This window comes from Alligator mississippiensis, chromosome 5, assembly GCF_030867095.1.
Source record: "Alligator mississippiensis isolate rAllMis1 chromosome 5, rAllMis1, whole genome shotgun sequence".
Classification (NCBI taxonomy): domain Eukaryota; kingdom Metazoa; phylum Chordata; order Crocodylia; family Alligatoridae; genus Alligator; species Alligator mississippiensis.
Window position 1 is genome coordinate 161,386,444 of NC_081828.1, and position 144,179 is coordinate 161,530,622.

Sequence of the window (144,179 nt, forward strand, 5' to 3'; positions counted from 1 at the left end):
CTTCTAATTTTAGCTTTTCAACTAATTCTTACCCATTAAAACCAAATCTAAACCAGCTGCTCCCCAACAGCTTCCATGAGTACCTTCCAGAAGGAAGTGGTTTTTAACTTATTGCAAGAACTTGAGGAACTGTGTTCCCTCTGCCAATCAATATCAAGTTACTAAGTCATACATTACCACCAAGTCATCCTTCAGCTACTTCTGATAGGTGTTCAATAAATTTTGTCTATATCCTCCCTCTGATCACGTGGTTTATAATAGACCACATCCCTCTTCTTTTCCTTTTATCTTAATCCAGAAACGAGCCAGTCTCTTTTCGCTTTTCAAGAATTAATGCTACCCATGACCATCCCATCTTTTTACCTCTGTTTGTGCCTCCTGAGGGAATTATATCCTTCTAGTCCAATCTTAATTTGTCCCATGAAGTCTATTTGATATCAATCATCACTCTTGCTTCACTTATGGTTATCAGCCGCTGCCATTATTTCTCCCTATTGCAGCTCTATAACTAGGTCATTATAAGCCCAAAGGCAAGTAAAATCTTCTGCCCCTTTCAAACCTAGTTTAGAGCCCTCCTGATTAAGGCCTGGTCTAGCCTACATAGTTCTGCTGTCACGAGGGCTGGGAATATGGATGCACTCTGTTTTGTTGAAAGAAAATCTGAGTTCTCATGGTAAAACTATCTCATCATCATCTACTCTGCACATGATGGAAGACAACTATGAAGTCCCCAGAAAGGGCATTTTGATTTGCCTATGCTTTCTTTGGGCACTGCAACCTTATTAACATCTAGCGCTCCTCAGGATGCACTTTGTACTCTACAGGCACAGCTGCTATAGTGTTGCTGCCAGATGTTGTGCTACTGTGAAAGCACTCTGGCAGCTTCCCAGTGATGGTGGCCTGCTGACAGAAGGTTTGTAATGTAGATAAACCCTAAACTGCCAGTTGATGTTACAGTTACTCTCCCCTCCTTAAACAACAGCAGTGCAGCTGACCTAATCTAGATTTGACCAAGTCAATAACTTCCTGTGAGGAGCAGTGGCAAAACTAGAGAAGCGGAGAATCAATGGAATAATTGTAGAACAATTAAAGGAATTGGCTGAAAGGACACTGCAATGGATTAAACAGAGAGGAATTATCCACGTGGAGAGAGATTACTAGGGATGCTCTTCGGGAGCAATCGTGTTTAATATTTTCATTGGCAATCTTGATGTAAGAGCTAGATCTTTTCCTTATTAAATTGTGTGGACAACAAAGGTTTGAAGAAATATTGCCAACACAGGTCTCAAGCAACCCCCCTTTTTCCTTAGCCATATTAGCTACAAGGCTTATCAATCTCTTCCTCAATCAAAATCTCCACGAACAGTCTCTTAACAATTACTATACCTCCAGAATACCCTCTAATTCTAGTAGTCATGCTCAGAAAGTCACACACAGTGCTCCTGCCTTGAGAATTCTGACCTCTCTGTAACTGATTGGGGGTTTTTGACGCACCCCTAATATAGGTTACAGGGCTGAGCTAGAGGTAGGTGTGCTGAGAATCTTAAAGGGACCCTAACTCAGCTGCTTTAGCTTCTAAGTATGGGATTCTAGCCTTTTATGATGAAGATCACTAGCTATATTCTATCAAAGACTGGAGTCTCAGAACAGTGGAGACTCCCTATGCTGAAGAAGGATGACTGCACCTGAAAGCTTGCAAAAAACTTTTTCCAGCTACTCAGTTGGTCTACTAAAAGATATTACAACTACCCGAAGAACCTTGTGTGCCTATGTCCTTAGACTGCAACCAAAACTACAACCAAAAACCCAGCAATCAAAGACTAAAGTATTCAGAAAACTTCTGGGGAAAAATGAGTGAGCTCCTTTTGGGGTTATTAAAATATTTATTTTACAATCCAATCATTACACTTTACAGTTTGCTTACTAGCCTTTGCATACAAAGGAGCATGTGTGCAGTAACATGCAGTATTACCAAGTTCTGTATAATGCCAAGTTTAGAGTTGGGCCCGTATCAAAACCTTATACTTTGGGCACTGGGTTTTACAACCCAAAATCAAAGCTCAGTTTTACAAGTGTCTGTTCTAGATGTTTGAGGATTAATGGAATAAATGGAAGCTAAGTGACAAGGATCCTCTCTCCTTTCTTTTATTGTTAGATTCTTTTATTACAAAATCAGTCATTTCCTGCTAGTTAATACCCACTGTTTTACCAGTTAGAATCGGGTATGTGATTTTCTGCATTAATTGCTGCCAGATGGGTGCAATTCAGAGCCCATTGCTTGTAATCCTTCTTATCTACTCAATATTTTAGTCTTGGAACAAATGCTATTTCAATGTTTGTTCAACACTTTTTGCTGAGTTTCACTTTTCTTTCCACACCTCAGGTTAACACTGTAGATAATAAATCCATCAATGTAGTATTCACCTAAGGAGTATAACTTGTAGTTCCTCAGTGTATAAATATAGGTCATAAGATAGATTCATAGATTCATAGATGCTAGGGTCGGAAGGGACCTCAATAGATCATCGAGTCCAACCCCCTGCATAGGCAGGAAAGAGTGCTGGGTCTAGATGACCCCAGCTAGATGCCTATCTAACCTCCTCTTGAAGACCCCCAGGGTAGGGGAGAGCACCACCTCCCTTGGGAGCCCATTCCAGACCTTGGCCACTCTAACGGTGAAGAAGTTCTTCCTAATGTCTAGTCTAAATCTGCTCTCTGCTAGCCTATGGCCATTATTTCTTGTAACCCCCGGGGGCACCTTGGTGAATAAAACCTCACCAATTCCCTTCTGTGCCTCATTAATGAGAACTCACCTGATAATGAGAACTTAGTTCCTTAACACTCACACGTAGATGCAGTTTCAGGGCTTTGTCTCAGTATATGTAGGCCACTATTCTAACCCTACTTGTAGAATAGTGATACTCTCCCTAACTTCATTAGTATCAACACCTGAACAAGTAAGGGGAAAAGTTGCTCACATGGCTCTATTCTCCTGTCAGACAGGTATGAGGTGATCTTATTAAAATTAGTGGAGTCTATAGGTCAAGAGCTGATTTTACTCCTAACTGCAGTCTACAGTCCAGAACACCAGACAAGTAGGACCCAGTAACAGGTTTTTTTCTAATAGAGGATGTTTTGGACGCTCTGGCATTTCACTGTTCCCCTACCATTTTAGTGGTTAGGGAAGAAAGAAGACACTTCAGTTTTAATATAACAGTTAGTATATATATTCATATAGCATTTCCATCCTTATAAACACAACATTGACCAAAAGTGACCTCAGTTTCCTAAGTGGGACATTTCAATATTTACTAGTCTAGTCAGTTTGTGCTGCGTACCCGCCTCCGCTCTAGTAGGTGTTCCCGCACCACCTTCGCCCGAGCCCTAGATCTTGCGGGCCCAGGGCTTATGGGTGGACCCCGGAGGCTACCCCTGCTGAAGTCAGGAGGACCCCTGAACTCGCCTGCCATGACTTTGAATGTAACTTCAGTGGGGGGTCCTTCCTTGGGGTAGCTCCTAGAGTTGGCGCGGTCCCCTGCGGGTAGTCTTGGGGCTCCATCCTCCCTTACACCCCGGCCACTCGCCACCTGTAGCTCTGCCTCTTCTTGGCTCCCACGGTGTCCTAGGCCTGCCACTGTCCTACCCCCAACCTGCTGGCCGTCCGTCAAGGTCCTCGGCTCAATGGGCCATCCACTGGGGTCGCCAGCCCCGGCCTTCTGCCTCGGCTCCTTCTTTAATCTGGCTGCTGGTTTCTTCCCTGGCTCTGCTGCTTACGGAGCGGCCAGTTCCTTCACCGGCTCGGCTGCCTGGAATGCGGCCAGCTCCCTCGCTGGCCCTTCTGCCCACAGTGTAGCCGGCTCCTCCACCGGCCCTGCTGCTCAGGATGCCACCGGTTCTCTCTCCAGCCCCACTGCCTGCGATGCAGCCATTTCCCTCCCTGGCTCTGCTGCTCCAGATGCTGCCAGTTCCTCCACCGGCTCTGCTGCCTGCAGCATTGTCAATTTCTTCCCCGACACTGTTGCTCCCGACGCCGCCGGCTCCTCCACCGGCTCTGCCGCCTATAACGCAGCCGACTCCTTCACCGGCTCTGCCAACAGCATCGGAGCTGGTTCCACCACCAGCACGGCTACCGGTTGTGCTGCCGGTTTTCTCGGAGCCCACTCTGGCTCCGCCCCTTGCACTTGCTGCAGCTGGCTGCGGCAGCTGATCTGCTCCCCGCAGGAGCTCGCTCACTCCCCTGGTCTCTCCTCATCAGCCGCCCCGCTGCCTCAGCGGGGCCGCTTTTTGTTTCTTCCGGGAGGCATCCTCTGCCCCCGCTGCTCTGCCGCAGCTGGATAAACGCCCGGCTGATCACCCACGCCGGTGTCCTTGGCGTACTCGCCTCCCCCGGCTCTTCCGGCTCTGCGGGAGGTAAGTATGACTCCTTGCTGCTCCGGGGTTCTTTCAGTGTCCCAGCTCCCCTGGGACATGCTGTTTCAGCCACCACTTTGAGGAAACATTTAGTAAATATTATTTTTAATGGCAACCACTGTATGCATACAGGATCAAAGCCAACTTATATAATAGTAAACAAAAATGTTCTTATTGGCTGCAGTAGCTGCTGGATTGGATTTATACATCTTTAAAGCAGCCATGTGTTACCAGGGTTAATGTCTTGCTGCAGCAGTCCAAGAAAAGCTGTATTTTCAGGCCTCCTAACAAATTGTTCTTTCACCTTTGTGCCCTCTGAGCTTCCCATTTCAGTCTCCTTTTTAATTTTTTCAGTATTCTGTATTCTGTGTGGCTCACAGAGAAATTATTACTTTCAGTTTGGCAAGGCAGAAGACTGACGTAGGCACACACAGTTGAAGGAAAGGCTCTTTTGTTAGCTGTTAATTTCCATCTCTTGCCCCAAGTTATAGGGCTTAAGGGTGGGAAAAATAGAAGTTTGACCAGTTCCTATTTTAATGTGCTTTTTTTGCCTTGCTTTTGCTGTACCCTGCTGTTGTGGTACAAAAATCAAACTCCTTTCCATCCTTATTTTTCTGTAAAGTTATAATACCACAAAAAAAAATCCAGTTTAAAATTTCTCCATCTAAACAATTAGCATGCCAAAAAACAAAGGATAAAGGGCCCACATCTTCCATTTCTGGATGACCTATGCATAAGACAACTTGTCTGATTCAGTAGAAAGAATTTCTCATCTGGACTGTGGAATTTCACAGGTGAGAAAGGTAAGAACTGACCAATCTGGATCCTGTTCAAAAGCTACCTGGACCTTGGATCATGGTGCAAAGGGATTAAGGGATCTGTACTGTCATTGGAAAAAGAATGATTAGCCCCTTGGTTTTGCTCCTTTTGCCATGATGCATCAGGGACTATAGTATACTAGTATCCCTAACTGAAACCAAAAACTACAGGTAAAAGAGATTTGCAAGAGCCAATTTTCTTTCTCCTCACTACTCCTGTAGCAACAAAAACTCTCTACTATGGAGTCAAGACACAATATAGCCTTTTAAGATCACTTTTCCAGACCTATCACCCTACCTCAAACTCTGGAGCCCTAATGTTATTATGAAGCAGGCCCACAGATTTGAGAGGAGTTTTTCAAAGGTCTCTCACCCACACTTGTGTATCTCCAATAGCCCCAGCCTCCCACAGCCCATGAATGTCCTATCTTAAACTTCCAGAAATGAATACCTAGTCTAAGGTGCAGTTGGAGTGCTGAGAATTTCTGAGTAAAGGCAGTAATTCTATTCCCTAAGCCATTGCATATGTGTAGAATCAAAACCAAAATCCTCATTTAGGCAAGAGCCTTACATATGTAAATGGAAGCTTTACATGGCTAATGTGTATATGAACAACACAAAATAAAAAAAAACCTATAAAATACATACTGGCCCATTTAAACAAAGCCCACAAGCTCATGCTTGTCTCTAAACGTTTGTTTTTGCAACTTCATCATTATTCAGCAAAACATTTAAGCATATGCTGAATTTTAAGCATATGCTGAAGTGCACTGTTGAATTAATGCCATTACTGTTAATGCAATCCAACCTTTATTACCTGAATGCATTATTAGATTCCAAAAACTTATGGTAGTTTTTGAATTTATTAAGACTCCATTAGACACTTACATTATGGCATTTTAGGTTTCAAAATCCTTTATTACAGCATGTACAATAAGAAAAGCTCTATTCTGCATTCAGATTGGAAGAGTTTAATTAAACTTTGACATAATGGCCTTTTGTGGGATATCAAGCATCCCACAAGGTGAAGGCCACAGAACTTAAAAATAGCAGGGCATCAAGTGGGCAGGGAATAGCAGGGTGTCAATTGGGTAGGAATAGCAGGGCATCATGTAAATCATCCCTTTCAAGCAGTGTTTCAATTCAAAATCCTGCAGAAATTCTTTCTACATTATGTATACAGCAAGGAAGTATTTCATTAGGGCTGTGCAAAACAGCACCATTCCATTTCTCCTTGAGTTTTGAGGTTTCGACAGAACATCATTTCATATTGAATTTAATTTTGATTCAAAACAGCTGTTTCGTTTTGCTTCGTTGAAACAGTGAGGCTGTTTGGATTCTGTTTCAACGTTTCACTAGGTCAGCCGGGGACAGGTAGTCAGCTCAGCTGGGCTGACTTCCCATCCCCAGTGCTATGGTCGAAATGTTTTGACTTTCGAAACATTTCTATTAGCCTCGTATTGTTTCGAGGCTGTTTTGAAGTCCTTTTTTTTCATTTTGATTTTGCTGTTTCAACCTCGAAATGAGTCAAAATAGTGCCAAAACGAAAAGGATGGAGAAATTTCATACTGCCCTAGTATTCATGTTATCTTATTTTCACTTTCTTTGGAACACCCAAGGTTAATATATTAAACTAAAAAGATGACCAGGTTTGTTTATTTCTGGGCATTACACTGAATAAATGGGTTAGAGCTGAGGGTCATCTCCACTTTTATTTCATGTCAGCATGATAAGAATTCTTTTCAGGTCATCACAATAAATGAATCATGTCTCTGCTTGTTAAAAATCAAGATAAATGTCATTTGAGAACTTTCCAACTGTCCATTTTATCACAGAGTTCAGCAAAATGCAAATGAAACAATCCATTTGCATAATGTTACTGAGGCCTTTGTGGTGTAGCTGGTGCTAGGATTCTTACCTTATTCTGGCTTAATTTGCCTATGCCCCTTCCCCCTCTTCCCTCCCCTTCCTCCCCCTGTGCCCCCACCCCACCAATTGCAATGCATTACATATCTTGCAAAAGCAGCAGTAATGTAGCCACAATATAGATGCATAAACAGCCTCAGTCATGTGCAGGTCATTCCAGTCAGAAGTCTGAATGATGATTAGGGATTAATCTAAATGGAAAGGAAGTGAAAGCATGCAGAGAGAAGGTGCCTGATACAAAGCCATGTGTCATTAGGTCCAGACTTTTCAGGCATAGAATGCCTCTTCATAGCTACTCTCCAGAAAAACCAATGCAATAACTTTTCTACTGATTTGGAATCAGAGTTTCGCCTCTCAAAAAACAAAATAAAACAAAAAAACAGAACAGATGATAGGACATGGCTCATATCATACTACAGATGTATCAGACAGGAGAGAGAAGTTGGAGAGTGTAACTGGGTCTTAGACTTTTGCACTTTTGTTCTTTCTCTGTCACTTTCTTGTGCATGGAAACAAGCCAGCACAACTGGCATTTTTGAAGTACTCTTCCTCTCTTGTAAAATAGAAATTTAATACCAAGACCTTAAATTGGCTGCCTTTTCCAGTCTGCTGAGTCCACTGGACTTTCTGATCCTGTCTATTAATGCAGATATCTCCTACCAGGACTTGCTCACTGGCTGGGAAGGAAACATGCTTCATCAGCCCTCCTTGACCCAACGTTCCCTCTGGACCCTGAGGAGAGATCATTCCTTTTTACCTTTTTATCAGGCTCCAGCTTTCTAGATCTTCCTGAGCAGCATCCTCTTCCAGGCAAACCTTAAGTCTCCTCAGCACACCATCCCCCTTCTCTGGGGAACAGATTCCCTTTCTTAGGCTACTTTATCTCCAAGCCTTCCACATGAAATGTGCTAGGGGAAGATTTGGGAAGTGGAAAGGAATAAGCAAGTTAGGAAAAGTCCTCTACCATCATCCTCTACCAGCCTGGACAGAATGAAGGACTGGATCTATTAGAGCATCTCCAGAGATTCCTTCTTTGTGCTGACCCCAAAAGAGTCTTGCAACTAGGGAAGATGATTTACTAGTGCAAGACCACAAAGATCTGGGTTGTGCTCTTTGCTTAGCTAGAGAGTTTTGTATGACCTTGGGCCACTTACTTAAATTATCCTGTGCCTCATTTCCTCTTCTGTAATATAAAGATAATATTCCTTCCTCAGAGTGATGTTGTAAGGATAAACTCTTTTAATAGACTGTGGGTGCATCTACATATGCACCTGACTGCATAGTTGTTACTGCACAGTCATTTAGTATTTGCATAGTAACCACCATTACTGTGCAGTCCCAGTGATGCATGGGTCATTTCTGACCACGCTGCGTGGTAGCAATGGCATCACAGTTCATGCCTTCCAGTGCTACATCACTGTAGCAACAAGTGACATCACCGTAGGATCTCATGTAGATGCAGCCTGTGAGACACTTAAATTTACTCTCATGAGGGGAGAATTAGTGCCCAGAATTAGTGGACAGGTTCTCCTACTTCCTTGAAAGGTGGGGTAATCAACACCCACCAGTGTCATAATTAGCAAAATTTCCCCTGGTGGAAAGAGATTTTTCCCTCGATTTCAAGTATAACTAAAACAGAAATAAACAATGCTTCAAACCCTCTAAATAGTTTAAGAAAAAGACATGTGCCAAGTAATTTTATAATATGTCATCAGAACATTTCTGTGCTATAAACCAATACTTTAAGATCTTGATCCTACCAAAATATATTGACCTAGAAGGCCTTGCAGATCACAAGAACATCACAGATTTTGGCTTTGCTGGAGACTGAGCTACCTACTCAGCAAAAAGGATATCTCACTATTTAATTAAAAAAAGAATAAAATCAATGGCAAAACAATATACTCCTTTTTCTGTATAAGTTCTGCTTGGCTCGGCTTCCCATACTAGGAATAATAGTATTAGAAATATATGAAGGGGGTGGATTGTGCTAGGTATGTGCAAAAGAGGGAACAGGATACAGGTGCTCATCTATTCCACCTCTTAGAAGGAGAGGGCCAATTTTAACTGTGCTTGAAATAAAATCAATGGTTCCTGCTTAAAAACTTGTGTCATCATATCACCACGAGCACTTAGTTGCTAGGGTTCTCTGCTGGGATATTTTTGCTTCTGCAAAACTTCATCAACATGCTCCAGTGACAGACTAATGAAAAGTGATGATTTCAGCAAACTAAAAGCCAAATAATGCAGAACTGATGGAAAGTGATAGGTTTGTTAACAGTCTGTGAGATCATATTTCTCTCTCTACCTGTAAAATAAGTACAGTACAAACTGAACTATTTTATAACTCACACTAACCCAACTAAATGTGCTCCAAAAGGAAACCCCTCTTAGAGTGAGAAAGTAAAGCTATTTCTATTACTACTCACTTTTCCGTCTGTTATCCTGAAACTGCCAACTGACACGTTGCCCGTTAAGTGACAGTGAAGTTTGTGATGAGGAGAGCTGTCTCTTAGGAAGTAGGCCAACCCATTTTTCATATGCTGCTAAGCAACCATGGAATTGCTATGTATTTTTATTTTTATTCACTACTTATCTGACATGAATTAAAATCAGAGGCCTAAATATTACAGGCCTTCTCCTTATTTACGCTAAAGCCTCTTTACAGTATTTTAACACTGTCAGTGGAACCAAAATGAGAATAAGTTACAATCTGCCTGTTTTAAGATTTGTTTACACAGCCACTAGACTCTAGAATAAATGAAAATATACCCCACATGATAATTTTTCTCACATCCTGTACTGTCATCCAGTTCCCCTCAGTATAACCAATTTTTGTAGAACAGAGAAGCAAATTATTTTTTTTAATATATGTTCATCCTTCCAACAAGTGAAATGATATAAGATTTATGGAACTTTTATGCAGAAGTTCCATAATTTTATTTTCATAAGTACATAATAATGTTTAAAATGGAAGAATATTGTGTATAGCCAATTGCATTTTGGGTGCTGGGCATTAGGTGTAAAGGTGTATATGCCAGGTTTTTAATAAGCATTAAGCATAATAAAGTACAATAAAATTCAAATATACCCAATCTAAATAGTAAACCATTATATATATATATATATATGCATGTAAATGAATGAAATGATTATTCAATGTTGTAAGCAGGTGCTTAAATTCATGTGAATTATCCCATAGAAAATGTAAATGCCTGGAGCAGCACATAAGGATGATGCAGCACTCTTGTACAAATACACTGAACTGAGCACTTGAACTAAGAGTGCACACTTTCATTTCTAAAATATGATTATTACAATATTATAACTCATTCCTATTTTCAGTATAAAAGGTGCAAAACTGAGATAACTCAATCAGGACCAGTATTATTGGCTCTGAGGTCTTGCCCATCTCTTTAACTCCCTGCAATCTGCAAATTAGAAAGCATGCACTCAGCATGTTTGGACTTTAGTTTATATCCCTGTCCTCTAACAGCTGTCACATCAAGGAATCTCTGACACTTTCTACAAAGTCTCTCTCCCCCTCTTTTTCTGACACTTCCAATTGAATTGGAAATGTTATATAGAGCAAGATGTTTGCAGAAACCTCATTTGTGCCACATGAGCACAATCCTGATATGACATGCACCATATTCAACTGCACATAATAAGTGCCTGGATAAATGCATGGATGAAATGATTGCATAAATACAGCATTATCCAATTGCCATCTTATCACCACAGGATTTTTATGGAGGGAAATAACTGCCCCATAGGACACTTTAAAGTTTATAATAATATAACATACTGTTATAACAGAAATACTGTCCATGTGGGTACTTTAAATCCTCCTACAGAAATATAGTATCTGAGAAGCTTTTATAATGTGCCTAGATTTTTAATGATAACAGATACCACATACCTTTTCAAACATGAGAAATGAAAATGGGACAGTTTAGCTTTTGCCTGCAATAAAGCTATCTTTTGGGAAAGTGAGATATCATGCATTAGGAGAAGTATGAATATATCTGAAGCAGGTGCTGTTCTAAGGTGAGGCTCTAAGATCCTATCTCTTAACTGCATATTATTTCTCTTTGCATTTGTCTCTCTTACATTTGTGTACCCAGGAGGGGTGCAGTGAATGTGCATGGATGGACCCAGGATTTAGGAAAGGGGCAGCAACCTGTACTGCAAGGATGGCTGCACCCTGGTTCCCAGATGCAGCTCCCTTTCTGTCAACCACTCTGTGGGAACAGCAGATGGGCACTTTATTTTTAGTCCCCAAAACAAGTAAGAATTTCATCCTTCCTGCTCTCTCCTCTCCCCTCTTCTCCCCTCCACCTGGTCCTTCCCAATGTTCTCTGCCAGACCAGTACCAGGCACAGTGAAGGGAACTTGTCTGCTGTCGCTGCTGTGTCTAGCCAGTCTGGCTCCATGCTTAGCCTCCCTGGAGCAGAGCAGGAGGAAGGAGGTGGGAGATGGGAAGAGAGAAAAGGGAATGTGCCGCTGGGCATGGAGGGAAAAGGAGTGGGGAGGGAAGATTCTTACCTGCTTATGGGACTTTTTTTTAAAGTCCCCTTCTGATGCTTCTATGGCACAGTCTGCCCACCCTGAGGCAGGAAGTGAGGCTGGGAGTCGGGGTACAGCCACCCCTGTAATACAGGTTGCTGCCCCTTTCCTAAATCCTGGACCATCCATACACATACCTTATGCAGAAAGTATAGCTGCAAGTCAGACTGACATCAGTGGAAATCTGAAGTCTCTTCATTCAGGACAAAAACACATTTTTGGATTCATGTGAGATCTAGAATCTGCATCTAATGATAGATCTGATCTTCTCCTGTGTACATGGTAGCTATGCAGCCTGTTCTCACTGTAGGCATCCTTCTTCATCTCATGGCTATAGAATTATTGTACCTTTTGCAGAAGAAAGTTTTGGGGTTTGAAAAACCTGAGTCCTGTTATTTTTTGAGTTTCAGCCCCTAATTATACTACTACTATAAAGGCTATGTAAGGGATGTCATATTGCACTATATTTGTCTTGGCATGAGAGTGTTTGAAGTGTCTGTTTTTTTCAGGTGGGCTAGGGAAAAGTTACATATATAAATCATAAACAGGAGTTCATACAGCCAAAATTAGCAGGACCCAACATGATATGGCTGGTAAAATAAAGTTTTGTAACTATCTTGGATTAGGCTGTGCAGGGCTCCACATTTTGGGGGGATATAATTGTAGAGAAACATTTATTGTTTCTTTCCTTGAGTTTTAAGAATCATAGAAAATTAGGATTGGAAGGGACCTCAGGAGGTCATCTAGTCCAACCTCTCCTCAAAGCAGGACCATTCCCAATATATCATCCCAGCCAAAGCTTAACCTAGCTGGGTCCTTAAAACCTCCAAGGATAGATAATCCACAATCTTTCTGGCTAACCTGTTCCAGTGTTTTACTACCTTCATCAAGGGAGATTTTTTTATATCAAATCTAAACTTCCCTTGCTGCAACTTGAGAGCATTGCTCCTTATTCTGCCATCTGCCACCACTGAGAACAGTCTAACTCCATCCTCTTTCGAACCCCCTTCAGGTAGTTGAAGGCTGCTATTAAATCCCTGCTCAGTCTCCTCTTTGCTAGACTAAATAAGCCCAGTTCCCTCAGCCTCTCTTCATAAGTGATGTGCCCCAGCCCCCTACCCATTTTTGTTGCCCTCTGCTGGACTGTGTCCAATTTTTCCACATCCTTTCTGTAGTGGGGGGCCCAAAACTGAACACTGTACTCCAGATGTGGCCTCACCAGTGCTGAACAGAGGGGAAGAATCACTTCCTTTGATCTTCTGGCAACACACCTACCAATGCAGCCTAGTATGCCACTAGCTTTCTTTGCAACAAGGGCAGGCACACTGTTGGGTCAAATTCAGCTTATTGTCCACTGTAACCCACAGGTCCTTTTCTGCAGAGCTGCTGCTTTCCTCGTCTGTTTTGGGGCTTGTAACCAACAGTTGCTAGGATGCAGGTGCCAGACCTGAACTGTCCTGCTACTATTGCACTGAAGTATATCTGTATTTGGAAATGGAAGCGGCAGTCAGGGCAGCTAACATGCGCTCTCTCTAAGCGTTGGACCGATGCCTGAAACACCTGGAAAAGCACTGGGGGCACGAGCTCTCGGCACCTGATCTATTTACTTCAGGACACAACAGGTGTGCACGACCACACCGTGCTGGCATCCGTGTGTGAGACCAAGGGTCAAACATGGCAGGAAGTGTTGTGGGGGTGGCTTGTCCATGGGGCAGAAAAAGCCAGCACGGGTTGGTGCTGTACCTGGCGACGGCAGCATCTGAAGGGAAAGGAAGCCTCGGGGACGGATATGGGCAGGTTCCAGCTTTTCTTCCTCTCCCTAATTTTGTTTTTTAGCTGAGAGATTGTGCAGCCGGAGCCCCTCGCTGCTTCCTTCCCCTTGGGGCTGGGGGTGGAGGGGGCGTGCGGGGAGGGGGGAGTCACCTCAGGTTTGGGCCCTGAGGCGGGGCTGCTCTACAGCCTCGCCTCTATATTGGTCCGGGAGTCGTACATAAATATGGCCGGGGTGGGTTTCCCCCCCTCCCCTCCCCTCAATAGTGGGGGCGGGAAGAACCCCCCCCCCCCCCTTCCGAGCAGTGAGGTCATTTCAATGAGAGCGAAAGAGGCGCTCAGACAAGGTCGACTCTCCTGGAGGAGACGCCGCCTGCGCGAGGAGCGTGGGGCTGAATTTAATCTGCGTTTCCCAGGGCGGCGGAGCGGGCGAGCCGGGAGCGCGGGGCCCGGCCGCGGGAGCCGCCGCCAGCACCTTGGAGAGCGGCCGGGCAGGCCGAGCGCAGGACCCCGCGGCGCGGGCGGCCTCGTGCCCCAGGAGGCGGCCCCGGCCAGGGCGAGCGACTGCCGACATCCCCCCCAGCCCGCCCCCGGCTGCGGACCCGAAGGAGGCAGAAAAGTTTGGGGGCCGCTCCGGGGCCCGCGAGAGAAGGCGGATGGTTTGTTTCCCCGGCTGATCCGGAAGGAATGATGCCCGAGGGACGATGTGCACCAGCAGCCAGATCATTGGGAGCCTGCTGGTGCTCTCTGTGCTGGAGATAGGGCTGGGGGTGTCCAGCGTGGCCGTGGGGGCCGTCAGTTTCAGCCTGGTCCTTAGCGAGCATAAGCCTCAGCTGGGAGACTCTTCTCCGGTATGGAGCGGGGTGTGTGTACGTTAAGCCATTTCACTCTCTCTTTAACTCTTGGTGGTGATGATGGGATTGTGTGAACATGCCCCCCTCACTCTCCTACCCCCCTTCCCTCTCCCCGCATGCTGTTCGGGGAGATGCTTTGTGCTGGTGGGATGTGCATGGGGCAGCACCCGCCTTTTCTGGGGCCCCTCTCCTCCTCCCCACCCCTTTCTTTTCTTGCATGGATGCCAGTGGAGTTGATGTGAACCCCTGACCTCTGGGCTGAAGAGCTCCTGGGTCCCTTGTGCATTCTGCTGAGAGAAAGATAGGCCAGGACTTGTCATCTTGAAATCAGTGAGGAGACTGGTTGGTCAGTTGGTTGGTTGGTTTTAAAAGAAGGCAGCATCTGGCTCTTTCACTGGGCAGGAAGATCGAGGGGTTGGTTAAGAATAAAAGCCACCCCCTGACTTCCTGAGCACCTTTGTGAAAAAAGGACATGGAAGAGAGATTCTCTTGTGACTGGGGCAGCCTGAGTTTCTAGTGAGAATCCAGCCAGAAAAAGAAAAATCCTGGGGAATGTAGTTAACATCCAGCTGTGTTCACACCAGAGCTCCGCTTAGTTTAATCCTCACATCTCAAAGCATTTTGTAATTTTCTCTGATCCATTTTTTTTTCTTTTCCTAAGTGTTCCTCTTCAAATTAGTATATAAACTGAGGAAGCAAAGGCTTGCAGACAGAGAAAACTAGATGTAAACATGAGTGAGCATTTTTTTGAACTCCTAAGTAATATTTGATGAAGATTGAACAACTCTGTTTCTAAAGGATTAGCTTGCTTTTCACTTGGTAAAATATCTAAAGCAAAAAACCTCCCTCTCCCCCCTCTCCCCCCAAAACCCTTTTGATTTGTCACTAGAGAAGTGACTTTCCAGAACAGGTCTTATAAAAGGATTAATGTACTGTTATTGTTGTCAGTCGTGATTAATAAATCATGTACACAGTCCTGCAAGTATCTGTGGTATTGTACAGAGTAAGACAAATTCTAGTCTGGAGAACGTACAGTCTAAGATGAGACAATCAAGATAAGACAAGCCAATATATTGGACAACAGGTAAGGGAGCTACCAAAACAGTACATTTAGCAGAGGTTGTGATCGTTTCTGACAAAGAAAAATGAGCAGATTGCTCAAAGACGGAAAACTGATTCCATTGAAGTCAATGAGAATTCTCCCATTGATTTCATTGGGGCCAGGATTTCAGCCTGAGTAATAGGCTATTACAATTGAATAACAGTTTATGACAATGTCTGCATCCCACATTGCTGCCTCCTTTGCTTATCATTTGTAATTGCTTGTAAAGCCTCTAGTCACTGAGAACCCACTGTGCTAGATGGTCCCATTCCCGAAGAGCTTATAATTCAAGTGTAAAGCAAAAGATCACAGAGGGATGCAGACATACAGGGGAGTGGAAAGCAACAATGAAACAATGTGGATGTCATTGGTTTTGATAGGCCATGATCCATCAGGATCAACAGCTGAAGTGTTATCCAGGTATCACACCAAAGGACAGTTTTAAGACAGACAAAATGAAGTATCTTTATGGATATACACCTCACAAGCATGAGGTATAGGAGAAAGCACAGAGATGCTTGTTTGATAAAACTTGTAAGTGGGTAATGGGGGTTGGAATAATGGCCCAATCTGAGGCAGAAGTCAACCTTTCAAAAATGAATAAGAGCTGATACAGGGAGTGTAGCTGCACTGTGTAGGGCCTTGAGAACAAGGACAAGTAGCATACATTTGAGGGTGGGCCAAAGAGGGGATGCAAAGAGCAAGGTGAAGTGCCTAAAGGACTGTATTTATTTGACCTTTCATTGAAATGTAAAAGTAGAAATCTTTAGTCTGAGGCTTTCTACCACTGCAGTCTAGTTGTCCCACCCTAACAGTTCAAAACCTACTAAATATTCCTAGCCTGAATCTGGCCTGCATGGAGTTCAGACATAGGGGAAAGTAGCCAAGCAGCGGAGAACTGGCACAGAGAAATTGCTCAGGATGAGGCAGAAGATGGGGGGAAGGGGGGAGCGAGGGGCAGAGTACTACTATTCTCCAGAGATCCCAGGTGGATGAAACAGTCCTTGGGGCTGTTGATAACTGGGCCCAGGTTAAAGCAGCCTTAGGAAAGTTTGCTCTGGGAGCTGAGCTGACCTGAGCTGACCTCAGGTACAAAACCACCTTTGCTCCTTATTGGGTCTTGCTCTAGTTTGGCTGGATCAGAGCATCAGTTCTCTGGTGTAGCCTATACATTTAAGGTTTTCTTATTTGCTGTTCTTAATCAAGATTTTCCTTTAAAAAAGAACATAAAAGGGAGATGGAACCTACTCCTCTGAAATACCACAACGTAGAACAACAGAGTTAAGCAGAGTTAAGAATATTTCCTGTAGTAATGTTACCTGAAAAATGTAATAAAAGACCTTAGAACCAGCTCTCCACTCATTTACATAGGTGGAACTTATCAGGAAGTCCAGAGTCACAGATGGGTGACAATAACATTACTTTAGGAACATTAACTCTGAATGTTTTGGTGTCAGTAGATTTTAAATCAAGCAGACTGCATCTGTCTATAGCTACATGATATTGTGAAGCATGTCAACCCTCTTGCTAAAAGAAAAAATGCTTTTTCTTGTTCATGGTTTATAGTCAGCAAGGGACTTATGGGGTTAGTAACATATTTAAAGTTAAACATGTACTTGCATGCTTTGCTTAGTTGGGACCAGAGTGTTTTGCACTCAAGAAACCAGAATAGCCAACAGTGATTTAATAGAAGGATGTGAAGGCATCTATATAAGCTATTCATATAGATAAAATATATGGGGAAATATATGACACATCTAAATTTGATGCTTAGTTATAACTGTTTGGTTCTCATACTTTCAAAATAGAGTTGAACTAAGAGAATTGATAGAGAAAAACAGCCAAATGAAAACACTGACCAATCATTTGATTTATCCGATGTACATGGACACGCTTACTTGTTTCATTCTAGTACATGAAAAATATAGTTATGTTCAGATTTGTTTAAAAGAGGTGGTAGCTGCTAAGTTATCAAAAACTCTGAATATTATGTTTGATATGGCATTGATTTCTAGAATCTATTTCTATTTGCTTTACTTGTTATATTTTACTTCACCTGCTATAGTTAGTTTTTCCAAGTGAATGGAAATAAAGCCAGATTTCTAAACACCCCCATTCAAATTCAGTTATCTGACTTACCATAGAAACAGCTCAATGAATAGCATGAACATACTGAACAGCTCACACCCAGGCACAAGAAAGGTAATATGAATCATTCTGTACACAAGAAAAATCTGAACAATAGTAGTTCCAAAATTTTTCTTAAAGAATAAGATATTTAAAAGTGGTTATATATTTGGCTGGTAAAACAGAATCTTCAAATTTGTGTGTATATAGATTAAAATATATTTATCACTGTAATATATGAGAATGTATGAACCTGAGTATCGTTTATACTGAGGTAGTGCAATGAGGAATCATTAAAGATAATCACACAGAGAAATAAGGAGAGTAAAAAGAACACATCTTCAGTCAAACATGCCATTTATCTTCACTGATAGAGACACTTAATGACTCCCTTCTGGTTATGCCACTCAAGAATGATAGTTTCCTCATTAATGAAGATAAATGTCAAAACATACCTAAATGTTGTACATCCTCTGTAAGGCTCTCTATAGATAATATTTCAACATTTGTGACTATTGCACAATTCAATCTTCCTTTCCATTAGAAACTTGTATTTTCATTGGCCTTAGAAATTTGTTCAAGGATGGCATCCCAAATACATGATCACTGGGAATTTTCCCCCAAGGTTAAGAATAAGCAGCTTAGTCAGCATGGAACTAGCTCAGAGTAAGGCATCAGTTTGAATTATTAAAAGCAATGTTGGTGGTCTGAAATCAAAGAAAGAACATTTTGGTACTTTTAGTTGTTATTGATGACTAATTGCCAAGTTTATTTTGGAATAGTCAAATGAAAAGATTATTTCAGATGAACACTCAAAAAAAATTCAGTGTCATTTAGCATGTAGACAAAATGCAGATGTGAACCTACATTCTTTAAACATGTGTATTACATTTCCATCATGAGTGTCTTTCTAGCCTGCTCCTGCTCTTGGTGAAATGAATGGCAACACTCCAGTAAGCAAAATGGAAACAGGATGGAGTCCTTTAAGTGAACACAGTAATCTAAGGGGCAGATTATCCTTAGCTTCCTTGGATCTGTGTGATGAGAGTCTGTCTCTGTAGATTTAACAGGTTTTCTGTAATGCTCCGACCCTCCAGAAAGATTTTAAAACAGATCCTTCTCCTACACTGGAAAAATTACATATAATATAGAATTCAATGGGACTCCAGCTTATGTCTAGAGCCAAACCCTGATGAATAGCAAGGGACTTAAACAATTGCCCAATGGTTTGCCGAGCTAGGCCTTAGTTGACATGCTGGAAATAATCTGATATTATTAATATCTGATAAGGATAAGAAAAGTTTGCATGTTTCAAATGATTTGGGAGCTAATGCAAAGCAATATCCATGGTGTAAACCCGGGGTAGCCAACCTGCAGCATGCATGCCACAAGTGGCACAGGCAGACTTTGTGTGTGTGCATGCAGCATGCAGCAAGTAGGGGAAGGAGAATTCAGCAAAGCAGCAAATGGGGCAGGAAGCAGAAAGAAGAGTGGCAGATCATACAGGGAGCACAGGGCAGGAAGTAGAGAGCAAAGTGTCTGATCAGGCAGGAGAAGGGGATGGGAGTGGCATTTGGGCAGGGTTAATTTGTGGCACACCAGCTAAAAAGGTTGGTCCCAACTAGTGTGTCTGCTGTTCAGCATTAAGACCTGATCTACAGACTGTCGGTGGGTGCATCCAGAAGAGCATACACATGCAGTATGTAGTACCACAGACCCGCATACTGCACACACCGCACATGCAGGCATTCCCCACACTGCTAATTTGCAGTGTGCAGGAGATCCCGGTGTCAAAAAAACCCACACTTAATAAAAGCGGAGCAGTGTACGTGGCAGCAACTTGCCATGCACCACAGCATGTGTGCCGGGCATTTCCCAGGGACGTGTAACAGTGGCACAATGGGCCACTGCTATTTGTCCCTGGGGAAACACATGTGTGCACTCATCTGGACATGCCTGGTGAGTCTTTCTATAGGTTCCAGCCTTTTCGAGCCCAAGCAAATCATGTGTTAAGCACTACTAGAACTGAAGAAGAGCTTTGGGTAGGGTTTGCTTTTTCTTTTCTCTTCTGATGGGGAAGGCACAAAGACAAATGGAAACTAAGCAACTTAGCAAATGCAAGTTAGCAGGAGTTTGGTGCCTAACTAGCTGTTGTTGCCTTGAAAAACTTCCACATCATAGTCAATGTTTTGCTGAGATAGTCCAAGACTCATTCTGACTTTCTAGAGATGTTTTAGTCTTTTCTTCTGTTTTCTGTATAGTCAGCCTATCTACCAGGATTCTTTCCTTCCTTTTCTCTCTCTGACACTCTTTTCCTGTTTGTTTTTCCTCTGGTTTATTCCTTGTATGCTCATGTGGAATTTGTGCTCTTCAGTTCCAACACTTAGCTTGTATTACCATGGTAATGAAATGCTACTTTAAACAAGAGGCCTTAGCAGCTTCCAACACCTTCATTGGTCAGTGCGCCCATTAGGAACTGCAGCTTCTATCTCTTTTTTCCCCAGAGGTAAAATGTCAAGATAGTTAAGTACCAGAATGTTTTCATACATTATTGAGTTCAGGTTTCTAGCATTGCTTCTAGTAGCCAGTCTTTTTATCTGTGTAATTGTAATTCACAGTGCAAACCTTGGGTTTCCAGGAAGTGACTTTAAGTTAGAGTAGAGCTGCTACATTTTTACCTAGCTTGTTGCTCCATCCCCTAAAAAGTGGAAGGCTGTTTGAATGAGACACAATGTGTTTGCATTTTCCTGTAATAATGTAAAATATTTTTTCTATGTTTGGATTATTTTTCCCTGCTTTATTTCTCTAGATTGTCAGGTATATCTGTGAGGCCTTCGTCTCTGTGCGGGTGGATTGTTGTGCCTAATTGTGGGCATCTATACAGTATATAAGGAAAAATAAATGGACATCAAGCAGTCTAACAAGTTTTCTTTAATGTTCAGGCTCCCCAAAAAGAAATTACAGCAGACAGCTTTCATATTCTCAAAAGAATTATACTCACCCTTGTTTTTGTCTCCTTATAATAAAACAAAGAAAAGTCTCTTGGATTTAATATAACAAGACAAAGCAGTTCCCATTCCTTCTGGAAAGAGGAAATAAACAATTCCTTTCTTCTTAGTGAATATAACTGAAGTTGGATCCCTAGTTCAAAGACTGTAAGCAAAATAATCCCCTTTCCCAAGGAAAAGTAAACAAAGCAAGTTCTTTGTTTAAGAGAGTATAAGATACAAATAGACCTATGCTGCAGAATTTTGATCTGGAGCTAGATTTCAGTTTCTTATCCAAAAAATCAGTGTGTTTATGATGTTGTATTTTAGGCCCAGATCTAATATAAAGCAGCTAAATCATTGGAGCATATTCAAAATAAACAGCCTCCCTTTCTGGCTCTCGGTTCCAAGAATCAACAAAAGGGGAATTTTCAAAAGGTACGAATGAGAGTTAGGTACTTGTGTCCAATTGATTCTGCAAGGGATTAAAATTCTAATTGATCTTTGTGCTTTTGGAAATGTCTTTCCTGGATCAGTCTAGAAATATAAACTAACAATCCACAAAACCATCCTTCTGTGAGGCTTGAAATAAAATGTTAGGCAAATAGTTGAGACTGTGTTATACCAGGCATATGCACAGTATTACATTTTTTTGTAATTTAACTTGATCGATTATTTTCTAACCTTAACATTTATTTGACAATGTTAGCAAGCAGTGATATCTGCAGATTGTGGGGTGATATCTTGACCTGTTGGATATTTTTTGCATCTCCTGAGTTATACATATATACATTTCAGATTAAATCAAGGGACAGAATTCTATTTCCCTTTGTGCACCTAAATGGCAGATTTTTAGCCACATGACTGGTCATGTTAGGCAGTGCCTCCATTGTTAAGTGTGTGTGCATACATGTTAAGTGCATATGTTAAGCATATACCTACCTGTAAACTGAGTTCAATAGGCTGCTCAATAGGCTGCACACTGGGCATATACCCATATACCTGAACCTAAGACGTGAAAACGTGGGAGTGCACAAGGAGAAGCACATTTTAGCCCCAGCTTGTTTAGAATGGTTAGGGCACTTGTGCAGGAAGCCAGAGACAGTTTCTGGGCCCCTCTCACCCAGAAATGATTTGAACCTGTACCTCTGCATAGCATGCTAATCAGTACACCACAGATCATGCACTACCCTGTCTTTTCTCTAATGCTTCTCTTTGAAGTGGAACCACTGCCAACTTCCACCATTGGGGTCTTTATGACCAGGCTGTGCTGTAGCAAACACACACCAGGTCACATATTGTCGATGACTGCCCGCTGACTAAGTTCAGTGATGGACTATGGGAACTCCACGTGACCACTGAGGAAACTATCACAATTATGCACATGCTGACTGACTGACTGCCCCTTGAATTTACTAGTCATTTGAAAAAAGATGAAAAGCATTGGGAAGTTTCTAAGATAGAACCAAGGACTTACTCCCATCCACATCAACAGTCATCTTACTCAGCCACCCACCCTGCAGCTCCCTTGCTTTCTTCCTCCTAACTCCATTTCTTTCTTGGATGTGTAGGGGGCCAGACTCAAAAGAACCACTGGAAAGAGTTCTGGGTGTAGTAGAGCAGTGCTTCTCAAAGTGGTGGTCCGTGGACTGGTGCCAGTCCACGAGCCACCAGTCGCTGGTCTGCAGCGAGCTGCCAGGAAAGAAAGAAATATATTTTCAGAAGCATAACATTGATATGTCATAGCACCACAGTTCGTACATTCCAACACTCCAGGTGATGTCACGTCGTGCGAGGTGAGGAAAGAGAAAGAAACAGCTGGTCACGCATTTGTGTAGTGCTGTTACATGCAGTTGCTGCCACCGGCTGAACTGGGCACCAGTCCCTGGCCCACTGGAAAAAAAATTGCCGGTCTGCCACATCAGATAGTTTGAGAAGCACTGTAGTAGAGGACACTGGAGAGAATCCTTAGCCTGTGGTGTAGTAGTTATAGTCCTATAGCTTCCTATATATAGCCCTGGGAAGCCAGAGAGAGTCCAACCCTTTCTGGCTGATGTGGGCCTAGACACCATGCAGAATTGCTAGAATTACTATCTGTAAGTGCCAAAAGCACCACTTATGTACCTAGAAAACTGCCACTTGGAAGTACAAAAGGAAATAGAAGTCCAACAGTACTGTTTGAAGCCCCAACTGAAGGGGCCTCCCTCATGGATCTGGATCAGGCCATTTTTTCAGGCTGGTTTGTTTCACTTATTCCCTAAGAAAAGTATTGTCCTGACTCTTAGATTGAGATATTTGGAGATATGATTCATTTTATCAGTCTAAGCTTAGATATTACAGCAAAACATGATATATAAAACACTAGATTAAAAAAAGAGAAAGACAAATGAATGTCTGCACCAACGCTAACCACAAGGTGGGTGGACTAGTCTTGTCCCAAGCTGTCTGCTCCAGCAGAGCAAGGAGGTGTGCTCTAGCGCCCCCCAGCTTCTGGCCTGGGCCACTGCAGGCATGTGGCTGCATTTCTAGAATCAAAAGTGAATGTTTGTTCACTTGCTTATCAGTTCAATCTACACAGGCTAACCTAACCTGCAAAGGATGAATCTATTCAGCCTCAGCCTTGTCTGTACATAGCCTTGATGCTCAGTGTGATGCCTAGTCTCAGTAGCTCAATAAGTAAGAATCATGTTTAGACTAGATTAAATATCCAAGTTAAGAAGAAACCTTAGAGGAGAGCAAGGGATGGACACATGGTGGATCATGTTGCATTCTGGGTGCCAGGATTGTGAAACCTAGGGCTGCATCCACATGAGTGAGCAGTTGCAGTGTCTGTTGCAGTGTCTCAGAGCAGTCTGAGATGCTGCAGGAGGCACGCCATGAAAATAAAAAATGTTCCCCATGTTGCAAATATGTAATGCGGACTTTAAGTTTGATACCAAGAGATCCTGGTATCAAAAGAAAACATGCAAGAAAAATGTGGCGCAGGGTGGACTCCTGGAGTGTGCCCCGAAGCAACTGGTGGCTGGGTCCTCCAAAGAGATGCTCTAGCACCTGGGCAGAGCATCTCTATGCCCGCCACATGCCCCTGCTCCAGAATGCTATTTCAGTGTGCTGGAGGAAACAGAAGCAGGGCATGATTGGCAGCAGTGGCTCGGAGCTGGCTGGGACCCAGGCTCTGTCCCCATTAAGCAGGGACTTGGGGGGTGGGGGGACTATATGGGGATGGGGAGGACTGTGGGGGTGGGGAGACTGTGTGGGGGTGGAGGGGAGGGGTGGGTACCCCACCTGTTTCCTATGGTGCATAGTTCCCACTGCCAGTGGCAGCAGTAGCCAGCAGTGGACCCTCTGGGTACTCATGGCCCACTGCAGGAAGAGGACCCCAGTGGAACATGGCACCTCTTGAGACCCGGAGGCTACACATAACACATGGGGTTGGCTCAACCCACTGGTGTGAGCCTTCAAACAGGACCAGGCCAGTGCGTGGTGGGGGGCTGGCGAGCATGCGGCAGCACCCCCCACAAACCCTACACCCAGAACACCCCCCACAAACCTCCCACAATACACCTACAAACCCAACCCCAGCACATACCTACAAATGCCCTTAGAGTCCACCTGCAAACCCCAGAACCCCACAAACCACACCCCCACAAATGACCCAACAAATCTCCACCCCATCCACATACCCCCCACAACCCCCCACCTCCCCACAATCCATCCACAAGCCCAACACCCTCACACCTCCCCAAGCCCCACACCTACCCCATACCCACCTAAAACCCCCGACAAACACCACATTCCCCACAAACCCCACACTTACACTGCCATACCCCTTCCCCACCCCCCAAACTCCACATCCCTCCACAAATATCACACCCTGCATGCTGAGCTGCCAGATGGGCTGGGTCCTGCTGGAGGGAGCCCCAGCTGCAGGGACAACTGCTGCACTGCAACCCTGCACTGTGCCCACAACACTGATAGGAAATGCAGCCTTGGCCTGGGGATGCTCTTGGTCCCAGGAGCCACTTGTGAGGTGTGATGGGCTGGAGCGGGTGGGGGAGATAGAAGTGGCATCAGGGAGTGGGTGATGGGCAGGGGGTGATTGAGGTGGCAGCAGGGTCTATGGGTGTAGGTAATGGGCCACGGATGGCAGCAGGGGTGTGTGTGAGAGACAGAGAGAGATGGTGGCGGGAGATGGGGGTGGGAGACAGGTAGGAGAGGCCACCAGACCTGGGCTTGGAGCCCTACTGCCCCCCTAAAGCAGCCTTTGCAGGAGAAGGCCAGCCTGGAAGGGAAGGGACTTGCTTAACCAAGTACCTGAGTCCCAGTCAAGGGCTTCCCACAAACGGTATGGGGATAACTGGGGCCTGGGCATAGGTGCAGAGAGAACAACAGTAAGGGCTGGCAGTGCTCAGAGCCACAAAGCAGCTGGTGGGACAGCTGCAGCTGGACCCATATCCTGGTGCTGGGGTGAAGCTGCTGCTGGAAGGGAGGGAATGGGGGGCAGACAGAGGGTATGGGTCAGGAGTGAGGGGCACTGGTTGAGTTGTGGGTTGGGAGTGAGGGACAGGGGCAGGGCACTGGCATATCAGTGCTGCTCAGCATCAAAAAACAGCTGCAGGTACCGCTGAAGCTGTTCCACATCTTGGTGAGCTAAGGGGGCAGGGACAGGGGCAGCTCTGATTTTTATATGATAAAAAACCAAAAGCAAATACCAAAGTATATCGATATTTAGAATGTATTTTATTATGATGATAGAGGCACTGGGGGGCTTCCAAATTGGGTTTAAATTGTAAATATATCAATAAAACATTGCCAAACAGTTCTCTCTCTCTCTCTCTATGTGTGTGTGTGTATATATATATATATATATATATATATATATATTTATATATATATAGTGGTGTTTCATTTTAATTGAAGAACATGGATTTAAATTTCTTTTAAATTAGAGAATCTGGGTTTTTTATCAGCTAATTTGCAGTTTTTAAACAGGGAACACCAGGATCCTTGCTGGTGAGGCAAGTGGCAGGACCTAGACAGAGGAGCCTGCCCAGGGCCAGCAACAGGGACCCAGCTGGAGGGCAGACAAGGTGGCTAACCTGCGGCCATTTGGGGCAAGGAGGACACGCTTTGACAGTTCTAAGTGGGCCACCACAATGATCACATCTTCCAGGCGATACTGCCCAAATGGCAGAGCAGGGGTACCACTCTCATCTGGATGTGGGCCAAGAGTTCAAAACTGAGATGACAAACCAAACTCCTGTCCCAAAAAACCCTCCAAGAGTTATTTCAAAAGTGAACTTTGCATCTGCCTTTCATCTAGCATATGTGTTTCTCTGCTTCTCTCACCCACTGTGAAAAATTGTCAGCAATATTGAATCCTCAGAAAGAAAAAGAAAAAAACAAAAATGTATAAGAGGTGTCATCATCCTATGTTGCAGATGCAGTTCTATGGGTCTGGTTTGCCAACAAAATAATCCCTCCAGTAATATTCTATCCACTCTAAAGTTTAGTTCTTTTTAGGGCTAGATAAAGTTAAGGATGTCTTAGTAGGATTTCAACGTCCTTCTATTCCTTTCATGCTGTGCATTTGTAATAGTACCACTGGACCAAGATTCTCTGCAGTTCCAGGAAAGAGGGATGTACTTTCCCCTACCTTTTCAAAGCACTGCCAGGGAGTTTGGTGGCATGAGACATTAGCCCAAATCAATCCATTGCTTTCAGTAGTAATATTGACTATCATAATGACTAAATAATCATTCTAACAATTGGTAAATCCATTTTTCTGCAAGCATGCTAAGGTTGATATACAACAATCTAAACTTTCAAAAATAACAATACTTTGCTATGACCAAGTGCTTTCATCGAAAGATCTCAGTATGATTCATGAGCATTAGAGAATTAAGCCTCATGCCTGTGATGTAGTTCTATGAGTATATGACACAGACATGGAATGAACTCATTAATATCACAAGTCATATAACACATTTATCCACCCCCACAGTGGGAAGGGATGAGGGGTGTTGGCCTCAGGGCTGTAATGAAGCCTTTCTATAGTCCTATAATTTGTGTCTCAAACAGTGGGCATAGTAGCAGTCCTTTCACCCAGTGACTTCAACTGAGCACATATTTAATGTCCTCCTATCTAACCCATCTCCAGATCTTCCTTTCATTCCTACATATTTGACTGACAGGAAGCATATGGTCTGCTCTTTATCCTTATAAATAACATGCAGTATCTAGCTCTACAGTGAACCTGACTTAGTGGTATAAGACTTAGTGGTCTTGATTTCTATGTTCATCTTTTGTGTTCCAGCTGTAGATATTAATACTCAACTCAAGTATTACAAATGCAAAAGTTCTGCAGGATGCATTCATTTTATACAGACACTAAGGCTGTGTCCTCACATGCAGAGGCACGTGCTTGCAATGGTATAAAAAGTAGTGGCACAAATTTGTGCCACTACTGTTTGCTGCTGCGCATGCCCTTGTACATGTGCTGTAGTGCAGGGCAAAATATTCCACCTCAGATAAACTGCCTGTTCCCCTCTTCTCCTAGTGCCTGGCATTCTGGAGAAGCCAGGGCAGACCTAGAGGAGGGAAGACACTTTGGCTGGTAGCCAGAGCATCTTCTTCGAGGATCCAGGATCCAGCTGCTCCAGCACATGCTCTAGGAGTGTGCCTCATGCTGTTTTTTGGCACATTTTTTTAAAATACCAGGAGTTCCCAGTATCAAATTTTGGTGCCGCACTACAAATTTGCAGTGCAGCTCACAGTTGCATATGTGCCGTGTGCGGATGCACCTCAAACCATGCATGTGCTCGTCTGGATGCGCCCTAAGAATTTTAAAAACTCTTACTGTTAGTATTGTTTTCACTTATTATGTTAGAACCAAATCTGTCTGGTGATGAGTTCATCCCAATTAAAAGGCAAATGTGGTTCTTTTATGAAAAAAATCCTACAGTAGTGCAAAAGTAAAGTTGAAAAGTCCATTGCTTTCCTCTGATTTTCTATGATGGGATGTAGGGTCTGCTTTTGTGACTGCAAAGAAAAAAACAGTTCAGGTATAGATTCATAGATTCATAGATTGTTAGGGGCTGGAAGGGACCGTGTAGATCATCAGGTCCAGTCCCCCTGCACTAGGCAGGAAAAAACAACTGGGGTCAAGTGACCCCAGCGAGGTATATTTGGAGAACTGTCCTGATGATGTTAAGGACACTTGCAGAAGGCTTTCTGCCTCCTTCCACATAGGCAGCTGGTATATGTAGAGGCAGTATCAGTACAATTCCTTCAAGATTCTTCCTTTCATTGATTCCCTGAAGCTATCCAGCTTCAGCACAAGGGTCAAGAGAGGATATTCACCAAAACCAAAAGTTCACAGACAGCTGAAATATACTCATTCAAAAACAGGAATTAAATGTTCACAGAACTTTTTTTCACCATTCACCAAATCCAGGTTCTGGCCTTGTGAGTGTAACTCATTTCTGAACACTCAGTTCACTCAAAGTAGTAATAAAAGGATCAGTCATACATCTATATAGTTGAAATCTGCTTGTTAGAGCTGCCTGGAAGCAGTTGCTGCTGCAAATTCATTGTAACTTTTTCAAATATTAGGTCCAAATTCTGTAATCTCATTCATACAGGAGAACCCTTGTTTCTGTGTGGAACTCCACTGCAGCCAATAGGCCGAGTGGATTATCTGGCAGGATCAGGGCTTTAAGTGCATATTAAGTATCAGGATATATGATTACTTAATATGCAACTTGCTAAATTTCTTTTCTGAGCAATACAACAAATAGGGGTCTCGCACTGCTAAAATTGGTTCTGACATACACTGTTTGCCTCACAGATGAAAAACACACATTCTTTAATTGTTGCTATTTTTCTGAGTAATCAGCCTCAGGCTGACTTCTCATATCAGTTCTTTCCAGATAAATATGTTTATGGCTGAGTTATAACTTCCTGAAATAGGATTGTAATAAATTGTTGACAGAATGATTGCATAACAGATGGTCATGGTCACCATTACAGTAACAGAGCAAGATTTACACTACAGACCTTAGACAATGAAATAATTGCTATTTTTTTCCTTTGCAGTTTCTGCTTTGTGGCATATGTGGAATATTGTGCGCCAAAAAAAAAACCGGACTTGTTGTAAGTTTTTGTTCTACTTGTATGATGAATCAGTACTTGAAATGCAAGCTTACATAACTTGAACTCTTCTACCTTAGAAAAGTTTTGTTCAAATGTTGCTGATAAAGAGTAACAAATAAATAAATTAAACATCCAGTCAGAAAAAAAATACCAAATCAACCCTTCAGTTAACATAGCAAAGTAAGAACATATTGAAATGTATACAAGTCTTACCCATCAATGCCTCAGATTAATCCCTCTAAGGATTAAAAACTTAATCTAACTCCTGTTAAAAATCAGTGAAGATTGCTGATAATTTTATTGGGAATTTGATTTGTGTCCTTTCTAGTCAGCCTTGTGAAGTGTAGGAAGGATTGGGGCCCAGAGTTTCTGGCTCAGTCAGATGGCAGAATTAGCTGAGTATTGTTTTTAATATGAGGTTTTCTGGGTAATGACCAAACCAGTTCTAAAATCATTACAGACGTTTTCTGTTTCTTATAAGATTTTGAAGTACAAACATTTTTCTGACTGCAGAAAAATGATGCAACTGCTAAAATGGCAATGCAGAAATATTTGATCTATAGGTTAAAAATATGGACATGATTTTCCTCTGATCTACCCAAGAATATATTGCAACTCTAGTTAATTCAGTGGGACTAGTTTTATAAAACTAATGTGAGTGAGGGAAAAATCAATCTAAGTTTACTTTTGTGAGTCAACAAACACTCGAACTCCCAGTTATACCAGTTACATTTTTTAAATGTTTGGACCATTTTATTTTATAGAACTTCTCCACCACTTCCAAACTATATATTCCTCCTTTCCTCTGTCAATTCTAGCAGTCACAATATGTAAGCCCTCATCAATGAACCATGAGCTATAGTTTGAGAACCACATTCTATCCCATTGCCACATAATAGTGGTCCATTGGCTACTGGTGCTCTATGGAATATTTCCACAGGCTCCACAAATTGCTTTCATCACTATTGTGAAATGGTCTCAAAACAGTCACACTTCCTGTCAATTGTAGCTCAGTTCACTCAGTTTACTTCTCTATTCCCAGAAGTTTTGTTTTTTTTACCAGCTGGAAAAAGGTACTTCACTGTCTCCTGTACAGCTGCTTCATTGCTTTGATTGTTAGGGTTATTACTGGTGTAAAGTTAACCAGGATCACATGCGAAGACTTCACAAAACTTCCAACAAGCAGCAAAAATCAGGAGACCAGAATCAAACTTTGAAATAACTTAGAGAGCTTAGAAAAGGCATGCTGGATGGATGGTACCCACTACTAGAAGAGATTCAACACAAACAAATGAAAAGAACCACACTCAGGGGGTGCACTGCACCCCACTGCGCAGTTGGTACTGCACAGTCCTGGCAGCGCACGGATTGTTTCTGACCCTACTGCACAGTAGTGGCAGCATCACAGTTAGTGCCCACTGATGCTATGTCACCGTAGCAACTAGCTATGTTGCTGTATCTTGTTGCTACAGCAATGTACCGTCTCATGTAGACATACAAGGAGTAAAAATAAATAGTGCAAAACATAAGCCTGAATCCAATCTCATAACACTTTAGCAATATAAAATGGATGTAACTTAGTCCAGATTCATAACATTGTATTTCAGAGTTCTGAATATAGAACTGAAAATCAGGAGTCCTAGCTCAGTTTTTCACTTTACCTTGTGGTGCCTTAATTGTAAAATGTGGATTATGAATGATACTTTATTACATAAGAGTTGGAAGGGAGGCTAGAAATTAATGTCCACTAATTTCCAGTGATTTCTGACCCTTGAAATATGCATGGTATAGAAGCACTAAGCATCATTATTTGCTACTTTTAAAGGGGTCTGCTACTTTTAATGGGGTGGGGGGAGGGGGAGAGTTAACTGTTTGATCAGTTTCTGAATAATCTCATTGTGACATAACCTCTTTTGTTCTTCTAACAGATGATACTTTTTTCAGCCTGTTGTATCTGTGGACTAATTGGAGGAATACTGAATTTCCAATTCCTTCGTGCTCTCACAAAGAAGTCCTCTGCTCTCTATTCTTTGCATCTTACCTCCATGTCTCTTGCATGCATTGGAATTGGTGGCTGCACCCTTTCTTCATGGCTCACTTGTCGGCTAGCCAGCTATGAACAAAGGAGAATGTTCTCAGAAAGAGAACATTCACTGCATCACTCCCATGAAATGGCAGAGAAAGTGAGTTTCTTTATCAGCTGTGCTTTTCTTACAAAGGTACTGTATGTGTTAATGTGCAATTGGCAATAGGTGAATTCAATTTTTGGCTTTATATGAGGAAGAGCTTCAGGGAAATGAAATGCTGCCCTTCTGTATAAGCTTTATTCTGTTTTATCGTATGGAGTTATTTTTAGGTACTGTATCTTTGTACTACATCCATTTCAGTGAAATACATCCATTCTCAACATAATTCCATTGCATAGTTATTCAAAGGCTTAGCTACTAAATATAGCACTTCATAAATAATTTAAAAACCTTATTAATATGGATGATTATGTATTGTACTGGGGGGAAAAAGCTTCCTGTAGCCACAGCAGTGCATATTTCCAGGGTTTAATAAATGTCTTCCTCTCCATTAGTACTCAGTTGAAGTCAGTACCTTAAACACAAAAACAATATTTAAACATTCATGAGTAAAGTTAAGCACATAAATTCATAGTTAGATATCTACATATAGATGACACCCCTTCAGAAACACTGAGTGCTGAGAGCCTCCACTGGCTAAGGTGCCTAAATATGGATTTACATGCTTAAATCTAGCACCCAAGTCTGAAGACGTTAGCAAAAAGGATTCTTACAATCCTATTGCTGTTTGGTAGGGCTGTGCAAAACAGCATCGTTCTTGTTCGACTTCTGTTCTGATGTTTCAACAAAACAGTGTTTCATCCAGCAGGCAGATCAGGAGCCTTCACCCCCAGGAGCTGTCTGGCAAAGCCCCTGCAGCTCTCCCAGGAGTGTGGGGGAGCCCCCAATCTGCCTGCTGGATGACAGGAGGCTGGTGCTGCCGGCTGGGGCCAGCGTCAGCACCGATCTTCCTGGCACAGGCTGCATCCAGCTGGCAGCACCAGCCTCCTGTCATTTGCCAGGCAGATTGGTGGCTCGTCCGCACCCCCTGGAGGGCTGTGGGGGTGGTGCCAGACTGCTTCCAGGGGTGTGGGCCCTGATCTGCCTCCTGGACCACAGGAGGCTGGTGCTGCTGCCTGGGGCCATTGACAGGCGGGCCTGGGTTAAATCAACTTGTGCAGGGACCTGCCCCCACCCTGGGATCAGGGCTTATTTGCCCTGGGCCCTGCACCCTCCTTGGACTGGCTCTGGTGAGAGGCCTGGGGCAAATCAGTTCATGCACGGACCCGATCCCAAGGCAGTGGTGGCGGGTCCAGCACCAGAGCCAATCGGAGGAGGGTGTGGGGCCCAGGGCAAATCAGCTTGTGCGGGGACCAGCCCCCACTTTGAAATCGGGGCGGCAGCGGGTCCCTGCACGAGCTGATTTTCCCCAGGCCCTATACCAGAGCCAATCTGAGGGGGTTGGGGGCAGGGAGAACCAGGGATGCACTCCCCATGGGGCTGAGCCACATTGGGCTGCAGAGCCACTCGGAGTGCAGCCCTGGCTCTCCCCTGCCTCCCACTACTGGGCTGCTTCAAAATTTGAAACATTTAAAAAGTTTCAAAATGTTTCAACTGGCCTCGTTTCATTTCAAGGCTGTTTCAAAGCCATTCGTTTTGTTTCAATTTCACTGTTTCAAGCTCGAAATGAGTTGAAACAGTGTTGAAATGAAACAGACAGCAAAGCTTCAACAGCCCTATTGTTTGGTACAGAATCTGATTATTACCCAGTCAAAGTACTCATTCACACCTTGGGTCTCCAATAAGGGCAGGATGTCTTGTACCTTTCGTTGCAGCGGTATAGTCTTTAGCAATTATTAGAGCATGGAATCAGGATTCTGGGATGGTAGATTTTATCCATATCTGTACAACTGATTCACTACAAGATCCTGGCGAAATCTATCCTATGCTTCACTTCAATCATCTGTATCATATTTACAAGCCCCTATAAAGGGGTGTTATAAGCATCAATTAACTCATATATGTAAAGTGTTTTAAGATTCTCTGATAAAATATGATGTAGCAATGATAGGATAATAAGGAAAATGATTGATTACTAGTTTGCAGCCTGTATTACTCGCTTAATAGAGTGTGTTAATTGAGATTAGACCCCAGGCAGAACAACAGCCACTACTCCACTAGAAACTTTAAGGAAATATTACTGTACTTAAAATAAAATGCTGCATTTTTATTTCAAGGGAATCACAAGAGAAAACTGCTGCAGTCTGATATTACCTTAACAGGATTGGCTTCATTATTTTTTAGAATTTTGATTGTAGAAAAGTAAGGTTCTGATAAAAATAATATCAAATGCAGTATTCCTACCATATGCCTTTATTTTATATTGTATCTTACACCAAATTTGTTTAAGAAACATGAATAATGTAGGTATAATATTAAAATAATGTATAGAAATGAAAGACAAAAGATACATGTTGAGCTGAAATTTGAAATGAGATAGGAGAGTCAATGAGGTAGATAGATACAGGAAGACTGTTCCAGACAGTAGGAGCTGAAAAGGAGGAACATCTTACATCATCAGTGAGAAGAGGACAAAGATGAGACCCATGTGAGACAGAAACACAGAAGGGAGTGGAAAAAGACCAGGTCTGAGAGGATATATCTCTCACAGTACATTAACCCTAGGACATACCCTTTAAAAATAATTTTAAAATAAATAAATTAGACCCTAACTAACAGAAAATAGGTTTTCATTGGGAGTGTATATATAATAATATTTTTATACTTATACTGATATACAGTAATGTAGACATGTACTGTATGTGCATATGTTTGTGCTATATTTATTGTATAACTGTTATATTTATATTAGAGAATGAGGGGTATTGAAATAACCGACCTGCCCAGCTGCCCGGTGGTTCCCCCGACACCAGAGTTACCTCCAAGGTACGCTGAAATCTAGGGAGCTACCATTTTTTATGTCACTTTAGGAAGTCCCACTTCTAAGGGGTGTCTATTTGAGGGAATCATAGTTTCAGCTAATCAATGTTGGCTGATGCTGTAATGTCACTCCAAGATGTACCTCATTCAGGAATAGTAATTCCAGGTAGTACCAAATTCTACCTGGACAGATTACAATTTGGAAGTAAACTGAGTATTTAAAATATTCACCCTATTTGAAGGCATCCAAATGTTCCTGTTTGGATATATTCACCATTGACTCACACTGTTTCCTATCTTATATGTTTCTTCATGTCTTAAATTCAACTCCATTTTTTAACGTACTGTTATCCTGTTAAGAATAGGAATGGCAGAAAGCATGATATTTGTACGTGTTTCATTCTGCATTTATTAATGATTCAAAGAGAAAAAAATCTACAGAAAATCTAAACGACAGAACTAGAAAAGAAAGGCCTTAATTTCTTCATCACTAGCTCATGCAAAGCCCAGTTGACAGCACATGACTATCTTCTGGTGGTGGTTTGTTGATTAACGTTAAATGACTTTGGTGTTCTCAGTCCCTTTCACAGCAGACTGGTATCTATAGACAATATCAAATAAAGGCACCTACAAATTAGATGCTCCGATGCGTAACTGTTAGACCTACAGAGTGGAATCCAGAGCCCAGAGTCAGGCATAAAGTACACAGGGAAGAGTTAAATCATCTCAAAACAGCTAGCATAATGAGCAGGGAGCCACCTAGAGCTAGAAAACAGAAACTGCTGAATGCAGAGTGTGATTGAACACCTACCCTATTTCCTAGGGATTAAGCACCAGACTCAGGACTTCAGGAAGGTACATCCTGGACCAGATTTCACAATGGCAAAAGCATATTCTCTAATAAGCCCCTACTGGTTAGAAAACTTGCTCAAACCATGAGACACCCAGCTCCAGGGCTGCCCTCAGACATAATATTCAAACCCACATTTCTACCTTCCAAGAGAGTGTCCTAACCACAAAGCTATAGGCTAGGTTGGCTGGAGGCAGTCTATTGCCTTCCTCTTGAAACTGGATCACTGAGCAGAAAGTAATGCAAGAGGCATGGGACCAGAAAGAAAGCATACAAGAGGAAACATGACTCTATCCTAATGATGTAGTTGTCAGGTGGGACAGGGAAGTCCTGAGTTCTGGTCCCTGCTCCCAAACTACTTCTGCTCTTTCATCTAATGATTATTTAATATAAAATGTATAAACAGCCCCTGGAAGCAAAGTCCAGAACCTAGGACTCCGGCTGCTTTCTGGTGACAGTCATAACCACTAGAATACAGATTCAAATGACTTATTTCAAGCCCTATGAATCTTCCATTTCTTTTTGCACAGTGGCACAGCTTCTACTCTCACTTCACTCTACCCATCCAAGCCCATAGATAAGATCATTAGCCAGGAAGTGAGAACTGTGGGTTTGAATTCCTTCAAGCAGAGAAAGATATTTGGGTTTCCTACTTCCTGGGCAAGTACTTTAGCTATTAGGTTATTATGTAAAATATGGGCACAGGCTATACCTCCTCCAAGTGCATTTTAAAAGAAAATAATTATGACGGAATCGTCTGAGTGGCCAAATGTTGTCAGTGTGTGCTGGACTTGCTTTGAGCATACCTAATGAATCAGGCCCCTCAAGCAGGGAAAGTGGTGTGGCATCTAGTTCCTGATTAGCTTATACAACAGCTAAGCACTGGACTCCTCAGATTCGGGAACTCCTGAGACTGGGGAATGTCTGGGCATGTATAAAGATATTTTTTTCTCTTTGAGAACTTTCAGGTCACACATGGAGGTGCCTAGCAAGATTAGGATTAAAGCTTGGGAATTTAGGGTTTGTGGACATGGGAAATTTATGCAATGACAGCACCCTTATCCATACTGCACAGCTCTGCCCAAGTGTTTGTGCAGCACTTCAGGGCTAATGACTAAATAATAGGGCCAAATTAGCCCACTACCATACTAATTAGTTCCTGTGTAGCACCATGTAAATGCAGCTATGGAGGCAACTTGTGTGGAGCAGTACAGCATGCTTGAAGGCACTACTATCTGCCATAGGATGCTTGCCATTGAGACATGAACTTAGTTACCTAAAATCTACCTAAGTTCTATTTTAACACTTAGGTCCCTATTTGGATTTAGCTTTACATTACAAAAATCTAGTACAGATAGCATTCACTAGCATCCTTTTGATATCTCAACAGAGAAGCCAAGGGTCAAATGGACCTAGACAATGTAGCACTATTTCACTCCTGGTTAGATTACCATCTATGTGGCACTAAAGTCTATTGAAAAGGCAGCATGATGAAATCTGCACTGCTGCCATCTGGGCTGTATATTTAATTCTGTAGGTAGAAAATGGCCATTTACAGGACTCAGGCTAGCATCTTTCATAGGAACGTAATTGACATAAACTATGGGTTTTTTTCCACTTTATAATGTGATTTACAAAAACAGGAAATAAATTAAGCTTCTTTGTAAGCTATCTAACACCAGTAACTAAACACTTTTCAAGCTGTACAAATAATTTTAATTTCAATCAGTGTTCTTCCTTCTTGTTACAGGAAATGACGGACAACCTAAGCAATGGAGGCCCACAACTGATTTATAATGGAAAAGTGTACTAAGAGATTTAAAAGTTCAAGGAACAAAACGTTTTGAGATTTTCTTCAGGAAAAAAACATAAATAGATAGCCACCAAGAGACTGATGTGAAACTGAAACAATCTTGGCTTTTATTGCTAAAATTTCACAAGTGCAGAACAGCACAGTTGGAATTCCATTTAGAAGCGTGTACTAAATTCCTTCCTAAGTACTTTGCTGATATACAATATTTATTCATTCCCCTTATAACCCTCCTCCCCCACCTTTTTTGGTCTGATCAACTTTCCAGAATTGTGACAGCATTTGAAACAGACTTTTCAGGCTCTTCTAAAGTAGACTTTATAAAATCATTAAAAAGAAGAGAGATTAACCAGCAGATTGTCTCATGAAGAAAGTGCAAATTGGACTTTAAAAAGCTTGCATTTCACATGCAGAGTACAAATGAACAAATGATGGGCGTGCTGAAAACAACACTGATGTCTTTGTTTTGAAAGACAGAATGTTTTAAGAATGCCATAAATCAAAACCTCAACAATGCCTTGTTGTAAAGAGACTGTAAATATTTCCAATTTGTGAATGAAGTATATTTCGTAATTTGTTCATAAAAGATGACCAATAAAATGAAATCTAAAGAAAAGATTACTTCATTTTTTCTTTTTTAGAAAGATCTGTGAAGTTGTATCATCACATTTGTATTTTGCACAAGATATTGAGAGGTCAATAAGAAAAGGGTGGAAAAGTCACTGGCTAGAGGAGGGTGAGAATGGCATGGGTTGGCTAGGACAGAACAACACACACATGCCTATGATGGTGTCTACTGAAGCAAAGGTATACCTCAAGGCTGGAGCTGGCAAAATTTTTCTGCAACTAAAAATAAATTGTTGAAAATGTAGTTTTGGAGTGATAGAAAAATGATTTCTGCAATTTATTTCATCCAAAAAAGGTAGGAAGAGGAAATTCAGCACAGTCAAAACATTTTATTCTGATATTTTTTAAATAAAATATTTTGGCCTTTCCTTTCAAACGTAGGCTTTCATTCTGAAGAAGTCCCAGTTAAACAATGATTAAACAAAAAAGCTAAATAAGCCAAAGCTAAATGAATAGCTTTGTTTCAGATACATAAAACATTTCAAATTATTCCTTTTTACTCAAGGGTAAAAATCTGTTTTGGGTGAAGGAATCATTTGATTTTTCCCCTTGAGTAAAAAGTTGAGTACTAGTAGCTGAATGTTCAAATGATTCCTTCGTGCAAAACAGATATTTACCTTTTTTTTCATTTCACCAAAATCACCTGAAAAATATTTTGGATCAATCTTCATTATAGCATATAATATGCACATTATATGTACATATAAGATGCTAAAATGCACCTTATACAGGCACATATTGATCCATAACAAACACACACACACACACACAATACTTAGTGAAGACATGAGTGTGTACTGTAAAATAAATATTGTCAGCCTGAGTTTGCTACAGGAGCATTTTAGTGGGTAGCAACATTACCCAGATGAATTTTGCAAGTCCTCCCTAATGAGCACAGATAGTACCTTTATCCCATGAATATGCAATCTAACTCATCAGAACTCAAAATAACTGGTTTACCCCAGCAGAGAGGAGCTTAGAAATTCTGAAAGTACAAGGCATTTGTTTCAAACTCAAGAAAGATATAAAATATCAGACCTTAAAATATTGTGTTTAATAATAAACAATTAAAAAGACTTGATTATTTATAAAGTTTTTATATTCATTGCTAAACTGAAAGCACTTATGCATAGGCTTAACTTTAAGCATGTGAGTAGTCCCAGGTTGGTACTTTAGTTATAATTTTTCTCTCCCTAAAAAGGCTTTACAACTATGCTTCTTAAACTAGGGTAAGCGAATGTCAGAATGTTTTTGACTTTATGGATTCCCACTTGAAATTTCTGGGTTTGTCTTATGAATCATGGTTTCATAGTTTCATAGTTTCATAGATGTTAGGGTCGGAAGGGACCTCAATAGATCATCGAGTCCGACCCCCTGCATAAGCAGGAAAGAGTGCTGGGTCTAGATGACCCCAGCTAGATACTCATCTAACCTCCCCTTGAAAACCCCCAGGGTAGGGGAGAGCACCACCTCCCTTGGGAGCCCGTTCCAGACCTTGGCCACTCTAACCGTGAAGAAGTTCTTCCTAATGTCCAATCTAAATCTGCTCTCTGCTAGCTTGTGGCCATTGTTTCTTGTAACCCCCGGCGGCGCCTTGGTGAATAAATACTCACCAATTCCCATCTGTGCCCCTGTGATGAACTTATAGGCAGCCACAAGGTCGCCTCTCAACCTTCTCTTGCGGAGGCTGAAAAGGTCCAGTTTCTCTAGTCTCTCCTCGTAGGGCTTGGTCTGCAGGCCCTTAACCATACGAGTGGCCCTTCTCTGGACCCTCTCCAGGTTATCCGCATCCTTCTTGAAGTGTGGCGCCCAGAATTGCACGCGGTACTCCAACTGCGGTCTGACCAGCACCCGATAGAGGGGAAGTATCACCTCCTTGGACCTATTTGTCATGCATCTGCTGATGCACGATAAAGTGCCATTGGCTTTTTTGATGGCTTCATCACACTGCCGACTCATGTTCATCTTGGAGTCCACTAGGACTCCAAGATCCCTTTCCACCTCTGTGCCACCCAGCAGGTCATTCCCTAGGCTGTAGGTGTGCTGGACATTTTTCCTCCCTAAGTGCAGCACTTTGCATTTCTCCTCGTTGAACTGCATCCTGTTGTTTTCTGCCCACTTGTCCAACCTATCCAGGTCTGCCTGCAGCTGTTCCCTGCCCTCCGGCGTGTCTACATCTCCCCATAGCTTTGTGTCATCTGCAAACTTGGACAGAGTACATTTCACTCCCTCGTCCAAGTCACTGATGAAGACATTAAAGAGTATCGGTCCAAGGACCGAGCCCTGCGGGACCCCACTGCCCATACCCTTCCAGGTTGAGACCGACCCATCCACCATGACTCTCTGGGTGCAACCCTCTAGCCAACTCGCCACCCACCGGACTGTGTAGTCATCCACGTCACAGCCTCTTAACTTGTTCACCAGTATGGGGTGGGATACCGTATCGAAGGCCTTCCTGAAGTCTAAGTATACGACATCCACCCCTCCTCCTGTGTCCAGGCGTTTCATAACCTGGTCATAGAAAGAGACTAGATTGGTCAGGCACGATCTGCTTGCCACAAACCCGTGCTGGTTTCCCCTCAGCATAATTTGTCCTGCCGGGCTCTCACAAATCTGAGCCTTGATAATTTTTTCAAAGACTTTGCCAAGGATGGAGGTGAGACTGACTGGCCTATAGTTGCCGGGGTCCTCCTTCCTCCCCTTTTTGAAAATGGGGACCACATTGGCCCTTTTCCAGTCCTCCGGGACCTGGCCCGTGTGCCACGAGCATTCGAATATTCCCGCCAGTGGCTCTCCAATGATGTCGGCCAGTGCCTTCAGCACCCTCGGATGGAGCTCATCCGGGCCTGCCGACTTAAAGGCATCCAGTTCTTCCAAGTGACTCTGCACCATCTCAGGGTCTACGCATGGCAGTCTGGTGCCTTGCTGCTGTCTCTCTACAACCCCAGTGAGAGACTTGTCATGTCCCTCACTTAGGAACACTGAGGCAAAGAACTCGTTGAGGAGTTCAGCCTTGTCCCCCCTGTCCGTCACCAATTGTTGTACAGCTAACAGTCCTAATATTGTGTGGTGTCCCCTTTAAAAGGATCTTATGGCATCCCAGGGTACCATCGCTGGATGCAAATCACTGGCCTAGACACTTATTTTATAGTTTAAATTAAAGCTGCAATGCAAACATATGACTTCTGAAGTTGGAGCTTTAAGAAAATACATGAAATGTCTAATAAAATCATGAGATTAGCCACACAACCTTTAACTAGAAACTATGCCCTAAAATAAGGAGCTGGAAGCCACTTGGTAATGGTTTGTTAAGAAATTCCTATTCATAATCCTGACTGAGAATAACTGCTTTATAATCTAAGGCAAACTTCCAGTTGCCCACAACTGTGCATCGCAAGTTGAGTACTAGTAGCTGAATGTTCAAATGATTTAAAGACACAGTGCCATCGCCTCTCAGCATGATGGTGATATTGAGTAGGGGAGGTGGAACATCTAAGTGCAGTACACCCAAATGAGCTCCCAAGTACATCATCTATGTTTTCTGTCTACAAGTGGAAGGAGCATGTGATCTTCTAGAGGATGGGAGTTAGCTGGAAATCTGGATCCCAAAATGCCGTGGACCTGTATCAGTTCTGTTACTTTTCTGCAGAGGTGGGGAACAAGGCACAGGCTCTGAGCCAAAAAAACAAGACAAAACAAAACAAAGTATAATGAAATTGCTTCTTCTGATTTTGCTGCCAAGGATGTGGAATGTACACAAGCAGGCCAAGGACTACAATATGAATTCTTCACTTATGCCTTCTGTGAAAGCCTTTAAAATGAAAAACTGAAAACTAGGAGACCTACATAACAAGTATGACAGTGAAAAGATTGCTTCTTCTTGGGAAATACAAAATGTTTTTAATATAGAATTAAATGACCAAAACTTAACAGGCATGCTCAGAAAAACAATGCTTCTGGAAAATATTTTAACCACTAATGCAGTTTCATTCCTTAAGTGTGAGCACAGTTCTATTCAAACAGAAGTTTTTTTGAAAATTTTCATTAATGATAGGATTGGGGAAAAGATTATTAAATCAGGTATATAAATCATGTTAATGATTGAGACATTGATTTTCTGAACACATGCAACAACATATTAAAGCCAAAGTTTTCAAACTCAACAGTCTAAAAGAGTGTCATTGAAATCCGTTTTTGGTACATAAGTAACTGGCCTAATTTTTCAGAGATACTCAAACTGACTTCGATGCAGTTATTCCTGACTAATGCTGCAATGAAAATAGACAAAAGCCCAAATTCTTTAAGAAAAACTGAACACAGGAATCTCTTTTCTTCTTTACTGTGACAAAGCCTTAGTGAAAGCTATCATCCCCACCAGCAAACAGGTTGAAACTGCAGCCTCTCTTCCTTCATAGTAATGTGGAACAATTGTATGCTCATGGTAATGACCTGCAACCCCTGTGGAACACTTGGAATTGGGAATCAGGTGATCTGTTTCTATATAATAAAAAATAAAATTTAGATATTATGAATATAAGTATTTGTGAGCTCTTTCATTGTTACAGCTTGCCTGTGTTTTGCTTGAGAAATTGGCCAACAAGCTTGACCCCTTTCAAGTCCCCTGGGATGCAAAAGACAGTACTGTACAGGCAGTTTTTTGAGATTTAATTAGACAATTCACAACTGGCATAGCACTGGTTGCCTTAGATAAATGAGTCACAGTGAAAACATGTCAGAAGGCAAGAGAATGGAGATATCCCTGAAATCTTATCTAGAAAAATTTCCTTTGTAAGGCTGTTATCTCTTAGGTCAAACTGCTTAACGTGGTTCCATAAAGGGTTAATTGTTTAAGATAAAAGATACAGAGTGGATCCAATTAATCCTTCTTATTATGTATATTAACTTTTAGTGAGATTATAGAGAAACCTGTGCCTGTCAATTTATAGAACTTTGGTATTTAATAAGTGCAGACACACTGAATTCAGAACAATCAACAGAAAATGGATTATTGCAAATTGGGAAGAACGTGGAGCAAATTGGTGCATAGAATATCTATTTAAAAGCTTTGCACTGTTCTGCCCTGAATACATATTTATTGCATTAAGACAAATTGGCATTAACTCAGATGGTGGTGAGGTTAGGTTCAATGCTAAATTTATATGAGGCAGTGCATAATCACAAATAGATATTCATATTAGAGCTCTCCTTAAGGCTATGATTTTGTCTGGTAAAGTCATCTTCGAGCTGTCAAGAGAGTATCAGCCCACTCTGAAGAGATGTAATATAGATAAATACTAAGGCAGACACAGAAGCTCTATATCAGGGCTGTCCAACAGCTGAGCAGCCAACAGCCACCACATGGGCTACACATGTGCAAACCACAGGCCCCCAAGCCATAGGCCTCCAAGCCACCCCCTAGCCGCACCACACATGCAAGTGGCACCTCCCTCAACAACCCACTGCTGCATGTGTGGGTGACTTCACTTCCCACCTCCAACACCACACTATGTAGGTGGATCCCATCTGAACTCCCTTGCTGTACTGCGACATGGGTTCCCCCAGTGCTGTGAGCTGTGCTGCCCTGCCCCTTAAGTAGCTGGAGTAATAAGGGAAAGCAGCAGCTGCATTTCAACTGCTCTCAGGCTGCACACAAGCCGCCAGTTGGACAGCTGTGCTTGACATTATAAAACCAATTAATCTATCTTACTCACAATATGAGCACCCTCCACCAACTAGTTATACATAGAAATAACAATAAATATCTGTGTCCATTTCCAGCCTGTAGAAGACATAGCTTCATTCCTTTATAGATCGTATTTATAGACGGGAAGTGTCTCTGCATAAAGAACTATCAGGTGAAAGTCAAGCTGGAGAGGCAAGGTTTGCATTTAAGGTATATCTACACAGTGCAACAGTGTTTTGTAAAGACACCTGAGCTAGCTCTAAACTAGCTCAGCTAGCAGAAACAGCATACCATTTTCTTAGGTAGGGCTAGTGAGCCCTGCAGAACATTACACTAACATGGCTGGATTGCTTCTGGAGCTTGCTCAGTTATCTCTACGCTGCACCACATAGTACCATGTAAAGCTACACTGAGTTTTGAATGCTGTGAAAAATGCAGTCATTCCTATCTTTTGTGGTCCTGAGTTTGACAGTCCTCGTTCTATTCCTCTGAAAAATTTTATGTAAGAGAAGACTGGGCCTGAGGACATTTTAGAGGGAGTTAGGAGGCTCTTGTACTGATTTAAAAATAGCTTGAGTGAGATTTTACATTGCACCTCTAAAAGTCACAACACGGAATCATAATTTAGGGCAGAGATGCTAAACCTCCAGCCCATGGGGCAAACGTGGCCCATGGAGTCATCACATGCGGCCCACAGGGCTCCCCATGGGGCAGGAACTTTGGTAGAGAGGGAGCAGTGGATGTTAATTTGGTCACCCTCCCCCTGCCCAATTCCAAAACTCCAAGTCCCATACTGCCGGACACAGCCAGGCTACACCCTCTCCCCATACCAGGATTGGGGCTGGGCCACATCCCCATCCCCCCATGCAGCCAGTTTGGGGGAGGGCCACAGTCGTTCTCCAACAAAGCCAAGCCATGTCCCCTTTCCCTGTGGAGCTGGGCCATGCTCCTTCCCACCACAGGGCAGAGTTGGGGCCAAGCCATGACCTTGTTCTCCCCCGCAGGGGCAGGCCACACATCTTCCCTCCTATAGGGCCGAGTCACATCTCTTTTCTCCTGTGGAGCTGGGCTATGCCCCTGCTTTCCCCTCATGAGGCCAAGCCTTCCCCCCTTTTTCTCCATGGGGCCCAGGTTGCAGTTGGGCTGCCCCCCCACTCTCTCTGTGTGGCTACATGGCTCCCACTGCTCTGGCCACAGTGCCAGATCAGACCAAGGCAGGATCTGGCCCACAGACAGATGAGACACTGCCCATCCAGCCTGTCCGGGAAAAAGGTTCAACAGAATATAGAGATCATGCTCTTGGCCTGCTTATCCTATGGTCTGGTGGTTAGGACACTTTCCTGGGAAGTCAATATGTGGGTTCTAATGCCCTGTGGCTTAGAAACATGTCTATTGCCCAATGGCCTAAAGCCTGGGTCTCCCACTCCCTCGGTGTATATGCTAACCACTAAATCAGTGGTTCTCAACTTCGCTAGACACAAGAAACCCCTCAGAATATACTAGCTGTTAGCTTTCACTTGTTTGATATCTACAGAAAAATAATAGAACAATTCTGCTGGAAAGAATTCAGAAGGCCCACTACACATTCAAAATGTTTTTATGCTACATATTCCTCTTTGAAATCTCTGGGTTTATTTTGTAAAGCATGTGTAAGTCTTTGCATACCCAACAGTACTAATCTTGTGCAGCACTCTATGGCACCTTAAAAACACCTAATGGCATCCTAGGGTGCTGCAGCACCCTAGTTGAGAATCACTGCAGTAGTCCATTTGCCTATTAGGTAGGAGGGCCCTCCTCTCCCATTGAATTGTCTGTAGTTTTTCTCTAATTTTTCAGGCACTTAAATGGAATCACACATCTTCACATGTAGACTAGAATTACAAGGAATAAGTGGCCATAGAAGATCCCTTTTGAGCATGGTGGTGTTGCAGGGTGGTGGAGGGGAGTGGGATCTAAAACAGGTAGGTGTAAGTGGTCCTAAATGCCACTGGTATATTTAAAAATAGACAAGGAAGTAGTACTTCCCCACCTAAACAGGAAGTTGTATTTGGGCCTTTATGTCTGAAAGCCAAGTGGTTTAGAGCTACTGTTGTGTCTTTATAAGATATCTTCATATAAGTTGTGTGTGTAGATGAAATTGGCAGTTTGTGGTTTTTTTTGTTTGTTTTTATGTAGGCTTTTATTCTGGTAAGCAGAGACACAGCAGGTGGCTTTAATGATTTTCCCATCAATGTGATTTTACTTTTGTCAGCAGAAGGGTTATTTCAATAAGTCATTTCTGAAATACATCAAACTTCAGTCCTGTCATCAGGTACAACATGGGTGCTTCCAAAAACAGTCTTCAGCATTGACATGTCAAGTGTATTAGTACTGCTACATCTGGATATAAAATAATTACTGTTTCTCATGCCAAAAAAGGCCTTATCATTCAATGAGAAATGGCTAAAGCAAAAAGCAGAAATGGGTGTGTGCACACACAGGCATATAGTTTTAACTTTTTGATATCAACATAATGTAAGTATGCATGAGCAAGAAAAAGTACAATGCAGTAATAATGAAACTAACTCGAATCAAACTTCGTCTGGTACCAGAGCAGTATCCACAAGTTCTCTATCTAGCTTAACATACTCTGCTTCTCTGTGCTAATTAACCCAGGCATTCATTGTACTCATATGGCTATACTGCTTCTAATGAACAAGTCAGTTATATCTGCACAGCCTTACATTTTGTTATGCACTGTCAGTACTTTGTTGAACAAAGTTCTATCAGAATGAACATGCCCACTTGCACTCTTTAATCACAGTACCCATTAGCCTAGGGGATAGTGCACTGTTTTAAGAGGCTGGCAATTTAAGCCTGATCACTTCTGATAGATTGTGCTCTTTATTCTTATTGCAGAATAAGATCTCGTACCACATATTATAGGAGGCAGGCAAATATTATTACCTCTCTCTTAGATGTGGTGAGTAATAAATACAAAAGATATCTGCCAGGTCTGTACCAAGACAGACCTAAATATAAGTCACTTGGCCAAAATGCCTTTCATAATGGATGTGTTGATGAGGAAGGAGAGGGATCGGGGAGGGTCCCCTGCAAGAGATTTAAGAATGATCTTAAAAAAATTATTCTTCTCCTGCAAGAAAGAATCTTTGATTTGACACATCTTCTTATGAGCTGATGATCTTATTTTCATAGATTTCATAGACATTAGGGCTGGAAGGGACCTCAGAAGATCAAGTCCAGCCCCTGCCCAAAGGGCAGGAAGTCAGCTGGGGTCATAGGATCCCAGCAAGATAAGCATCCAGTTTGCTCTTGAAGGTGTTCAATGTAGGCACTTGAACCACCTCCGGTGACAGGCTGTTCCAGACCTTGGGTGCTCAGACAGTAAAGAAATTCTTCCTTATGTCCAGCCTGAAACGGTCTTGTAGTAGTTTATGACCATTTTGGAGGTGTCTACCCAGAAGCCTATCCCTTAATTTTGCTCTGGCAGATAGTCAACAGCAGAGGGAAACTGCCACCCCAGGACATTCAGTGTGGGTAAAAACAGACATCATATTTGAGGCGGTTCAGATAGAACTGAGTCAAAAGCAGGAAGCGGCATAGCCCTTTACACATGCAGCTTGTCCCTGGGACACATGGCAATTAACCCAAATAAGCTGCGATTCTCCCAAGCAAAAAGTGCTATCTTTTGTGTTACTATAAAAATTTTCATGGACCCACAAAGAGACAGCAAATAGACATCCATACCTTTTGTTGAACCGCAGCGTGGCTGTGACAAAAGGTAGTAACAGATTGTTACTACTTTATTACAGCAGGTGTCTATTTGCTTTATGGTAGGATAGCGCAGAAAGCTAGAACTGCTCACACACCCGCCACTCTAGGCAGGTGCTCCCAGAGCTTGAGAGGCCCAGTCCTGTGCACCCCAGGAATTCCTGTGCAGGATTGGGCTTCTCAGGCCCCAGGTGTAGCTGCCTGGCTTTCCCTGCTTCCAGAGATGCCCCACTGGCAATCTCTAGGATGCGTCTCTGGAAGCGGGAAAAGTTGGGGTTCCATACTTGAGAGACTCACTCCAGAGACTGCTAGGGGTGTCTTGGGAAGCAGAGAACACATCGCCTGCTATCCTGCCCATTGTTCTCCAAGGACAACAGGTGATGTGTTTCACCCAATGAAGCAGATCAGTTGTACTGGTACACATCCTGGGAGAGCTGATCTGCTTTATTTGGTGTCATCTACTGTATTTACTCAAATCCATGATGAAGTTTTTTTCTCCAATCACCATGGGGGGGAAAAAGAACCTAGTCTTAAATTTGAGTACCAGTCCGGGGCAGGCAGCACCTCAGCTCCAGCTTAGCCCCAGGCTAAGACTGGAGCCAGAGTTGAGCTGCTTGCTGTGTGCAGCAGAGGAGGAGGCACATGGTAGGGAGAGCACAACGGGAGACCACATGGTTGGGGGGGCATACATGGGAGATCTGTGGTGTGTGGCTTGGGAGAAAGCATGAGAGAGAAAACACAGCCTCCCCTACCAGCCCCCTACAGTCAGTTGCCCCCTCCCTGCTCCCTCCTCTGCTTACTTTCAGTTTCAGCTCCAGCTCTTCCAAATCAGCTGGGTCCAGGGCTGCCACTGCTGCTTCTCCCTGGCCAAGCTGAGTTGGGCCAAACACAAAGCTGCCACCACTGCTGCTGACTGCCCCAGACCCAGAGCTGCTGCCCTGAAAATAGACACCTGAGAGATGCAGGGGTAATAAGTGGGCTGGCATTTGGGAAGTGGGACAGACAGCAAGGGGGCAGGAACAGCCATTGGAGCAGGCATGGAGGGCAAGGAGCAGGGGGACAGGAGGGGAAGGCAGCAGGGGAGCAGGGATAGGTGTGTGTAAGGAGCAGGGTGCAGGCAGGAGGCAAGGTGCAAAGATCTGGCCCTTGTCCCTCACTAGTGTTTTAGGGGGTGCTAAATTTAAAACAACCCCCCAATAATTAAATTCTATACACTGAAAACTATAATAAATTTATAATATTCCAAATATAGAATCTAATCATTGGGGCTGGGAGAGGGGGTCATCTTAAATTCAAAGTTGCCTCAGATGCTGGTAAATATGGTGTTTCTAACTTCAGATACTGCACTGATACTTATAGTGGTACAATCGGCTTGTCTATCTGTAGGATCCCAGGATAAAAGGCTTTGTCTCTGGAGAATCCCGACATGTTTTTACCCTGTGTCAGACTCATGCTCAGTGCTTCACACATGAGTGCTTTTCCTGATATCAAGGTCTAATGCTCACATAAAGCATCTGGGCTATGTGGAATCTGTGTCTTGGTCCCTCATAACAGAGGAGCATCTGTGTGTCTGCCTAAGTGGTAAATGTGTGCTTCACAAGACAATGCCTTCATTCCTCACAGTATGTATACTAGTTTCTTCAGGGTCTGTGCTATGGAAATTACTGGATTCAGGATTTGGGCCATACCATTTGTTTGGCAACTGATTTAGCCAGAATAAATATTTAACAGAATGGCTCTAAAAAGATTTCCAAGGACACTCACATGAATTTGTCACAGTTCAAGTAAATGTTGCAACATTCTTAGCTCTGTGGTAACTGTATCGCCTTAACAGTATGTTTGAGTATGTACAAATAAATCAATCCTGTCCTTGTTGCACTTTGGGGAAAATTTGAAGATAAACTGTACGTCAATGAAAATAACATAATTAAAAATTGGGAGGTCATACATAGAAGAGAAACTAATGTTTCAAGGTAAACTACTCAAAGAGGTTTTGAAATCTCTAAGGTTAAAAAGCAGCTGCATTCAGAATGAAACCCCCATGGCTGTTGCCTTTTTTTTATTTTCATGCTTTTAATGTTTATGATTTAGGATTATCATGAGCAAGAGAGGGTATTATTAAAATAAGATAGGACTGTGTCTGCTTTTCTTATAAACTGAGCAATTTTTAAATGCATTAGCTTTGTGACCAAAACGTTATGTATACATGTATTTGGGGGTATGATTCTCTGCATATCATGAATTAGGGGTTCTTTTCAGGAATGCACATAGAAATACACTTAATTTTAAAAATGTGTTTAATTCCTATTGTCAATGGGATAAGTACATGCTTAAGGTTAAGCAGAAAGCTAAATATCCTCTTTACTAGGAATACTTTCTTAAATTAGTGCCTAATATTGGAGTAATCCCAATGAATTTTATCATTACTCCAGATCTGTATTCATATAACTGTGAGGAGAAAACTAATCTTCAGCTGTAAAAATCCAGTCCCAATGCCTTGGTAAAATTGCTAATATTGTTAACAGGGGCTGTATGCAGGTTGAGGGCAGGATATCAACCCCCGTACCAATCAGGGTAAGTATAATGTTACTTATTTGAATAGCTGCCAAACTGTAAACCTGAAACCCTTTATTTTGAGTCATTTAAATGTAATGTATTCCTCTGCAACACACTTGGCCTGAGATAAAAAGTTCATACTTGAACTCTGAAGACTTGTCTGGAGAGATTTACCTTTTATTTTGTATAAATGTGCATTCTGGGGACTTCCAAAATATTCATCAAGTCTGGCAAGGAACAGAGTCAGAGCAAATCCCCACCATCTTACTGGCAAATAGTAGGATGACTATCAAAACAGCACATTTATTTACAATTAAGAATCTAATTTTCAGATCTCCCTTTTTTGGAGACACTCATTTTTTGGCATCAGTATTTCGAATGTTTACACTAATGTCTTAAGTATGGTTAAGCAGGAACTTTACTTCCAAATAGAATTTCATAACTTGGCAGAGTTACACTCACTTTATAAATATAAGAACTAAATCTTTTTCCATGGAAACATCTGTAATATTTCCTACCAAAAATATATGACAGCCAAGGAGTTCAATTATTATAAATATATAAATCAGTGCCTGTCAGTTCTTCCTAACTAAGGGATCAGAAAAGGCACATTTACATTCCCAGTGAAAAATTAACTAAAATTAAAATTGCATCTACTTGCCAGGAAAATTATATTATGTGTATGAATAGTTACTTAGGTTCACTTGAAAATTACACTGAACACAGCTGCTTTGAGAAATACCAAGTGATCCTTTTAGAGAACCTGGCTTTTTTGCATGTTGGGGTCCTCTGCCAACACTGGCCTTGACCCCAGTCTTTTTCTAGCTAGGCCTCCCCATCTAAACCTACAGCCAGGGGGTAGCAAAGTTCAAAGCCGGGTAAAGGCCAGTGGGGTCAAGGCCAGTGTTGGCAGAGGACCCCAACATACAAAAAACAATAGGCAGTCTCCCACTTATAATATTTCCATCAAGACATGGCAGGAGAGTAGAGAGCGGGAAACTTTGAGGGGACTCCAAGGGTGCCCCCACATAGGGTGCGGATAACGCAAAACATGACGCTGGGGCGGGTGACCTGTTACATGCTGCTTAGCCAGTCAGTCCCCAGTCTGTACCAGTGCATAGGATTGTTCTGTCCTAAGTGCAGGACTTTGCACTTATTGAACCTCATGAGATTTATTTTGGTTCAATCTTCAAATTTGTCTAAGTCTCTCTCTAAATCCTAGCCCTACCCTCTAATGTATCTAGGACTCCCCCCAGCTTGGTGTCATTAGGAAAGCTGCACTCCATCCCAACTTCCAGGTTGTTGATGAAGACATTTAACAAAACCAGCCACAGGACTCACTCTTGGGGCACTCTACTTGATATCGGCTGCCAACTGGATAGAGCCACTGATTCCTACCCTTTAAGCCCAACAATCCAGCCAGTTTTCTATCCACTTTACAGTCCATTCATCCAGCCCATACTCCCCTTAGCTTGCTTGTGAGAATGTTGTGGGAGACCATATCAAAAGCCTTGCTAAAATCAAGGTATATAATATCCACTGCTCTCCCTGCATCCACAGAGCTAGACATCTCATCATAGAAGGCAATCAGATTGGTCAGGCATGACTTGCCCTTGGTGAATCTATGCTGACTATTCTGAATCACCTTCTTCTCTTCCAAATGCTGTGAAATGGATTAACTGAAGACCTGCTCCATGATTTTTCCAGGGACTGAGGGGAAGCTGACTGGTCTATAGTTCCACAGATCCTCCTTCTTCCTTTTCTTAAAGTTGGGCATTATATTTGCCCGTTTGCAATTGTCTGGGACTCCTCCTGACATAGGCGGCAGAAGTGGGGGCTAATGGACTTTAGCCCCCCCCCCCCCCCCACAAATTTTAGCCCCCAAGGGCAGCAGTAGGGCCACAAAGCCACCTGGCTGAGTGTTTCTGGCAGCTGCAGCAGGGGTGCGGAGAGAGTGGAGCTGGGGCTGGGGTTAGGGGAGGGGCAGGCGCTGCACATCCAGGGAGGCACAGAATGAAGCTGAGAGTGACTTGTCTAGGGATGTAGCTCCTGCTGCTATGTGTACCCCAGGAGGCATGGGGACACGTGCCCCTGGATCTGCGTGGGGTAGCACAGGCTGCAGCTGCTGGCTGGGGCTGTGCCACACTATTCCTAGCAGGGGCTGGGCTGTGCTGCGCTCGGGTGGGCAGTAGTGGCACTGGAAAGGAGCTACGGGATAGGCCATAGCCCCCTGACCTCCCTCCCAGCACTGCCACTACCCACTCTGAGTGTAGCCTGCTCCCCACTCCTCCACTTTGAAGAGCCCAGTGCAGCCCCAGCCCTAGCCCGTAGCCGCAGCCTGCCCTGCACATATCCAGGGGCACATGTCCCCATGCACTCGTGGGACACATGCAGCAGCAGGAGCCACTACCCCGCCTCCTCTGGACGAGATGCAGCTCTGCCCTGCACCCTGCCCTGCCCTGACTGTGCAGGGCCTATCCCAGCAGCAGAAGTATTAGTATTATAATAATTATTATTATGAACAATGATGACTCAGGGTGGGGTGGGCATGGGGGTCCCAGAGGCTCAGTTCCCTCCAGCTGGGCAGTGCAGCTGAGGCTGGCCCCACTCCAGGCCCCCTTGGGTGGTGTGGGGCCACGGCAGGGGCTGGGGCGACTAGGCAGCCAGGGCCAGTGCAGGGCTATGGAGTGGCAGATTCAGGAGACACTGGTGCCAGGCAATGAACCCCAGTGCTGAGGAAAGGGTGGCCACACGGGCACAGTGGGCTCCAGTCCCAATTCTGATCCTGGGCCCAGCTCAGCTCCACACCCTCCCAATCCCTGCCCAGTCCCAGCCCCAACTCCAGCCCCAGCCCCAGCCCCACTCCCTCCTTCCCTCCTCCCATGACCCTTTCCCCTCCCCCCACCCCTTCACCACCCACAAACTTTCCCATCTGGGGGTGCACGCTCACCCCCCCAAATTTTTTTCTCCCTCCACCCATGTCTCCCAGTTACTATGAATTTCAAAACAAATGGCCAGCGGCTCTGCAATCACATTGTCCAACTCCCTCAGCACCCTTGGGTGCATCCCATCTGGCCCTAGAGAGTTGTACACATCCAGTTTTTCTAAACAGTCCCTAACCTGTTCCTTCAGCACTGTTAGCTGCTCACCTCCTTCCCAAACTGTGCTGCCAGGTGCAGTAGTCTGGGAGCTGACCTTGCCAGTGAAGAGTACTGGGGTAAAAAAGGCATTGAGTCTTCAGCCTTTTACCACATCATCTGTCAACAGGTTGCTTCCCACATTCAGTAAGGGACCCAAACTTTCCCTGATCTTCCTCTTGCTGCTGACATACTTAAAGAAATCCTTCTTGTTGCCCTTCATGTCCATTGCTAGCTGCAACTCCAACTGTGTTTTGGCCTTCCTGATTTCATCCCTGCATGCTTGAACAATGCTGTTATACTCCCCACTAGTCATTTGTCCTAGTTTCCACTTCTTGTAAGCTTCCTTTTCATGTTTTAGCTCATTGAAGAGTTCCCTGCTAAGACAAGCTGGTATTTTGTTGCTAGTCTTCCTGTGTGTTGGAATGGTTCATTCCTGTACCCTCAGCAAGGTTTCCTTAAAATACAACCCAGATCTCTTGGACTCCTTTCCCTCTCAACCTGGCCTCCTAATGGATCCTCCTCATCAGTTTCCTGAATGAATCAAAGCCTGCTTTTCTGAAGTCCAGGCTCCTTACTCTGCTGATCTCCTTCCTTCCTTTCCAGTGGTAATGGCCCAGTGGTGAAAGATATAACTAGAAAGTGGGAAACATAAGGATATGCTGCCCTCAGCCTAAAGGCATTCAAACCCATGTGTCTCATCTCCCACAAGTCCTAACCACCAAGCTTTTGGCAAAAGAGAAAGGGAGATTCCATCTCTCCTGTTGAAGTTGGCTCAGAATGCAGCAAAGAACAAAGGATTCATAAGACCAGAAAGAGAATAAGACCTACTTTAAAGTTTACGGATTAGAGAATTTAGGTGAGAGAATATAGTTCTGCATTCTGTCTCAGGATTATTTTTGTTTTTTAGCCACTGGCTGCTTCATATGAATCATGAAAAGTGATGGGAACATGGACTAAAACAAGGACTCCCCCATCCTCCCTAGGTGAACCAATGCTTTGTCTTTGACTCCATACATTTGGTACTCTTTCCTGCAAAATAGCACAGCCTCTAAAGGAGCAGTGGTAAGGGATCTTTATGCAGAATATCTCCCAGGCCTTAGATCACTTTTCTTGGAGGTAGAAGAGGCCTAGCACCGACATTTCCTGTTCCCTTGGCGAGTGCTCTAACTGCTAAGTGAGCATAAAAGTGGCATTGGCTCCTGTGTTTTGTACCGAACTCAATGTGTGCTAGACAAGCTTTGAAAACACATACCAGAAAGGCCCCCTCAATTGACACAGGCATCACAGAACCTAGTTTCTGGACCCAGGTGGAACTTAGACAGGAGATAGGTGTCTAGATGCTCAGACAGGGCCCCATATATGGACATGTACATCACTTAGAATTGCAGGCATTTAGGAAACTTTTAGTTGCAAAAGGGACTTCCCAAGTGAGTGGAGGGCCATCCTGAGTTAGGTGGCCACTTAATGGGGAGAAAGGGTTGGAGAGCAATTTTAAAATTAGGCACCTAAATTAAACTTAAATCCCAGTTTAGGTGCCAGTCTTTTTTAGCTATATTTTCTTCTTTGTAAGCATAGGCAGGAGTACTTGGTAGTAACAGAAGCAGACTTATTTCTGTCAGTTAATTATTTGTAGAGAATGTCCAAGGAACTGGTCTGAACAGAGCTTACTTAGGCATGTTTCCTTCTGTTTAAAACCATACAATGAAAGCACTTTTTAGATTATGTTACTCTGAATTCATATCTGAGAACTTAAAAATTCCTATTGTTTGCAATGGTACTGACTAGGGTATGGCATTGCATGGGGGCTGGGGTGCATGGTTGACAACCCAGAGATAACAAGTTCAAGGCCATAGCAGAAGTGCTCAAAGCATGGCCTGTTATATTCCAGTGAATCTCTGAATTCTGCTAAATACCTTGTCACAAGGACATGGGAAAGGAATGGTACTGACAGCAGAAGCAGGTCCTACTCCTTGAGAATCAAGGTAGCAGAACCATAATAATTACCTCTGATACTTGTGATAAAGAAAAAAAAAAAAAGGTGACCAAACGCCAGGCATGAGCACAAGTTGTGCTCGTGGCGTGGGGGAAGTAGTGGGCGCAGCCTGATAGCCGCGAGATCGGCGGTCCCGGCCTGCGCTGATTGGCAGGGGGCGGGCGGATGCAGCCCGTTTAAAAGGAAAAGCACGTGCGCCAAAAAGCTGGGACCCACGCCATATCGGAGAGGCCTGATCACCCACACCGGAGGTCCTGCGTCCACGAAATCCCTTCCCCCCGGACGCCCCCATCACCACCGAATTAGAGCTCTCGAGTTAACAGCGAGTTTATTCTTGAAACTGCTGTAAAGGAAACCACCTATACGAAAGTGTGAGTAAAGCATTTATTTGTTACACCGCCTCCTTAATTGTTTTCCATCAACGGGAAGAGAGATAAGAGAAGGAGAAACAAGGTCCCGTAACCCTTCCATCCCCGGCCTGCTCGCGCAGCACTTTTCTGGGTCCAACCACCCACTGTCAGGTTGGTCATGGCGTCACGAACAGGATCCTCGGGGCAAAAGGGGAACGAAGGAGATGTTGACGAGCTAGTCAGGTATTGCCCGTGGGGGAACCATCACCGACCCCCGACCATGGATGCTGATACTTTATGGGCCCACGTGGCGTACCATCAAGCTGGGCAAGACGGGAAGATAGGGAGCTATGTCTCCATCCATCCGACTGAGGGCAGCAGGGAGCCGCTTAAAGAATGGGTCGTGTCCGGCCTCAGCCCCGCAGCCCTAGGATGCCTCCTTTCCAGCCCCGCGGTTCTTTACCACCCGCCCAACACAAAACCAGAGGTGTTACCTAGCCGTGTCAAGCCTACAGGCACAGACAACCGCACTGTTGTGGAAGAGTACGCCAGGTGCATCCGGTACCTAAAGGAGAGGAGCGGCTGCGAAACCCCACCCCGATAAATTCAGATGCCCCAACCTCGATCCCGGAGGCACCGAAAGTGAAATCCTAACGGCATTCTGTGAGAGTCCTGAGACCGATGGGCGGGACACCACAGGGTGGACAGGGCAAAAGTGGAATAAGAGAAAGATGATTAATATCCTGTTTTGCTCGGTGACTACCCTACTACGACACGCGGTGAACCGAACCAGCGTGATAGATACGCTGACTAGGACGGCTGCGCAGCAGAGTGCCGCACAGCCCGAGACACTGCTTAAAGATGGCGCTGTGGGGAAAGAAGAGGGAGTGGCCGAAAAGTTCCGGGCGGGAAACCCCGACACTAGCGAAACCCCGTCGGCCCCGCCCGAGGAACTGCCCCCGTTTAACACCCCTCCGCAGCTATATTCCGCCCTTCCCGCTGACATAGGCGCACCCGTTCTGCATGTGAACCCCGCAGCCTTAGTGAAAACTGTTGTCGAAGGCACGGGAACCCGCACCCTCACTACCTTCCGCATGCGCACCAGAGGGGAACTCCAAAATCGGCAAAAGATACCCGACTAAATCCGGATGAAACACTGGTGATATGGTTGGGACGATTAATATTACAGCACGGGTCAGATTTAGTAGACCCTAAGGAGTGTACTACCCTACTGCGCCAACCCGCATGGAGTGGAGGAGCGTGTAGCGACGTGACTCAAATGCTACGCAACCGGGTTTGGCCAATCCCTCTGTGTGCTGCCGTGGTCCCAGCACTGCTAAACCGAACTCACGCTTGGCATGCGGATCTACCCGATGACTCATGGCCCGCACAGCTCCTGTATGCAATAGCGGGAGCCAGCTCCTTAACCTGGGATGCCGGACGGTATCCACTGACCCTGACTCCACACCAGGCAAACAGTATTTGGCCGCATCGCTGGTGTCATGATCCTGGCAAGGTCCCTGTGTCTGCATCAGCAGTAGAGGCCTGCGTTGACATTTACGAAGGTACGAATACACCCATGTTCCGCTTGTTATTACACCCACTGGTAGGGGGGCCGATAGGGAACGTCCTAAGTAGCCTGGGAAAGCTTACCACAGTGCAAAAAACAGAACCCAAGCTCACCCTGCCAGCGGCAGTACAGGCAGTGGGAGCGTGGAAAACACCGCCTAGAAAACCCTGAACTGATCGCTCGCCGCGTGGATGACCACCGGACCGCACACCTGAGGAACGCGCCATGTTTGGCTTTCTGCTAAGCAAAAGCGGCCTGACAAAGAATCAGCTTCGTGGGTTAGGAGATGAGGGGCTTGTCACAACCCAAGGGTGTGATTTGATGTGTGTGCGCTTCGGCACTGCTAAATTATTTCCTGCCACGAGGAGCTTTCTATGCAGGGTGCATTTCTCAGTTGCAAAGAGAAAACCCTGGTGCAAAGGAGTTCCCGCCACCCGCATGCAAATTTGTGTCCCACTATTGGCCAGTTCTAAACTATTCCCACATGGCGGCTAGTGATTGGTTTGCTAGCTGTATAAGAGGCTTGAGCGGTTTCAGCCCAAGTTGGAGGACTCCACAACTATCAGGAGGAGAACTTCACGTCTCGTGAAGATCTCTAAGCGCTGCGGAGCCTATTGGACCCAGCGTGTACCTTGAGAAGGCTATAGGGGTCTGATCAACCTCTGGCCTCTCCCCGTCGCCAAACGATCCCTCGACAAACCCCTTCCCTGCGCGCAAGTTCCACGGAGCCTAGCAAACTTCGTGTGAGTGTATCCAGAGCTCTTCTCCGAGTTGTTTTCTTCGGCTGACACGACGGGCTCGCGTTTTTAGAGCCTTCAACCAGATTGGGCTAGAGTTCGCGAGGAACGAACTCTAGTCCGCTTCTCTTCTTTCCTGTCTGTAACTGCAACTCGAGCAAGTTTTCCTGCCTGCACCGCAACCATCTTCGGTGTAAGTAAAATAATCTTTAATCAACTGCTAAGCGTCCGTGCCTAATTCTAGTCTGCCGGCCTGCATTCCCCGAACCGCGTGCCAGGGCTGCTGGCCACAGCCCGCCGCACACCCCCAAGAACCTTGGACCGCTTCCGGCCCGCACAGGGCAAAGAACACTGGTGCTGAACTTAGGCTTTAAGTCTAGCGGGCAGGAGCCGGACAGAGAAAAAAACGAGTAGTGGCCGTCGGCACGGGCAGCGACGGCCGACCCCCCAATGACGAACGCCCGCACGCAACCTATTAGTGTGAGCACAACTGCAAATTTTACCCCTACCCCTATACGCTTTTTGCTAGATACGGGGGCCCAAGTAAACGTGTTGAAACCTGAAACGCCCCATGTCAAGACATCCAAAGTCATCTTTGTACAAGGGCTAAATGCCACGACATCTGCGCCCGTGGTCAAGTTTTGGATCAACAAAAGGGCCCTGTATGGAGTCTTAGGGGGCATAAACATCTTGGGCATCCCCGCAATAAAGAGCCTTAAAGAACGCCATATACCTAGCACTTCCGTTGACTGTGGCACCAGGCAAAAAACACCAGCCAATGCTAGCAAACCCTACACCCTGGCGGTATCAGCCAATCCCGATGCACACTGACTTGCAGCCCCAGACCCAAAACCTCTTGGCTGACCTGTGCAAGCGAGGGTGCATTCAGCCTGAAAAATCCTCCACCAACCTTTCGGCCGGATGGGGCATCCCCAAACCGGGAAAACCAACGGAAGCTCGTCTAGTGGTGGACTACCGACAAGCGAATCGTTGCTGTAACCCGCTCCAAATGCCCACCACACAAACCGTCACAGACATCCTCGATGGCATAACCGAGATGCAGAGGGGCGGAGAGTGGTTTGCCACCACACTAGACTTAAAGGACATGTTTTATTCGATCCCTATAAATGACCCACATGAGACCCTTAATATGTGCGTAGGTGGACAAATGTTTTCCTGGAAGGTTTGTCCACAAGATTACCGCAACGCACCAGCACTAGCAGCCACAGCGATGAATGGGACAATCGACAGCTTTGTTCGTCCCCGCCAAAAGACCGCAGATGTTCGCATCTGGACCTATGTCGACAACATTCATAGATTCATAGATGTTAGGGTCGGAAGGGACCTCAATAAATCATCAAGTCCGACCCCTGCATAGGCAGGAAAGAGTGCTGGGTCTAGATGACCCCACCTAGATGCTTATCTAACCTCCTCTTGAAGACCCCCAGGGTAAGGTAGAGCACCACCTCCCTTGGGAGCCCGTTCCAGACCTTGGCCACTCTAACTGTGAAGAAGTTCTTTCTAATGTCCAATCTAAATCTGCTCTCTGCTAGCTTGTGGCCATTATTTCTTGTAACCCCCAGGGGCGCCTTGGTGAATAAATACTCACCAATTCCCTTCTGTGCCCCCGTGATGAACTTATAGGCAGCCACAAGGTCGCCTCTCAACCTTCTCTTGCGGAGGCTGAAAAGGTCCAGTTTCTCTAGTCTCTCCTCGTAGGGCTTGGTCTGCAGGCCCTTAACCATACGAGCGGCCCTTCTCTGGACACTCTCCAGGTTATCCGCATCCCTCTTGAATTGCGGCACCCAGAATTGCACGCAGTACTCCAACTGCGGTCTGACCAGCGCCCGATAGAGGGAAAGTATCACCTCCTTGGACCTATTCGTCATGCATCTGCTGATGCACAATAAAGTGCCATTAGCTTTTCTGATGGCTTCGTCACACTGCTGACTCATGTTCATCTTGGAGTCCACTAAGACTCCAAGATCCCTTTCCATTGATGGACATCCCTTTCCCATGATGACATTGTCATCGTGAGGCACGATCGTGCCGTGGTCCACGCCACCACTGCGGACCTAAAGGACCACCTGAGCAATCAAGGATGGACGGTAAACCCGGCCAAGTCCATGAGCGAGCCATCCTCAGACATTAAGTTTTTGGGGACACGATTCACAGGACAATGGCAATCGGGGACGGCGCACAATGCTGCCCCTGAGTTGTCCTCACTTTGGCCGACCACACAGGCAGACTTTCAAGGCCTGCTAGGCCAGCTAAATTGGTTCCGCAATTTCATAACGCCATCACATTTAAAAGTTATCCAACGGTTGCAGCACCAAATTTGCAAGAAAACATGACGCAGAGTCCCGTGGAGTGAGCGTGACCAAGCCGCACTTGAAAACGTCATGACAGAGGTTAAAGAGATGCGGCTGATCGCACCCCCCGCTGGCAATCTTCTGACAATTCACGTGGGCTACACCACAGAACATGTCTGGTTTACAGCCAGTGACGCCAAAACAGGAAAACTCACGTACACCGGTCACCGCACACTCAAAAGCCACCAACATCGGTATGGTTGTCTAGGGAAGGCCATGCTCGCGGCTCAATTGGGAGAACACCTCGCGACGAGCCCAGGTGTACTTGTTGCACTCGGCGGCACCACACTGGGATTACTTAACCCCAGCAAAATCCACCCGGAGTATCAGAGCACGGCAAAAACTTGGAGCGCCCTAGTCCTTTGTCACCAGTATTACTGGTCAGCATGGCAAGTCGTTGACGGAGAAATGATTCCGGCCGCCAAAGAAGATGATCCCACTGTACTACTATATGGGACCACATCCCTGGCGTGGATAGCTTCAGATGGTGCATCCCGTGATGGTGGAGGATATGGATATTATTGTGACCCCTGTCACGACTATGAGCTCCAAACGTCCCATCCAGGAGAGTTGGTCCAACCATCTGAACTACGAGGCTTTCAACTAGCTCTTGAACACACCTACCATCACCACGATGGGACGCTTCTGGTACCCGTCATAGCCGTAGACTCAGAATATATATACAGAATTGTCACCGGAATGGCACAAGTTACGGAACACACAACCCTCTGGGATGATGTCAAGGCCACTTTACTACGTTTCTCTGTTCGCCCCTTAATCGAGCACACGCGCTCTCACCGACCTGACACGGACCCTGTACATGCCGTCATAGATCAGCTACTGGCACACCGAGGACCCGTGAGCCAAAAGGACATACCTCAGTTACACACCATTGACATCATAGACACCAACCCCTTCCTCGCTTGGCTCCACGAGCGTTGGGGACACCTTGGAGCAAAAAGGGCGCAAGCTTGCTGGAAGGAGCAAAGCGATGAAGGACCGAGCGTAGAACAATGGAAAAGAATAATCCAAGCCTGCTCTGCCTGTGCGCGAGAAAAACCGGTACACCACAAGCACCAAAAGGGCGCCTATGACCCGGCACACTTCGCTCCAGGTAAGGTGTGGCAAGTGGACCTGCTCGGGCCACTCCCAGGAGCCAAGCCACCAAATAAGGGGCTAGTAATCGTAGACCTGGGAACCCGTCAAATCCTTGTCCTCCCCACAAGGAAGACCACCGCTCCCGTAATTCAAGGATGCCTACAGCTCGCTTTCGCCCATTGGCAAGTGCCCTACATCATACACTCCGATGGAGGACCACCTTTTAACTCCAAAGGCTTAGAGCGGTTCACAATAGACCATAATGTTCAGTGGCATCACCATCTACCCTATCACCCACAGTCCAATGGTGTCGTGGAGCGCCAGATAGGACTATACAAGGAACAGTTAAGGTTAAAGGAAAATGGATCGTTCAAGAACTGGACCAAATACAACAATGATGTACTAATTACCATGAACACCACTAAAGCTTTGCGGGATGAACGCACTCCGGTGCCACGTCTGCCTTGGAAGCCATGTTGCTCATCCCAAGAAACAGTGTGGCTAGCCATTCCCACAGCTACTAGCAAGCGCCAAATCCAGCTCCCAGTGTTGTACTTAAACCCGGCGAGTACCCGAATACCTATTTTGTCTCTCTTGAAGCAGTCTCACCTGCACGCACCGTCTTGGCCCACCATAATTGGCTAAGTCGACGTAGCACAGTTTAGTATACATTACTAAGGAACCCCAAGTTTTGTTTTCCAGCCTAAAATGGTATGAAGTCGCCGATGCATGACATGGTGTGAAACTCGTATTCGGGACAACTGTCACTGTGAGTGAACCCATTGGCGATGACCCTGGCAAAAAACCACCGTGCTGCATTTAGACAGACGTGGTTGGATTCAGTACTGACTAATTATCTGACTTATTTGCAAGTCTTGAGTGAAGTTTTACATTTTTGATCCTTATTATGTATTTGTATTAGATGTTGTATTTTGTATGTTTCAATTTTGTATATACCCACTTACTCGCTATGTTTGAGCCTGGCATTTGGTCAAGGGGGCATGTGATAAAGAAGAAAAAAAAAAAAAGGTGACCAAACGCCAAGCATGAGAGCAAGTTGTGCTCGTGGCGTGGGGGAAGTAGTGGGCGCGGCCTGATAGCCGCGAGATCGGCAGTCCCGGCCCGCGCTGATTGGAAGGGGGCGGGCGGATGCAGCCCGTTTAAAAGGAAAAGCGCGCGCACCAAAAAGCTGGGACCCACGCCATATCGGAGAGGCCTGATCACCCTCACCGGAGGTCCTGCGTCCACGAAATCCCTTCCCCCCGGACTCCCCCATCACCACCGAATTAGAGCTCTCGAGTTAACAGTGAGTTTATTCTTGAAACTGCTGTAAAGGAAACCACCTATACGAAAGTGTGAGTAAAGCATTTATTTGTTATACCGCCTCCTTAACTGTTTTTCCGACAACGGGAAGAGAGATAAGAGAAGGAGAAACAAGGTCCCGTAACCCTTCCGTCCCCGGCCTGTTCGCGCAGCACTTTTCTGGGTCCAACCACCCACTGTCAGGTTGGTCAATACTGAGGGCCTGACTCCTTTTTATCTTGATGTGTTATTATACTACCTGTACAGGGTAAAGTTTACTTAAAGTAAAAGTAAATGTGATTTGAGTTACTTTAACATTTTTATCCTTCCTGAGCAATGGAAAGAGACCTTATTGTAGGTGTGAGTTTCATCAGCACCACACAGAGTAGTAATTCACATACAGGAAGGATCCAAAATTTTAAAATGGGAGGTGCAGGAGCAAGGACCAGCGCTGCAAGGGTAGCTGAACCATCCATTCTTGCCTCCCCCCTCTGCCACCCTCTGTGGCAGATTTTGCTACGGGAGCAGCAGGTAGGGGCTTTTTAAGTACCCAAACCAAGTCAGGATCTTTCCCCTCCCCTGTTCCCAGCAACTCTTCCTTCCTCTCTGTGCTCACAGCATGTCCCCAGCCCCCTTCTTCCCATTTCCACTTACTCCTCTGGATGCAAGAAAGGTTTAGGGAGATCTGCCTGCCACGTCCACTGCTGTCCCAGGTACTTCTGCACAGTTCTAGCTGGGGCTGTGGAAAGTGGCTATGTGGGGAGCTGTTCTATCTCCCTGGCCCTGCTCCAGGGCTGTCAGGGAACACTGAAAGCGGAAGCAAGCAGGGTGGTCAAACCCATCCACATGCACTACTACAAATGTTGTCCCTGACTGAGCCCAGCTCCATGCAGCTCAGATGCAGTGGGGCAGCAGCAGCTTTGGGGCTTCCCCTCCCAGCCTCAAGTCAGCTAGAGACAGCAGCAGCCATGGGCAAAGGACAGAGGAACAGGAGAGGAGCAAGGTCAGCTTCTAGACAATTGCACCTGGCAGCAAAGTTTGGGCAGAAGGTGAGCAGCCAGCAGTGGTAAAAGAACAGGCTAGGGACTATTTAGGAAGGCTGGATGTGTACAGGTCCATTGGGCCAGACATTATGCACCCAAAGGTGCTGAGGGAATTGGCTGATGTGATTGCAGAACCACTGGCCATTATCTTTGAAAACCGTGACAACTGGGTGAGATCTCAGTCAATTGGAAACGGTCAAATATAGTGCCCATCTTTAAGAAAGAGAAGAAAGAGGATCCAAGGAACTTTAACATTGCTTTAAAATTGTAAATATATCAACAACACATTGTGTTCCACTGGTATTTATATATATATAGTGGTGTTTCATTTTAATCACAGAAAATCAGCCCAGTCCTCCTGACCTCAGTCCCTGGAAAAATCATGGAGCAGGTCCTCAAGGAATCCATTTCTAAGCACTTGGAGGGGAAGAAGGTGATTAGGAAAAGATGTGGACTAATTAAAGAGAAACAGAAAATTCCACTACAATAATAGTGTAGTTATGACAGCAGTAAAAAGCAGTAGTTACAAGTGTCTTTAACCATTTTAGGACTTAATTCTCTTGTTTCTTATGTTGATGTAAATCAGATGAAGTTACCTTAGCAATATTTTTGACACAAGACCTATATATAAAGCCAGTATTTGTGGAAAACTGTTTTAAGGCCAGGGAGCTTTTCCCTTCCATATGACCTGATGAGTGGGTATGGAACTTTTCCTCCTTTAGCACAAGGCTGGAGGTTTATGAGACCAGTTGTACTTCTACATAGCTAATTTGTGTAATGAGGATCAGATTTCACACTCACTGAAATCAGTGGGAATCTTAAAGGTTCCAAGTCTTAATGTACTCTTTACTCCCATATAACTTGACCATAGGATTTGGAACATCATTGTTGTCAGTCCCCTGGATTTGAGGATGATCCAGCCAAGGCCTCTTAGTCTCATCAGTCTAGCCTGAGGAGGTAGTAATAAAAGTATTTGTAGTGGTGCAGTAAACATGTGACACATTAGGCCAATTTGGAGCAACAAAAAAGAACCTTAGCAACACTCCTTGTAATCCCACAAGCACACATGTCCACGAGTTCTGCCACTAGCATGCCTTCAGCTTAGTGTGCTTTTCAACACACAGTTTGAAGATGTTAAAAACTCCTTTGATCCTTGCTCACCTGCACTATCCATCAGTACCTAGCACTTCCCAATAGTTCTGAACAAGGCTAGAATTTCAGTAAGTCCACAATTTTTTTTGATCTGGCTTTGCCTTTGCTGACCTCATTCCAGTTCTTCATACAGAAACTGCCTAGGTACATCACCCACAAGGCTGAAATGGCCAGCCCAATGAAGCTGCACCTTCAGTGCTTCAGTGCTATAGCAACTGGCTCATTGCAGTGTTATGTCACAGGGTTAAAGGACACTGAGTACTTCAGCAGAAGCTCCTGTAGCACCGGATGGGGTACCCTCAGAAATGTTAACGTGGCATGGTCTCAAGCTTTGGTTGGGATGGTCTAGTTGTGGGATGGTCCTGCTTTGAGCAGGGGGCTGGATGAGATGACCTCCTGAAGCCCCTTCCAACCCTAATTTTCTATGATTCTATGTTAGGTCACTGATTATACTAATTGCAAATAGTCATTCTATATTGTTAAAATATTGCTAGACAGAAAATTATTATTAATGTGACAGAAGACCTATGTGCAAATAGTTGGTTACACACATGGTGTTGGTTACATATTAAGGCCAATGTTAGGGTAAAGTTGAAGGCTCTGAGGACTTAACTGATACTGCCTCACCAAACATCCCAAATAGTGGTAAGTTTGTTTCTGGACTTGTATGGTTTAGCCTTATGATGGTAGCTAATTGTAACAGGAGGCTTGGTGCTCCTGCTACTTTAAGAGAAGGCAGACTGCAGATGCATCAGCCTGCAGGTGCTGCAGGAGGCAAGTAGGGGTCATATGATCCAAAAGGGGGCTGGCTGGTCTTACAAGATATAAGGCCAAAGTCTGGGCTGGGGCAGTAGTCTGATCCTGGCAGCTGAACTGTGAAGAATTTCTGAAAAGAAGGGCTGCAGCCAGATTCCTGGCAAATACCTAAGTTGCAATAAGCAGCAGGTGGTTCAGGAATTGAGATAACGGGAGGCAAGGTGGTATTAGCTGGCCCAGGAGTGGGTCCAGGGCCCAAAAGATAGAGGCCAGTGCCAAAGAGCAGGGCCAAAGCTGAATGATTAAGAGAATATGCAGGGTCAGGGACCCACAGCCCACAAAGGGATGAGAGGCAGAGTCAGCAACTGGTAGCCCAGGAGGGGTAAGCAGAGCCAGGGAACCTAGAGGTCTCAGCTGGCCCAGGAGTGAAGCTAGGGCCCAGGAGGGTCTGAAGGTCAAGGAGGGACCACAGCTGAAGACTGCTAGAGCCAGGGAGCCCATGAGTCTCAACTAGCTTAGGAATGGGGCCAGGGCACAGAGAAGGGCCAAAGACTGGAGGTCACAGCTAGAGACAGAAACAGTCAGGGACCCACAGCTCAGAAGAGTGGAGTCAGGGCCAGGGGGCCAGTGTGTCAGGAGAGGTAGGATTAAGGTCAGCAACCCAGGACCTCATCCAGGAGTAGCCATGTGCAAAGTGCCCAGGTGTGGGCAGAGACAGACAGCTTGACAGTGAATGGTGACATCTGTGAGGTATGAGCATGTTGTAAGGGGTGGTTGGAGCCACACCATAAGCCCTTAAAGTGAAGCAGAGACACTTGAATACCAACATAGGATTGGGGACCCCTGGAGCAGCCTCCCTTTCTAAAGATCTAAGAACAACAAGGCATGGCAGGAGAGGTAAAGGGGAGGATGCCTGAGGACTGAGGATGGAGCAGGGGTTGAGCAGCCACCGGGAGACATTGCAGCCACCCCAGGGAGCAGCGTGTTACACTAATATACTCTAATATCACATGTTCCAAACAGAGGTTTTGTACCACATCTGCCCTGAGAACTTATTTTCACCAAATCCCCTCTACCCAGGAAGATGGATTTCAGTCAGATACTGGATCAAACCATCTGTCCCTCAAGAGAAGAATTTGGAGCAATGGAAAGAAAATGATTTGTCACATTGGTTAACATGTTTATGGTGGCATCATTATTATGACTTGTCAAAAAATTATTCATTTTGATTATTTAAACAGACTTTTCTTGCTGAGAAAGTTAATGATAAATAATAATGACGGTATTGGTGACAACAATAATGCTGCCATAACCTAACATTTAATTGCCAACATGGGTATTTAATCACTGCTTGTGACACTCTAGAGGAAACTATAACTATGTAAAATGGCTGTTTTCCTACTGTGAATGTAGAGAGATAGGAAAAGATAAAAGACACTGATTATTTTGATATCCTGAAATAATGGTATATAATACTTTTCAAGGACCTTGCATCCAAAGTTCTCAAACTACTTCAGAAATATTAATCACACCTTGTAACACCAGTGTGAGATTTACTGATCAGTGACACTGGTATCACTGTATCAAATAAGACAGAGTTACTTTCCCAAAGTCTTACATTCAAGTCAGTGGGAATGTTGAGAAACAGAACTCGTGAATTCTGACTCTAGTTTTAACAATAAGACAACATGCTTAAGACATACATGCAGGGGCAGCTCCAAAGGGGGTGCAGTGGTGTGAGCATACCTTCTCTCCCCCGCCCAACTTTTCTGACCACATGGCAAGAGCAGCAGCTGGGGACTTTAAGACTCCAAAAAGTTAAGAATTCTCCCCCTCCCTTCCCCTCTAAACTCAAACACATCCTCCCCATCCCATCACCTCCCTAATTCCCTCCTTTCTCATCCTTCCCTCCCTCACCTGCTGCTGCCAGCATCCCTTCTGCCTGTGTTGTCTGGAGGGTGAGGAGAGCTCTTGAACCACTCCAGAAGAGAAGGAAGGAAGCTGGTAACAGGGATGTAGCCACCCTGTAGTGCCGATCCCTGCCCCTGTACCCTTTTTATAAAATCTTGGATCTTGCAGGCAGGCACACACACATTTCAACATAAACTTTCAGCTGTTCTGCAAAAAGAAATGTTGAAAATTCAACTTCTTTTAAAAAGAAGGAAGTGAAATTAATCACATTTCCAGACAATGCAACGTGACTAAGAGAGGCTTTAATGGTAATAGCAAAATAGAAAAAAAAGTGTTTTAATAACAGAAATATATGGCTTTTTGATCATTACTTGCAAAAACCTCCAGCACACTTTGTTTCAGATGGCTATTAAATCTTCTAACAAGTTATCTAACCAGAAAAGACCAAAAGAAAGAAGGAAAAAAAGAAATTGTATAGCATGCTTCTCTTATTAATCTTATGTAACCCTGAAGAAAATCCTTTTTAGTTAATGTTGCTGAAGGAATGCTCAAACAGGTAAACTGTGTCATTCACTGATACATTCTCAGAAACTAGTTAATTCTCGTTTAGCACAGTTGGGTTTTTCATTAGCAGTGACTCTCACACATACAAGGTAGTTAGACATATTTCCAGGCAGAGAAACTGATATAAACAAAACCAAAGGGTTATTTTAAAATGCTTGCAAATGTTTTAATATTTACAAATATTTATAGGTATTTCAAGAATAATTTACTTTCAATTGAAATAAGGTCCAAATCCATCCTTCAACCATACTTATTGCATAAAGTGTTTCAGTATTAACCAAATAATTAATAAGTATATGCTGAAATGTATTCACTGATTTGAGGTTCCAGTCTCCCACTATCTGCCTCATACTAACATGTGTAACTCTTGTGTAACCTTTTTGTACTGTGAGTAGTTACATTGGTTTCAATAGACAGTATTTTCTCCAAATTCTCACAGGTTCAACAGCTAAGCATGTACACCAGTGTCGTACAGGACTTGTGTGTATGCATGTGCTATATATAGCTATGCTGTGTTGAACACATTGCTTCTGGTCCACTTATGTGAATAAAATTAGACATGTGCTCAAGTGTTTGCAGGATTGGGCCCCTAAGTGTTAAACTCCTTGGGGCTGGGAATGTGATTTCTTCTGCATTTTTATAAAACCAAACATCTCATTAGTATGTTATAAATATTTGCAATGATCACACATTAAGCAGGATTGAAGGAGCCCAGTGGAGTTGGAGGATCATATTATTTTAAATGTGCAAAGTGTTTTCAAAAACTAATTTCAGATTGCAAATGTCAGGCTGGTACATTAGCTACCCTGCATGTATAATATTAACACTTTAGTTATACTTTGAATCTTTTCTACTATACCTCCCTCAATATGCAATACTGACTGATCCATAAGTATGCAGCTATAGTTACCTTCTGATGGCATCTAGGTTGCAAATATATATATATATAAATAATGTTCCAAGTACAGGGGAACACTGGAGTATGTCAAAAGGGTAGTATGATAACTGTTAAAGAAATGCCTTTCACATTTGATGGTGGCAAGTGTAAACTAACATCAAAATGTGTGAGGAAAGTCTCAACTACAATTGCATTAAAGAAGGTGTTGGCGACCTACAGCCCACAAACTGGATTGCATCCAGCCGACAGTGCCAGGACATCAGTGTTCCTTTGTCCCTAAACAATTTCTTTACAATACCACCTGCTGCCACCCTAGTCTTCCCTCCCGCATGTGCTCTTACTGAAGCCATAGCTTCTCTTGTTGCAGAATTCATTGCTGGCAGGAGTCAACGGCAACAGGAATCGGCAATGAGAGGTAACAGCTGGCAGTACAGCAGTTGCAAGAGGGGGAAATGAAACTTAGAGAGCAGGCCTCAGCACAGACCAGGGAGGGCTGGAATGACATCAGATGGCTTGGAGCCATTGCAGTTGCAGTGGCTGTCTTCAGATCTAGCTTGCCACTCCTTAAAGGCTGCTAACACCTGCATCAAAGTATGCAAAACGTTCTCACACAGTGGTCTACACTGCAGCTAAACCTGCATGGCTGTGTGTGCAGAAAGAGTATGCCAAGTCCTTTCTCATAACTCAGGCAGTTGTACAGAGGACAGAAGTTCAAGATCCCATATTCCCAGTCCTTGAAGATTGATTGCATCTACCATGGACTAAGAGGTCTGAAAAAGATTACTATGATCAATCAAAAGTATGTGAATACCCACGCTTACAATTTAAAGGCATCTGTACCTCCATTCAAAATTTCCAAAGGGGTCCCCACCTCCATTCACATTTTTTTAGGGGTCTGCAAATGAAAAAAGTTTGAAAACCACTGCTCTAGAAACATACCTTCCCTGCAAGTGGTGTGATGGAGCCATGGCCTCGGTTGCTTTCTGCATTTGGTACTCGAGGCAGTGGGTGGCTCATATAACTCCTGGTTGCAGGTTCTGGGCTGGTGTGCATTTCCTAATCTATTAGAGGCAGCTCAGATACAGTGGTGGGGAAGACCATGTAGGTACACAAATAGATGGACTCTAAGGCTAGGGGCAGACATTACACATAAACTGATTTAAGTGATGAGAAACTGGTTTAAACTTGTAACAGATATTCAATGCACATAAATCATTTTGAAAATGGCTGAAACTGATCTGAGATAAACCTAGTTGCATGTAGTATCAGACTTAACTGATTCGGTTCTAACCAGTTTATGCAATGTCTGTCCCAGATCCCTTCCTGGTTTAACTTAAACCAGAGTCCCCCAGCATCCTAGATGCTTTCCAGCCCTGGGCAGGACTCTCTGCTGCAGCCCAGCAGGGCTGGCCCTGCTCCTGTGCTCCCTGGCTGGAGCTCTGGCAGAGACTGCAGGCACAATGGTGTCTGCCTGGCTTCCTTCTGCTCTGCCCCCCAACACCATTCCCTCCTGAAGCAGGGACTAATACAGAGGCCTGCATTGTACAGATGGGTGTGTACAACAAACTATAAAACAACATATATAAAATTCATAGATTCATAGACATTAGGGCTGGAAGGGACCTCGGAAGATCATCGAGTCCAGCCCCCCGCCCAAAGGGCAGGAAGTCAGCTGGGGTCATAGGATCCCAGCAAGATAAGCATCCAGTTTGCTCTCGAAGGTGTTCAATGAAGGTGCTTGAACAACCTCCGGTGGCAGGCTGTTCCAGACCTTGGGGGCTCGGACAGTAAAGTAATTCTTCCTTATGTCCAGCCTGAAACGATCTTGTAGTAGTTTGTGACCATTCGACCTTGTCATCCCTTGGGGCGCTCTGGTGAACAAACGTTCCCCCAGATACTGGTGGTTACCCCTGATAAACTTGTAGGTGGCCATCAGACCACCCCTGAGCCTGCGCTTTTCCAGGCTAAAGAGCCCCAGGGCTCTCAGCCTGTCATCATAGGGTCTGCTTCCCTGACCTCTGATCATGTGCATGGCTCTTCTCTGGACTCTCTCAAGCTTCTCCACATCCTTTTTGAATTGTGGAGCCCAAAACTGGACGCAGTACTCCAGCTGTGGCCTCACTAAGACCGAGTACAGGGGGAGAATGACGTCCTGGGATTTGCTTGAGAAGCATCTATGGATGCAAGCCAGTGTTTTGATCGCTTTACTAGCTGCAGCATCGCACTGCAGGCTCATGTTCATCTTGTGGTCAATGATGACCCCCAAGTCTCTTTCTTCCATAGTGCTAGCCAACACAGCACTGCCGAGCCTATAAGGATGCTGCAGGTTTTTCTTCCCAAGGTGGAGAACCTTGCATTTATCGGCGTTGAACACCATCAGATTCTCGTCCGCCCACTTGCTGAGCCTGTCCAGGTCAGCCTGGATCACCCACCTGTCTTCTGGTGTGGATGCTTTGCCCCAAAGTTTGGTGTCATCTGTGAACTTGGCCAGTCCGCTTCTGACTCCAGTGTCCATATCATTAATGAAGATGTTGAACAGTATGGGTCCAAGGACAGAGCCCTGGGGGACCCCACTGGTCACAGGACACCATGATGAGTGACTTCCATCAATTACTACCCTCTGGGTCCGACCCCGGAGCCAATTTTCCAGCCAGTGGATCGTGGAGGACCCAGGGTGACAATTGGCCAGTTTCTCCAAGAGACGATCATGGGACACCAGATCGAAGGCTTTTTTGAAGTCAAGATATATGACATCAATCTCTTCTCCCTTGTCCAGGTGATAGGTCACCTGGTCGTAGAAGGAAATGAGATTGGTCAATCAAGACCTACCCGCAACAAACCCGTGCTGGCTATCCCTTAAGATGTTGGCGTCGGCCAGTCCATTAAGGATGGCCTCCTTAATAAACTTTTCTAAGATCTTCCCCGGGATAGAAGTCAGGCTGATGGGCCTATAGTTAGCCGGATCCACTTTCCTCCCTTTCTTGAAGATAGGCACCACATTGGCCTTCTTCCAGTCTTCGGGCACTACACCAGAGCACCAAGAGTTTTCAAAGATCCGCGCTAGAGGCTGGGCTATGATGCTCGCCAGCTCCTTGAGTACCCTGGGGTGAAGATTGTCAGGGCCAGCTGACTTGAAGGTATCCAGCTTCTCAAGATGTTCCTTCACGAAGTCAGCATTAATGGAGGGCAGGGGATCACCCTCACCCGGACTTCCCGGCCCTGTAGCAGGCATGGGCATCCCATGGGGCTGATGAAAGACCGACGCAAAGTACCTATTTAATAGGTTGGCTTTTTCCTGGGCGTCAGTTGTCAGTTGCCCCATCTGGTTCAGCAGGGGTCCAACGTTGCCCCTGCTTTTCCTCCGGCTCCCCACATATCTGAAAAAGGACTTTTTATTGTCCTTGATGCTCAAAGCTAGCTGGAGTTCAGTTGCAGCCTTGGCTTTCCTGGTCAGCTCCCTACAGGACTGGACCAGTGCAGAATAATCCTCCTTGGAGGTGACTCCCATCCTCCATCCTTTGTAGGCCTTTCTTTTTAGCCTCAGGAGGTCTGCTAGGTCCCTGGAGAGCCAGGGGGGGCTGCTGTGCCCTCTTGCTGCCTTTCCTCTGAGATGGAATAGACTTAGTTTGGGCATTGAGGATCGCTCCCTTGAGGAGCAACCACTCTTCTTGAACTCCCCTCTCCCTGTGGTCACAGTCCCTTAGGGCCTCACTGACAAGCCTCCTGAGCTTGTCAAAGTTGGCTTTCCTCAAGTCAAGGACTTGCGTGTTGCTGAATGACTTGCCAGCTTTTCGGTGGATGGTGAAGGTGATCAGCTCGCGGTCACTGTCACCCAGCTTCCCATCGATCACTAGGTCGCCGACTAGGTCATCCCCAGTAGCCAGTACCAGGTCGAGCAGCGCTTTGCCTCTCGTTGGTCCATAGACTTCTTGAGTCAGGTAGAGGTCATCCACGCACGAGAGGAAGCTCTGCGACCGCTCAGATTTTGCTGAGCGATCCTCCCACGAGATGTCTGGGTAATTGAAGTCACCCATGACAACCATGGTCCTGGAGCAAGCTGCCTTAGCCAGTTCCTGGGCAAACTCCTGGTCAAGCTCAGGACTTTGGGTGGGAGGTCTGTAATAGACTCCCACTATTGTGTCCCCTGTGCCGTGTTCCCCACAGATTTTAACCCAGAGGGTCTCCAGCCATCCACCCTGGTCGCCAGTATCGGCTTGCAGGGACGCGTAGCTTTCCTTAACATAGAGAGCTACACCCCCGCCCCTTTTCTCTACACGATCCCTCCTATACAGGGTATAGCCATCTATCCCCGTGGTCCAGTAATGGGTGGAGTCCCACCAGGTCTCCGTTATCCCTATGACATCGTAATTGTTTGCACTGAGCAGGAGGATGAGCTCCTCCTGCTTATTCCCCAGGCTCCTGGCATTAGTGTACAGGCAGGCAAGTGCCCCCTGGGGGGCTCCTTCCTTGCCCACAGATTTTACCAGGGCTGGGGCCGGGGTGGGCTCCCTTGAGTGCCGTGATCCGCTGGCTTTGCAAGGATTGCTCAGCGGGCCAGCAGTGGCGGTAGTCCCCCCGTCCCCCAACGGGCTTAGTTTAAAGCCCGGTGGAGCAGGTCAGCCAGTCTGGCTGAGAAGAGCCTCCTCCCTAGGGGAGAGAGGTGGAGACCATCTCTTCCCAGCAGCTCGCTGCCTCTCTCGCCAAAGAGCGGGCTGTGGTCATGAAAGCCAAAGCCTTCCTGACGACACCAGTGCTGCAGTCTTTGGTTGACCACATAGATCCTCCTGTCCTTTCTCAGCCCATAGCCTGAGACTGGGAGGATTGACAAGAACACCACCTGTGCCCCCAGACCCTTAAGCCCCGCTCCCAAATCCCTGTAGCGCCTCATGACCTGGCTGGGAGTGCTCCTAGCCGTGTCATTGGTGCCCACGTGAATAAGGAGCATGGGATAGTGGTCTGTGGGTTTGAGGAGCTTGGGGATCCTCTCTGCAATGTCCCGGATGCGGGCCCCTGGGAAGCAGCAGACTTGCCGGGCTAAGGGGTCGGGGTGGCAGATTGGCCCCTCCGTCCCCCTCAGGAGGGAGTCTCCCACAACAAACACCTTACGTTTTGTCTTGGGGAGAGCAGGGGCGGGAGCTGCAGTTAGGCCCATGTTGCCTGTGGGGGCTGGCAACTCAGCAGGCTCTGCTGGGGCAGCAAGAGGTGCATACCTGTTGCTCAGTTCTGGTGGGGGAGGGGCCTTGGTGCAGCGGGCCTTAGGGCCCTTGACCACCTTGGTCCATGCCCCTGGCTGGACACAGCAGGAAGTCCCAGAGTCCTCCTTTGGTGTGGAGGGAGACTGTGATCTACCCTCTCCTTCCCGGGGGAGAAGGGCCTGGCAGTAGGAGTCTATCTCCTGCTCGCAGTCCCTGATGGCACGCAGTCTCTGGACTGTGGCCTGGAGCTCCTCCAGCTGGCGCACCAGAGACCCCAAAATGGAGCAGACCCCGCAAGGGGAGGTCACCATGCTCCCAGGCCCCAGAGCCTGAAAAAGGGACAGGCAGCCCCTGCAGCCGAGAGCCAGGGGCTCCATCTGCGTGAAGCCTGGAACCAGGGGCTCCGTCTGGGTGGCCGTCTCTGAGGTGCCGGGGGGGGTCGCGGAGCCCGAGGGGACCCTCGGGGTGCGGCGCATGCCCATCCGTGTCATGCCTCTGGTAGGCTGGCTATGGCTGGGGCTGTCTACCCTGGGGGGTGCGCAGGCAGGGTCTGGCGCCCTCCCGCACGAACTCCATGCTATCTCACGTGCCGGCAGAGAAGCGTGCCTGTTTGCGCAGCCTGTTCACGCGGCTCCGGTCGTGTGGCTCCCTGCGGGGCTGGGCGAAGTAGGGGCCTGGGTGGGGCTTGACCCAGCCCGGCTCCACTCAGCCACCGCCTCCCACACACACACTAAGGGGTTAGCCCCCTCTCTCCACGGGCCCCGCTTACCCCGGCTGTGCTGGGGGTCGGCAGGGGGCTCCGCGGCTGCTGGAGGGTTTCTGGGGGGCTTTGGAGGAGCGGGGGCGCAGCGAGCTATAGCCCGCGCGTCTCCCGCCGCTTCCGAGCCTAACTGGGCTTTTTCCCGGTCGGCGGGCCCTTTTAAACTGCGCGCATGTGCAGTGGGCCTGCTGTTGAGGAAGCTGCTCTTAGGGCAATAAGGGGGCCCTGCCCGGGATTTGGGGGACCCTGCCCTACTGGAGGGGGGCTGGTGAGTACCCCCCCTCCTCTCTCTCTCTCTCCCTGGGGGGTGGGCCAAGTAGGGGCCTGGGCAGGGCTTGACCCGGCCTGGCTCTACTCAGCTGCCGCCTCCCACACACACACTAAGGGGTTAGCCCCCTCTCTCCACGGGCCCCGCTTACCCTGGCTGTGCTGGGGGTCGGCGGGGGGCTCCGCAGCTGCTGGAGGGTTTCTGGGGGGCTTCGGGGGAGCGGGGACGCAGCGAGCTATCGCCCGCGTGTCTCCCGCCGCTTCTGAGCCTAACTAAAATAAGATAGTATAATACATAGGTTAGCTATAAGCAGCACAAAAGAACCAGTGCTTTTATTAATCAGAGTGCTTATGCACTGCCATCAACTAACTGCAATCTACTAGCAGGCAAAAGGCCAAAGAGGAGAATAGAAAGCTAAATGATTAATTCACTGTGGTCTCCCATTGATATAATTCTAGTCTTCCATTGGCTTTAGTGAAATTTGGATCAAATGCTAACATGCTGAATATTGCATTTATGGCCACATCTAATTAATCTCCAGACACAGAATCTTTATTTTTAATGTTTTTTAATCTATAAGAAAATGGTGCAAACACTTTACTTCCAGTCAGTGTGGCTATTGTTTAATTTTGCCTGTTCAACCACAAGTATTTAATCATAAAGCTGTGCTTGTACAAAAAGTTACAAATTCAAGGCCTATTACTATTTATTTTGATACTTACAAATCAGATGTACCTACATATATATATTTTTTAAAATCATCAGGCTTTTTCTTAGGCCAAATGAAAGCAGAACCACTAGACTATTTTTATTATTGTATATGGAGTTAGTATCTATGCCAATTTTCCTAGTAAGAATTGTTTTAGGAAGAATCAATTTTATTTCCTGGCTTATGGACATTTAAAAAATTGAGCTCTTATGTTCCATTAGTTTAAGTAAATTTATAAAGTTTTACTGAATTTTTATGGAAGCTATTTCCCCTTGACATCAACAGAAGTTTGCCTAAGTGAGAAAGAGTAGCTAAATAATTTCAGGTTTTGCCCACTGTCTTTGTATTTCATTTACTTTCAAAAAGACCAAAAAAAAACCAAACCAGGTTTGGAGAGAGGGTTAGATAATCTCTCAGTCAAATTAATGACATATTTGATTAACAACACTCTTCAAATATAAGTCATTTTACTGAAATTATAGTCAAATAACTGAACAGGATTTGAACTGAAAACAAGACGGACTGTACCCACAAATTAATTTAGTTGACTGTGGAACATTATGGCTGTATTTTTGTCACAACTCTCACAGAAGATTTCATGAGACCTATGCCTTGTTTGTTTTTGTTTTTGGTTTTTATTTAAATGTTACCATGACTTGTGACATCTTGGGATTTTTACATGTGGGTGGATAGACGTGATGGTAAACAGTTGAACCAATTCAATGAGAACCTTGAGCACTGCCAAGTTCAACCCAGAACTGAGTGGGAAGCTTAGGAAACAGAAGAATTATGTGAACACCACTGAGGTTAATGCAGTACTGAGAACCAGACCACTGACCTCCTCTGGTGGCTGCCAGAAATATCATAAAATCAATCAGAATTTAGTGCCTAATGACTTTTGAGGATTTGGGCCACTGTGCACAGTCATTATGGGTATTTTTACATATGCTTCAGGAGTGGGGAGGGGCGCTTTAATTGGAACAGCTCTGAGAACCATTCTAATTAAAGTGCCCACAGTGTCTCGCGTATCAGGGTCCCTGCAATTCAGAATGGTGGTGGGGGCGCTTTAACTACAGCTCGATGAACATTCAATGAGCTTTAATTAAAGCACTCCCACTGCCATTTTGAAGTGTAGGGAGGCTGATACACGAGACACAGAAGCTGGCAGAAGCATGCTAATTAGCACACTCCAGCAGACTATTAATGGAGTCTATTTTGACTTGTTCTAATTAAAGCACGGTGGAGCCACCTCCTGGCACGTCTACAGGCACCCTCTATGTGGATCTACTAAAACTGATGAAGCTGCATTCTCTTCGGTGTTTGAAGGTATTGTGCCCAAAGGCGTATTTACCAGGAAGCTACAGGGGAGAATTTTACAGTGAGTATTTAGACTACATTTTTTCCCTCAGTACCAATGGGTGCCTGTATACAAGTGCAGAGGCTGCTCCAATACACTGTAATCACAGCGCATTGGAACAGACTAGAATGGTAATTGCCACACTCCAGCAGCCTCCCACATCTCGTACATCAGCAGAAAAGCATGAGCAACAAAATGACGGCAGGGGCGCTTGAACTAAAGCTCGTTTGAGCTTTAGTTCAAGCATCTCCACTGCCATTCTGAAGCATGGGGACACTGATACATAAGATGCTGTGACACTTTAGTTAGAGTGGCTCTTGACGCCACTCTAATTAAATCACTGTCCTCTTCAGTACTAGGGCACGTGTAAAAGTGCCTGATGTTCAACTCATAAGAATGACAAATAAGTTTACTTTTGTCTAGAGACTGTAAAATATATCTGTGTTGATAATCTTATGAACTCATAGTTACTTTTGACTGAAATCAATGACACTGAGTCTCTGAAGCCTATGTGGTTTGCACATGCAGAATACAAAATAATTAGTGAAAAATCTGAAATACCCTATTACTTCCCTTTGTTTTCCATACTCTTCTGCTTGTCTAAGACCTTTGAAGGAAGTTCCTCTCAAATCTGTCCAAGTAACTTATTCATGAATCAGATTAAAAACTAATTTCTGCAGTTAAAAATTAGCCATATGAATGCTGCTGCTGATTGGTTACCAGCAAAATGTTTGAAGGTTTTTTTTAGAATAAATATACAGATGTCTAGATGTTTATCCAAACCAGAGGTGTATCAGGACAGCCATGACACACAGGACAGCATCTGCTATTTTTGCGCCCCCCAGCACAAAAGCAGCAACTGGGACTGCTGTATTTGTTGCCTTTCCCTCCCAGTTATTGTACTGAGCTGAACCTTTTTTGTTTAAAAAATGAGGTTGGAATTCCTATCATATTCCTGATATTTTTTTATTCCTGGTAAGATGCAAATCCAATGGAAATAATAATTCTAATAGCATCCCAGTGATTCCATCTGTGGTCAATATTAAAATAATAAAGGGTAGCAGCTATGTGCCAAAACAAGCAAAAAGTTCATGGGATCTTTTTTTCCATCACGAAGGATGCGGTTCTATCAAGTTCTGGGTGACAGCTCAAGTAAAGACTCCAGTTTTGCTGAATTCTTTAAAATGAAAGAAAATCTGTTTTGACCAGACATGGAAGGACAGATATAAGGAAAGAAAATACAATATTGCCATGAAGAGGGGATATTTAATGGCTAAGTCATTCATTAAAATCTATCATTCACAAACAGGTTAGAGTACTTCAGGACTGGGACTTTGCTTAAGATATAAAAAGTGACAGAATTTAAATAAATATCTTTTACTCAAATTCATGACTGCTTTGCAAATCTTGCACTTAGAACACAAGTTGCTTGGGTTAGACCAGGGCTGTCAAACTCGTCTGACTCCATGGACCAGAAGAGTGGTGCGGGATTGGTCCACATGCCACATGAATGGTATGGGGCTAGCCCTGTAGACTGGATTGAATCCACAGACCCCTCTTCCCTCCTCTTCCAGTCTGGGACCTAGTGGGAAGAGCCCTAGCATCCTGAGATGCTTGTACACACCACAGGTTTTAATCCTCATTAAATGAAATAGGTTTATAAAATTTAAACTTGTTTATTTTGAAGCGTTGCATCAGTGTTTGCATGCACTACGCTTTTGAATTAATTAAGCTTTGGAGCATCTGTGTTTGTATGCACTAGTTTTTCGAATGAATTAAGCTCAGTCCCCACCTGGTGCCACAGGAGAGCAGGATGGTCCAGCGCTCTCTTCCCTCCCCCTCCCCTGGCCCAGAGCCCCCTACCCACCTCATGCCCATGCCCTGCTATGCAGCTGTGGAATCAGGGAGCCAGCAAACTGCATAAGAAAAGAAAAAAGCTGAACCAATTCAAAAGTGAAAGAAATTAGAAGGGGTGAGCTACAAAAAAAGTCACAGAGCCATCTGGTGGACAAAGAGGCTCATTATATGTCTTTGAGTGTCTTTGTGTTTGCATGCAACAAGTCAATGGACACAACACATGAATTCCCAGTGAGTCAAACTAAACTACATCCGAGACGTTTTAGTTTAATGCACCAGAAATACTTTTAAATCATCCGGAAAACCCGCTTGTTGAAACAATCACACATTTGCAGCGCAAGAAAGGGCAAAAAATGTGGCATGTACAAAATCCCCTGGACACTTCGCTGCCCCCATGGGAACAAGCCATGGTGTCAGGTTTCTCCACTGGTGCTACTGGGGCTCTAGAACTGCAGCTTTCGCCCAGGCACTTGGCAGCTCCCACAGGAACAAACCACAGTGCTGGGCTTCTTCCCACATGTTGTTGAGGTTCCAGTACCCCTGGTCTCACCGAGGTGCTTGTCTAAAGACACAAGAAGGTCCCTTTCATCAGGACTATAGGCTAGATGACTTGGCTCTGTGAGCCAGAAGTCTGACACCCCTAGATCAGACCATGTCTGCTGGCCAACAAGTACTGTCACAGTTCAACAACAAGGAAAAGTAACAAGAGATATAGTGAAAGTAAGGAAATAGTAAAGGTCATATCTTTCTGTGATTAAATAAATCTTTAGTCACTTCAATAGGAGTTTTCTCTGAGTAAATTCTTTAGGTTTAGGCCTAAATATCTAAGAGTATGTCTATACCACTTATGACCTTGCAAGCTTGTGTTGTTGTAAAGACACACCTTGCCTACTTGCTCCAGCCCTACATAATCCAAATCCCAGGAAAATGGCACCACCACCACATGCAAAACTAATAGCATGTGGGCATAGTGAACAGTTAACTACATTACTTTTTTGGCATTTGGCAAGCAGAGTAGAAGCTGTGATGTCCCTTGAATTCTTCACAAATACAATTTGCACTGAAGCACAAGAGCAACTCTTCAGAGGGTTAAACAACATAGCAAGACTTCAGGTGAAGGGAAAGGAGCGGAGCAAAAGACACCTGCCAATTATAAAATATTGTAATCCAGGGGCTGAATCCTCAACTGGTGTCTATCAATTCCACTTCACTAATTGCTGTACAAGTTCTTTAGAAGACTCAATGTGCCTGATCATATGAGACAGTACGTGTTCTACGCAAGCAGCAGAACTCAATGGAAACTGAGGGTACTTAGTTTTTCCAAAGACTGTTCAATGTGGTGCATGTTTAACTTCAACATCTATACGTGTTTCCAATCAGGGATAAATCAGTGACCTCCACTATAGGTTCAAAAGGCACTCAGAGCAATGAAATGGGTTTACAAAAAATATATTTTAAAATACAAATTAACTGTAGTTGCCTTTACTGGGAAGGCTATAATGTGTTTGATCCTTTACCCTATCTTTCTCAATACTTTGACTGTTTTAAAATAATTGTGGTAAGACTGGTCAAAGTTTCTACTGGTGAGAACTCAAACCTGATAGAGACAGTGTGTTAAGGATCCCAACCCAAGGGTGGGCAATTATTTCAGCTGGAAAACAGCTTAACAAGTTTTGATGAGCTGTTAAAGTTCACAAGTGTGGCCCCGACCCTTGACAAGTGCCTTGCCCTCTTGTCCCCATCTTGGGACAGAACGTCCCACTCCCTAACCCCTGACTTTTGCCAGCAGAAGTCCCTCCCCTTGCCCCCAGAAATACTCCTTTTGGGAAGGGGGTTTGCCATCTTGGAAGTAGAAAAAAATCAAATTATATACTAAAAATCAAACAACCACAATAACATATTAATTTTATTTTTTTTAAATACTTTTTTCCCCTGATTTGTGTGTTTGCATTGTGTATATAGAGGTGACTGCATAATAGCTCAAAACGAAGTCTTACTCTTGTCTATTGCGGGGGGGAAGGGTGTGTATGTATGTGTATGTTGGGTGGGAGGGTATGTGGGTGGCTGGGTATGGGGGGTTTGTGGGGATGTGTAGGGAGGTGTGGGTGGGTATAAAGTTTGTTGGGGGCTGTTGGGTGTTTGTGTGGGTACGTGTGTATGGTGGGGTGTGTGCATATAACAGTGAGTGGGGCTCCCCCCAGAGGCATGTCGGTGTGTGTGGGGAAGTTGTGGGGGGTTTGAGGGAGAGTATGGGTGGGTGCAGCATTTGTGAGGGAGGGTTTGGTGGGGGGTGCATGGGAGCCCCCCGCACTTCTTCCTGGGCCAGTCAGGACCTGCCCCTGCCCTGCAACAGCCCAAAGCCCACGTGCGCTGTGGCACCTCTCCGCCACCACCAACAGTCCACAGCCTCAGCGTACCCCACGCCTGCTCTGTACCACCTGGCCGTGGCACATCCTGCCACCCCCAGGCACGCAGCAGGGCTGGGGCAGCTCCTTCTGGCTGCCACTGTTGCTGGCCCCAGCCCCACAGTACTGGTGGGGACCCACAGGTGCAGCCCAGACCTGGTGTGCCCCATGCCTGCTTCAGACTCGCTCATCCAGGTTTAGCAGCAGCAGCAGCAGCAGCAGCAGCAGCAGCAGCTGCTGGGCAGAAACTGTTGCTTGGCAGAAGGAAAAAGCAGCAGCTCCCCCTCACCACTGCTGGTAGTTCTTGGTGCAGCTGCCCAGAGCCCGCATCAAGCTGGGCTGCCCTGTGTCACCACTGCCCCGGCTGCCCTGTAGCTGCTCTGCACTGTCACTGCTGGGCAGCCCAGAGGTGGTGGTGATGGCAGTGAAGCTGCAGGGGAGCCTGGCCCAGTGTTGGCTCCAGGCAGCTGCACCAAGAACTGCCCAGCAGCAGCGAGCAGGAGGGGCACTTTTTCCTTGCACTGAGCAACAGTTTCTGCCTGGCACCAGCTGCTGCTGATGAGCCCAGAGGGGAAAATCTGGAGCAGGCAAAGGGCACACTGGGTCAGGGCTGCGCATGGGAGCTCCCACCAATACCGCAGAGCTGGGGCCAGTGGCAGCGGCAGCTGGGAGGAGCCACCACTCCCTGCTGCCTAGAAAGGCAGTCCAGCCCCACTGCGTGCCAAGGGGACAGCAGGAAGCACCACAGCCAGATGGTGCCTGGGCCAGACGGGACCAAGGGACCTGCTGTGGGCCAGACAAAACCTCTCCACAGGGTGGATCTGGCCCACAGGCTGTATTTTTTCCACCCCTGTCCCAACCCTTACTTACAATTGTGTGGGCCACTTCTCCTCATTTATAATCACATGGAAACATCAGTCCCATTAGCAGTCATGTAGAAAAACTTTACTTTTCTTCATGATGACACAGGCCACTTCCCCCCCCCTCACATCCCTGTGGCAACTACAAATGTGTACATGGAAAAAGTTATGATTTTAAATTATTTAATGTGCTTTTAGCTTATTTCAGTGCAATTTCAGAGCTGGAAATAGAGGCGAGCTCGCATCATGTGACCAGCAAGCCCTCCACAAATCATCAAGTGCTTTGTAACTACATAGGCAGACAAGGTTCCTTGGGTGAATTTGATATCTTTTATTAGACCAACCCAAATGGTTGGAGAATAGTTATTAAGCAAGCTTTCAAAAACCCTTCGTCAGGCTAAGGAAGTGTCAGCAGTTGGTGTGTGCTCTAGAGCCCATACTCTAGAGCATACACCAACTGCTGACACTTCCTTAACCTGACGAAGGGTTTTTGAACCTGAAAGCTTGCTTAATAACTATTCTCCAACCATTTGGGTTGGTCTAATAAAAGATATCAAATTCACCCAAGGAACCTTGTCTGCCTATGTCCTTAGACCAACACGGCTACAACCCAAACCCTTGTAACTACATAGACTACTATCTACGATTTTAAAGTCAGCATAGATGAGCAGAGACAGTTTAGCTGTCAGTCAACATAAGGAAGGCCTTCTTGAGTCTGTGGGTTTAAAGACAAGAAAGAAAACTATTTGGATATATTTGGTTTCATATGATTTTTACAGTATCTATTTTATTTCCAAAAAGGGTTTAATAGCTTTGGCAATAATGACCTTCATATCAGCCATTCCTTGGCACTCAACTAACCAGGAAAACTGAGAGCCAAAGGCAAATCCAGTCAGTCATTAATGCCAGGAAATACCCATCCCAGATGTCATAACTGCCACTGAAAATCATGATAAAGTATTAACTGTAAAGGTGTAAGGTAACTGTTGCCTTATTCTATTTTTCCTGGTTCGTGTAACAGTTTTTTTTTCCTAACTACTAAGAATTGACATATTAAGCACTGATAAAACAGGGATTTTATCTGGATGTTGTCTTCTAATTCAGATTTTTACTTACCATGCTGTTTTTAGTTATTAGTCCCTATCCTGATGAATTTGCTCATTGGTATCAAGGCTCTATTATGCCATCTGGTGAATTTTTACTGAATTGCATTTGATACATTTTATCATAATCAAATACAGCTGTATATAAATGTCCAAAAAATCTTGAAATTGCTTTCTTTTATTTCTGCTAGAAACAGAGATTCAATTATTCAGCTGCTTCTTGCAGTACGTTCTACAAAACTTGGTAATTAATTCAAGTCTCTTCTCAAACTTCATAGTAAATAATGCATTCAATGACTTTAGATTATATATGTCCAGTATCCTATTGGGTTTTCTCTTTAAATAAATCTAATTCCTTTTACCAAGCAAATTTTAAGTATAGACAAAGTGCACCTCTACTTTGAAAAATGATTCTAAAAATGGGCTTAAATGTGTTCCCTGTCTTGTGTCCAAATCCTTAAAGGTAGTGATGTGCCTAACTCTCCTTCACAAAACAGCATGTTGGGTGACTTCTGATTTAAATAACTGACTGTTAACATGCCACTGTTAACATTAAACAAGTAAACCAGGTTCAGTTTTTGAATTGAGATCTGAGCCTGTTTAGCCTCAGATCAATCACCATTACAAATCTCAATAACCTTTACTAAAGATACATATAAAAAAAGAAACAAAACATTTGAAATATGGAGTTTTCACTTGGTTTTATTTTAACAGCATTGCTTATGTCCTTCTGTTTAGCTGAAGAGCACTTTTATTATAAGGAATCCCTATTTGACATTTTTGTTTTTTAAATGGCATTAAAATGGTAGTAACCATACTTTTGGGGGAAGAAAAAAGTGAAAGCTGAGATGGGCTAGAGTTGCTGTTATTGCTTATTGTTGGGGTCTTCTTAAAGAGAAAACGAAACAAGCATACATAAAAAAGGAGAAAGGATGAGAGAAAAAGCATCTTCTGTTTTGGGGACTGACTCTTAGGCTGCCTATACACATGCTAAGAGGTAGGGGGAACATTTTAATTAGAGTGGTTCCTGGGCAGCCACTCTAACTAAAACATGGCAGCATCACATTTATTAAGCTGCCACACATTTAAAAACGGTCATAGAATGCTTTATGTAAACCTCATTTGAGGTTTAGTTAGTGCCCTGCAGCCTTTTTTAAATATGCAGAGGCTTAATACACATGATGCTGAAGCATTCTAATTAAAACAATGTGTTCTAATTAGAATGCGAAGGCGCACTTGTATAGGCATCCTTTAAGCCTTCTTGACAAACACCCAGAGACTACCTGAACTTGTACCAGGTGTCAAGCTGTTTAAGACATACAGAAATTGATGTTAGCTCTTTTTTGGCCAAGGACTCACAGCCATGTTGCAAAAAATAGTCTTAGCCAGCTAAGCCAGAGTCATTGTCAACAGAAGACAAACAGGTAAGGGTAGGGGGGGAAAAGGAGACACAAAGAATGGAGGACAAAAGAAACAAGAACATCACATCAAGTGTTTTTCAGGACTTAACCAACTGATGGTGGTGTAAGTGGTATCTAGTGTCCAATCTTCGTTTCATTATAGACAGATCACCTCCTAGGATCGGTGTAACAATGACCCAACAATGTCATGGACAAATCGCAGGTTATGGTGGGGATGGCAACCAGGATGGTAAAGACAGGGAAGATGAGTGGAATATTCCTTCTCATTGTGTCCACTAGTGTCCAACAGACCAATTTTGGTTAATCAATTTCCATTCTTACTAGACATAATCTTAACAGAATCCTTGGGGAGAACTGAACGAATTGAAAATTTCTATCTTTAAATTTTATTGGCTTTAATAAACAATTTATTTAAGAGGCTAAGCTAAGACTTCTGGATGCTTGGGGCTAGATCCCAGTTAATTAACTTCTGCTTGTTCTAAGCTAAAGGGATTAGGCACTGTGAAGCAATTCTCTTCAGTTATGGAGATGCATAGTTCTTCTATTCTTTCAAAGGATCTCCTATTGCTCTGTCCAGAGGCTTCTGTTTTGCCCTGCAAATTCACAGAGCTCTCCCAATCTTTTCTGTGAGTAGCATTTGGTACCTCCAGAGAAAAATCCCATATTACTTTCTCCTCATTCTAACTTACCCAGCTCTCCATTCTCCAAAGGGGTTGTCTCAGCCTGTGGTAAGCCTTAGCCTTATCTAAAACACCTCTGTGCTGCCACAGAGAGAGACATCTTAGATTCAGGACACAACCAAGGAGATACCTGCCTGAGTGAATAGCATTGAGCTCCCTTCTTTCAAAAACAACCTAGTATCCACTTGCCTGGGATGCAGAAAGACTCAGTTCCAGAACCAACCCTTAGCAACCATGAGTTTAGTACCTATGATCTATTAGGTTCAAGCTATGAACGAGGCTAGGCTGAGAGGATCCTCTATCCCACCTTCCATTGAAGCTGGTCCACTGGGCAGCTAGAAAGAAAAGATTAATGCGGCCAGAACAGCAAAGACCCAGTAAATCGAAAGCAAGATGAATGCTGAGGTCCACTGAGGTGGCATTATCTAAGGAGGGTTCCTGACCACTGTTCAATACTCCCAATACTGTTTTAGTATTTTGTCCAATTTATGAATGTTATGCAATGACTAACTAATCCAAAATGCATCATTTACACTAATGTAAATCTGAAGCAGCATGGATAAAAACTGATGGGGTTTTTTTAATCAGATTTTTAACACTGGATTTTTTAATTTAAATTAGTTCAATTTTTATTTTTTATTTAAATAATAATTACGTTTTCCTTTTAAAAAATATTATTTTGAAATTAAATTTGAATGTAGTACAGGAAAGGTTAAGATATAAATTTAAAATATAGTATTTTATTAAAATTAATAGATTATTTAGTCAAATATAATGTGAAGGTTTTTCCCCCCTAATCAGCATCCAGAGAAAAGACCTTCTTCTTATATTTGAGTACAAGAAAACCTTATTAAATATACTGCCTTTTGTTAAAAAGCTGCCAAAAGCAGCATGCACTCAGGATGGAAACCAACTATGAAGCTGACTGAATGCAACCCACACTGAACATGCTTATAAAACACATGGTCCAGATTGGGAAAACATGCAGATGGAAACCTTGGATGATGATGATGAATGTATCAAAATCTTAAAAACCTGCTTCCATCAGCTTATATTACTTTCCAAAAACTACATCAACTAAGAATAAATTGAAACAATAAAGTCTCAAAATTTAAAACATGCCTCCTTTAGATTCCAAAATTTCAACAAATAAGACCAACAAGGAACACAGAACATTTATACATTATCCAAAGATTCCCTGCTTCCCTAAATTCTAATTAATTCAGGGGCTTGGAAACGTTTGCTTCTTAATACCACATTATTATCCATCACCTTTCAAGGTCGTCTATTAACACCTATCACCCCTTATCTCATATATTTCTTGTCTTAGCCCCTAACATGCCTTTCTTCCTAGCCAACACCTGGCCTGCAACTATAGCTCTGCCACCTGTCAGGCTACATCATCTTTCCATCCTCCTAGATCTACTAGGTATCTCCATTCTCTTTTCCATAAATCCATCGCCTGCTCCTTACCTAGTTCTCTTGTGTCCTTCCAGCAATACCAGCCCAGTTCACTCAAGCCCAATGCAGGAATTCTCTACAGAGAGTTCCAGTTGTTGCAAGACTAGTAAGTTTCTTGCCTTCCAGTGTCACATGAAAGTGGTGAAAACTTGCTAGACCTTTTCATACTCTTCTTCCACCCTTCCTCAGGGCACTGACCCACATGCCACACACAGTTTCTGGCATGAGTGGGCTCTTAGCACCCAGCCATTGCTGAAGTTTCTCTGCATTCCCCCAGACTGTTCTAGACACTCCCACATCACATGCAACATTCTTTCTTCCCCATGACATATTTGTCTGGGGCAATATGTCTGGGGCATTCAGCTGTTCTACACAGTCCCCAACTGTAAGGAGCACCTGCACCAGTACAATCTGATGTGCTAGCAGTCAACCAAAGTCCTGGGGCTTCTTTTTTTAAACACCCCCTTCCAAACTGTGTCCTTCTTGCCTTACAAACCTCCCCACTGGGGATACAGGCTGTGTCTACACAAGATACTTAATACACATTAGCCTAATAAGACTGTGCAGTAGCGTGCTAGGCAAAAACTGTGCTAACACGCTATTGCGCAGTAAGTGTCAATAAAAAACCATGCACCAGAGCTACTGAGCAGTAACTGTAGTTACTACGCATTTAGTTAGTACTTCATTAAGCAAATACTAAACAAAATGTGCAGTATCTGCTGCACAATAATGAACATATAGATGCACCCACAGTCTGCCTTTCCCTCACTCAGCCCTTGATTCTTGTTATGGTCCACCAACTTTATCTCAGCCAGCATCTGCATCCTGTACTGATTCACAAATTTTACAATCTTCTTAGGCAGACAAGTTTTTTTGGGGTAAGTGTAATATCTTTTATTAGTCCACCTGGATAGTTGGAAAAATTGTTCCTTGCAAGCAAAGTTTCAGGCACAAGTGCCCTTCCTCAGGTGTAAGAAGAGTCTGCTGGTCTTTGAGGGCATTTGTACACATGCTGGCACTGAAGTGCCACACACTTTTAAAAGTGCCTGGTGCTGCGGCACATACATTTGTATAAACGGTGAAATGCACCTCAGCTCTGAGAAAATGGTGGCAGTATGCTTTTGAACTAAAACACATCAAAGGTGTTGTAGTTCAGAAATGCACCACAGCCATTTTCTGCATGCTGACACGTATTTCACCACTTATACAACCACGTGACGCAGTGCAATGCGTGTCAGCTCATGTCTGGAGCAGATCTGATTAACTGAGTCTGCTCTGACATGCCAGATGTCCTGCACACTGGAGCATGAAAATGTAAGTGGACAAATGCCCTATGAGGCCATACTATTAAGACTATAGCAGGAAAATGGTGGCCTTGGAGATTCAAGTGGCCCCCTTGCCCTCTCCCCCTCACCAACCCCAACCTCCACTCCTTCCCCCTGCAGCACCTTCCCTGCACTTACCATCAGACCCTGCTCAGGTTCTGCTCCAACTCTGAGTATGTATAAGTGAGGGGCAAATTTAAATCATAAAGGACCAAAAAACCCCAATGTTGAAATAAACATGCTTTTAAAAATTTGGATATAAGGAAATTACTCTGGGTATATATACACTTAGTTTATCCAGAAGTGATGTGTCCCCCTTTGGGTGCAAACTGCAGCAAGCATCAGCACAGGCAGTCCAGAAACACACTTATTATGATCAGCAGCACTTTTGAATTTCTCTATCTGCAGCTCAGGCAAGGAATGATAGTACTCCAAAGCCTAACAGCTCACAGCTGAGTCACCAGCATTTCAGGCCATGGTAACCCCAGAGCCTAGCACTGCTCAGTATGTGTTTGTACTCCAGATACCCGCAACAAAGGATCCATGTGCTAATTAGCTGCCAACACAATTGGAACCTTTTGTTCTTGTCATGAGTCCTTGGACCCTCCAAACAGTTATATGCAAATGAGGCAGGAAGCCCCTGATCCAGCTTCTCCCTGTAGGGCAAGGCCATACCATTTAAGGATACAGAAGGTAAAACAGTGGCGCGGTGGGGCAGGTGCTCCTTGCTCTCTGACCCCAAAAATTCTTGCCCATGCAGTACCTTTCCCAGCCTTCATATGAGAACCTGCTCAGGCTGTGGTTGCTTTTGGAGCATGTAAAAGTGAGAGGATATTTCAGACACAAATGACCAATAAACACTATCTTTGAAACAAATTTGCCTATAGTAATTTTTATATTGGCAAATTACTCTGGGTACCTACAGACTTAGTTCATCTGGATATAATGCATTTCACCTTTAGTGCAAGCTGCTGCAAGCTTTGGCACAGGTAGTCCAGACAGACACTCTTGGCAACACTTTCTTATTTCTTCATATACAAAATTTTTTTTTTTAATAAAATTTCATTTCTGGGGCCTTTACAACACCTTTACAACATCGAACTTCCATTACAATACTCATACTGAGAACCCGCATGCCTGTCTGCATCTCTTTACCCATTACAATCATGCTGGACCACCTCCGTTCCCTCTGTTACCACCCATTTCAAAAACTAATTTCTATTTTACAGTGCTTACCTCCCTGGAAGGGTTGGTCAGTGGGCATGAGGAATCATCCAGGCAGGGACAAGCTTGAGCCTGCACTTTGCTGCTTATCTCCTCACACCTCCAGGCAGCCTTCAAAGGATCTGGCAGCACCCTGGTTGAGAATCACTGCTCTAGTCAAAGAGGGGTGCCTCAAATCTAAAAAAACATTGACACCCACTGATATAGACAAATATATACTTTGGAGCAGCTTCAAAAGCGGGGAGGAACATCTGATCAGGACCACACAACAGTACTTATGCTGTACTGTTACCTGAGAATGAGGTTGTGGTGACATAAATCAGCTAAATCAACCTCAACTTTACCTTGCGTGAAGCAGGATTAAAACTAGAGTAGTATGTGCATCCTCAGGGGCTCAGACACATGTAGCACTTACATTGTAACAGTTACTGCACTCCTGAGAACTGGCTCCCCACTCTGCTTTTGAAGTTGCTCCAAAGGTGCTTTTCTCCATGTGTCAAGGCATCTACAGACTTCAGGCATTTTCAAAGGCAGGCAACAGATGACCCAAGCTGCTCAGTTCTGTCCACACTTGGACAGTTCTGGATAAGCAGAGAGATATAACTCTGGTCAACTACAGCAAAAAGGGCAACTCTATAGATTAGGTATCCCCAGAGTTAGATGGTAATTAAGTAACTCTACTTAGGAAAATGTAGGTGCTTCTACACAAACCTTCCTAGTCCCACTTCGTTCCCCTTAAGGATTAAAACACTGCACAGCTCAAAGAGTTCAGCCTCTATTCCAGTGTTCTTCAATCCTTTCATCTCAAAGCACCCCTCAATAAAGTTGAGGCACCCCTCAGAAAATGTCAGTTATTTTCGCTTATTATTTTCACGCCCGAATGAATCCAAGGAGCCCGTGAACATCACCCTGTGAATGTCTGCCAGAACGCAGAAATGGGTATGGGACAGGAAGATATCCCCCAGCCACAGTCTCCTTCCTAGTCGTACAGGTGGCCAGCTTAGGAGAGCACATTGGCCAGGATGTCCCCGGACTTGGCAGGGCCACGGGCAGGGAACACGTGAGCAAAAGGTGCAGGGGGTAGCGCAGCCACAGCCTCAGCAAGAGCTTCCCAAGGAGGTGCTGACACAACCGCTAAGATGGCTTTGTCCCTGGAGATCCCATCATCCCGTGAATGACGCACGCGCCCCTGACAGCGCTACCCCTGCGCGGGCCCCCACAGCCCCCTTCAGAGGGGCTCCAGGCTGCACGCGGCTGAGCCTGGCGGCTCTCACCTTTGAGCACAGGCTGAGCTCTGGAGCTAACTGGAAGGAGCCAAAACCACCGAGGGCCAGTCACAGCCTCCAGGTGGCTTGTCCTTTGCCCTGCTGGCTGGGCCTGGCGCAGCGACAGCAGGGTCCCGAGGGCATGTTGGGCCCTGCCCCATGCTCAGAGGATGGACAGTGTCGTGACACCTTGTCGAGCACTAACTCTGTAGCCCGTTCCCTCTCCTCACCTTTTCATAGGGAGATGAGGACTTTAATGTGACTTTCCATTAACTGCATAATATACACAGTGTGTGGCAGGGGCCTTCCCAGCCCTCATCCCTGCATCATCTGACATTAGGCACAGTCAGGCCTGTACCACCCAGGGGCCCCTCCAGCCCTGGCTGCTATGAGCTGGGGCCAGCCCAGGGCTCTGGCTACCCCGGGGGAAAGAGGTGCCTTGCAACGCCCCCGCCCGCCGCTAGGGGCCGCGCTCCGCCCGCTGCCCACGCGCAGCATTGTCTCTCCCCCAGGAATCCACCTCCAGCCAATCACCGCGCTGAGCCCCAAAGCCCCGCCCCCTCCCCTCCTACCGCAGGGAGCCCGGATGACAAACGCTTCCGCCGGCCCGCCCAAGGAAGCGGCGCCGCACTCGGCGTTTTCACGAGTGTGCGCGCGCACACCTGGAAGATGCGCTCTTCCTCCCGCACTTCCGGCCCCTTTCCTGGGGGCGGCGCCCTGGGAGGCCTGGCGCGTGACGTCATTGCCATGCGCCGGGATGAGCGGCACGCGGTAGGGCCATGGCAGCGGCCGCGCAGTCCCCGGTCCCAGCGCCCGGCCTGGCGGTGCCGTCCTTCGTGGCGGCCTGCGACCTGGTGCCGAGTCGCTACTCGTGCCTGGTGGTGGTGCCACATCGCAGGCACATCGCGCTGGCGCCGCGCTTCCTGCGCCGCAAACTCACGGGCATCCGCGACCAGCTGGACGCCGGGCTGCTGCGCTACTGCGACAGGTGCGGGGCGGGGCAGGGCAGGGATGGGCGGAGGGAGGGAGGCTTAAACCACTCGCTGTCTCACTGTCCTGCTGCTCCTGCAGCCTGGGAGGCGTTCCGCTGGCCTACAGCCACGTGAAGATCGTGGGGGCGCTGGGCGACATTTACGACGACCAGGGCTCCATCCACCTTCACATCGAAGCCGACTTCGTGGTCTTCATGCCCCAGAAAGGGACCAGGCTGGTGGTACGTAGGTGACAGCAGCGCGGGTGCTTCTTGCACCCACTGAATTTCAGCTTGGGCCAACTCTGGGGAAATGGATGAAGCTGGCAGGGGGTGGGGGTGCCTCCTCCTGCCCTCCTTCCCTGCCTGCTCTGCTGCTTTGCTCCCTGTTCCCTCCCCAGGCTGACATGTGGAGGCTGCTTGTACTGCCCTGGGCCTCCCCCTGTCCTAAGGTCTTGTGTTTATCTTGCACCTGGAGCTACCTCAGGAGACAGGTTTACCTTTTGGGTTTTAAGATGCTGTTAATTTAACGCATGAAGTGTAGATGCATCTTCCCCCGAAGGCCTGTTAGGAGCCAGATAGCAGTATCTGTTTGATTCTGTCATTGGAACAGGGTCATGCAGTACCTGTGTGCCCTTTTTTGGCACAAAAACCAGGTTTTGCTCTGGAGTATTTCAAATAACGAGCCATGAATCTCTGCCATGTGGAAGGGTGGTTTTCAGAGATGCCCCTGCCAGTACTTCTGCAGATGTATGTGTAAAAGTAGATCGAGATACTAACTTGCTGATAGGCACAGAACTGTGTTAAACAGTTCACTTTAATTTAGCAAATTGACCACTTCCACATCCAAAGTCTTAATGGCAAAATAAACATGTTGTTTTCAAAGCATGAAAGAAAATTCTACTTTAAGAGCATTGAAAGTAGAATTATGTGGCTATGAATGGAACATTTAAATAGAAACATGACTACAGCAGTAGTCACAGTTAATCTTTATGAAAGTACAGTTTTTAGAACCCTTTTTCGTAAGCAGGGCACATTACCTGCTTCCTTTCCTAATGTACCATGCATCTCAGACAGGTTTGAAAATGTTTTTTCTTGTCTGTGTTTTGTCGTCTATCATATTCTTTCTTAGCATGCCTGATCATGAGAGATTCTTGTGGGTTGTGGCATTTTAAGATCCTATTATATGTGTAGGTACTTACTAAGGTCAGGCTGACATTTTAGCATATTCTTCTTTGCTGTTAAGCATCCTAATTTTGCATTTTGTAATTTGAAAGACAAAGAAACAAACAAATCTTAGAAGTGACTTGAGTATTTACAGCTGTGAAGGCTGTGTGTCATACAAATTGATTGCATGCTTTGTATGTGTAAACTCTTACATGTGCAGAAGTCAACATCCAGAAAACTCCAAGCAGATTTAAAATGTAGGCACAAGTGAAAAGAAAAAAGGAGCTCTCAACCAGTGCATTGCTGAGATGCTGCAAAAGCATCTGTGAGGGATGCAAAGTCTCAGTTGACCCTTAACCCCCTTTAAAAACATTGCTGCAGCCTCAGGTAGAATTTAAACTGAGATTAGATGTGGCAGAGAGCTGTCTTAATGCAGTGCTAAATAGCTCCTCTGAGAGACTACCTACCAATTTCTTCAGGTTCAGTACTGGGTAAACACTGCTACACTACTTCTGTGTGGATAGCTAGCTTTAGGATCAGTAACTTGCTGGGAAGAGGAGCATATGGGAAGTAAACTGTGGAGCTGTGCATGGTGCTGGAAAGGAGACAGGCTGGCAGGGGAGAGACAGTGCCAGGCACCTGGGATTGGTTTACTAAATCAAATGTCAAGAACCATTGTATTAGCAAATGTGAAACCTGAATCAAATTTGATTGATCTCTTTCTTTTTTTAGGGTGTGATCAATAAAATTGTCCCTAGTCACATTGGCTGTCTGGTACATGGATGTTTCAATGCTTCCGTCCCTAAACACGATTGTGTGTCAGCTGAACAACAGCAAGACCTTGGGTTAAAAATAGGAGATACATTGGAATTTGAAGTTTCTCGCTTAGATTCTGATGCTGCTGGAATGTTCTTCATCTGGGGACGTCTGACTAAAGACAGGTTCAGTGATAAGATTATGATTATTTTTCTTACATTTATTTAAAGACTACATGATAACACTGAATGTCTTGTCTTAAATCTAAACGTCTTCCTGTCTCTTAAATATAAAATTATTTTAGACTGTATATAGCTATGGATCCTATTAACAACGGAACTTTAACATGATTTACCTTGGAGTTTGTTAAAAAAAAATCCAAAGTAGCTAAAATAGTTTTTAAAAAAAACAACATTTTTCATGCAAATAATCTATTGCGTCACACGTACATGTTACAGAATGTCATGGTCAATTAATTCTTGAGTGGTGTTTAGATAATTTTATAATCAAATTTGTGTTATGGGTTAATCTGAAAATCTAAAGTGATCAGGTATGCACCATTTTTTCATTTTTTTTTAAATACTATGTTCAGCAGAATTTCAAAGCAAAGTACCAAAAATATTTATTAACTAGCAAATTGCCCATCAAAAATGATTGGAGTGGCATGGGGGGACAGAGGCCTGCATCCAGCCCCCCACCCCACTGCCTTGGGCTGGGGCTGTGGCTGTTTCCCCTTGCTACTTGGGGCCTTTTCCCCGCCTCCTCTTTCGGCTAAGGCCAGGCCCAGGCCTGCTCCCGCTCCCCCACTGCCACTTCGGCCTGGGCCCCGCAGTACCAGTGACAGGTCACTGGTCACCCCCCTCTCCTCCCCTCCCCTCCCCTGCCTTCCTCCCCTCCTCCCCCACCACCTCCCTCCATGCTGGCTATTGTTGCAGTGGGGGGCAGTGAGACACTTCTGCCCCTCGCTCCAAGGAGCAGGCTCTGGCCCCAGTCCCAGCTGTTATGGTGGCAGTGCTCTACCATGTGGGGCAGGGTGAGGCCAGCGCTGCACAGCCAGTACTGTGTGCCCCTGCTGCCTCCCAAGGAGTGTGTGGGGGGGGGGTGGGGGCCACCATTGACCTTGCCCGCCGCTAGCGCCTCTCCCTCACCCCTACTTCATCCTCTCCATCATGGCAGTGGTCCGGTTCCTGTCGTCCCCCCCATGCCTCCAAGGAGCAAGGCAGGATGGGGTGAGGCGGGCTCTGCTCGCCTTCCCCCCCGCTCTGGCCCCTCAGTCCCTGCTGTCATGGCGGTGTTCCGCCATGTATATCTCTGTCCAGAGCACTCTGATTTGGCTGCCGAGGCAACCAGTCAGAGTGAGAATCAAGGGTTATGGACAGACAGACTAAGGCTTGTATAATATTAGAATTTATTAAATACACTTTGATACAAATCCAGGGGATATTTCTTGCACGGTTTCTATTTTGGTGCTTCTAAATATTATAATCAACTTTCTCTTTAACCAATTTAGGCCCCTGTACATGTTACAAGTATTGTACAATTAACTGTTTAATTATGCAATTACCTTAAAACCAGCTACACATGCAAAATACTTATCGCACAATAAAAAGTTCGAACCAGGTATAAAGTTAGACTTTGAAAATGTGTACTAACTTTATAGCTCGTTGCTTTCAAGCTTTATTTTCCATGTGTATCGGGGCTTCTTCCCTTGGCTGAGAGCCGCCACGACACTGAGGCGCAGGGGTGGGTCACGCCCAGCATGAACGGCCTCTGGGGATCATGGCTACCATGATGCTCCAGGTCTAGGGGTTTCACACACCTCTCTTCAACTGAGGGCACTCCCAGTCTCAGGAGCTTGCTTCTTGCCTGTGCAAGGGGAGCCTGGGTTCGGGCTCCCCCTGCACTGGCAATAGGCATTATGGGATCTAATGCATGATTTCACAATTGCACCTCCTGCTATGCACATGAGGCACAATTTTGTGTGGATCGCACATTAGAGCTTGTCACATCTTTACCTGTACATATAGAGGGGGCCCCAGAAATGTAGTAAATATTTTGGTGACTGTTTCATTTTTGTAACCTTTACGTTCAAGTTCTGTTCACAAATTGCTTTTATTTGGATGTGGCTAATCCCTCATCTAAAAGCACAGTGTGTCTATACTAGAGAAATAACTTCTAAAATACTAGATGTTATAGCAAGCACAATATGTTCTTTGCAGATGTGAACTGATGTATTCAGTAGCATTGTAGTGGCAAGAGTGAATTACATCTTGTGTTCCTTACTGCTGATAAACTGTCCTTGTGAAAACTGACTGCAAATAAATGAAAAGCTTGAGAACAGCTGAAGAAGCCTAGTGCAAACTTACGTAATAAATACAGAAAATAACAGGCGAGGGAAACTGCATGATAATAAAAAAGTCTGAAAGAACCAAAGGGGATATAACACAACGCATGTTGAAGAAAACTTGGAATTGGAAAGGTAATATGAATTGTCTCCTAGAATAGAAACTGGACAAATAATGGCAGTGAGACTAAAAGTATTAGCTAGTTATAAGTTCCCTTGCTGGTCATTTAAAGATTGCAGTCCCTTTTTCCACTTAATTTGCTGTGGTTTTGGCACAAATGTCAGTGGTCTGTTACAGGCTCTTTGTATTTACTGTATTTCAGGAAAGTTTGACATGATATATGAGTTGTCCTTGGAGATCTCATCCTTCACTTTTGTTTATTTTCTAAATATATTTACAGCTTGCAGTCCAAGTGTCCTGAAACTGTAACTGAAGATACAAACAGAAATGAGATGCCAAAGAAAAAACACAAAAAAAATGGAACAGTGAATTGTGAAGGAGACAGTAACTTGGGGGAGGTTGTAGAGGATGCAGACTCTGCTGTGAGAGAATATGAAGAAGAGCAAAATCCTGATGTTGTGAATGGATTATCTCATAAAAAAACAAAGAAGAAGAAAAAACATAAGCAAGAAAATCAAGAACCTGTGCTTCCTGGCAGTGACACTAGTGATTACCAGAGTAACCACAAAAAGGAAAAGAGAAAGAAAAGAAAATATTGTGAGGAAAATCATGAATTATCTCAGTTGGCAGAAGAACCCAAAGCGACAAAGCGAAAGAAACAACAAATGGACTGAAATTTAAAAGGGCTTTCTTTGCATGTGACTTTTTTTTCCTTTGTAAGTATTTGATAAACTGCTAATAAAATATTATTTTGATTTATCTATGTATGCCTTTCAGCTTTTTGTCACTTACGATAGCATTAAGATGTCCTAATCAAAGTCAGGGTCCCACTACAGTCAGGGGGCCTGTAGGAATTAAACACAACAGCAATAATAATCCCACAACCTGAGTGGGGAAGCTGCCTGCACCAAACAAAGGAGGGCATTTCAGCCTCCACTCTTCTTGAGAAAATAGGCACGTGAGAGCACTGTACCTGTATCCACTTAACATCCCTAGCCTGGAGTCCTATTCTGAGGATAGGCATCTCCTTTCAAAGAACTGAGCAGGAGTGGCTTCTTAACGAGACAGTATAAGAAGGTGCTGTTGCTTTCCCCTTTTATATTGCAGCCTAGTAATTACACCACTTTCCTAGGAAATAGAGGGCCTTGATCCCAGGTCTCCTTTTCAACCTGGCAAGTTTCAAACCCATGTCTACCTCCCCGGCAAGTGCCCAAACCGCCAGGCCCTAGACTAGGCTGAGTAGGAGCAGTCTTTGCCCTTCCTGTGGAAGTATGAAGGATTGCAAGATGAGGCTGTGAATAGAGAAGTTTTGTACCCAACTGGTCAGGGCACTCGGGAGTTCGGAGTTCCTCACTTAAATGGAGGATTTTTTAATTCACCGTTTTGGACTTGCGTGCCTAAAACCTAACCAAATCCTGTCTCAGATGCCAATCTCCTAGGGAAGCAGCTGAAGGCCTTGGCAATTGAATCAGGTTTGTTCTGAATCTCAGAGGCACTGCCTTTAATCACAAAACCACTTTTCCCTTTATGCACAGTACAGAGCAGACTCCAATGCAGCTTTTAATTTCTTGAATTTGAAGAAATCTCTTCCCCCTTTCTCCCTTTAAAGAGTTAAACACGGAGTAGCCTTTACTCCAAAATAAACCTGAACCCTTCTCTTGGGGGGCAGGGCATTCCATTCACTTGTGGAACTGAGGAGCAGGGCTTCCGGTTTTTTCTGTTTAAAAATTGCAGATTCTCTGACAACTTCCAAATTCTCTGATTTAAAAACCACAATATCTGTTTGTCCATGATTAAAATGAAATGTCACTTATATATATAAAAATATCAGTTGAACACAAAATTTTATTGCTATATTTACAGTTGTGAAGCAATTTGGAAGCCTACCAGTGCCTCAGTCACTATATAATAAAAAAAAAATCTGAATACCTATAAATTTTGGCATTTGATTTTGGGTTTTTATTATGGAAAATCAGAGCTCTCCCTACTGTTTTCACCCACTGGGACATGGGTCCAGTTGCAGTTGTCTCCCCCTTGTTTCCCCCTCCCCCCAGCTTTGCAGCACTGATATGCCAATGCCACGCCCATGCCATTACCCCTCGCTCACCCCCCCAGCCCCGCTGTAGGGCACTCCCAGCTGCCAGGGCTATAGCTCTACAGCCCACTGCAGCAGTGCCTGAGCCCTGGCTGCCACTTGCTGGAGGCCACAGCTGCTGTGGCAGAGTAGAGCACAGAGCCTGGCTTCCCCTCCCCCACGGGAAGCACTGCCAGATTGGAGCCCGTAGGGGTTGTGGGCTTGGGGCTCCCCGCCCTGCTGCCCTCCACCTGGGGCCTCCATGACCCAGCAGGTGAGAGAGCGACAGAGCAGGGCCCGGCAGGGAAGCCTGTTGCCACCGCTGGGAGCCCTGTGCTGCTGTGGTAAGATGCCCACTGCCCACCCAGCAGCAGCGAGGGACACAACTTCACCACCACCCCCACTGCTGGGCAAGAAGAGGTTGCTTTGTGATAGTATTGGGCTCGTGATGGCAGCACCAAGCTTCCCTGCTCTGTTCTGTGCTGCTGCGCAGGTCCCTCTTGCTGGGCTGTGAAGGCCCCGTGGGGGAGGGCAGCAGGGTGGGAGCCTGAGCCTAAAGTAGCCATCCTTCACCTGTCCTGTGCACAAATCTGAGGGACATATGCCCCCCATTCTGGCAGCAGCGGGAAGCCAGAGCCCTCTTAGCCCTCAAAAGAGCTGCCCGCAGCCCTGTCTCAATCCCTGCCTGAGCCCTGTGGCTGTACATTCCTGCCCCATGCACTGCCTGCACTGGGCAGTGGTCCCAGCCCTCCCTCTCTCACTATGGGGGTCTCAGTCGCTGCCCCCCCCGCCCCATCACCACGTTTACCTGTGGGGAGCTGCTCTTCAGGCAGCCTGGCAGCCATGTACATGTGTACGTGCGCACACGCACATGGCACCCCCTGCATTTTTCTCCTTTAAAGGAGAAAATCCAGGTTTTACAATGTTTTTCTGTGGTAAACAGAAAACTTGGATTTCTGCTGATGAAGTGATTCCTAGCAAATGGATACAACCTAGTGGCTGGTGCACTCCCCTGCAGTGAAACTCCATTTATTAATTAGTTTTCAGCAGTTTTCTATTGAGAGACTTGACACTTTATCAGATTATAACTCATTTTTTCCCAAAACTTTCTTCATATGTATTTAAATTTTATGGCAGTCTCACGTTTTGTGTAAAATCTGTTGTGCTGCATTTGGGTTAGTCCTTCTATCAGCTGAGAAGAGGGACTTTTATGCTAGGTGCAAACAAAATAGAAACAGCATCTTCCCAGATAATACCACAGCTTCCCAGTGGCACTCAGTCTGATCATCAGTTACTACCCATGATTTTTTGTCTACACTAAGAAACAGGTTTTAAATCTCAAGTTGTAAACTATTTTTTTTCCAAGTTACACATTCCCATTATCTTCATAACTTTTATAATGGGCACCATGACTATTGATTGTAACTGCTTTCTACCATGCTAGATGGTCAGTAGAAGTCAAGGCCAGGCTTCTTTCTTTCTTTTATCTTTTTTCAATTTCAGACTAACGACCTTGTGGTTATGCTTTTTAGATGGCATTTTTAGCAACTTGGGCACAGTGTTCTACTTTTTCAGATGTAAAAACAATGTAGGAATGGGCTTGTGTGTGTGTGCGTGTGTAAATAATTATAGCTATTATCAAGTAACTTCTCATGCCACACCACATATTTTGCATTAGCATCTATGTTTTCTTTCTCTTGTAACAGATTTAAACACAAGGGTGCTAGAAATGGTATTCAGTCTGAGTGCAGTAATCTTAAAGCTGCTTATTCTGTGTTACATTTAAGGGACTTGGAAATTCAAATTTGCTTAAGCAAATTTAAGTCTGTGGCTTTCAGATTTTATGGTGTAACAGTACTGTTGTTGGGTATTGAATGCAGACAGCTCTTCTAAGCCAGGAAGAGACATTTTCATTGCAGTGAATATGAATCCTCATATAGAACCAAATTCAGTGTTCTGGCCACTGCTTTGGAAAGTTTCATTTGGTGGTACACATAATCTTGAATCCAGTTTTTCACTTCCAGCATATTCTTGGACATGATATCTTAGCATTAATTTTCTACACTCAACATAGGGTTTTATGTTTTGTTGCATGTTCCCTACTGCCTCCGTTGCTATGATTAAACTCCACTTGTTGGTAGTAATGTTTATTATGGTTTGCTTAAAGAGGCTCTGATCCTCTTTCTAGGATCTCTCAAGTGTATTTTATCTTTGCAGCAGCAAGACGTTGACTGCCATGGTCCCCCTGTTTTACCTATGGCAGGTCAGGGTATTATGTTTTCTGGTTGTGTCATGGCTGGCGGTGTAATTTTGCTAAAAGGTTAGAAAATGAATTTGTGTAGGATGGATTTGATAGGGATGATCCTGCCTCAAGTAGCAGGGTTAGACTAGGTGACCTCTGGAGGTCCCCTTCAGCCCTACTTGTTTATGATTCTACTAGCCAATTGCCTGTCAAGAATGATGGCAGGGGGGGACCGGAATGGAGTGCTGCCACCTAATGCGCCATGCTGCTGCTGTTCTGCCTCTTGCAGGGAGCAGGGTAGGAGAGCCAAGGCCAGTGCTAGCCCTGGCTCCCTCACCCTCTGTCCGGTCCTTGGTGTGACTTCAGAATCATAGCGGCGCTCCCCCATGCTGGGAGCACTCTGCTTGGCTGTTTCCATCAGCCATTCAGAGCGTGAATAAAGTGTTACGGACAGGCAGGCAGACAGACTTAGGCTTTTATAATATTCGAATGAACAAAGGATGGAGTTCTATTATGTTAGACACACACTAACTATTAACTAAAGTGCCTGTAATCTAATGGCAAAACCAATACAGAATGGAGGAATGGGCATGTAATGAACAACAGGAGTGATGTGATTGGAAAAATCATGTTCTGCCTTTTTTGTTTGAAGGTGGCCTTGGGGGATAAGCTGAATGGAAGGAAAGACAGGTGTACATCTTTCAAATGTTCCAGACATTCTAGAATCAAACCAGCCCTCTGTATTTCACAGCCCTTGTCATTCTTCTGTAAAAAGGCTGGACATTACTCAAAGCTATTTGCTATTGACTCAGAGAGATAAGTAGCAAAGTCACTCTGAAGTCAGGGTGCCCCTACCTTCCTTGCACTAGCCCTCTGCAATAACTCTTACAGTTTCTTTCCCAACTTCTAAGCAGATCTGAGTCTTGTTTTCCAAAGGCAGTAACAGGAATCTTGAGGATTCATTTAATGTCAGAAGGGTTTTCGTTCTAATTTGTGTCAGTAGTATTTCTACTATTAACAAAGAGTAACAGATAAGAGTAAAAACACCTTTTATTGACTTTTTCTCTGGGAAAGTGAGGTTTTGGTAAGCCTACAACCACGATAGTGGAGTTAAAATAAAATTTTCAGTTGTATTAATATTCACAGCCAGCCACATTAGCATAATCTTTTTGAGTTTGTGTGGATTTCATACTGAATGCTAAAAAAATTTGAATTTTCTAATTCTCTAATTACTTGTTAAGAGGCCGGGACATGGCAGGACAGCAGCTGCAGTGTTTCACTACAGTGCCAGAGGTATGAATTCCAACCCAGTTACAGACTTACACCAAAGGGCTGCATTCATTGCCACTCAATCCAGCTATAAATACCTGGTCATTAGGGTTGAAGAGTCAAAAGCAGCTAGATATGATGCTGTCCCTTGTGATATTGGCATGCTTTAAACATGGTAGTCTGGGCCACTGGCTTGGGAGGACTCTTGATGACTTGGATACAATAATATCTGGTGGAGGTAAAAGTCAGATGAAAATTCAAATATTTTTGAGTTCTGTCACAATTTTATCTTTAAGCAAAAATCATTGGTGAACAAGTGAAGTATCAATCAGACTCTACTTTTTCCAGGGTTCCCCCACCTTAGCTTAAAACAGAAAAGGATAATTAAAATATATATTAAATGTATGACTTTGGCACTATTCATGCTTGCTGAGGTGACTGTTGTTCCTATGTTGCAGATGTTACAAGATTAGATTCCTGTTCTATTACTATAAAAATGGTAACTGTATTCCAGGTTTTGGCAAAGGAATATGTCAGACAATTCAATCAACAAAAGAGTTGACTGCTTTCTGTCTTTTGAGGGGAAAAGTCAAGAAAAGACTTTTTTTTTTTTAAAAAAAAGCTTTTACAGTTGGAGCCAATATTGGCAGCCTCACATCTACACTACTGATGTTGCTGTAGACACTGTTTTGGATTAGCTAAATATGGCAAGACAACTTGGATTTTAAAAACTGAATTGTCACTCTAGGCATGCCGCTGAATCTGTTTGTTTTCTTTTTTTCTCCCATTAAATGAAAATATCAGATTTTTCCAATACTTCAAATTAACTGAGGAAAGAAGCCAAGTTTAGACATTTTCCACAACAGTGTGTATGAAGTCTGATCATTACAAATGTTTAACTCTCTATATTCTCCCGGACCACAAATGAAGAGTTGTTTTTAAGTCTGATTCAGGCCAAGATTTTTTAGTTGAGTGACTAAACATTTGCAAGGTCAGGTGTCAGTGTTCTTTTATAGATTTCATATTTGTCTCTAGGTATACTTTTGCCTTTTTAAAGTTCACCCTAGATTATGCGTATGCATGGTAACAGAACACATGACGTGGAAGATTATAAAATCAAATTGCAGTTAAATCCAAGAATCTTGACTGTTGCTAATGCCAGCAAAATCTTCATCATCTGCTCTAAAATCTAAACCAGAAGATTTCAGTAAATCTAATGTACAAGAAGGGAGACTTCTAAACAAACTAATTTGGAAACATACTCTAAACTTTTTGATTAATTATAGTAAGATTTTTTTTTAATGTTTCATAAGGACTAAAAAATTTGAACATTCTGCTTCTATTTTCCTCTTTCTTGCTTATCATTAACAAAGTTTTCATGGAAACCAAGTCCTCAGTTTTTCCAATATCTGATAATCTAACAGCCTAAATTAGTACAATAGAGTTTCCAAAACAGTTTTATAATATAGACTTGATATTGTCTAGTCATGGCAGAGCACAGGTTGTGTCTGCCACTTTAAGGGGTCTGAGCAGGCAGCTAGCAGGTGGGAGCAAACCCAATCAGCAGGTCACATGTTAGGAAGGAGGCCACCTGATTGGTGGAGAGGCTGGGGAACCTGCATATAAGGCTAGGCCCTGTGAGCAGAGCTGGGAGCCGAAGAGTTGCTGCAGGGAGCCGAAGGAACAACATCACCCAGAGATCTGCTGCTCCCAGAACAGCTTGGAGGATCAGGGTAGGAACTATAGAGATAGAGAGGTCCCTGATCCTGTGGTGTGACCTAGAACTACACCCTGCTGGGGAGGATGGTATGGTGAGGCTGCTTGTGGCAGGGCAGTCCTCAGGAAATGCCACACCTATGCCTCCCCAGGGAAAGGTGAGGATGGGCCTCAGCCCCCACTGCCTTGCGGGTGACCCTTTGGAGGGGAAAGGCACACCCTGGCAGAAAAGCACAGGGCCAGGCCCCACTAAGTGGGGCCTGAGGTGGAGTCAAGGCCATTAGAATGGAGCCTGAGGCAGGGCCCAGGCCCACTGAGTGAGGCCCAGTGGTGTCCCGTGGGTCTCCAGCACCTGGGGGCCAATGCCTGCATTTGCACACCACCTCCGGGATTATCCACGCAGGGTGTGGATCCTGAGGCAAACCAGCCTGTGCAGGGCCCGGCCTCCCACCCCACAGCACGTCTGCAGGGGAATTGGTAGCACAGCACACTGGTCACAGGGGGAGGAGTGACAGCTGGAATTTCCAGCTGGAACAGCAAAAGAAGCCCACAACTCACCAGGTGGGCCACTCACAAAATATGGGAGGTGCCCTGGCCTCTCTGCCCGGCACGCCCCCCCCAGGCCAGCTCCCAGGGGCCGTGGTCCCCTACCACTCCTCCCTCTTGGTATGCCACTGGTGAGGCCTGAGGCCCAAAGGGCATTAGGACCAGCAGTCCAGTGAAGGGCAGGGTGCTGAGGCCCCAGTTTGGGGGCATGGAAGAAGCCCCAGTGAGGGGGGCATGAGGTCAAGGCAGGTCTGAGAATGCCTGAGGCCAAGTTTGGGGGCCAAGTTGAGGCTGTGTGTGGCCCAGGGGAGTACTAGTGGAGTTGGCTTCCATCTTCTAGGCATGGGACACAGTATAAAGGGAGGTTTAGAACTGTGTATTTGCCCTTGGCATCAGGGCAATTAAATGGGCATCCTCCTGCCTAGGAATAACTTAAGTTGCATCAAAAGCATGGCAGGAAAGGCAGGTGGATGGACTGCCCTAGACAGGTGGGCGGGCCAACGTTCAGACTCACCCCAAGACGGCCCGCTTGTTACACTTGTGAACACTTTGCTCTTGATGATATGGGCTTAATGTTCAGGAAACCTGTGTAGGACTGTAACAATCCTTTGGCAACTAAAGGAACTGCTTACAGAAGAAGATAGTATTTTGAACCGTCTTGAATACAATAGTGTTTTGTCCTCTTTGAGACTGGGAAGGAATTACGGTAATTGTTTTTGCTCTTCATCTCCTCTTCCCCATACTGCTCTGCTCATACACAGCCAAAAGTATTTTTGTGACCAGCCAGTTAACTAACTTCCAAAATACATACTTCCAGATCTCAAACTGATAAAGGTAGCAAGAAAAGGATTCTCAAAAGCATATAAGCACATACTTGCTCTACTCCCTTTTGAATATCTATGGGTAATGAGCAACAGCCTCCCCAAATGTTAGTGAAAATCTCACTCTACATCAAATTCATATCCAAAAATGCCAAGTTTTACTATTTTGAGGTACCTATCATCAACAGTCTGCATACAACAGTATAGGAACCACTGCTTGGGAAAAAAAATCCATGCAGCTCCAAAACTCAATGATGACAATACCAATAGTGTAGTGGTTAAGGAAGGAATTAATCAAGCAGATTTCTTAATTCTGTCTATCTATCCATGGGGAATATATATAATGGGTACAGGAAGGGATGCTGGCTATGAAAGGTTTAAAACACTTTAGTTGTACCTTTTTAGAAATATCCATTTTTCTGTTCTTAGTAAGTGCTTTTATTTTGATGATTAACCTCAGAATTGTACTATCAGATTTCAGAATCATCTTGATAATTTCCATGCCAAGTGGGCTCACTCAGACAATGAACAGGAAGATATTTTAAAATGATCTGGATCCCTGCAAACATAACCAGCTTGACTTTCAGAGACTAGGTTATTTCCCTTACATTACATTCATTACATTACATGGTTCAGCAGGCATATGTTATATGACTTGGTTCCCTTAACATCCAAAGATTTGCAGTGCGTGCATCTGGTTAGAAGTTAGTAGGCACATCTACATGTACATTAATGCACTGTAGTTACATTAAGTTTAGTATCTGTGCTTATGGGAAACTGAAAATTTGAACTCAGTTATGACACTCCAATGGGTCTGGCGGAAAAAATTTCAGAGGACTAACATGAGTTGTTCTTCCTGTATACCAATAAAAAAGATTTTTTGTACAGACTTGCTAGAGGCAGCTTCTTTATTTTAGTGATCATCCTAATGTATCTATACACATTTAGAAAATCACCTTTAGCTGATTTTTTGGCCTCTTAAGTAAACATTAGGTTGTACTTTAAGGAAACAAGCATCAACATGTCTGATATTCACATTTAAAAAATTACTTTCTTCTGGGCCCCCATTCTCTACACTTGTTTCTTCTAATGCTTTAGTGTCTGTTGGGCTAGTTCTGGCAAAGCTATCAGCATTAGGGGACATAGTATACTTGTGTTGCCAGAAAAAAAGAACCTTCTGCTACCATACATTTTGCCTCCACTGCAGGGTTCTTCTGCCAAAGTCTTGCCAGCATCACTATGGTAATGACAAATCAGTAATATAGACAAGCCCTAAATATGTACTCCCTGGTCAAAGTATGCATAGTAGAACAAATCTGAAATGTTATTTCTGGCTCCAATTTATAATGATTACAGTCCCCAAATTGTTAACACAGGGAAGGAAAAAGGAAAAGAAAGAAACCTTTGCAAGATAATTTATTTTTATCTTGAAACAATTTCTTCTGTAGCAAAAACCATGATTCAATACGGACAGAGGAGATAGGAGTTTAAGATAAAAAACTTGAATACATTCTTTCATTTGCTGACTTTGAATATGATCCAGCAAAGGTTTATAGACTAGGACAAATCTAGTCATATATGTGACAACCATGATTACATATAGACCATAATACCGTAATACAGATCATAATAAAAGATTTTTTGTTCCATTTTCCTGTGGAATTTCAGATGCACAAAGATATTCAGACCTGTTAGTATTTCAGTTTCTGCATCAAAACTGTTCATTTTATGTTTCTTTATTGTCAAAAAAAAAAAACTATGAGAACTGACTGAATGAATTATTTAGATATCTAAATCAGAACATTGACTACTCTTTCCCATATGCATCCCTCATTGTTTTAGGTGTGGTAATAAGCATGTTTAAATAGGCACGTGCTTAATGATTTTTTCAATATTGGGTAAGAATTTTTAAGAACATTCCATTTCCTGAGTGCTGGGCACCATTCACTTCAGGCCTGCTCTTTTGTAGTATGGTTACATACAGACAATGAAGGTTCACAACTCTCGATTTTTCAATTGTGCTGGTATATAGAGCTTGTCTGCAAATTTATAGTTTCAGTATACTGATATCTGTTAAATGAAAACATGCAAATTGAAGTTCCCTATACATTGTTGCTCTATCACAGATGTATATGGGTTTTATTGATGTGGATTAAAGGCAAATGAAAGTCTTTGGTCAGAAGTTTGTCTAAGAGACTCTCACATGCTTAAAAACTTGCTTTGGCTCTCGTTGGAGTAAAAAAAAAAAGACTCCACTATCATAACCATTGACTACTTCAGAGAGTGTATGTCTTAGAGAATTAGTCATGAAGACCCTATAATTCCTGAATTATTTCTTCAAATCCTGCCCAGATTGGTAATGACAAATTGTTAATGCTCTGCATTTGTGTGTACATATACTGAGAAAAAAACTCACATAATTTATATTACATTAATGCTTAGTAGCTACTATCAAGATCAGAGTCCCTGCTTGGAAGGCACAATTAAATATATAGTGGGCATGTCTACATGTGCTTTTATGCATGTCTAAACAATGCACATTTGTCTAAAGCTCATTAAAGTGATTTAGGCATGTGTCTACAGGTGCACGCACTAAGATGCATTAACGCAATGTCCAAAGTTAGTCCCAAGTCAGTCAACACACACAGCATTAATGTGCCTTAGCACATCTACACCTCCATTAAGGCGCTTTAGCTATTTGCATCTAAATTTGATACCTGCTTTTGCAGGTATCAAACTTAGGTACAAGTAGCCTAAAGTCACCATTTTTAAGGAATATTAAGGCTGTGCACGTGTAGACCCGTACCCTTAATGTGCCTTAAAAATGGCTGATGCACCTTAAATCAGTATGTGTAGACACTCCCAGTGAGAAACGCTCTCTACCCCAAAGAATTTAAATCCAAAAAGCTAAAAAGCCAAATAACAATAGAGGCTGAACTCCCTAAGAGGGAAGAACAAGGGAAATGGATAGAAAATTTGTAATAGGTTTGCCTACCCCTGGAATTTCAAAGGCATCTGTAATCACTTTGTTGAGAGGTATTGTATTGAAAGTTATTGAAAGTTTCTCTTAAGGCTATGAGTAATGTCCTTGAATTTATTTTTATAAGATGATTTTCTTTGGTTAATAGTGAATGTTCACAAATTCACTTTACCTTTTCAAATGCTTTAATATTCAGATTCACAGAAGTTTAGAGCTCGAAGGGACTTTGTGAGATCATTGGGTCCAGCCCCCCTGCTCTGGGCAGGAAAGACTGCTGGGGTCAAATAAGCCTGGCAAGGTATGCATCCAGTATCCTTTTGAAGATGTCTAGGGTCGGTGCCTGCACCACCCCCACTGGGAGTCTATTCCAGAGTCTGGTCACATGAACCGTGAAGAAGTTTTTCCTTATATCCAGTCTGAAACCTTCTTCTAGGAATTTGACCATTGCTCCTGGTTTTCCCCTGGGGAACTTTGGTTAAGTCTAGACTCACTCTTAGAATTTAGTGCATTTGGCATTTGGTCCTAGTATCACAAGTCGTTTTCATGATTTCTGAGTGTCCATTCACATTCTGATTTGTAAATCTTAATATAATGACCCTGAATAGTAATTTCAATTGAGCAGTGTCTTGTTTCTGGTTGTTTAGCACTTATTCTAGAAATCTGTGACAGTATTATTATGTTTGGAAAAACTGTTTCAAATCACATTTTATCTTATTATTAATTTAATCTAACAACATGTCTCCTTTTTGGCAAAACAAAGTCCTAAAAGATTAACGCTCCTTTTCGTTTATATAAAGGTCTTAGAAACATACAAGCAATTACTGTGAGTGTAAGTCGTCACTCAAGCAGTTCAAAATGTAAATTGCACTTCAGAGAGAAGATAGCAGAAACATTTTGACAAACTGAAGGAAAATCAAAGGCCAATAACAAAAAAACAATTAACAGTCTGGTGAGCCTGTGTAACAGGGAACCCTGGCCCTGTTACCAGAAAGCAGGCCAGTCCCTTTAAGACCAGAACTTTCTGGGCACAGCTGCTGGCAGGGTAGGGGTTAAAAGCTGAGCCTTGCTGGCTAGTCAGGTAACCAGAAGGGGGCAAGCCAGAACTATAAAAACCCTGGGCTTGGCGGCAATTTAGGGGGCAGCAGCTAAGAGGGAAGGAGTTTCTGCATAAGAGCTCCATGGAGATGCTTGGCTGCCTGTCCAGCTGCTGTAGGGAACTCCTGATGATTCCCAAAGAACCTGCAGCAGCCCCACAAGGCAGAGCATAACAGATTGTGGGAAGCAGGAGCACAGAGCCATAAAAAAATTAAGCTGGCATACTGTCTTTTTTAAATTTTTTTTTTTTTTTTTTGTGGTTATAGCCCATGGACTTACTTTTTGTATTTTGACTGATAGACCGGTGGTTTGTGGTCGACACTAGGGGAGGAGGAGGCCTCATTAACACCTTGGGGCACAGTCATAAAAGGCCAATAGGCCTAGTACACTAGTGGGTGCAGCCATATAGAGCCAGTAGCCCAGAGCTGGCTGCAGGACTTTGAAGCTGGGTCCCAGTGGGGGGATCACGGCTAATATAAGAAAGGGCCAAGCCTGAGGAGGCAGAAGACCCAACAAATTGGCATCCGGGGGCCAGGGTTAAAGGGGACTGTCACAGGGAGAAATAGAAGGGGGGACCCCAAAATACCAGGGGGGAGCCCTGGCGTAAGAAACCTTCAGAGGGGACGAAAAGAGAAAGAAAAGATGAAAGGAGATACTTACCTGCAGCGGGACCAGCAGCAGAGCCAGAACCGAGGGAGGAACCCGCGCAGCTCATCAGCTGTGCCTTTATACAGTTGCAGCCGGCCGGTGATATCAGATGCGATTGCTGGCCGGCAGAAATAAAACAGGCCACCGGCAAGAAGGAAGGGGGCAGCAGAGCGACACTGGCAGGAGGACCGGCAGGAGGTGCCTCCTTGAAGCTCCAGCGGGAGCAGAGGGAGCCAGGAGTGGCGTTCCCCAGCGGGGAAGGACATGCAGGCACACACAGCGGACCAGAGGCTGTTGTCAGAGATGATAGGAGCCGGGAGCTGAAGGCGGCTCCTCAGCACTGGGAACCCAGGCAAAAGGACAGAGGAGCTCAGGAAGACCCTGACGCCAGAGGCCTCAGCAGAGGAGCGGAACAGGCCAGCGCAGGACATGTCACCAGACCAGGTGGGACCATTGACGGCACTGGGAGAGCGGAAGAGGCGTACCCGATGGGGGACGAGGGGACAGGTGCCTGTCGGAGGACCACAGCGGGACCAACGATGCCGAAGGCTGGGCAATGAGAGCTAAAGAGCGGGGTGGAATCTACAGGATACCCCAGCCCCATATAGGGCCGAACAGAGACCCTTAAGGTCGAGACAAAGTTGTTAATAACTCAGCAATGGGGGGCAGGTGAAGGGGACAGTTGGATTCCCCAAAAGGGTATCCATAGCTTTTTCTGTTGTATTTTGTGTTTCCCACTTTCGGAGGGGTTGAGGGTTGTATCTTAGGGAGCTTGTGCAGTACCTAGGCTACAGGGTGGTTGTTAGGCTTTAGAAAAGGCGGTGGCCTCAAGGCCCGGGTAGGATACTGCCGCCTGTTTCCACTTTAGGCAGGGCGGCTCGCCCCTCCCATGAAAGTAAGCTGGGAGCAGCAGTCAGGAGGCTGGCCGGGAGGACAACAGTGACCTGCCAGGGCTGGGTGTAAGGGCAAAGTAGAGGGGAGGTGGAGCCTTGCAGAAGACCACCAGAAAGACGTCCCACCATCGAGAGATCTCAAGTGGTTTGGCCCCCACACTGAAGTAAGATTCAAAGTCGTGGGACACGGGACTGGGGAAGACCACACCGGAGGTGGGACCACCAGGGACAATAAGGTGAATGTCGTCGAACACCCGGAATAGAGCCACACATGACCGGATGTTCGAAGCCAGGCAGGCACAGGGACCAGAAGGCCTGGCTCCATAGTGAAAGCAAAAGAAGGGCCATGGGCCCAGAGAGGATTAAGGAGCTAGAGCCTCAGAGTCAAACCCTACCTGGTGGGTTTAGAGTGGTAGGCCTAGCTAGAGAAAAATAGGGGGCAAGGCCCATGGTGGCTGAGAACCCCAACATATAGAAGTATAATAGGCAGTCTCCCGTTTGCGGGAACATCTAAATGATATTTATATCAAGACACGGCAGGCAAGTAAAGGCGGGATAAGGTAGAAGTGAACCATTAAGGGACTTCAAGGGAGCCCCTCATAGGCCGCAAAAATGCCTCTGCGGAGAGCCACCTGTTACAGCCTGTTTAATGAGAAAAAGGAACAAAAGTTAATTTGTGGCCAAAGAATGACAAATGGGTATGGGGGAAACAAGAAAAAGTGTCGGCTGAATAACTGAAATTTATTGATGTGACAATTTCCCAATTTCCAGTCTTTAAACCATTTAGATGCTGATTCAGCAATGCAAACAAGCCCTCCCTTCCTGATGATGTTAAGATCATGGTAGGTACCTTTGCCTACCAGATTCTTTACCTTCAATATCGGTAACAGTGTTGTAAACCAACCAGGGACAAAACAAATAACAATGTACCACATACTTTCCAAGTTTTTACTTTGGTATTTGTTTAAAGAGTTTCTGCAGAAAATTAAAGACAGTTGTTTTAAACATTGCTGTCTTCTGGGGGATGTGAACTATAAATATAGATAATCCTGCTTCAGTTTTTTCTTTTTGTACATTTGAGGTTACATATAATTTCTCTTTTCTTGGAACAAATTTATAATTTGAGTTTATTTTCTTTTAAAACATGGTATATTGAAAAGAAACCCAAGGTATTCCTCAAGCACAAAAGTTTAAAAAAAAAATATTTTCCTTAGTCATAGATTTACAAAGGATTGGAAGCTCCATTTCATGACAATTGTTTAGATTTCACAATCTGGCTTTGTTTCAAAGAGGAACAAACTCACAGTTTTACAATAATGGGAAATTTCCCACCAAAATGCTTTTTTTAGGTCATTCAGATCATATTCTGGCAAAATCAAAATATTTCATTTTTATTTCAACTTTTTATTGTATATTATTATATGCTATAAAATGAAAATGAACAAGTAATTTCCAAGTGGAAAAATTAAAACATTTCATTCGGAATGTCAAAATGGTAGTTGCAAAAATAGCCTTCTTCCCTCCCTCTTGGTTTTTCCCCTCAAACTGCAACTCTGTTGAACTCAATCCAATCTCATGGAGTGTCTCAGTTTCAGTAGAACTGCATCTTCTGACAGAATATGATTCCATGAAAATTTCTCTGATTAGTTGTAATTTTAAAGGGTTTTTTTTATTATTTGTACCTGTGGTACTGCAATTTCTTTTCTGTTATGGGAATCTGGGGAAAGTATACCTTAATAATGAGTGTTGTTTCTTTTCATATAGTGCCACACGGTGGAGTATTGCTTAATCTGTAGGTCCTGTTCATCATATGGGCTTCTTAAGAGCTCACTACCTTCTGGTTCTTAAGTGATCATATCAATATCTGGTAGGCATAAGAAGAAGATATTACACTTTAAACTGATTTCACTTAGTACTCAACTCCTGATACAATACTTTGGAACAATCTTGATGACTGACAAAACTGTTATTCAAAGCACAACATATTTTGACTGAGAAAAGTTGCTTATACATATTGAACAGCTTAAATTGTTTAACTGTTAACATCTTAATATGTTAACTAAAAGAGTTACTTTTCTCAATCATTAATTGTTCTACCTAAGTTATTACCCTTTCCCCCTTTTTTGATATATATAAACCCTACTCCTATCTCAGCTTGCTCTAGTACCTTTATGAGAAAACTGTTCATTAAGATAAATAATGAATTGATCTAACACTGGTTTTCAACCTGTGGTCTGTGCAGCCTTGGGGTCTGTAGACTGTCTAAGTGGTCCACAAAAGATGACTATGATTAATCAAAACTATGTGAATACCCACACTTGCAATTCAAAGGGATTCACGCGTCCATTTGCAATTTCCAAAGGAGTACGCACCTCTATTCAAAAATTTTAGGAGTCTGCAAATGAAAAAAGGTTGAAAACCACCAATCTAACACAACACAGTATCTCTCTAGACAGTATTCCAGCCCAATGAAATATTAATTTAGGGACAGTGAGAGAAGAGTAGAGAGGATATGACCATATTTTTAATCTCTGTACTTCAGTGACACATTTACCCAGATTACTATAGATTATCTGTTATTGCAGATCAATATCTATATATTATCGCTAGCCAAGTCTCTACTATTGTTTTTCTGTTTTCTTCTGCTTAGGGTTCTTTTACATGTCTGTCACTTAGGCCTAAATAAACTGTGGATAAATACTAAATTTATTGAAATTACTAGATCAGTCCTATTCATGTCCCCTTTGCTCTACTCAAGTGGGGCAAAGGAGTAAGAAATCTGACTTTGGCCCTAAATTCAGCAAAGCATTTAATTTTGCATTTAGGTCCATTTCTGTTTAGAAAGTACTTAAGTAATTGTTTAAAACTGATTTATCTATATAATTCTGAATTATTTCAACTGTCTGAAGTTCCGAGTCACAAAGTATTTCAAGATCTAGTGGGGACATCTGCCTATATACTGGAACAGCTGGAACAGATGAAGAACAGCTGTTCTAGCCAGGTTTGTATCAACTGATCATTACAGCCACATTTTAGTAGATATTTTGGGACCATGTTAAGTATAAGAGAAATGGAGCCAGAGTGGCCATTTTACCTGGTATCATCACCAAAATTGTCACCGATTTATTTACACCTATTATTTGTCCTAATACTCTACTTGGGATTTTGTGAAAAAGTTACTGAGTTAATTAATAGTACGCTGGATCAACTCTTTTGTCCTTTTTAAAGATTGTAACTAATGGCCAATATTTTCAAGCCTAAAGTTCAAGCTTAAAGTTACTTCACGTTTAAGATTTCTAAGTTAAGTTAATATTTAGACTTCTTAATAAATGTAATTGGATTTTCCACAGTCCCAATTCCAATGAAAGTTACAGATGTTCAGCATCCTTTATTAGGTACATGGTATATGGAGTTTGGAACATAACTGTGGTAGTCATTCTGATGTGAACATTTTGGTCAGCGTGGTTTTCAGCCACTTTACTGGTATTTCTCCTGAGTTTTTTTGTTTAACTTATGGGCCAGAATTTACTTGTAGTCCCTCTTCCCCTCCCCCGCCCTAAACTACTTACAGGATCCTTGGAAGCAAATAAGCCGGTTCAAGTAATTTTTAAAGTTTCCAAGAATTTTAAGTTTTCTTCTTATCTCTCAGTAGACCGAACTCATTCTACTTAATCCCTCATTGTTCTCAACCATCCCAGCTCTTGAGCTTTCTTTTTTTTTTTTTTAAATAAGACAGAAACAAAATATTTGTTAAATGAATCATGCTCTTCCATAAGGCTTTCTTTGGTATTTGTATATGTTCTGATTAATCAGATTCCCTTTATTTCAGGATAAGGTTGTGAAGATTTCTTTAAACAACTTCTCAGTATTTACATTAATATTTGGGAAAGCCATTAATCTGTTTTATACACGCACACATACGTGTGTGCATGCATATGCGTGCATGTGCATGCGCACACACACAACAAGGGTGCTTCAGAAACTAACAACAAAATGGCTGTCCATGCTATAGGTCTATGACAGACTGGGAAACTACATAGCAGTGGGGAACACTGGTGGTGCCGCTGTCAAACACACAAATAATTTCAAGCTAAACAAGCCTATGACACTACTGAGCACATAAACAACATGGCTGCACAGGTGACAGTGTGCACCAAAGAACAACAGCATTTTGTCATTCATTTTTTGTGGGCCAAAGGTGGTGTGTTACTTAGTGAAATTCACCTTAGGATTGTAGCACTATATGGTGAGAACTATATGACTTAATGGAAGGTTTATGAGTGGGTGGAGAAGTTCAAAAACAGTCATGCATCCCAGGCAGGATACTCCAATACAGCCATGACAAAGGACAATATTGCCATGGTTGACCATTTGCCTGGACTGCATTTTAAAATCTTACTACATCCACCCTACAGTCCAGATCTTCCGCCAAGTTATGGACTGTAGAAGGGAGGCTTTTTCTGGGTTCAGATTCACTACTGATGCAGAGGTGCAACTCATGCTGCAGGAGTGAGGGTCATGGTAACCAAGAACCTTATTTGGACTCACTAGAACACCTGTGTTGCAAAGCAGGATGACTATGCAGAGAAGTGATGTAGTACAGTAAATGGTCTTTAAATACAAAACAGTTTATTTTGAAATTGATGTTAGCTTCTGAAACATCCTCTTGTGTGTAGTGTGTGCATCTTTATGCATCTTACCAATATTTACATTAATATTTGGAGTAGTCATTAATCTGTTTTATACACATACATTTATAAGGTCTATGTGATTTCTTTGGATAACTACATTTAATTCTAAATTTCTGTCTCCTTCAATTTTAGGTATTTTACAAGTTTTGAGACCGCTAATAGCTTAATGACTTCCTCAAATATTAATGTAAATACTGACAAGATGTTTAAAGAAATAATTCACAATTTCATTCCTGAAAGTCATGTGTGCAACTAGTAACTTTCTAAGGGAGTGACATTTACCAAAAGTAGCAATGGTGAGAAACTTCTTATTCTACAACCATTACCAAAGCTCTTATCAAAGGGGATTTTGCACAGACAAGAGTAGATTCTATTTCAAAGTGCCAACTACCAATAATAACTTTAGGAAATGGGAATTCTTATTATGTCCTAGATTCTATCTCAGTGCAATGGCTGCGTTGATGACTCCCTTCATGACTATGCTCTGAAGCCAACTTTTTATTCATTCTCCTCTCCTGCTCACCTATTAGATATGAATAGTTTGGAAAGATTCCAGCACAGAGCAACGAAAATGATCAGGGGCTGGGGAGACCAGACTTATAAGGAAAGGCTCAAAGAAGCTAGGGCTAGTTAGTCTAGAGAAGAGATGACTGAGGAGAGCTGTGATGATAATAGTCTTCAAATACCTTCAAAGGGCAATTATAGGGTATGTGTGGATGTTACACTTAGAGCGACCCTAGTTAGGTCAATCTAAGTGCTGATCTGTACAGACATTCAAGGAGATTGAATCGGGCAAAAAATGGCCAGCCCAATCTAATTCAGTTAATCTGAGGTGAACCAAATTAGATCAGGAATAGGTTAGCTCAATCTGCTGTACGTCTGTATAAGTTTGGAATGCAGCTCTGGGGCTAGAAACGCCCAGCCAGTTGACCCAGCCTTGGAGCAATGCTTTTCCTACTTCCCCCCCATCCTCATTGAGCTATTTTATCCCCCCAACAGACAACCCTTGCCCCCCTCCATGGACCTACCAACCCCCCATACAGACTGGCCACCCCCCTGATCCTGCCAAACCCCCATACCCACCTCTCCAGACCCACTAGCCTCCCCCCACACTAATCCCAGCTGTCCCTCCCCCAACTCTAAATTACTTAGATTGGGTTCACAGTGCAGCTTTCAGCATGAGTGAACAAGTGCTGATGCCATGCTTAATCTATGTTCATGTGGTTTAAAGTAAGCCACATGACCATATACTGGATTTGGCGAACATGTGCATGTACCCAGAGAGAGGATGGAGATGGGCTTTTTTCTGTGGACAGATGGACATAGGTGACAGAACTTGGAGGAATGGCCTCAAGCTGCAGCAGAGGGAATTTATGTTTGAGATTAGGAGCAACTTTGTGACTATAAGGGTGGTCAAGTGTTGGAACAGGATACCTAGAGAAGTTGTGGAATCTCCATTCTTGGAAACTTTCAAAACAGGTTAAACAGACAGTTGGCAGGAATGGTTTAATCAGGGACAATTCTGCCTTAACCAGGGGGCTGGACTAGATGACCTATGAGGTCCCTTTCAGCCCTAGTTTCCTATGATTTCTCACCCATATGATCTGGAGGATAATAAATTGTAGGGATTAAATGAACCAATGCATCAGAGCCCCAGGCAGTGACACAAATGGAAGAGGGCTTACTCTTCATTGAATTCTGCATAGAAACTCAATCTAGAGTTAAAACTTACAATTTATAAAGTACCATATAGTGTGAATTAAGGTGAAAGAATACAGCACTGTATGTTTCTGTATCATCAGCAACATAGTGGTTACTATTTATATACAAAAGCATCCATTGTTTCAGCTCAGGTTATGGATTTCTATCACTTTATGCAGTGTGTATAGTAGATGTGCGTTTTAAGATTGAAAAACCATTCAACTATGTATAGTATCTTTAATACCTGGCTCTCATTCTTTCATTCCTTCCTGACGGAAAACTCCCCTTGAGTCACTACAGGCTTTGGAGACCATCTTCAAGTTAAATGCAAATTGGAGTTAAGATGGGATTCTTTAATATCTTAAGTGCACTGTACCATTACATCCTAATATAGAGCCTTTAGTTATAGGATTATGTACATTTACTATGAAAAAGGAAACTAAGGGAAAGTGTGTAACTTTGCTAATCTGTTAATTCATGGTGGATATCCACACTGCATTATACAAAGATAAAATAATAAAGTTACTCTAGGATCCTGTCAGGAAAAAAATTATTTCTCTTTGGGATTTGTGTTCATCCTGTTGCACTTACTAAAACTATCAAAGAAAACAACCTCTAATCTTTCACAGATATAATTCCCTAAACTTTAATCCCTTTCTTCTTGTTAAAAGGTGCTTCACACCAACCTGTCATCACTACATCCTTTCTCACTGTTGAAATGAAACCAAATGCTCAAAAGAAAAGGTTCTCTTCTAAAATCACACCAGCACATAGGCTCCAGTGCTAGCAATTTGTCTATTAATTTTTAGACTCAGCCTTACTCTTAATCCCCCTTTTTCTCTTGTGTCAGTTTGCAAATGTTATCCTCCAGAAAGCCTGGCAAATAAATTTAAAAGGGCATTGGGTTGCAGACAGGATTAATATGCACATGTATTAATAGTGAATATCCATCTCTATGTATTTAGCATGAACATATTAAGTAGCAAATAAAATAAATTTGGTGGCTTTGTTTCTCTATGTATACAATGCACTCTTTGTAGCATGACTGACAGTATTTTATACTCGGTCCAGAATGGGAATAACAGAGGTTCTGAAACTCTCCCGGTATGCCAACTTTTAAAAATAAATAATACATTTAGAGAAAGTTAATAGGTGGAGCTCAGTGGAGCTAAAGTCAGAGTTGGAGCTAAGGTGGAGTTAAAGTGTTACTGGCTTTCCTAAAAAGGGATGCACTCTAAAGGTGAAAACTTGGAAATTGACTGATACAATGGAACAATCAACTTGTTGATCTGGAAACATCATTTAGGAAAGGATGAGCAAACTTCAGACAGTTTGGAAGCAATGATGGGGGATGAGCATCCAAAAATGTGGATATGTATCTGAACTTCTTCCAAACATATTTAAACCAGTTTGGTCTGGAAATCTCATGAGCTTGAATTGTGTCATGAAATATATAGTCTTGGTTTTGCCTGGGCTGTACTGTAAATAAATACTACAAGGACAGCCTTTCAGTATTTTCATCCTCCTTTTTTCAGCTGAAACTAGTATATGAGGAGGTGCATGAGTTTCTTTAAAGGTTTGACTTCAGGGTGAAGGCTTAGTTCACTTCTTGCCTACCCACTGACAAGTATTGATTAGGCAGTTCCCAAACTGAAGAAAGAGAAACAAACATTTAAAGTTCCTTTCACCCACCTCATTCATGTGTTAAAATATAGTCTCCAGTCTCAAGCCTGGTGATATATGAGGGCATATGTTATAAATACTGGGTGCATCTACACGTTGCCATACAGCGACGTTGCTACAGTGCCATGCTTTAGTACTTTCTTTTGGTAGTACTAAAGCACAGCGCAGTGTGTGTAGCACATGGTTAGATTCCACCACTACTTCGCTGTAGTGGTGTGCTAAAACAGGGGAGCGTACCACTACAGCAAAGTAGCTGCCAATCATATGTAGACTCATGTGATTGCTACATTACCATAGCACACCATACAGTGATGTAGCACATCACTATGGTGATGCAGGGCAACATGTAGATGCACCCACTGTATAGCCATAAGGTAGCTCGCCCGTCATGGCCATTTGCAAAATGTAAGTAGTTTGTAATACAGGCAGTCTTTGACTTGCAATGTTTCAAGTTACAATATTTTGCACTTACAATGTTTATAAATTGACACACTGTTTCAACCTTATGGTGTCAGTTTTGACTTGCAACACTTGATCCAATGCAACACCATGCCAGTGAACAAGTTCGCTGTGTTGCTCATCTCCCTGGAGAACATCTGTCCAAACTTGCTTGGGCACTTCCTTTAAGAAAGCAGACAAGACTCCAGAAAAACTTGCAGCCAAGACTCCTGAGAAGACTCCAGCTAAGAACCCTTCAAAAAGTCCAACCAAGAGCCCTTCAAATAGTCCAGCAAAGTCACCTCAAAGAAGTCCTTCTAAATCAATATGATTGCTATTTACGATATAAATGCATTAACATAGCTATAGGCAGACAAGGTTCCTTGGGTGAATTTGATATCTTTTATTAGACCAACCCAATTGGTTGGAGAATAGTTATTAAGCAAGCTTTCGGGTTCAAAAACCCTTCATCAGGCTAAGGAAGTAACAGCAGTTGCTGTGTGCTCTTCCTGGATGGAATGAAAAGTAAAGAAGCCAGGGGCTGGGCTGGGGAGTCAGTTGCCAGGCAGATTGTAATGTATCAAAAATCCAATGTCTATGTTTAGTCCCTGATCTCTAGTATCCAGCAGGTTGATGAAATGGAGCTCATAGGCTTGTCTCTGGGAAGTGTTGTGTAAGTTTCCCTTGAGGATCAGGACTGAGAGATTGGAGAGAGAGTGGCCCTCCTGTGAGAAATGTGCCCCCACCGGTAATTGGGTGTTTCTGTCTTTGATGGATTTCCGATGTGCGTTCATTCTGGTGCGCAGTTGTTGTCTGGTCTCTCCTACATATCTTCCATCAGGGCATTTGGTGCATTGGATGAGGTATATTACATTCCTGGAGGAGCAGCTGTAAGATCCTGGGATGCTGATGGCTCTGTTGTGGGGTGTAGTAATAGTGGAGGTGGTGGAGATGTGGGGGCAGGTTTTGCATTTCTTGTCATGGCACGGTCTGGATCCTTTTGGTGTGCTCTGGGCTTGAGGAAGTTTGCTTCTGGTGATGAGGTTGGCGAGGTTTGGTGCTTGTCTGAAGGCTAGGATGGGTGGCTCTGGGAAGATCTTTTTAAGAATAGGGTCTTTTTCTAATATGGGTTGCAATTTTTTGAGGATTTTCCATACAGGTTCAAGGGATGGGTGATAGGTCATAACCAGCGGTGTGCGATTTGTGGGTGTTTTTCTTCTGTACTGCAGCAGTTCTTCACGTGGTATCCAGGTGGCTCTTTCAAACATGCAATCTACCTCTCTGGAGGAGTGTCCTTGCTGGTTGAAAGCCTTTTTAAGATTGGTGAGGTGGCAATCCCGGGTGTTCTCTTCAGTACAGATGCGGTGGTATCTCAGGGCTTGGCTGTATATCACAGCTTTTTTGGTGTGTTTGGTAGAAAAACTACAGACCTTGATCCCCCCGCTACCTAACCCAGGGACTTTTTACATGCTCCCTAAAATCTACAAACAAGGGAACCCTGGCAGACCTATCATATCCAACCATGGGACCCTAACTGAGGAAATATCAGGTTTTGTTGAATCCATCCTAAAACCGCTTGTCACCCACAGAGCAAGTTTTGTCCAAGACACCACAGACTTGCTATGGAAACTTAAAAACATAGACCACCTTCCCAGCAACACACTCCTAGCCACCATGGACGTTACCAGCCTATACACCAACATCCCACACCAGGATGGCATCCATGCCTGCCTTACATATCTACAGGAACAAGATTACAACCCAGAATACAGACCCAAAGATATCACTGAGCTTACACACTTCATCCTCACACACAACAATTTCACTTTTAATAATCAACACTTCCTCCAGATGATGGGAACAGCTATGGGCACTAAAATGGCCCCACAGTATGCCAACCTTTTTATGAGCCACCTGGAAGAAGACTTCCTCAAGAACTGCACCATCAAACCCTTGCTGTACTTACGATATATTGATGACATCTTTATCATTTGGAGTGAGAACCTGGAATCTCTAATTGAGTTCCACCAGAAATTCAACAGTCACCATCCCTCCATCCGACTTTCTCTAGAATACTCCAGCACCAACATCCCCTTTTTAGACACAAGGATCAGTATCCAGAAGGGTAAAATACAGACCACAGTATACAAGAAACCCACAGACCATCATACCTATCTGCACAGAACCAGCAATCATCCTAAACGCACCAAAAAAGCTGTGATGTACAGCCAAGCCCTCAGATACCACCGCATCTGTACTGAAGAGAACACCCGGGATCGTCACCTCACCAATCTTAAAAAGGCTTTCACCCAGCAAGGACACTCATCCAGAGAGAGAGATCGCACGTTTGAAAGAGCCACCTGGATACCACGTGAAGAACTGCTGCAGTACAGAAGAAAAACACCCACAAATCGCACACCGCTGGTTATGACCTATCACCCATCCCTTGAACCTGTACGGAAAATCCTCAAAAAATTGCAACCCATATTAGAAAAAGACCCTATTCTTAAAAAGATCTTCCCAGAGCCACCCATCCTAGCCTTCAAACAAGCACCGAACCTCGCCAGCCTCATCACCAGAAGCAAACTTCCTCAAGCCCAGAGCACACCAAAAGGATCCAGACCGTGCCATGACAAGAAATGCAAAACCTGCCCCCACATCTCCACCACCTCCACTATTACTACACCCCACAACAGAGCCATCAGCATCCCAGGATCTTACAGCTGCTCCTCCAGGAATGTAATATACCTCATCCAATGCACCAAATGCCCTGATGGAAGATATGTAGGAGAGACCAGACAACAACTGCGCACCAGAATGAACGCACACCGGAAATCCATCAAAGACAGAAACACCCAATTACCGGTGGGGGCACATTTCTCACAGGAGGGCCACTCTCTCTCCAATCTCTCAGTCCTGATCCTCAAGGGAAACTTACACAACACTTCCCAGAGACAAGCCTATGAGCTCCATTTCATCAACCTGCTGGATACTAGAGATCAGGGACTAAACATAGACATTGGATTTTTGATATATTACAATCTGCCTGGCAACTGACTCCCCAGCCCAGCCCCTGGCTTCTTTACTTCTCATTCCATCCAGGAAGAGCACACAGCAACTGCTGTTACTTCCTTAGCCTGACGAAGGGTTTTTGAACCCGAAAGCTTGCTTAATAACTATTCTCCAACCAATTGGGTTGGTCTAATAAAAGATATCAAATTCACCCAAGGAACCTTGTCTGCCTATATCCTCAGACCAACACGGCTACAACCTAAACCCCTGTTAACATAGCTATATTACTTGCACATAATTGATCGAGTACAAAATTCTGGGGTATTTTTGGTGAAAATAGGGTATCAGGCCTTGGTTCAGAAATAAATCCCCCGTTTATAATATTGTTTCTTATGAGAAAATTGGTTCCGAGTTACAACGTTTCAACTTAAGATGCGGTTTTCAGGAACCAATTGTGTTATAAGTCCAAGGACTGCCTGTATTGAACTCAATTTTTTCTTTGGGTAAGAGGGACTGCTGCAAACATCTCTGCACACCTGCCTCCTCCTGCTGCACTCCTTCCTATTATAGATACGAGCTTAGGCCTGGCAGACTGGCTAGGTCTTACCTTTCATGACCCTTCTCAACTGCTAAGGCACACCAAACCTTACTTCCATCCTGGGAGCCAAGTCCTTTGTGCAAAGTAGGGGAAAAGGTTTCATGGCTGGTGAATATTATAGGCGGAGAAAAAGTCTATAAAGATGAGTGAAGGGAGGGCAGGGGGGACAGAATCCCTGGAACAGGCATCCCTTAGTAATATGTGCCTCTAATAGACCCTAGTGACAAGCATCCAGCCCCTTTCTTAGATGGCTGAGTTGCAGTTACTGTTATGAGGAAAGAGATAAATTTGACAGTTGGGAGAAGTGAGGGAGAGGTTTGATAGTTCAGGAGTTTGAATAGCTAGTGCTTTTCATTAGGAGCACCCATTTTGTGTATCTTTTTCCCTTGAATTAATGCATACTGGTGTTTTAGCTTGTGTCCCCACCCCCTACTTACAGCTAATCTCCAGAACTCATTGTTCCTAATCCTTTTACTTTAGCTGTGGCTCTTGACAATGCTGTCTCTCTCTCTGTTTTTCTCTCTCTCAATCTCAATATATACAGTGTCTAATGATGCTCATTCCAAAATTGAGCAAGCTCCATTAGTTTCTGGTCCTAGTTTAATTCAGGTCAAGCACTCTCTTTTGTGGGCTCTTATATCTACAGTTTCCGTCTTTTGTCCTATCTGATTCATCATTGCTATGTTTGGTAATGACTTTTAATCATATTTCTTTAAACTGGTTTTGTCTTATATTCACTATGTGCATCTACCCTTCATAGCATATCAATGTGTTATGATCTGTTTCTTGTATCTGTGTAATTACTTTTCCTCTTTAAAACTATTTCTTGCCTTTGAGTTTTTTCATTCTTCTCTCCCTCACCTTCAACAACATTCCTAGTGGCCTGTGACATTTTTCTTTATTCAGTCTGCCAGGCAGTAGGTGCTCTTTCTGTCACTGCATTCTGCTCCAGGGAGTTAATTCTATTCCATACATTCTTCAAAGCATCACAGATTTCCTTTACATCTCTAATCAGGAACGCCTGGTTTTTGCAGCCGAAGCAGAAGTTCAATGGGAATCCCCATCTGTATTTAATGTGAAGTTGGCACAATGCCTCTGTTATTTCTTCATGCTTTCCCTCCCTCTATTTTAAGGATCCAGGATGAAATTCTGGCCCTGTTAAGTCACTGGAAATTTTGCCATTGATTTCAAGAGACCCAGGATTTCACCCTAAGAGAGAAATTCTAGTAGAGCTCACTCATATCCCTGAACTTCAAGGTACCTCTTCTCCAAAATTCCTTCATTAAGATCTCTTTATCATCACTGGATTGTAGCCTTGAAATATTTTCTCAAGGTTTTCCTTCAGTTACCGAGGGTTCAAAACACATTTTATTTCCTTGTTTTCCATTTACTTTTACACATGAGCAAAGAGGATTATCACTTTCTAAGTTCTCAAGAACTTCTTTTAGTGATAAAAAGATACTTTTTACTTGGGGAGACCTTTCAAATGCATTTGATTTAAAATGAAATGTGTAAATCCACCCACCTGTTTTTCCTTCTTGCTTTGGTAATGATCAAACATGTTTACAGGAGGATTTTTTCTTTCAAGTACATCTTCTCCTAATGATCATACTGTGAGGAAATAATGCTGACCTCTGTAACAACAGTCTATAGCAATGCATTTGATGTAAAAAACAGGATTCTGAGTTCAGTTCAGAATTAAAGAAAAAGTGGGGGAAGGAAAGTAGATGCAGGGTGGAAAGGAAAGGAAAAGCGATGTAATCTTCCATAGGTGGGATGAACTAGACAATGTTGGCAAAAAAATCAATCATTTTTATTTAGTTAGCCCTGGAAGTGAGTATATTCCTCTACCTACCAACAGACAGAAATAGTAGAAAGGCAGTCTTTTATGCATAGTTCTAATTCAACTGGCTGGATGACTAGCTCGGTCCTTCCTTTCCCCAGCAGATTGAAAAATCCTCTGTTTCTCTTCATGAATATGAAGTTAGGCCTTCTAGCAGAGATATAAAGTGGTCCAAAAAACTCTGTGTAATAAAAACTCAGGTAGAGCAAAGCTTGCTGAGAGCACTGAGCCCAGAAGCCCATTCTTTTAATTAGTTCTGTTTCTGTCATAGTGTCTGGGAGATTGCAGACCCTCTGTCACCATTTTTTCTGAAGTTCCTCTGCATTCGGCTTAGGAAAGTCACAAGCCCCTGCAGGATATCTAACTGGTAACGCACTCACGTACTGTTCTCACTCAGACTAATTTGTATGCTCATTTCTGCCTGTTGGGTAAAAAGAAAATTATGACTTAAGTCTCCTGTTGATTCCTCAGGGCACATCTACCCATGCATGAAAGCACTTTAGTTAATAAATCTAGTTCCTCCTGGTGTTTTTTCACATGCTCCAGAGGTTGGTGGGAAGGGCGCTTTAGTTAGACCAGCTCTTGGAGCCGGTGTCTCATGTGTCAACATCCCTGCACTTCAAAATGGTGGCAGGGGAGCTTTAACTTTAATATGCATTAAGCATCACTAAAAGCCATGCTTTTTAGTTAATGCATATTAAGACAGGCTAATGAGCATTTTCCTACTACCTCACAATGGAGGATGCCTGTAGACATGCCTGGAGGATTCATCAAGTCATCTGGAGCATGCTAATTAGCACACTCCAGCCAGCATATTTTAAGGTTCATTAACTAGATAGCACATTTTTTGTTACTGATGCTTTAGTGCACATTAAAATAAGGTAATGCACATTAAAGCACACACATAAACATGCCCATTGGGTACCTTTCTCCTTTCTAAAGAGACCTTTCCTGGGTCCAAGATGCCCATAACTCCATTTAAGACAGATCCATGTGATTGCTCATCGAGTGTCCTTTTTATTTTATTCTTTATATATCCATAATTGGCTTAAACATGATATTTCATTTCCTTGAGATGGAGTCAGCTGTTTCTTTAACATTTAAATAAGATTCAGTATCATCATGAAAACCTGACTGATATCAAGTGAGCATTGGTCAATGAACCTGATATCAGTGATTTTGAAATAAATCAGATTCCTTTGATAATTTAGTTCCAAATAGGTCAGTTACCAGAAACAGTGGCTTTAGATTTTAAGAATTTCTATATGGTACCTACTATAAATTAGCTAATATAATGGGCTTGCTTTAACACAACTGGAACATCTCAGCAGCTACAATATCTCTCTGACTGGGAAGCTGACCCAGTACTTCAAACTTAAGTAAAAGTTTTGTCAGAGTGGGGTCAAGAACTGAAGCTCATGAATAAGAACAGTAAAAATGCAAGAACACAGTATGACCTAGGAACATAGATAAGTAACATTTGCTAACTTGACTGTTCTTGATGTTTCTTTTGTATTTCATAACATCTGATTTCTCTCTCTTTCTCTCTCTCAATATTATTTATCACTGGTTTGTACAGCTTCTCCTAACACCACATACATTTCTTCACTAGTCTTTCTTCTTGTCTAATGTTCCCCACTTCTAAGTCTTACCATTTCTTGTGAAGATAAATCCATAATACCTACATGGTGCTACAAATGCTGTGCTGATCTGTATTGGAGCTTAGATAGAAAGATAAATAGGCAGTCAGATAGGTAACAGTAGTTAGGTAGTAGTTGCTAGAGCAGCTGATAACAGACACATGCAGCCCTAATACAGCCATCCTGATATATGCTCAGTCACATCATTTGGAAGACCATTGTAATCTTGAAGACTCCTTCCCAATGTGCAGCTACTATAGTTTTAAATTCAATTATTAGATAAGCTGGCTTCTGGTAGCACAATAGATTTGTTTCATGGAGTGAAAGAACTAAATTAGAGTAATTTTCCTGAAATATTAATTCCCAAACCCATTGTGTCCATTTCATGCTCTCCAGAAATACGTTAATAATAACCTACAAAATTTGGGGGGGGCAAAAATATCCCTACGAATTAATAGAACACCACTGAGTGCTTGCCTCAGCCCTGAGTTTTGTTGGCAGCCAGCTACATAGGATCAAAAACAAAAGGGAACAATTCTGGCTAAGGAAAGGTCATGGTGAGGGGAATGAACCATGCAATGTGCCGATTTAGTGCATCCTTAACAAATTAAAGTTTCTCTATCAGCAGAAGCCTGAAGGGATCTTGGGGCAATTATTTCCAGTCCTCCCTCAGAGATAAATCCCATCTTAAATGCAGCATCCCCAACAGGCAAATGAAGGTAAAGTTTTCTCTCTACACATGGGCAAAGGGGGTTGAATCAAACCTTGAAGCTGCAAGGGGTTTGGTACTACTGAGTTAAAATACCAAGAGATGTTACTTAAGATATCTGAATGACTGGATATGATAATGGGGCTGTCTTTGTGGAACACAGAGATATTTTCTATTGTAAATACCAGTACAATCCCATAAATAAAGTGTTATAAAGAAATATTAAATCACACAGTAATGTTATAATAATCCATTCAATAATTAATTCTGTATGAGACTAATTTCTTAACAGTCTGAATTTTGCCTTGGGCCAAGCACCTGCTGAAATCTGTGAGAGCCATTTATCCATACTGGAGGTCAGAACTTAATCTATTAAATCTGGACATCTCCCATAATATGCAACGTTTTCTGATGCTGCTATTAAGGTAGTCAGTCTCCACAGTGCCTAAAAGCCACAGAAGACTCGTATTTGAATAAAATCTTCACCTATACCTTGTAAAATTATACTGGTGTATAGAAGTCATTAGTGAATCATATCACCCACTACCATCTCACAAACATAAATGCAAAGAGAAACACAAACAGAACAACATTTGATCATTTCTGTTCAATAGTGAGATCCATATAGATCCATTACTTCAATTTGCTTGCAGCTTCAGAGCAGAATCAGAGCAACAGTGAGCCCATAGTAAGACAGATATGCAGCTAAGAGACAGAGAACTTATGTCAGTCTCTAGATATCCTCTCTGCTTGATTAAAGGAGGAGCTAATGAAGGGGAGCTAAATGTTTCCATTCTTCTAGGAGAGTTCCAACATATTTTTACAGTGGCTGAATAACAGAATACCTTCTAGCCATCTTTCACCCTGCTTCTGCCTCCATCATAGACCAGTGAGTCTCAACCAGGGTGGTGCAACACTCTGAGGTGCCTTGAAATCCTCCTTATTGGTGTGCGGGCCGGGAGCGGTCCGAGGCCCTCGGGGGGTTTTTCGCGCGGCGGGCTGTGGCCAGCAGCCCAGACACACCGGGTCGGGGAAGGCAGGCGGCACGCTAGAATTAGGCACGGACGCTTAGTGGTTGATTAAAGATTATTTTACTTACACCGAAGATGGTCGCGGTGCAGGCAGGAAAACTTGTTTGAGTTTGCAGTTACAGACAGAAAACAAGAGAGGCGGACTAGAGTTCCTTCCCATGAACCTTCTAGCCCAATCCAGTTGAAAGCTCTAAACCGCGAGCCCGTCGTGTCAACCGAAGAAAGTAACTCGAAGCAAAGAGCTCTGAATACACTCACACGAAGTTTGCTAGGCTCCGTGGAACTTGGGAAGGGTACATCGAGGGATCAGGCGGCGACGGGGAGAGGCGAGAGGCTGATCAGACCCCTATAGCCTTCTTGAGGTATACGCGCTGGGTCCGATAGGCTCCGCAGCGCTTAGAGATCTTCACGAGACGTGAAGTTCTCCTCCTCCTGATAGTTGTGGAGTCCTCCCTTGCGGGGTTCTCCTCGGAGTTCTCCAACTTGGGCGGAAACCGCTCAAGCCTCTTATACGGCTAGCAGGCCAATCACTAACCGCCATGTGGGAATAATTTAGAACTGGCCAATAGTGGGACACAAATATGTATACGAATGGCGGGAACTCCTTGCACCGTGCATTTCTCTTTTGCAACCTAGAAATGCACCCTGCAAAGAAAGCTACGAGTGGCGAGAAATAATTTAGCAGTGCCGAAGCACACACAAACAAAAATCACACCCTTGGGTTGTGACAATTGGGTGTCACATAATGTTAGCACTGCTAGGTGTGGAAACATGATTCACAAAACAAATCCAGAGTTTTCAAATAGGAACCTAAAGTGTTAAAAACATTATGACTTGCTGTGGGCTTTCTAAGTTCTTTGCAACAGAAAAATTGCTCTATTATTTTTTTCTGTAGTCAAAGAATGAGTGAAAATGAAGAGCTGGCATTTTCTGAGGTGTGTCTTGAGTCAAATTAGGGGTTTCTTACATCTAAAAAGTTGTGAATCACTGCCATAGACTGATAGCAATGCTTCTGCATTTATTCTGACCTAGAAAGTTAGTATCAAGTCAGTGAGTTCTCTCAACTAGTAAAACAAGCCTACTCGGAGCTAGACCCCCAAGCAGTCACAAATGGAATATTTCTACTAAATGTCAGCACTCAGAGAAAAAAAAACAACAATTTGATATGTTTTTCCATACTTATAGGGCCTCAGCTATTTGGTTTGGTAATAAACATCCAAAATCTTACATCATTGGTTGTTTGGGGTCACTGATGATGAAATACTGAAAATGAAATGAAAGAACATAAAACTTGCATGAGATTTATTTGGAGTCTTCATGTGAAATGTACTGGACATTTCAGACTTATCATACACCTGACAGAAGTGACACATTCAGTCTTAGCCATGTCTAGTTTATCTTGTCAGTATCTGAAACAGACAGGAGAAACCTTTCAACGTTGTATTCCATAAAATTGTAACCAGACTGATAAATCTGTTTATTTTTCCTTCAAATGGGCCCTGGTTTCCATAACAGAGACAGCTTGCATGCTTGCTGATGAATGGCAACTCTTCCATCACAGGCCTTTATGGACACATTGCCAAGAAACTTGTTTTGTGAATTCCTCAACTTTTTTTCCAGCACCTGAAAACTTGCAACTGGCCTAGTTTGAAAGCTGTCTTGGCAATTTTACCAGAGCACTTACTTTGATAGCTAAAAATGACCTTGAAAAATGATTAATGCTGTGTGGGGGTTGATGACATAAATCTGTTAAAGTGTGCCTGATGTACAACTTCACAAGCAAGAATGTTATAGCTATATTCCTTTCCAACACAGTGACACTGAACAGACCATAGCAGATATAAAGTCTTCAAAAAAAAGGGGGGAGAGGGGAGGCTTGAACTCTATTTATTAGTTTGTTAACAAAATGCTTCCAGTATCAGTACACCATAATGAGAGAAAGTGAAAAATAAGAAACAATGAATTGGGAATGGTGATACTTGCCCCAAAAGAAATAACCAATCCTGGTCCGTTGTTTGGAAATTATCAAATAGTGTTTATGCAATTAAGTCAGTAACAAGGGCTGATGTGGTGAAACAAAAGTGGAGAAAATGAGCATAATTCAATGGAGTGAGACAGCTAGCTGAAGTATTTGGAGCCTAAATACCTTTCAAAATCTGGCCCTTGATGCCTAGGTTTGAGGTCCTATGTTTGAATATTTTGGCTTAAATTATTTGAAGTGAAATTTTGAATTAATTCCTCTCTGACCCCAAAAATATTAAACAGAGGCACTATGAAGTGCTTCAGTTTGACTATTAAGAAATAACATGACATTGTTGGCAGTAGATACAGAACTTATATTCAAATAAATTGCCTACAAAAATTTAGCTGAGCTATTAGCTTTACAGAAGAACAGTTGGGGACACTCTATATTTATGAGCTCTCTTCCCTTTTTGGATCTATGCTTTTCCACTCTGCTTATTTAAAGGAAATGGCTTTTTATAGTTTTTTTGCTGTATAATAGTAAGGGGTGTGGTAATGAGTTTTCTTCTCACTGTGAGCGGGTGTCCCTAAAACAGATTATAAAGAGAAATGCTTCCTGCATGTGTTTTTCTCACCTGCCACAACTTGATGGGAGTTAATTCAGAGATAACTCTGTGTTCTTAATTATAGTTAATTATAGTTGAAATTGGTCATCTTACGCTTTTATTCTCTAAGTGTCTCTGTGTACAGAGATTTACGTATTCTCCAAAAGCAAACCCAATTCTCGTTATTAGGTAACACAACACTTCAAGGTACTAGGTCTTTAATGGAACCCCCCCCCCCCCCAAAAACACAAGGCGGAACTGATTACCAGTGAGTCTCTTCATGAAGTAGGGTTTCAGGCTTCTGCCCCTCCCCCTCTGCTCCATGGAAAACAAACTTGACACAGTATATTTATAATCTGGCCATTTGGTCAGCAATCCTGTCAAAAGCCTCTAATTAAAGTCAGTCTATGTGGTCCAGGGGATACGCTGAACTATCTCCAGTCATGGTCTCCCCACAGCCACTCCACGGTATTCACCTCCCGAGGGGACATTGCTCAAATGAGCTTTAGTTCAAGCGCCCCCACTGCCATTTTTTAACTGTGGGGATGTTGATACATGAGACACTGCAGTGCTTTAATTAGAGCAGGTTTCAGAGCCACTCTAATTAAAGTGCTCCCACTCGCCCCCCCCCAGAGCACATGTAAAAGTGCCCTAAGATTCCATGGTCTAGTTCAGCTTTCCATTGCAGAGATTAGTCAGCATGCCTCCAAGTAGAGATTCCTCACTTTCTCTAGCTCCCCGGTTATCCAAGTGTGTAGTTTCATATAGAATGTGTAGAGAAATTTCCAGTGGGAAGTCTCATGATAAAAAAATATTCCCAGATAAATAAACTACTTCAGTCCAGGCCTGTTAATATTGCACCTTCCAGAAGTGCTAAATTAATTTAAGATATTGTTTGTTACTTGGCACAAAACAACAAAATAAAACCAATTTTGTAAGCTAGGGAGCATATAAGTCTTAGTAAAGTATTAAACACAAAACTCAACAATTTAAAATGACATTCAGCCTGTGAAAACAACTGAGAATTTCTCTACAGTTAGGAGATTGCAAATAGTAACTGGTCACCACACTCATATTTATTATCCTCTTATTTTGAAAAAGAATGGCAAGTGAAACTTGTTAAAATATTTACTTATGAATCCTTCCTTAAGCTAGGGCTGTGTATGCCAAGTTTTCATAAGAAAACATACACTAAAAATGAGTCCTTTAGAATGTAGCCACTCATACTTTGACATTAAACAGAATGGCACAAATCGTATTGTTTTAATAAAACAAAGAATAATACAGTAAGTGCAGATAGAATACATACATTTTATTTAATGTGTAGAGCATTAACATTAAGACTGTATATCTTTAAGTCATGCTGCATTGTCTATACTTCCTATGAGAGACAGATCCCTATATCAAAAGTTATTACTAGTCTGGCAAAAACTCCATTTTTTATGTATGATAGTTCATACAGTCAAAAGAAACCAAAAATTTTTTTTAAAAGATTCATTTATAAGGCTCATGAAAATTCCATGTGCAATTTGGCTCTGATCAAAACTTTCCAAATGACTCAGACTTGGTGGAGATGCTCCAATGAATTTGTTTTTTATTCAGTGATATCAGTTATAGGAAACCTTACTGGGCCTTTTGTGATCTGAGGCTGTCACGGCTCAGTTAAGTCTTGCTGAAACTATATGGTGGCCTTGTTTGGTGATGCAGACCTTTACCATTTAGCTGAGTTATCTGACCAAGAAGAAAAAATATCACTTTACTTACGGCTGACATGTCCAAGTTTGTAAAATGGAAACTGTTAACGAATCTAGGATTTCTGTGGTTCATATCTTTACTGGACAACCTGTATAGTTGGGAGGTATATAGAGAAGCTTTCAGGTATTAAATACCCTTAATGGGCACATCCACACATGTAGGCACGTGTACTTGCAGCAGCTCAAATAGGAGCAGCACAAATCTGAGCTGTGGATTTTTGCCTCGGCGTACGTGCCTGGTCATGAAGCACTTTAGTGTGGGGCCAGTTGTGCCACTTGGGGCAAAATAACCCTGCCCAGCTTCTCCCGGATCTGCAGCCAGGGGGAGCTAGAGGCTGGGGCCAGCACCTGTGCTGACCCCAGCAGTATAAAAACCTGCCCTGTGCTGGCCCCAGCAGTATGAAAACCTACCCTGGTGAGTAGCTCAGGGCTACCTGCCCTCAGGAGCTTCTGAGGCCTGGCCACTTGCTATCTGGAGACACTACCCCTTGTGCCAGCTGGACTGCTGAAGTAGCCCTAACCTGGAGTGGCCCCTGCACCCTCTACCCACTGCAGCAGTCTGGCAGTGGCAGCTGCTGCCTGACTGTGACCTGCTACCACCTGTGATAGCATCTGCCCCCTTGGACCTGCGGCCCCAAGGCTGTGCCCCTGCCAGACCCAGATGGGGTGCCCCTGCTCTGCCATTTGGGCAGCTATCACCCAGAAGGTGTGCTCCTTGCAGTGGCCCACTTTGAACTGTCAAAGCATGTCCTCTTGGCTTCAACCTCATCTGCCCTCTAGCTGGGTCCCCTGGACAGGCTCCTCTGCCTGGGTCTTGCCACTTGTCTCACCAGAAGAGATCCTGGTGTTCCCTGTTTAAAAACTGCAAATTCTCTCATAAGAAACCCAACTGCTCTGATTTAAAATACCCAACATAGTGTTCTTCTGCTATTAAAATGAAATGCCACTATATATAGAGAGGGCAATGTTTTATTGATATTTTTACAAGTGTAAAGCAATTTGGAGGGGAGGGTTGGGGGAGTTTGTGGGTGGGTGTAGGATTTGTGGGGGTGAGGTTTGGTGGGGTATGGGGCTTGTGCGTAGGCTTGGGGTATGTGGCTGGGTATGTGAGTGAGGGGTTTGTGGGGGTGAGGCTGCTCAGGAGGGGTGGGTTCCCTGCCCCCCACAGGGCCCACAGCTTCCCCCCACAGGGCACACATGCCCCCCTTGAACAGCCCACATGTGCCCCCACAGGGCCCTCTTGCAGGATCCCAGCCCCTCCCTGCAAGGCCCCAGTCCATCCTGTAGGTCCCTAGCCCCCCCACAGGGCCCACAGCCCCTCCCTGCAGGACCCCAGCCCCTCCTCCCCCGCCGGGCTCAAAGCTCACCCCTGCAGCAGCAGCTGTGGGGTGCTCAGGGCCCACTGCAATGTAGCATGGTCCCAATTAGCTCAGAGTCAGTGCCAGTTGTGCCACCTGTTGCATGACTGGCCCAACTCAGCTTGGTGCTGCGCAGGACCGTGTGGCTTCAAGCAACACCAGGGCCACTCGGGCTGTCATCCAGGGGCCAATCCGACTTGTAGGGACCATGTGTCATGCTGGACCATGTCCTGCCTCTACAGACCCCACATTCCATCAGGCTGGGCTAGTTTCATGGAGAGAGGACCTGACCCAGCATGACACGCAGTCCCTGCAAGCAGCGCCGGCACCTGGGTAACAGCCCCAGCAGCTGTGGTGCTGCCTGAAGCTGCACGGCCCCGCGCAGTGCTGAGCCAAGCCGGGCCGGTCCCACAACAGACAGCACAAGTGGCACTGGCTCTGAGGCAATTGGGGCCACACCACACCACTGCAGGGGGGCCCTGAGTGCCCCATGGCGACTGTTGCTGCGGTGACGGGATTGGGGCCCGGGGAGGGGGGGGGCTGTGGGGCCCTGCGGGGGACCCAGGTCCCCTGAACAGTCCCGCCACCCCCACACAACCCCTACACATGCAGAGCCCATCCCCTAGTCCCTACTTACCGGAGACAGTGCCCAGGTCACAGCTTTGTACCGCTCCTCCTTGCCCCGGCAGCAAACACAGCATGCTAGGGCAGCAGGGGGCACCATAGAGATGCTCTGGCCAGAGTGTCTCTGGAGGTCTGAGACCCGGCTTGCCTCAGGGCAAGGTGGGGAATTGTGCCCTGTGCTGCTTTTTTCCATGATATTTTTTATTTGATACCTGGAAATCCAGGTATCAATTTTTGAGCCCGTGCTGAAAATATGCAGTGCAGGGAACATTTTTTTGGTCTCAGCATGCCCCTTGAGGCATCTAAAACTGGTTTCAGATGCTGCAAGAAGCACATGCGTGCTCATCTGGACGTGTCCAATGAGTCTACTTCTTATTATCAATAAAGCTGACATTACTGAAGCTTAAGAACATACTACAAAAAGGTATTAGACCACAAAGATTTATTCCTAGGATTTATACATTCTCTTCACTATCAGCTTAGTTAAAAACCTAAATACAGTCTCAGTTTTATTTTCCAACAAATTATATTTTTACTCAGTCTAGAGCTGAGTACATGTAGTGGTATAAGAGGGTCTTTTTTATCAAAACCTGAAAATAAATCACTTTCTAGAGACAGACAGTTAAAAAAATTGTACGTCTGCTCTCTGTTTTGATTTTCCAGACTCAAAGAAATGAAAAGACCAGACAAACAGCATAGACAGCAAAGAATATATTAGGCCTTTTTTCAGTGTTTGTAATATAAAGCATCATTAATAATCCAGACAAGAATCATTTCTTTTTCTTTCAATACTGTACATGATTTTTAAACTGACAAAGTATTTTCAAAACTTGGGATATGTAGATGTTATGATACAGAGCTAATATATGAAATAGACTTCATCAGGCAGATAACTTGAATTTTATTACTATGTTTTTGCTTTATGCTGTTGGCACCTCTGAATCCAAATTACTATACACATTTTTTTATATATTCATGTTTTCCACCAATTTAAAACCCAAAATATATGGATGAACTAATTCACCCACTTTCTCCCTGACACACAAATATAAATGACACAAGTACTGGAAAGGATACTTTTTCCCTCCCTTTACTAAACATTTTTTAGATTTGTTTGCCTCTTTGGTGGCATTATTCATTTGACGAACTGTTTGATTCCTGGGTATCTTTAACCCAGTCTTTGAATACTGGTAAATGGAAAGATTTAAGTAATAGCCTTTTTTGATGCTTTCAGCAATTCTCACTGCAGTCCTTCTTACATACCTACTTACTTTATGAGCATTATATAAAAAGGGACTTTATTATAATACTGTGGGGGAGGGGAAAATTAAATAAAAGCACCAAAATCAGTTTCTAAGTGTTCTCCCAAGCTTTAGATTTCTCAGTGTCTTCTCTTTTCCAGTCTTCAGATTATAAACTCTATAGAATAGAGACTATTTGTTCTGTTTCCAGCATCAAGCACTACATGGTCATCATAGTATATGAGAAGCATCTTACAGAACATTTGATATATGTTATGCCAAATGCCAGAACTCAAAACACTGCAAGAGCGTCTAGACTACCCTTTTTCATTCATCCAGTTCATATCCATAGCCCACCCGAAATTCTGTAGTAAACCAGTTTCATAGCACTTATCATTCAGGCTTCTTGTGCAGAAAGAATTCAGTTAAATTAACAAACATTGTACCACATTCTGCTGCTTTACACCTTATGAAATCCATGGGTTTACTATCTAGTCAACATAAATACAACCCTCAGTCTGTGGAGTTTCAAGATATGTTTTGGTTTGTCTTCCAATTCACGCACCCTACATCTGTAGCTAGCATAATATCAATAGCATAATAAAGCAGGCCTTTTCATGTTTAACACCTAACTAGGGGATTAGGTGTGAAGAAAAAAACCTGTGCAGAAAAAAAATGGGGCGGTGCATGTGGAGGCATGTGCGTCACCCAAAACTGGAGCCTGGCTCCCCAGAGACATGCTTTGGCTGACAGTCAGGCTCCAAACTGCAGGAGTGTCATGGCTGCAGCTTCCTTGGCCCCCAGGACCCCAGATAAGGCCAGGCCCTCTCAGAGGTTGAGAGAGGCCCGGGCCACTTCCATTTTTTGAGGCTCAATGCAATAATTTGTGATAAATGTTCCTTTTTTATTGAACAAGTGCTTTTCTAGCTTTTTTTCTTCTTCTTTCAATTCTGTCAGTGTATCTCTGTGTCTGTATGTATAACCTCATTTGGAGATAATGTCAAAAGTCTACATTTGAGGCCCTCCATGAATGAGAGGCCGGGGCCAAATAGCCCTCCTGGCCCCCCCTGTGATAGGCCCTGGGTAAGGCTGCTGGGGTCAGCACAGTTGCTGGCCTCAGCCTCCCCTACCCCACCCAGGGTAACTTGACACGTGCCAGCGGGCACATGGCACAGTGGCACAAGGTGTGCCAATGCTGGTTGTCCCTGGGGAACCAAATGTCCTTGCTCATCTGGATGCAGCCTAAAAGGCTGAGTTAAAGGTACTCTATTAGTTAGTTATAAGATTTTATTATATAATCCCACAGACTATTATTTATGTTGTCAGACAGAATAACTGCCTATAAACCAAAAAGAATAAGATGACTGTTGGCTGAAGTTTTATAAGGGATACTATTGGCCCTAATTGGGTCACCTGACTGCTATTTAAATGCTGCTTTATTAATTATAAAGGTCCCACTCTTTGAGCTTGCTGTGAGAGACGGACTTGATAGTTCTGACTGGGGAACAGAGAGTGTTGGTGTTGTGTTTTTTAAATGAATCTTACATGAAGTAAATGCTGCTGGGCAGAATGACTGTAGCCCTCGGACTGTCTTAACCCCACATTCTATGGTCAATGCTACGATGTATTCTGTTATCATTAAGCTAGTATTCTAGTCTCTATCTGCACTTTTGTAGAGGAATCATTAGTTATTTTTCTTCTCAGACCTTTAAATTTGTCAACATTTTTAGCAAAGTTTATTTCAACATCTTGGGCTGGGGGGTTCTGCTACTGAGCTTCACGGCTGTCACTGCTGTAGTGTAGCTAGGAAACTAGAGAAAGATTTCCAGCTGTGTGTTTAAATGGACAGGCAGCAAAAATGGATTAAGTCAATTATAACTATTCCTTCAGAGCCACCTTGTGGGACTGATACTACTATTATCCACATAAGTAGCATTCAGCCAACTATCCACTTAACTGGCTGTAATTTTAAAATCTTTCCCCCCTTGAGACTAGCAGTAAAAACAATATACTGACAGATCAACAGTATTTAGCTCCAAATATGCACTAGAACCACAGTGGAAAACCCTAACTCCAAGCTATGAACATAAAAAGAAAAAATATCTATTTCACTATTGTCCCAGTATTTTGGTGTAGATGACCTTTCTTTCCTATTTACTGTTTGAAATCATAGTTCCCTGAATATATATATCTCAGAATGTGGAAGAAAATCCCTACAACTTTATACATTCTAACTTACACTTGTGTATAAAAATGGAGGAATAGATGTTTCTTTAAGCAAGCCAGCTGCTGCTTTAGGAGACTCAGTTTCTTCACTGCATCCATTTTTTCCTTCATTTTTATATTTCTCTGAAAAAGAAAAGCCATTGTTTTCAGAAAATTAAAATAAATTTTCTGGACAATATCGGTTCATAATTGCTTAAACACATGCAGTCCTGCAGCTTTCCGACCAATGTAACTGACAAACAACCTTAAGCATATATATAACAAACTCACCAGGCTTAAAGTGAGAAAAACTAATTGGCTGAAGTGTAAGCGTAATAAATTTTGAGGAAAAAGCGTAGCTGATCCCATCATAAAACAACCAAAATGAGAATGTGCTACATAATAAACTAAGTGTTACTGTTTTCTACAATCACTCAGGCCCCACGTTTTGATTAATTGCAGATTCCGAATTACTGAGAAAATGGCAGTTAATTACCCCTAACACCTTTGCTGGAACAGCTTGGAGTGGACTATGAAATTAGCACTCTGAGGTCTGAGGTAAATATATCATTTTTGTTTAATATAATTTAATAATATTGTAATTCAAACTTATGTTGCCCCAAATTAATAGCTTTTAATACTGAAATACCTTTATTTGATCTATCCCATATTTTATGTAACCTGACTTTTATTGATTTCTTCTGAAATAACCATCACTTCCAGAAACAGAATTAGGAGTATATATTTCAACTCAGGTTATATTCTGAAACCAGCATTCAAAATACCAGTCTGCTGTGTCTGTCCTGATATTCTGGCTGATTTTTTTTGTCCTGTATTTTACTTACTGAAAAGGTTTATAAATCCAAGGGCTAAATTGTGGCTTTAAATCATAACAGTTGGTAGGTGGCAGTAGAGAGGTATATTACCACAGCAGTAACTCCCAGAATATTTGTGTAAAGCCTCACTCAGCTTTGTTGTTCTCAGTTGGACTCCTGCATTTTATGGAAAGTCCTATTGACTTAAGGAGTTCATTCATTTAGGAAGTTCTCAGGATTTGTTCCCTCATTACAGTGCACATAAGTAATTTTTCATTTTTGTTTAGAGAGCAAATAAATTCTGTAAGTGTTCAGAGAAGAAGTTTAAATAGCTTAGCTTGTTATACATGTGCAATTAGCACGCCCGAATAAAATCTGGCGCAGTTCACGCCAACATTTATTGCTCCCAGGCATGCTGCTTGCATGTGCGCCCAGGACTGCAGCACATTTAGCTGGGGCACAGCATCCCCCTCTGACAGGGGACCCGAAAGGTTAGCCTGCCAGCCCAGGGCTGCTCTGACCTAGTTCAGTATGCTGCAAAGGGGCTGTCTGGGGCATGAGGGTGCTTCAGTACAGGGCTAGCTGGCAGGTAGCCCACCCCCACTGAAGCACCCTGGTGCCCTAGCCAGCCCTGTCAGTGTTTAAACGTGTCAGTGTTTAAACGTGCATTCTGGTGAAGTAAATAAATCTGCTGTAGGACAGTATTTGTGTGTAGCAATATTATCCTACAGTGAAGTTGATTAGTTTAATCCGTCCTAATAGCACTGCATGTGTAGATAGTGACATTTTACTAGGTGCATCTATGCGAGCCACCCACTGCACAGATGTTACTGTGTCGTCATTTAGTACTTGCATAATCAAGTACTAAATGACTGTGCAGTAACTAGCGTTACTGTGTAGTAGTGTCTTGGCATAGTCGCTTAGTGATGCTTATGGCATAGTAGCTCATTACTATTGCACAGTAATGTGGTGTTATAGTTCATGCCTGGCAATGCTACTGCCCAGAAGTAATGAACTATTGTGCAGTACTAGTGAGCTACTGTGCAGTAAGCATCTCACGTAGATGTGCCCAGTGTTGAGCTAATTAGGCAACTGCAGTAAATGTTTCTTGTGGAAGTGCCCTGTGTGTTTCTGAAAATCTGGGAGTTAAAGTTGTAAATGAATGGTTTTGTAGCGATTACTGGCAGCTTGTGGCATACTGGAATTTTTTGTTTTTAACAAAGTCCACTGCGTGGCACTAGTCAGAACATAGATATAAAAAAAATAGCTTGTCAGTTCTCCCTCCAGTTTCATTTAAAACTGCATGTTTATTCCCTAAATTGAAATTTGTTTGGGTATGCTGGAGTGGAAATGTAGTAATTGATGTCCAATGTGTAATTTGATAGATTCTGTGAAAACTAGAAGTGTAGAAACTAGGTCAACACAGAACATATGCTTAAGTATTATTAGATATGTTGACAAGTTAACTGAGAATTAATCAAGGTAGTCAAATTGTCTGAAAAAATATTGGACTAGATTTTCTACATATGGAAGACTATTTTCATTTTTCCCCTTTTATTTGGTGCTGTATTAAATGTATAACATTCTATGATACCACCTTAAATCATAGTAGCAGAGGGTCTCCTTAAGGTTCTTGATATATTTCCAGTAGGGAGACTGGAAAACTTGAGGATGCCCAGCTGAATAGCTTGGCTGAAGATAATCCTATAAGGATCATAGAATCATAGAAAATTAGTGTTGGAAGGGACCTCAGGAGGTCATCTAGTTCAGCCCCTTTCTCAAAGCAGGACCATCCCCAACTAGATTATCCCAGCCAAGGTTCTGTCTAGCCGGGTCTTAAAAACCTGCAAGGATGGAGATTCCACAACCACCCTGGGTAACTTGTTCCAGTGTTTTACTATGTTTCTAATGAGAAGGTTAGATAGTAGGAAAAACTTGAACTTACCTTACTGCAACTTGAGACCATTGCTCCTTGTTCTGTCATCTGCCACCACTGAGAACAGTTTAGCTCCATCCTCTTTGGAACCCCCTTCAGGTAGTTGACGGCTGTTGTTAAATCCCCTCTCAGTCTTCTCTTCTCCAGACTAAATAAGTCCAGTTCCCTCAGCCTCCCCTTATAAGTCATGTGCCTCAGTCCCGTCACCATTGTTGTTGCCCTCCACTGGACTCTCTCCAATTTGTTCACATCCTTTCTGTAGTGGGGAGCCCAACACTGAACACAGGACTCCAGATGTGACCTCACCAGTACTGAATAGAAGGAGATAATCACTTCCCTTGATCTGCTGGCAACACACCTACCAATGCACTCCAGTATGCCGTTAGCCTTCTTGACAACAGGGGCACACTATTGGCTCATATTTAATGTGTTGTTTACTGTAACCCCCAGGTACTTTTCTGCAGAGCTGCTGCTTAGTCAGTCAGTCCCCAGTCTGTACCGGTACCTGTGATTCTTCTGTCCTAAGTACAGAAGTTTACACTTTTCTTTACTGAACCTCATGAGATTATTTTTTACTCCAATCCTCCAATTTGTCTAGGTCTCTGAATCCTAACCCTACCCTCCAATATATCTACTACTTCCCCCAGCTTGGTGTCATCTGCAACCTTGCTGAGGGTGCACACACTGCCATCTCCCAGGTTGTTGATGAAGATATTGAACATAACTGGACCCAGGACCTACCCCTGGTGCACTCCACTTGATACCGGCTGCCAACTAGACATTGAGGCATTGACTACTACCCTCTGAGACTGATGATCCAGCCAATTTTGTATCCACCTTATAGTTCATTCATGCATCCCATACTTCTTTAGCTTGCCTGTGAGAATGTTGTGGGAGATCATTTCAAAAACCTTGCTAAAGTCAAGGTACACGACATCCATTGGTTTCCCCCCATCCACAAAGCCAGTCATCTCATCATAGAAGGCAATCACGTTGGTCAAACATGACTTGCCCTTGGTGAATCCATGCTGACTGTTCCTAATCACCTTCTTCTCCTCCAAATGCTTAGAATGATAACTATTCCTGCTTCTAAAGAGTAGTGGGCTCAGGGGGTGGACTGCAGAAAGGTTGGGAAGATACAGCAGAAGAGAAGTATGAGAATGTTAGTGGAGGATAGGCTACCTTTTGAGCCCTGTAGTTCTCAGATTAACAGTAGCTAGCACAAAGAGGCTCTGAATGTTCCTGTAATACCATTACATAAATACATATAGTCTGTAGTCTGAATATAAAAATAAATATTGTCTCTCCCCTTGAACTCTAACTCAAAGTATTGTACTAAGGCTGAAAAAGAGAGGCAGACAAAACTAATTTACATATAAAAGTATCAGAAATTACATGTTCTTGGTTTAAAAAACTATAATCTACATCTGTATGTTCCAGACCACAATCTTTCTGTCTTTCATTTTGTCCCATTCAGAAATTGCATTGCATCCTAATTTGAATATTGGCATAAAAGAACTTCCCTTTTTGGTGTAACAACACATCTGATGATGCAGCTCTTCAGGAGTAAATGCTTGTTTAAAAGTTTTCTGATTGTTGACTGAAAAATATTTTGACCCTGTGCTTCATGCAATATTTAGCTTTTATTAACTATATTCCATTTTTAATAATGACATAGTTGGCAAATATTTACTTGTTAGGAAAAAGACACATTTTGAAAATTCACTCTTATAATGTTCTTAGATTACCCATGTTTGTCAATGCCTCCAGCTGACAGTATCATGGAAAAGTACAAAATAATCCCAGATCCTGTAGTTCAATCCATGTGAGAAAATCCCTGAAGAAGTGAGATGTCCCAGTAACTGCATTGAATATATGTAAATGTAAGGTTTGTTGCTTTGCCTTCATTGCAGGATCAGGGTCATTTTGAGCTATAGTCATTTCTGGTGTTTCTCCATTGAGCTCAATTAAATCAGAACAATGTGTAATTTGTTCCATTATTATTTAAAAATAATAGCAAATCCACTGTTCATTTTCATAAGGCCATACCATCAGCAAATACAGTTTATGTAAATTCCTTGAAATCTTGATCCAAGTTATATTGTTAGCTTCTTCAAAAAGTTAATCTGTAAGGCATTTTATAAGAATGTGCAGAGGTTCAGACTGCAACTTACGTTTTAAACATAGTATAGCAGTACAGGTTCTTCTGCTGATCAGGTGAAAAAGTACTGAACAGTCCTTCCTTAATTCCTTCTTTCTAGTTTCTTAGTTTGATTTTAAAAAGCTCTATACATTTTAGAATGAACCAGAACCTGCTTATTTGGTAAAGATGCAAATGAAGAGCTTCAGCCAAGAAATGAATCTTATGACAATAAAGAGTCCTCTGAACAAGCCTAGAAAAAACAACATAAAAGAGCAGTTGGTAAAGCAATCAGGCCCTCATATTGAAGCATACAGCAAACATGCAAAATGACCTTAAGCCTTTCTACTTTGATTTACAGCAGTGTTGGAAAGTAACTTAACAAGGTGGAATGGGACTTCAAGAGTGGTTGAAGTCAATTTATTGTCTAAATTGTTATGGATGTTAATTAGATTAGGAATTTGCTGCTGAAGCTCTTGCGAAGAGAAGAGTGTGTATTCTTTGAAACTCAATTTTTGCAGCATAAAAATGCAGGAAAGAAGAAATCCTACACTCAAGGAAATTGTAGGGTCCCACTGAATTCCACAAAACTGTAAAAATTCCAATAATAACAGTTATGAAAGAGCTTAGAAAGTACCAGACCTGTTTTTTAAAATAATATACCCCAACTATGCCCGCATTGTTCAATATAGTCACAACTCAAAATAGAGGATGAAGGGCATGTGTACTGGTAGCTTCTATAGTGTCAGGTGTCTAATAGGTGGAATGCCTAATGTTAAAACAGAAATGCACGTTACAAAAATAAAACTGTTATTTATCTACCTTAGGGCTTTATAGCGCCACCCATCACCAAAGTATCCAGGCAGCTTCCACATAAATCAAGAGCAATAACAAAGGCCCTAGCGGACTTCATGGGGTCTCTGGCATTTATCCTGTTCTAGAAAAAACAATGGGATCTTTTTAATCCTACAGATTAACATTCTCTTGCATGTTTTTTTATAAATACTGTAACTCTGTGCTTTAACAGTGCAACAGGGATTTATTAGATGCTTTCTCTACATCATAACCTTTTTTACATGTTTCTTATTCAAAGCAACTATGCTCCCTTTGAAGTCCTTAATCAAATAGGAGCACCTGGCACTTCCAAATTCAGAAGGAAGGAGCAAGAATGACACACACAACTGCAGCTTGTGTAAGTACTTTGCCATTCAGTACTTAGAAAGGTGCCTAAGCTTGGACCCCAGTCCCATTTAATTAGTCAAACTACCAGTTTACTATGTTGACTGGATCACCATTTCCCTCTGCTTATTGCCACTCTTAAAGAACTTAAAAAGATTGGTTAGGCATGATTTCCCTTAACAAAAGCCCTATTGACACTTCAGCAACATAAAATAGTCATCCACGTGACTGGTAATCCTATGCTTTATTATAAATTCTACAGGCACGTCCACATATGCAGGCATGTGCGCTTGCAGCGGCAAAAATAGGAGTGGCACAAATTTGAGCTGGGGATTTTTGCCTCAGCATATACGCTTGGACATGCAGTTTGGTATGTGGCAAGTTGTGCCACTTGGGGCAAAATAATCCTGCCCAGCTCCTCCAAGATCCACAGCCAGAGGGAGCTAGAGGCTGGGGCCAGCAGGTGAGCTGGCCCCAGCAGTATAAAAAGCTGCCTTGGCAAGCAGCTCAGGGCTACTTGCTCTCAGGAGCTTCTGGGATGCCACCTCTACATGCTACATGCTCATGTGCTCTAATAGAATTCACCATAAGACGTCGAGTGGGTAAGGTAACTAGTAGGGTGAAAGTACTAGACTTTAGGAAAGCTGATTTAAATGAACTCAGGCGATTAGTCAAGGACGCACTGCAGAGTAGGAGTTTTGAAATGATGGGAGCCCAAGAAGGGTGGCTGTGCCTTAAGGAAACGATCCTTCGGGCACAAAGCGAGACAATCCCCGTGCGGGGTAAAAGAAGAAAAGGGGCCAGGAGGCTTCCCTGGCTGACTGCAGAAATCCAGGGCAGCCTAAGGGCCAAAAGGGGAGCACACAAAAAGTGGAAACAAGGAGAGATCACCAAAGACGAATATACCTCCTCTGCTCGTGCTTTTAGGGAGGCAGTTAGACGGGCCAAAGCTACCATGGAGCTGAGGATGGCATCCCAAGTAAAGGACAACAATAAATTGTTTTTAAGTTATATAGGGAGTAAAAGGAAGGCCCAGGGAGGAATAGGACCCCTGCTAAATGGGCAGAAACAATTGGTGACAGACAGGGGGGACAAGGCTGAACTCCTCAACAAGTTCTTTGCCTCAGTGTTCCTAAGTGAGGGGCAGGACAAGTCTCTCACTGGGATTGTAGAGAGGCAGCAGCAAGGCGCCAGACTGCCATGCGTAGACCCTGAGATGGTGCAGAGTCACTTGGAAGAACTGGATGCCTTTAAGTCGGCAGGCCCGGATGAGCTCCATCCAAGGGTGCTGAAGGCACTGGCCGACATCATTGCAGAGCCACTGGCGGGAATACTCGAATGCTCGTGGCACATGGGCCAAATCCTGGAGGACTGGAAAAGGGCCAACGTGGTCCCCATTTTCAAGAAGGGGAGGAAGGAGGACCCAGGCAACTATAGGCCAGTCAGTCTCACCTCCATCCTTGGCAAAGTCTTTGAAAAAATTATCAAGGCTCACATATGAGAGAGCCCGGCAGGACAAATTATGCTGAGGGGAAACCAACACGGGTTCGTGGCAGGCAGATCGTGCCTGACCAAT

General features: G+C 43.8%; 2 protein-coding genes and 1 long non-coding RNA gene across 4 annotated transcripts; 2 read left to right on the forward strand and 1 right to left on the reverse strand.

Moving 5' to 3' along the window:
* The first annotated feature begins 13,910 nt into the window (after positions 1 to 13,910).
* Positions 13,911 to 36,993, forward strand: TMEM196 (transmembrane protein 196). Of its 2 annotated transcripts, XM_019497961.2 has the most exons (5): positions 13,911 to 14,362; positions 28,661 to 28,717; positions 30,646 to 30,900; positions 33,656 to 33,729; positions 36,324 to 36,993. In XM_019497961.2, exons 1-5 carry the CDS (start codon positions 14,198 to 14,200, stop codon positions 36,328 to 36,330), a joined length of 558 nt encoding a protein of 185 aa, XP_019353506.1. In that variant the 5' UTR covers positions 13,911 to 14,197; the 3' UTR covers positions 36,331 to 36,993. The 2 variants fall into 2 exon arrangements, with proteins under 2 accessions (XP_019353506.1, XP_019353507.1); XM_019497962.2 differs by lacking the exon at positions 33,656 to 33,729.
* Positions 30,895 to 90,457, reverse strand: LOC109285813 (uncharacterized). Its single transcript, XR_002093672.2, has 4 exons — positions 90,369 to 90,457; positions 88,947 to 89,112; positions 88,544 to 88,708; positions 30,895 to 31,318 (listed from the first exon to the last, which is right to left on the reverse strand). It is a non-coding gene; the product is annotated as an uncharacterized LOC109285813 (long non-coding RNA).
* Positions 90,458 to 90,506: 49 nt separating this feature from the next.
* POLR1F (RNA polymerase I subunit F) lies at positions 90,507 to 95,913 on the forward strand. The gene is made up of 4 exons (XM_006275443.4): positions 90,507 to 90,784; positions 90,868 to 91,009; positions 92,666 to 92,874; positions 95,435 to 95,913. The coding sequence occupies exons 1-4, from the start codon at positions 90,576 to 90,578 to the stop codon at positions 95,826 to 95,828; spliced, it is 954 nt and encodes a 317-aa protein (XP_006275505.3). The 5' UTR covers positions 90,507 to 90,575; the 3' UTR covers positions 95,829 to 95,913.
* Positions 95,914 to 144,179: the final 48,266 nt, after the last annotated feature.

Bases quoted from the DNA above. Each gene is read 5' to 3' on its own strand.
- TMEM196 (XM_019497961.2), top strand. From the start codon at position 14,198: ATGTGCACCAGCAGCCAGATCATTGGGAGCCTGCTGGTGCTCTCTGTG. The intron at 28,718-30,645 runs GTAAGTTTTTGT...TTCTTCTAACAG, and splicing joins AAAAAAAAACCGGACTTGTT to ATGATACTTTTTTCAGCCTG. The intron at 30,901-33,655 runs GTGAGTTTCTTT...TATTTATATTAG, and splicing joins CCCATGAAATGGCAGAGAAA to AGAATGAGGGGTATTGAAAT.
- POLR1F (XM_006275443.4), top strand. From the start codon at position 90,576: ATGGCAGCGGCCGCGCAGTCCCCGGTCCCAGCGCCCGGCCTGGCGGTG. The intron at 90,785-90,867 runs GTGCGGGGCGGG...CTGCTCCTGCAG, and splicing joins CTGCTGCGCTACTGCGACAG to CCTGGGAGGCGTTCCGCTGG. The intron at 92,875-95,434 runs GTTCAGTGATAA...ATATATTTACAG, and splicing joins GGACGTCTGACTAAAGACAG to CTTGCAGTCCAAGTGTCCTG.